This window comes from Cricetulus griseus, chromosome 8 (assembly GCF_003668045.3).
Source record: "Cricetulus griseus strain 17A/GY chromosome 8, alternate assembly CriGri-PICRH-1.0, whole genome shotgun sequence".
In the NCBI taxonomy this organism is placed as follows: Eukaryota; Metazoa; Chordata; class Mammalia; order Rodentia; family Cricetidae; genus Cricetulus; species Cricetulus griseus.
In genome coordinates, this window is record NC_048601.1 from 81,617,973 (window position 1) to 81,761,435 (window position 143,463).

Genomic DNA, 143,463 nt, shown 5'->3' on the forward strand with positions numbered 1-143,463 from the left:
CTCTCAGGAGTAGCTTTCCATCTGCTGTCTAACCATGTGGCCTTGCCTGGATAGTTTGTCTTCCTGTCTTCGCTTTGTCATGTGCACAATAAAATGACAAATGCTTATAATACAGGGGAGTTAAAATTAACAAATAGGAATATTTCAAAACTAGAGGTCCAGAGTTGGGTTTCTCTTTTCTTTTGACTCTTACGAGGACATGGTGGGATAAAGTATGTCTCAATTATCTTTGAAACTTCCTTGCTTCCTTATCCTCCATGTTTGGCTTTTTTGAGACATGAAAGAGGAAGTCAGACACAGTGACATAAATGTGAGAAGAAAACAATCCAAGGGATCACACATCAGACACCACCCCACAATGCTGTGGGAGTAGAATGGTTTAAAGACACGCGTTTGTCAATGTGTTGTAGAAATGGGAGTTTCATAGTATAAAAAGGCATCATCTGTTTTTCTTTTGATGAGTATCTGTTATGTTCTTTCCATTTGACTAATCCCTGAAACTTGCCAAATAACATTTTTATGATATTGAATTACATCTCAACAATCTACTTGGCTGACTAGTTTTATGTCAACTTAATACAAGCTAGAATCATTTGGGAAGAGGAGGAAAACTATTGAGAAAATACACCCCCCCCTCAATAAGACTGTCCTGTTGGCAAGTCTGTGGAGCATTTTCTTTATTAGTGATTGGTGTGAGGAAGCCCAGCCCATTGTAGGTAGTGTCCACTCTGAGCAGGTAAACCTGGATGCTATTAGAAGGCTGAGCTAGCTATAGGAGCAAACCGGTAAGCAATATTCCCCCATGACCTCTACATCAGTTCTTGCTTCCAGCTTCCCCCATCGATGTACTGGGACCTAGAATTGTAAAATGAAATAAGATTTTCCTCCCCAATTTTCTTTGGATGATGGTGTTTATTGAAGCAATGGAAACCTAAGACAAAACTCCTCTGCCAGCAAAGTGGGCAGAGGTAAATGGAAAGATGTCACTTGGAGGGAAAGTTCTTTTACTCCACATATTCTCAGGCTTCTTTTTTAGTCAAATAATCCACTGCATCTCTAGTCAGTTTCCTTCCTGATCAGCAACCCCCTGGCTGACTTGAGGCCTCTAGAGCTTCCAGGTGCTGAGAGGCAGCACTTCCTTCCTCCTGGTTTGGGAGAGGTAATATTGCACTTGTCTAAATCTCCCGTCCACCTCTTCTGCGTGTGCTTACTAGCATGACACATTCTGTACCTGTACTAACACCACCTAATTTAAAGATGGTGCAATTAGGTCTCTATAGTCTCATAAAGTGGGATTGTTAAATAACCAGTGGTTTATGTTGATCAAAAGCATAGTATGCTCTAACTTTGATTGTAGGTGAGTTTCGGCACCCACATCTTCCACCAGGACTTACCAATTCATCTGCTCTGCTCTCTGAAGACACAATATTTTGTTCAAAAGATTCTTGCCGTGAAGTGTGGTAATATATGGTTCATGATTTAATAAAGCCACTGGAGATCAAAATGCAAAGGTAGCCACAACCATTGAGCCAGGCAGTAGTGGTACACACCTTTAGTCCCAGGACACTAAAGAGAGGCAAATGGATCTGTTAGTTCAAGGCCATACTGAGCTACATGAAATTGATCCAGTCTTATAGAGAAACAGCTCAAACAAAGGCGACCTCAACACTGGAGATCACACCCCTTTAATCCCCACACTAGGGAAATAGAGAGGGCAGAGAGAGGAATATAAGTTGGGAGGAGACAGGAACTCACAGGAGTGCAGTCTGAGGCTTGGTGGAGAGCAGTGCAGTCTGCCTTGCACTCTGCGGATTAGTGGAACCAGGATCACCATTTCAGTCTGAGGTAGAGGTAAGAGCAAGTGACCGGCTGCTTTGCTTTTCTGATCTTAGCTTGAGCCCCAATATCTGTCTCTGGGTTTATATTATTCATGTTACAGTGAGTTATAATAGCATTTAACATTACAGTTTGTGAAAGCAAGAAATTCTTCAATATAATCTACGTCTAATAGTTACCATAAAAATAATTGCAAGGATTGACTTGTTGAATAATTGACTAAACCAATGAATTATAGCTTTTCTTTGGGAGACTTTCTTAGCAGAAAGTAGTATACAGTGATGACGAGAGCAGCCTTCTCATCATTACAACTGTTTCCCACTCAATTCAAATGATAGCCTGGCAAATGAGGCATTGCAGGTGAGTTTCACCCACTGGGTCAGGTTGCTTTCTACAGGTCAAGAGGCCTTCACACATTGAGAGTCCACAGAAACCCTTGATTCGGTCATGGACCAAGTTCCTTGATCTGACGCTTTTCTGAGGTTCTGGTAGTAAGTCACAGAGAAGGTTGAAACATGGGTATTTTCATTCCTGTCCTCAAATTCTTCACTTCCCTTGGGACTGGGATATCATTTGATCTGGAAGGATAGATAAGACATACTTCGTGGACTTGTTTGCTGATGCAGAAAAATGAACAACAGATTTTTATTGAGGTTATGTTTGTGATAGCTTTGCCAGAAATTATCATGGGAGGCTAACGGGATTGTTAATAATTATAAACCAGAAAAACCCTCCATCAGTGATTCTTAACCTTCTGCAGGCTTCAACAACCCTCTAATACAGCTGCTCATGTTGTGGTGATCCCCAAACCCTAAAACTAGTTTTGTAGCTACTTCATAACTGTAATTTTGTTACTGTTATGAATTGTAATATAAATATCTCTGTTTTCCAATGGCTTTAGGTGACACCTGTGAAAGGATCTTTCAATCCCCAAAGGGTCAAGACCCACAAGTTGAAAACTACAAGCCCTTACATGATAGAGGAAAAGAAAAGAAAAACTAAGAATTTGGGCTATTCCATCATGTATATAAGGTCTTACTTCCCAGAAGGAAAGACACATTATAAATAATTCATCACTTTATTTCAGATTCATTCTTTGTGTGTCTGAGATACAAACAGTGACTTCTGGAGCTTTTGTTTAGGTTTTAAGCTCTCCTCAGCCTTCCCATCCCACTGGCAAACCTTGAAAGTAGCTGATTTGGAGCCATTGAATGGAGTACACTGTGGTATCTGAACAAAATAGACCACTTAACCTTGCAAAAATACTTCTCTAACCGTATAAAGAAAGGGGTGTATTTAATTCACGCTTCTCTTTACCTAGAGTTTGCATACTCTCTGTGGCCCCATCAGCACGATGGCCTCCCCAGTCTTCTCTACACAGTTCAGAGCAGGTGAAATAAACTGGACTTCCTGCTGGACAATGAGGGGCAACAGACCAACAGACCGTCTTTCATTCTGTGTGGCTGCAGCCCAATGCTCACGTGTGCCCTTTTTTACTAGTCACCAGTTTTCTCACAAGGTAAAGCTTACCCTGCTGGGTGGAGCTATCTCTGCTGTCTCTAAAACAAGACTTTCAAAGTTGTTTGTGGAAACCTCATTCCAAGCTTTAGCCATTCCTGACACTTGAGCCCAAGTCCATCACCTTTAGTGGAACATTTATATTGTTAACTTTAAGATTAACCCCAAAGTGCAGCTGAGATGATGGGGTGTAGACTGTGGTCCCTTCTCCTACCTCAGGATCTCCACTATCACAAGCACTACAGGCCTGTCCCTTGCTTTTTCAAAACAATATTCATTAGACTGAGTGGGTAGGAAGCAGAACAAATAGATAACATTCGTGTTGTAGATTCTTGCATCTTATTTCTGGCATCATAGAGAAAATCCCCTAAAAGTGGAAGGCATGAGTTATTTCTTTTTGGACCCCCAAGAAACATGGTCATGTAAGAGACTAGATCTTCCACCCGAGTAGATTTCTGGTATGAATGAAATCTCATTGGTCTATGTGCACATGCTCCTAAGCAATTCCTAGCTTTGTATAGTCATGGCGAAGATATTTTCCAGTGACTATTTTCCACCACACCATTCTGAATCTTGTGAATAAACATAGATATGTAAAAAAAACCCATGTGCATAGCTCATATTTACTATAAAATATGATGAATGAGATGCTAGTTTATATTCAGTCTTAATGATATTCAAATTAAGACATTCAAAGGAAACATTTTATTTTAAAACTAAACTTGGTTACGACAAAATTAAGACCGTCTTTGCAGATGAGAATGGGAAAGTGGTGCATTTAAAACACTTTACATTGACTGAACTCGTTTTGCCTTGAACTTCCCACATGCAGGGCCAATGAGTCACCCCTGGCTAGATGTGAAGGCAGCAGCAGGGTGGCTTGCAAATCCATCCCTGCAGTCTATACTTAACATATTTATTCCTAAAACTGGAGACAGGAACTGTTTCTTCAATCTAGGGAGATGGTTCTATGAAAGCCAATCTTAAATATGCATGCAAGCAAAATGTACACAATTCCTTTAGATAAGTTTGATAAATATGATAAATTTTAAGGAATTCTGGGATTTATTATACTTCTGCTTTTGCTTAAAGGAAATTGTAAACAATTCTTACATTGTGTTAATTATGACTTTCTTCTTCCAGTACTTCTTCTAGTCAACAATCTTTGAATGGATTTTAACATTTATTGACCAGTTCTTAAGACTCCTAAAATTCATAGAAACACAGAGACCTTTGTAAATACTACTGCTTCCAATGACACTCCCAATAAAAACTATTACCATGTGCTTTAATTCTGTGGCAATAGACATATTTCCATATGACATAGTTCAATAAAAATGCAGCTCAAATTTTGATGAATAGTTGACCAATCTTATTGGTAGCCTTCCATTTTATTTAATAACAATACTTGTAATATGCCTAATTTGTTAATTATTGTAGAATATTATTTTAAAGTGTGTTATACTTGTTTATTCTGTGGAACATTTGTTCAATGATGCAAAGATGTGCTGCATTCTTTTATGTTGGCTGTGTTTAGCTCTGTGAAGCCCTGTTACTTTGCCTGTCTAAAACACACAACTGATCTAATAAAGAACTGAACGGCCAATAGTCAGGCAGGAGAAAAGAAAGATAGGCAGGACTGGCAAGCAGAAGGAATATAAAGGAGGAGAAATCTGGGAAGAAAGAAGGAGGAGCAAAAGAAGGAGAAGGAGAAGAGGACCCCAGGGGCCAGTCACCCAGTTACACAGAAAGCCACAGGGTAAGAGGTAAAGAAATATATATGGTTTAGAGAAAGATAAAAGCCCATAGGCAAATGATAGGATAATTTAAGTTAAGAAAAGCTGGCTAGAAACAAGACCTCTGTGTATTTATTTGGGATCTAGGTGTCGGGCCTCCAAAAGAGTAAAGAGTAAAAAACAACCAACTACATTTAGCATTGCCCTCTCGCAAAAAAAAAAAAAAAAAAAAAAAAAAAAAAAAAAAAAGATTACCAATAATTTTATAAAAAGGCTTATTGTAAAAAAAAACTTATTGTTCCTTCAAATTACATGTACAAAACACATGAATGCATGTACACATACATTCATACATGCACACATACACACATATGCACACATGCATACATACACACATACACACACACATGTGCACACTGAAACACACACAAACAGCTCCATATCTTTAAACTGAGCTTCCACATATGAGTAAAAATATGCAGTATTTGTCTTCTGAGCCTGGCTTCTTTTGCTTTTGGACAGTGAGCTCAGTAAGGAGCCCAGTGCCTGGCAAGAGTCAGCTTTCATCATGTCTTTGTCAGAGTAAAGAATGGATGAAGGCACCTTTCACCCAAGCCCTAGGGAAAAAACACACAGGAGCTAGTGTTAAAGCTTACACAGGCCTCTTTGTATCAACCTCAAATTTGAAGAAAGGATAAAAGGTGGTATTAAGTCAGGTGTCACTTATCTCTTCCGTGCAATATTTAGATTAGACACAGAGAGTTCCAGGTCTTTACTGGAATTGCCTGAATTACAGCTTTTACCTAAATCGTGTATACCTTACAAGCTTCTGCCTTCAGTTACTAGAAAATCCTTTTATTTGAGAGACTCGGGGATATTATGGACTCATTTATGCTGTCAGATGAAGCCATTTTGAGGGTAGCATTTAAAGAGTCTATTTTCTTCTCTGGAATGTATTTCTAACCCCTGGCAATGAAGCTGACTTAAGAAAAAAATCACGCTCTAATAACAGTGTTTGTAAGGAGCTTGTCCACACTATTTAAGATAATAAAATCTAAAGGCAGCGTTAATAATTAACAAGCAATAGAAAGTGGGAAACTGTATAAATCATCCTCTTTCATCTATTAAATCAGTTCTTGTCAGGCCATTTAGTTGATAGCACTATGCTAACCTACTTTTGATATCTGCATGAACATCATAAAATTCTTAAACTGTTTCTTGTGATATACAACTCCACCAAATCTGAATTACTGCAATATCCTAAAATAACTTTATTATTAATTAAGGACAAAACAATTATGATTACTTGATTTTTGTATTTATTAAATTGTGTCATTATGGAAGGTAACATTAAGAAAAGAAAAATTTTAGTTTTTACAATGAACTGGTAGAAAAATTGTGTGTTAATTGGTACACAGGCTTGATGTTAACACAGGGTTTTCTATCAAAACATTTTGGTTAAAAATAGAAACATCAACAAGCCAAATATATTTTGGCTTTATAACTACAGACAGCACAGTAGTTAATAGTGACCATTGCTCCTATAGAGGAATTAAGGGAGGTGGCTCACAACTGTCTGTAACTCCAGCTCTAAGGGATCTGAAGCACTAGGCACCTAAATTCACATTTACACCCTCCCATAGATATAGAATTAAAAGTAAAAATAAGGTACTTTAAAAATAGTAACTACTACTATTTTTGTAATATTACATTGTGTATTTGTAAACATTATAAGTAACCTTTACATTGCATCATGATTACAAACTGGCACTTATGTTTTATAGCATTTGTTACTAGCCAGCATTCTTTGTTAATGTGTGTTAGCATATAATTAATACATGTGACATACAGGACTAATATTGTTTAGAATATTAATGAGTTACATATAATAAAAATTTCCTACAAAGCTTTCTCTCCTTCCTGTACTGAATAATTTGAACAGAAACTCTCAATTTCATATGGCTGTATCCAACTACTGTGGTTTGTAGCAACGTGTTACATGCAGTCAATGAATCAGGTCAAATTTCTTTGGATAATAATGTAAGATTCGTCCTATTTATGTATTTGCAGGCAGAATCTCACACACATGGAAACATGATGCTTTTTTGCTATGCCACGTGCCTTCCAGTGACAAAAACCACTGAGCAGGAGCTCAAGCTTTGCAGTATACTCACAACAAAACAAAACTATATATTATAATCCATGTGAAATTGTAAAATTACTGGCTTCTTCTGATTAAACAATTGGTAGCTTGTCTAAGCTCTGATGAGGGGAATTCTGCTCAGTTTAAGAATAGCTCTTCTTGGAAGCATAACACGTTCTTGAGATGCAAATAAATTATCCTTATTAGGCAACTTGTTCTTTTCATTGTTTCTATTTATTATTTTGCTTAGTAATAAATACTATGGGCAATTTGCAAAGCAATGAACTACTTTACAGTACAAATGAAAAAAATACAGGCACAGTTTTTAAAATAAAAGAAGTCTTGAAGTTTTTCATGATACCCTTTGTAATCTAGCAAAGGCAGCAAGTTTTGAGCTTTGGAGTTTTCATGAATAGCCTCTTTAGAAATTTTGACCATGTCATTTCAAAATACATAGCAAGTGTGCCTCTTTTGGAATAAGGTTTACAAGCACCATTGACTAGTGGGAAAATGTTACTGTGAGGTGAATGCACAGGAAACTGAAACACTGAGTCATTGAGTCACGGTTGTTGGTGTGCCTCGGGATGAGTGAGATGGGAACAAAAACTGCTTGCCTTTAATATGCTCTTGTCACACATGTTTAGGATCAATGCATACTAAACACACACATACAAAATGGACATTATTATTGTATTCATCAGCCACACTGACATCACAAAAGACCATAAACTATGGAATTTATTTTCTCTCAATTCTGGAGTCTAGAAAGTCGAAGATCAGGGGCCATGTGGTCAGTTGTGATGACTGATGTACTCCTGGTCACAGACTGCTGCCTTCCCTCTGTGGTCCTTGCATGGTAGAGATAGAGCACATGGGACTCTCATGCCTTTTCTAAGAAGTGCACTAATCCCATCATGAGATGCCACAGCCATGACCTCCTCTGACCTCAATTACCTCCCACAGTCCCATTCTCCAAATAGCAGTACCCAAGAGGTAGGCTTTCAACATATGAAACATTCAGCCATGAGAATATTATGTTACATTTCAAATAAATCTATTAAGTAAAATGCATGCCATTTGAGGAGAGAGAGAGAGAGAGGGAGAGAGAGATTCCCTCACCAACAGTGGCAAGATGGCTGGTGTTGGGATCTGATGAGACACACAATAGAGAAGGTGAGAAAAGCCGGTCAGTGGGAGATTCACACTCAGCTGTATGGTGTAAAGGATACTTAATATTTTGAAATATCAATACTTATTTTCCACATCCTCATATAGGGCTTCTATGTATCTTATCTACCCAAGAGGCTACTTGCAACAACATTTCTAACAAGGTGTTAGGCTTTTTCTATTTCAGTCTTCAAACCTGGCGAAAAGAACCTTAGAGGCATTTATAGGAAGAAATTTGAAACCGGAATACCTGTGTTTAAGTAGTAGGAAACTATTGCTTGGCATCAATGAGATGATGCTAATTGTTATTTCCAGGAGTCTTTTCTTGTTAAAGAGAAAGGAAAACAGGACAGTGATGGAAGAACATGAGAAAACAAGTAGGAATAAACAGAAGGACAGAGATCTCAAAGAGAAAAATATCTCTGTGAATTGAAGACTTCTTTGTTTGAAAACTGAAGACAACAACCCTTGACTGTATGAATAAGTCTCTGGGGTGTTTGACAAAATTTATTACAAATGAACTTACTGTTTAATGAAGTTTCTTAATTAATTTTCTGGTTTTATGTGTAATTCTTCTTGTAACCAGAAAGAAAGTACATAGTCCCCTTTTGGAAAATGTGAGCTTTTGTTGTAATTTCTACTGATAATTCATTTTTTTCAAATCTAGGAAAAATTCTCCTCAAGTGTGACTTTGCCACATTGGTTAATATAAGGTATCCTATAGCTTTACCTTGTTAATATTATATTGTTTTGGTCTATAAAGTGGTGAATGCTTGAGATACAATAAATTAGACCAAATAAAATGAAAAGACAGGTAATATTTCAAAGTTCTGTATGTTGTGGAAGTCATAATAAGGCTTACTATAGCAAGATGGTAACATAACTTTCAAGTTTTCATATGAAAGAGTAGAAAAGTTGAAAACATTAAACATTTTTTACGAATTATTGTGTAATCTTTTCATATTCAGCATTCTATTTTTAGCTAAAATATACTGAACTAAACAAAGAAGAGCAGCTTCCCCGCTGTGAGTTTGTCTCATGCAGCTGTGGCCCACCTGCCCCAGGCGTCAGTGATTTGGACGCTGGGCATTCTTGACTCAATAATTCACTTGTTGGAAAGTGTTAGAGCAATTAGCAGAAGCAATCTCAAAAGTGAAGACCCAGGAGAGGGATGCCAGGAAGCTGTTGAATAAAACATTATCATCTTAAAATTTTTGCGTATTTCTTCTGTATAATATTAATGCAACTAAAAGAACATGCTGGATTTTGCCTGCAGTGAGCTATTTTTAGTCCCTCAATTAAGCTCCATTCCAATAGTTATTATCATTAGTTAGCATTTCCATAACAATATGCCCTTTTAACACAAGTGCTTTGTAATGATTTTTAGAAGTTTCTCTGCTCTGTGGTCTTATAAGGTAACATTAATTTACATAAAATTTGCAAGAAAATAAAAGGAATTACATAGATCCTACAGACTACGTTAAAATAACACACATTTGGCTTTGTCACAGCCATCATGGAATGCAGATAGAAATAAATCAAAGGAAAGATGAGTAGTTTATGCAAGGTCACATCTAGAATGAATCAGAGACCTAGGCACAAAAGTCTATCCCCTTAAAGGTCTTATACCTTACTCTCCATAATATATTATACTGGCCCCAAATTCAATTGTCAATGAGTATATCATCATGAGAGCCAGGCATGACTAGCTTGCATGATGCATGCTATCTATGAATATAATTGGAGGTGAGATCTGATGCCCTAGTCAATTGGAGCCTTGGCCCTAGGGCTAATTAAGGTACTCTGGCGGGGGGCGGCAGAGGGGGGCGGCTGATTTCTGGTTACCCGGGTGGGGCTGGACTGCCACAAAGTCCTCTTCTAGTGGCTTCCACTAAATTAAAATTGAAGCAATAATCAATATCTATGCATACCAAGGGCTCCTTAAAAGTCAACTTTATTCATTAGGAAAAAAGTATCACCACTCTGACTCATGTTAGTTGCAAAATCCTGAAGTGCTTTTCTTTGGAATTTCTGAGCTTGCAGCCTCTGGTTTTTCTGTGACCTCTCTGAAGCTCTGGTGCTGTGTCTACGCAAGCAGAGGCTCTCTCCAAAGATCTGCTTCAGCTCACTCTCCTCCTTTTTATCTCAAAATCAATATTAAATTTTCCCATATAAATATGACTAATCTTTTATCTCTTTGCTCTGTGTTTTTACTTTAGAAACAGGAAGCTTTGGAGACTGGAACAGACTGTAAATCTAACAGTCACTGCTTCACTTAAAAACAGCCAAACAAAAACCTCTTGGAAATGGCTTAGTATCTGTTTTTAAACACAGTGCTCCAGGTCAGGGGATGCCAGGACGTGGCCTTAATCAATCATCATCCTTTGTCTTATTCAGTAAAAATTAAAACATTTTCGGATTCTTAGTCTCATAGTTTTCTCTCTAATGGACTATTGCAAACAATTTAAAAACAATCCAGAGAAAAATAAGTTGCTCATGAGATATGAATTCAAAGCAATTTGAATCTTGTCCCAGGAATAAAATCCCACATACCCAAGAATCTTCTATATCCCAAACCTTACACTGTTTCCCTTTTCCCAGTACACTGTCTGAGCCATCTGTCAATGTTTTATCTAAAATATAGAGAATAAATTCTAGTTTGGGAGAGAGAACAAACCCACAAAGAGTGCTCAAGACTCTCTGGTGCTGGACTCTGTCCGGCCTCTCTTGGGGAACATCCTTTCTTCTCCTGGAGCCATGGTGGTAGTGGGTGCTGGGCACAGTGTGCATCTTTCCTAAACTGCGAGGAGCTCAGGCTTGCTGGTATCTAGTGGGCTTGAGAGTCCTGGATTGCCACATGCTACCAGGAAATCTGAGGTCCCCATTTGGAATTCTTAGTCTCACTATAAAAACACTTAAGAATAGACATAAAAAGAATCTCGAGGACAATTTTATTAGAGTTTTAAATAAATGCCCAGGGCAGCCAAGTTGTAAGTCTCAGCAGCTGCCCAGAGACAGGAGATAAAAAGAGGAAGAGAGTGAGCCTTGGACTCCTTCAGTGAGGTGTGGAGGTGTGGCAAGTAGGCAGCCTGTTGACACACAAGTGGCCATGCAGCAAAAGGGAAAGGGGGTTTTAGAGAAAGAATACCAAAGCCTAAAGTGTTGGAGGAAACATGTTTAGAAAAAAGGAAGAAGAAAAGGAAGTCATACTTCTTAAAAATTACTTTTCCTTGTACTGAAAACAGATTCCATTCTCATACAATACAAACTGATTAGCTTCCCCCCAACTCCTCATAGTTCCTCCCCACCACCCCACCCTTCCCATTTACATCCACTCCCTTCCCAGCTCTAATTAGAAAAGAACAATCTTTAGGAGATAATAATAAATGTAACAATAAAATATAATAAAACAGAAACTATAACATCAGTGTTGGACAAGACAAACAGAAGGAAAAGGGCCCAAGAAAAGGCACAATAATCAGAGACCCACTCATTCCCACACTCAAGAAACCCATTAAAGACACTAAACTGGAAGCCAGAATCTATACACAGAACACCTGGTGCAGACCTGTGCAGACCTGCAATCTCTGAGTTCACATTAGCTTTGATTAAAGTGGTTTAGAAGGCCTGATTCTTTTGGTGCCCTTCATCCTCTCGGGCTCTTTCTGCCTCCCCTTCTGGGAGCAGGGGTCCCACTGCTCTGGAAGGAGAGATTTGATGGAGATGTCCCATTTAGGGTAGAGAGTTTATTCAGGAACTCAGGCAGACTTAGGAAACTGCATGACTGTAGCTTCCTACCAACAGCACAGGGGGCAAAAAAAACCTGGGGAAAGTACTTTACCTCATTAAAAGCATAATCACCCTCCTGAGGGTGGTCCTTCTGCAAGGGGATTGTCCTTCTAGCCTGGATTAAGAATTCAGGAAGGAGAAAATGGTATATTTCTACCCAGAGGTAGACTTCATTCTTTTGGCTGGAAGGGAATTGCTTTCCCTACATGGGTCTTCAGAGCCACTGTTATGCTGGTTGCAGACCCAGCAAGGAGTTCCAGGAGAAACCCAGTGCATGTGTGTGTCATTCCAAATCCCAGAGCACATTCCTTTGTTTCTGATCGAGTTTGTGGGCCTTCGAATATACTATTCTTAACTTGATCTCTATTGTGATAGGCTAGCTTCACACATAAATGAATCAATTCCTTTGAGGGAGTAGCCTCCTATATTGGTTCAAGGAGAGAATTTCTGTCCCTGCTCCCACCTAGATGAAACCTAAACTAATATGGAGTGCTCTCCCTGGAATCCTGATTGAATGGAAAAAAACAAAAACAAAACTGTTAGACCCCCGAAAACTCAAGTATCTGGGGTCCCAGGCCACGTTCTCGGTCACCCCAATCACCAGGCGGATTCGAGAGCTTGCTGCAAACTGCACGAGGCTTTATTGTAATTTAACGAGCTAACCCCATGTTAGCTCGGGTCTTTCACCCACCCGCCATGGTGGATGGCTAGAAAAGACGGCTCCTAGGGTCTCCCAAGAGATCTTATAGGACAGCATAAGGGGAGTGTCTAGGGGTACGCACAGACTCAGGATTGGTGTGCCTCCAGGCTTGGAGGGCTTGCCCTGGTCAACTGGTTGTTATGGCCATAGGCCCTCCCAGGGTAGTTGCTATGCTCTCTACGTCATTGCTGTGCGCTAGTCCGTAAAGCACACCCAGAGTCGTAAAGCATAGTGCCACCAGCTAACTTCTGATTGGTTCCTTGTCACGAGGCAGGCATCTGACTCTCTAGTGACTAACTTCTGATTGTTTCCTTGTCACGAGGCAGGCATCTGATTTCTAGTGTCTGGGACAAGGTCATAGAAGCACGTGTTCGACCGTTATGGCTGCCAAAAGGGAAGCTGGTCCCTTCAAAAACAAACAAACAAACAAAAAACCAGTTAGGCCATAACTGCTTCTAGGCACTGTTGAGTAGGTTTGCTGTAGATAAGAGGGTGAAAACAACCAGAGGCATCTGGAAGATTCCACACTGGAAGATTCCTCTCTCCATGAGAGAGGAGAGTAAAAGAGAGAACAAGAGAGGAAGTGGGGGTGGGGAGGGAGTGCATGAGGCCAGGAGCAAACCAGAGACCAAGAGCACTAAGATCACTTAGCAAAAATGGCTGGGTTATATATGGATCAGAGGTGCTGGAGAGCTTAGTGTAGGGGATGGGGTGAGAAGAGCAGGGAGGAGCCATAGGTGTTGAGGGAGACTTGCATTGGGTTTCTTTGATACTTAAACTGATGAACTTATTTTCTAAGTAGTAGATATATTGTATTCAATGTTACCATTACTATGTATATCCAGCAAATAGGATTGAAGGTGATCCTTACCTGATTTCTTACTGCTTTTCCATAACTTACTTGGTGAAACCCTTCAAATGAGTAACTATGATGTTGTTTTACAGGGCAGAGCTTAGCACAGTTAAGGCCCAAAGGTGAGTTAATTCCTTTATTTTCTTGTCTCTCCGAAGATATCCACACCCTAATCTCTGGTATCTGTGCAGTATTGCATTGGGTGGGAGAGGGTGGATAAACAAGCCTGTCTCCATCTTGTGTTTGAAAGCCATTTTATAGTAAAGACAACCTAGGCTCTTAGTTACTTTTCCTGCTGCTGTGGTAAAATTTCCTGACAGAAACAACCTAAGAGAGAAAGGGGTTTTTCTGGCTCACAGATGGAGATTACGGTCCTTCGTGGAAGTAATAGCATCAGGAGCTTGAGGCAGTTGGTCACATTGCATCCATAGTCGAGACACAGAACAGGGAACTGCTGCTCACATCCTCCTTTCCATATATACACTCTAGGGTCCCAGCTAGGGACTATTGTACATTGTAGGATCCTACCTAGGGAATGTTGTACACACTGGAGTCCTGCTTAGGGAATGATATAAACTCTAGGATCCTAGTTAGGGAGGGTTGTAAATTCCAGGGCCCTAGCTAGAGAATGTTATAAACTCCAGGGTCCTAATTGGGGAATATTACACACTCTAGGGTCCCAGCTAGGGAATGCTACATACTCGTCTAGGCTTCTAGCTGGGAAATGTTGTCCCCTATAACGGGTAGATCTCCCCACCTCACTTAACGTAATTATGATACTTCCTGCCATAAGCATGCTCAGAGGCTATCTTCAATGTGATTCTAGATTCTGTAAAGTTGACAAGTAACACCAACCATGGTATTCAGAAAGGCCCAACTTTATTACATCACCTCCTACATTAGCAGAGAACTTCTGGCTGAATCTGGATGAAAGTTGTAGACCAGGAAGATGCAACAGAAACAGCTGGATGGGGCTCAGAGGCATGTATTAGAAAGTCATCTAAGAGTCAAAATGGCCAGCTATTGACAGCTAGTAAGGAAATAGAAATCTCAGGCCTGCGGCTTCAAGGAACTGAGCCCCACCAATAGTGTGAAAGGACTTGGAACAGATTACTCTGTGAAGTCTCTAAGGTGGGGCCTCAGTCTGCTGAGACTTGGGTAGGACTGCAAACCTTCAGAAACCATAAACCAATTAAGTTGGGCCATTAAACTTATGGTTATTTTGTACAGCAGCCACAAAAACATAATAAACCGTGCACTTCTGGTTACCTCTGGTGTAGTTCCCTGGTGTGGGTTGTCTTAAATCTGTTCTTATGGAAAGCTATCTGGAAGCATGCCTTAGAGACACTGTCATCAAAGGGCCCAAAGGTTTTCCCAGGACAGGGCAATACACACAAAATGTAGCTTTCTCTTTAGCATACCCTCCACAGACTAATGCAAAGTCCTTAATTACACCAAACTTTTTATGACATTAACTCCTGATGCTGATTCTAGTCATTGTCGAAATTTCAAGCCCTGTATGAAAACCATTTGGAGAAACAGGTACCAAGCACATCAATGACCCTACCCACTGTTGTTTCTATGGATGCTATAGTTTGTCTATGGCTTGAGTGAGTTTGTATGCCAGGACCTTAGTCTCCAGTGTGACAAGATAGAGGTTATGTGAGAAGTGAGGAGGTCATTGGGAGTAGTTAAGGTGCTTCTCATGAAATCTTTAATGTGTTCTGTAAGAGTGTGTTGGAATTCTGTATCAGCCTTCAAATCTGTAGTTAAATGAACCTCTTTTCTTTATACAGCACTCACATGGAAGTACTCAGCTCCAGACGTAGAAAACTGACTCGTTTAGCAAGTTCCTCAGGGAGGCACATAGTGCTGGTCAGGTGAACCCACTTTGATAATTAGCATTTACTGAAGCCAAATGATTCTTTGTTCATTTCTTTCATCCTGGCTTTTTTTTTTTTTTCCTAGTGTCACACAAAAGATCATCTAGACTCACACTGTTTCATGGAGAAAGGGAAAATAGAGGATGGCGAGCCTGTAGGGGGTTTCCATAATGTTAATGAAGGTTACTGAAGTTAACCCCATTGACGTTCATCAGCCGGGAAGAGCTGCTGTGAGCAGTGAGGCCCTTCTTCCGGTGCCTTATGTACTGAGGAATTTACTGTCTGCAGCCCTTGTCTGCCATTTCGAGGGTGCTTCCTTGGAGTATGTGATGATCAACAATCCCCCACTCCTTTCTTCATGTCTCACTAAAGGGAGTGTCACACTAACGAAGAACTATCAAGCTATGTACTTGTTTCCATGTGACTTTTCCTTATATTAGTAAAGATTTTCAAATTTTGTTCTCATGTTTTATTCATAAGTGCCACTTATTCTAAATATTTTAATTGATAGAATATATTACTGAATTAACTCCCTGAGGCTACAATCGGGAAGAATGTGTAGCGGATACCAGGAGCTGAATCACTTAAAAATGCATACTACCCTCTTTCAAGTGTGCAGAGGCTAGCAGGGAGAGGCCTCACTGCCAGGCTCCCCGAGGTTCTCTACCTGATGCAATTCCCACAGTAAGGTGGCCCATCATGACCTGAAATTGAAAGACAGACATGTGAAAAGCAACCGAGAAGGAAGCATTCACTTTCTTCATGCAAATCATACTGACAGCTCTGGGGGGCAATCACTTTCCAACTTACCAGCCAACTTCCTGATCCCACAAGTTCCTACCATTTGCATTAGACTAGCCCACTGCACAATGTGACTTTAGGATTCTGTCCCTGTAAATCAAAATTCAGCCTTAGGTCAGTTTCAGTAGCCTTCCCCCAAAGTCTGTAAGTCATTTAATAGCCAGGTATAAATCTGCTGGTATTCAAGCTGTCTAGCATTTGTCCTCTTTAACAGAACTTTTCTCAATCAGGGATGCAATTAAAAGTACATAATAGTCAAAAGATCACTCATGGGTATTTTCTTTTCAATATAGAACAAATCAAACTCAAAGCTAACTCACATTTTTACATAAAACAAAAATATAATTATATATATTTGATAGACACACACACACACACACACACACACACACACACACACACACACACACACACACACAGAGTTCCTTGATGTCTTTTATAAAGTCCCTATCTAAGGTATTTCATCATAGTAACCAGAGAAAGGCTAGCACAGAGTTGGCATTAGACAACAGTCTTCATTTGTGGATTTCTTCCTCTAAGCAGCCAAAGTGGAAGAAGCCATGTCTTTAAATAATTAAAGGATGATGTTTTGGACATTTGTTGATGACCTCTGAGCCATCTCTCCAGCCCCCAATTTTGGACATTTTTGAGCCTTTCTGACAAAATACATTTCTAAGCACAACTTAAACCTATTCAAGTAGAATTCACCACTGTGGTGATATTTTGTTTATGATCTAATAAAGCTTACCTGAAGATCAGAGTGCAAAGCTAGCCACAGCCATCCAGGCCATTAATTCTAGCACTCAGGAGACAGAAGCATAGGGATCTCTGTGAGTTCAAGGTCACCCTCGACTACATAAGAGTGAATCAGTCTAAAAGAGAAACAGAGCTCACACCTTTAATCCCAGCATTTGGGATAATATACCTTTAATCCCAGCACTAGGGAGGTGGAGAGAGGAGTGATATGCTGGGCAAAGAGAGGAATATAATTTGGGAGAAGACAGAAACATGTGGCAATCTCGGTGAGTCAGGAGCTCATTGCAGTCTGCAGTCACTCTGAAGATAGGCTCATCCCCCTTTGGTCTGAGCCTTGGTAGAGATAAGAACTCTCTAGTGGCTTGACTGCTTTGCTTTTCTGATCTTCAGTTTAAACCCCGATATCTGTCTCTAGGTTTTTATTATTAGTGCTACACACAAGCCCTTGAAGTACTTCCAAATACGAATAGCAACAACTGCAAACACAACAAGACTTCATGCCTGAATCAATTGAGATGCAAATCTAAACTGCTAAAATTAACTCGGTTGCCAGAAGTAACTCTGAGAATGTAGCCAACCCCATACACTCACCTCTTTTCAAATGGAGCACCCCCCCCACACACACACACACACACACACACACACACACACACACACACACACACACACACACTCGCGCGCGTGCGCCACACCTAGAACAGGGCAGATTACCCAACACAGGCACAACAGTAAACCCAGGTCTTGGTGCTGCTCTTGTCTATAGCTTGATGGTCAGGGTCACGCTATGATGATCTCTGATAGCTCCATATAAACTCAACCATCAGCTTTCCCCCTGAGTTCTCTAGAGGAAGGTGGCACTAGGAAAACAACAAGATCTGTAATGCTTAACTCTCCTATTTTGCAATGTTTCTCTTGACCTTCTTATTTCTAACAATATTCTACACTATTCACTTAAAATACAAATGTCTTTTTAATTCTAACTGTACCCCTTTCTTTTTTGACATGTGTATGTAGATACCAGTTATTAGACTACTACAGGACTGAGACTTCAGTACAGACTGAATCAAATATGAAATGCTCTCTTTCTTATAATATCTTGGATAATTCCAAAATACAGACTTTAGCCCCCCCCCCCCAATTCTATTCAAGTTTCTGGTGGAGTCCCAGTTGTACTCTGGTCCTCCCATCTCTTTTCCTGTCTCAACCTGGTGACATTCCCCTCCCTCTTCATAGTGTTGCTTGCCTTTCTTCTCTGTCTCCCTAGAAGAAATTGTATAAATATTGCCTTAAAAAAATAACTGCCTTCCCTCCATATTGACAGGCAATTGGTTCCAGGACCCCTACCCTACAGATAGTGAAATATGTGGGTGCTCAGACCCCTTAGGAGAAAGACTGTGCAGTGCTGTATATAGCCCAGGATATAGCAGAGTAATATGAGAGTAAGGTTTAGAGGCAACCATTTTAGGTCCAATTACACAGCACATAATGAGAGGTTTGGCTGTGCCTGCACTGAACCTATAGATGCAGAATGAATCCTTGGAGGCAGGGAAACCCCTGCATTCCTTTTTAGTCTCTGTACCCAACGTCAGCAGAGCTTTGCAAAAACCTGTGTCAAAATGCTGGGATCTCTGTCTTCTGCTCCTTTGTGACCTGTGTTGGAGAGGGAGCTCTGGTAGAGAAGAATTCTAAAGCTCAGCTTCCCCAGCTAGATGAGGGTCCACCTGTCCCTGATATTGCACTGGACTAAATCTATAGTACCGGATACTTCAAGAGTTAGGAGCAAAGGAAAATCTGCCAGCTCTTTGTCATAGCACCAGTGACTTTTAGCTGGTCTTGGTTGACAAAGAGCAACTTCTTTCAACATCACTCCCTGCCCCCCAGCTCAAATCAATTCCTTTAATTTTCCAGGAAACTGTTTTTAAGATTTGTCTGTACATCCAACAATTTCTCAAGGGTCATGGGTACTATACTACTACCTCTATGGAGGCTCTGCATTCCAGGGTTGCATCCCACCTCTTATTTCATGCGCCTGTCATCCCATGAACCCTCATGATTTATGCTGATGCCAAAGTCATTTTCTATTTTCTAATCATGCACCTTGATGACATCATTCTCCTTCTCATCCCCCTACGGGACTGTATTGGGAAACCCTGCTGGTAAAGAGTGGATGTGAGCCCCACAGACATGCTCCTTAAGTTTGGTAATGAGAAGGGAAAAGAAGTGTAAACTGTCTTACTCTTGAACTGAAATTATCGACTGTGAATTCCTCATTTGTCTCCTTTAATGAGGTGATTCATGTGCTAAGGCACTCCCACTGTAAAATGCAATGTAAATGTTGGTAGTTATTGACAACAATAATAACAACGGGCAACTCCATCGTGGCATTTCTCTACTTTGCTGTACCCTTTGGTTCAGAACGTAAAGGACACTGGTGATTTCATCCTCTAAAACTCAGTGTGGAAGGAGCTTAATTTAAATGTACTTTTGTGATGGAAGCTATAGTAGGAAAGACATTTCTAGATGTGATTTAACAGAATTTTCTAGTTCCGAAAAGCATTTCCCACAGAAAGGTACACTCATAACTGGCTCAGATAATGGTCATTTAAACAGTGAGAATACTTACTTCATACTTCCAGTAAAGAATCTACTGTCATCACCACTTCAGCTGTTTCATGCAGTAATAGGAGACACATTTGACCTGTCGCATCTGTAAGATAAAGCCAGGGAGAAAGATAAGTGTAGTAAGATTCTGGAGTAGGTGTTCATCTATCTTTGGATGTTTGAATCTGGTCTCAGACCTAGGGATAGCTATCTGAAAGAGCCATCAGGAGGGGTAGTAGGAAGAACGGAAGCTTTGGGAGTGAAAGTGTGGGGAATCAGAGATGGCTGTGTTTAAGGTGGGATGCCCCAAACACAAGGTGTCTGGGAAGGAGGGGACACCCTCCTAAGGAGAGTTCTGTCATCTTTCATACTGCTAAAATGAAGCGTTTCTAGCATGTTTTATTACTTTGCAAAGAAAGATGAGTTTACTGTTCCCCAGATGACCCAGTGCTGAACTTCCTCCTATTGCTACCTATCCCGTCACCCCTTTGTTCATCATGGGGCTGCTCTTTTATGCAGTATATTCAAGAGTCACATCAAATCCTATAGACTACACAAACCAAAGTATAGAAAATCCAAATACTGCTTCAGAGAAAACTGCCTAGCCTGTGTTTCAGCTGCAAAGTGTGTCTTGGCTGAGATCACACCCATTGTCTAGTTTCCCAGTGTTGCAGTAGATTGTGCAAGCTGTGGCCTGGGTTCTGTATGCAGGCCTTGTCTTGAAATTGCACTAGTTCATCTTCACAGTCCTTCATGCCCTTTGTGATGATGTGCAAAGTGTTAAATTCGATTATTCTTGATCTAAGCATATGAAGCATGGCAATTTCTATCATCTATTCAAGTAGACATGCTCAGTTCTTTTAAAATAAATTAATTTCAGTTGCATAAAATTACAAGATAAAAAATGATGAGATAAGAAAATTCCAGAAACTGGAGAAGGTTCATGTATAAACAAAGTCAATACAGATTTTTGTGATGACATAATTAATGGACTGCAATTTGGTATTAGTGATCAGCAAAAAGAAATATGGAGGAGAAAATGTGTTAGTCAAAATTATGACAATATGATAGCAATATCAGCAGAATTTGAATTAAATGATATAAAGGAAAATTCCAGAAAGACAGCAGATAAAACAGCAAAGCAGTCTAGATTGTCAAGTATTGCAAAAGAACTTACCTGTTATCCTCAATATCCCAAGAGAATTTTTACTTTACTTAGAAAAATAGGAACATAAAAGAGAAGCTTTATCTTGAGATCAATAAATTGGCATTTATTTCTAGAGTTAGGGAAATTTTCAAGGCTTTTTTACTATGAGAATTTCTTTCCAAACAGTTCTGATAAATGTTTACATAGGGGAAAAGAGACCTTGGAAACTAAGGTCTCCAGATGTTCAGGTATCTGTTAAACAGCCTCCCTTCCTGATAGTGGCTTCATCTTCTTCCTGGCTTCAACTCTGCTGTGTTAAAACAATTTCCTTCAACTAAAAATTCCTTTTTCCTCAACTTCAGGATGAATTTACTCTAGCAGCACTGGACTTTTTTATGTTCTATCATATCATGTTGGGAAATCTCTTTGTAGTCCAGTCTGCTTATTATTGGAGAGGTGCTGTGCAATATTAGTTTAAGATGTGTTACATTTGTTTATGCTGTGGAATATTTGTTCAATGATGCAAAGATGATATTTCATTTTTTTATGTAGCATTTGTTTAACTCTGTGAGCTGTGTTGCTTTGCCTGTCTAAACCACTTGATGGTCTAATAAAGAGCTGAAAGGCCAATGGATTGGCAGGAGAGAGAAATAGGCGGGGCTGACAGGCAAAGAGATAAAGAAGAGGAAGAGAGAGGATTGAGAAAGGGAGGAGAGGAGGATACCAGGAGCCGGCCACTCAGCCACACAGCCAGCCATGGAGTAAGAAGGAAAGAAAGACATAGAATAAAGAAAGGTAAAAGCCCAGAGGCAAAGGTAGATGGGATAAGTTAAGAAAAGCTGACTAGAAATAAGTCAAGCTAAGACCAGGTACTCATAAGTAAGGAAGTCTCTGTGTGTTTATTTGGGAGCTGGGTTGTGGGCTCCTACAGAGAGGAAGTAAATAAAGTTGGGTTTTCCAGTCCTGTCTCTTCGCATTCCTCCTCCTCCTCCTCCTCCTCCTCCTCCTCCTCCTCCTCCTCCTCCTCTCCTCCTCCTCCTCTTCCTCCTCCTCCTCCTCCTCCTCCTCTTCTTCTTCTTCTTCTTCTTCTTCTTCTTCTTCTTCTTCTTCTTCTTCTTCTTCTATTTTGTTGTTATTGTTTCTGGAAGAGGACACAGTTATCTGAAAAAGGCCAAGTGTAACTTGAAGGAACTGGTGGTATGTGATTACACATTACAACAAACAACAGACTTATTTCTGCTTTTCTGAATATAGCTTCCTCACAGATGATAATTAGGATATAGAAATTATTGGCCTTTTAGAAATGTATTAATTTTGGTGAATAAAGGGCAGGTGAATAAAGAATTAAAAGTGACAAATAACTAATCAAAGAGATGTAGTGTCTGGCCTTTCAGTTAATATATCCCAAATAAAAGCACATTTTAAAATGAACTGGTGATACCTTTTATTTACAGTTGTTTTCTTGAAAAAGATTTCATAATAAATAATAAAATAAGAAAATTCAGAATGCTGTATTTTGTGGAAACATAGAAATGAGAAATCAAGTCAAATCTTTAATCAGTGATTATCTTCCATTACAGCCCTGCCTTGATGTGTTACATTCTAAACCACAAAAGAAATGAGAAGCCAGAGCCATGTTTTCCTCAAAGTAAGTATTTCACGTCAAAGATGAATGAAATTCAAGCATACTGAAGTCATTGCAGGTGCTCACAAAGAAAGACCTTGGCTGTCAAAAATATGCTTATCCTTGAGAGAGCTATCGGTCAGAGGACACAGCAGCAACTGAGCTGCTTCCTTTGCCTTTGTAACGGCCACAATATGCATGTTAATTGCTCGCGCGATTTGAATCTGGCTTTCTCTGAAGAATTCATCTCAATACTCATAGGACTAAATAAATCTTAATCATCTCAAAAATTTCAATATTGAAACGAAGAAGGGAAAGGCTGGGGAGGGGAGGACAAAGCACCCTCGTTTCACAGTGCCTGTCTTGGCAACTCTGAGCACATAAAGGAAGCTGTCTGTTCTCTGGGTGAATATTTTGTGTGGATATTGCTTTCAGGTTCTTTTCTGGCAGGAGAGAATGAGAAACTCAAATTGGACACTATGTGAGAATTGATTGCTTAATGCCTTTTAAAAGCTCTTTGAAAATGAATTGGTCAATAAAATCTCCCTTTGTTTATGAGGGAACTGGGAGGCAGTCAGGCCTTCAGGCCAAAACAATCGCAGATGGTGAGGTGTAAACAGTCCCCCTTCCTCCTTGAGGAAGACATACATTTGGAACGTGAGAGTGAGAAAAAGGTAAGTTCTCTTGATTATAATAGTTTCTATCGCAGAGGAAGCTGGTGTTAGAAGTCTTCCCAATGGCACAGGTGCTTACCACCCGAACAAGTAAGCTGCCAGGATGCTGGCTCCCCAGGTCACCAGGTCGCAGACTTTCGCTCAGCCTCAAGCTCAGCACCACCTACCTTTAAGCTTTTACATTTTCTTTGAGAACCTTTTGGCTCATGCTCATGACTGTCATTTTGTTTGTAAGTCAATTTTAAGTAAAACTGGTTTTAAAAAAATGTATAAAAAACTGCATTACTGGGAGTCAGTTTGCCGTGCTGGGTTCAAGGAGATAATCAAGTTGGCTCAGGCTATTTTCATTGGCTTAATGCCTGGGAATTTGGGACATCCAAGTCCCTTAGATAATTCTGCCTAGGAGCAACCTAGAGGAAGCCCTGGGCTTGCCCGAGTCCCGACAATTTTTATGCAGAGTATTTCTGCAGAAAAATCAGGGCACATGTGCTGTCAGTGCCCACCTCTCCCTGATCCTGATGTCGAGAGCTAACAGCTCTCACTGCCCTGTTACTCTCCATCCATCATGAATTCTGCAGACTTGCTTGTAGTGGGGTCTGACATTTATTTTGCCTGCATATTTTTCTTGCTAGTTCTAATAACAGCCTGGTAAAGTTTATATTATCAGAATTTTTTTTAAGATGCAGCTTATTTCACTGATGCAAGGTCACATTCTTACGTTCAGGCCCTTCATCCTTGTCTATAATTATCATTATTTCTTCAAATGAAAGTGATGACAAGCTGTCAAGAACCATTGACATTAAATAGAGCTAGGACAATTAGGAATGAGTGAGAGCAAACTCAGGCTGTTTTGGTAAGCACTATGCTATTAGAAACCTAATGGCTTGGCAGGGGTTAGTAGAAGGAATTTATTATGGAAACACGGCAAAACTGGGTCCATGGATTTAAGTTTAAACTACCTGTCAGGTTGTATGTCTCAAAAAAAAAAAAATTGTAGTTTTATGCCCATGTGGCCATTACAGCTCTCAGACTTGCTGTAAAGACACTTTGCAACTACTGTTTAGTCAGTGTTCTGTGAACCACCTGACCTTAGCCATTTTAGGGATATTACCAACACACATGTATTAGTAACTTTCTAAAACTGTCTTCCATTTGTGCAGGTATTTTCTGGTTCAGAGATGTCAAAACATATTGTGGGTCAGGTTTACCCCACCCAAAAAATTGCAAGGCCGAAGGAGGTGAGTTCATTCAGAACACAATGCCTTTTGATTCTATGTGGTCTGATAACTGTGCTAAAGGAAAATGATTTGGCTACACTTCAAGGGTTAATGACCTAAAACAAGGAAACTCAAAAGAGCTGAGCAACTCCTGACTCAGCATCCTGATAAGAATACCTGCTGGACAGGAAATCCAGAGCAGTAATGGAACATCTGCTGACATCATTTGGCCTTGGAACTACAAAAGACATATCTACTGATAAGACTTTCCTCAGAAGTTCCATCTGCGGCTGAGTCCCAGGCCCCAGTACTCCTACCCAGTCTCCATTCCCCAAGACACCACGGTCCTTCCATTGTTCCGATTAAAGAACAAATCTACTTCTTTAGATTTCAGTTTCCTCTTCCGTTTTTCTCTACATCATTTCCATCAACCCTGATCTAACAAATGAATTTTTATTTCACCATTAATAACAAACAGAAGAAGGGAAAGAATGTGGGGTGCTGGCCTTAGTAGTAGTGCACACCCATCAGCACAATACTCAGGAGGTAGGCTAGAGAATCCAGAGTCTTCAAACAGTATGGGCTACAAAGCCCATACTCTCAAGGTCTGCCTGAGCAGTATAATGGGACTCCCATCTCCAAAAACAAGAAGGTGGGGTACATGAAAACTACTTCATAAAACTTTGCAAAAACTCACAAACTTGCTCACAGTGGTCTACCTGCAAGTAGTTTTTTATCCACTCAAAACAACTATTTAATATGAAGTCCTTTTTCTCCACTCCATGCTAGAGAGGGAGCACCAGTAATTCTGAGATTTGTGAGAGAAAACCAGTCCCACAATTCTGAGCCAAATGTGAAGCAAGCTTTAATTAAATAGTGGACAGGTAGATGGACTCTGGCCAGGACCACCCATGGGTTCCCAGGAAATGGCCTTGGACACAAGTCACATTTTGCAAGGACTTAAAAAAAGCAAACCCCATTTTCCATCAGGTCCAATCAGGGGCAAACATACATTGTGGCGTATTTCCTGCCTAAGTACCTCCCACCGACATGTAATGAAACATATCTGGTGCAGATGGGTCAAACAAATTTGTTTAGGGGAGTGAAAACATGTGGCTTCTTCTTTTCTCAGGAAGCAGAACTTCAAGCATTCCAGGAAGTTATTTTGTCACTGGGCAAGTGGGGCTTACCAGTTAACTTTGGCTCTTAACAATACCTACAAGATGGCAGCTTTGGTTTTCACCAAACTGCACACTCACATTTTCAAAGACTTCTCTCAAGAGTATTTATGTAAACAACAAAAGTGAAAAGGTTTATAAGAATAGATTTAATCAAGTCTTTAATGCAGCCATGGAAGTCATGTGTTCAGAAAAAGGTCATCATATCTTAAACATTTAGTAAATCATTTTCCCATGGATAAAGACCAACTGAATTATGTGTGATTACTTAGTAAGCATTTAAGAACATGTTTACAGTATTCTGCAAGCATCAATACTTGGGCCTCCTATTTCTAACATACTAAATAGTTTATAAATCATAAGTGCTTCTAACTTGCATTTCCAGAGTCTGGTCACTCTTTCTCATACTTTAGCAGGTCTTAATAATAGTATTAAGGTGTTACATCAGGTTATAAGTTGTTTTCCCCAAGCATCATGGAAGATGAGGGCCCAATGCCCATTAATGTCGTTAATGTGGGTCCCACAAAAGGTGAATGACAAATGCCTGTTAATGCAGGTCCCTGTGTTGACCACCACCATTATTTAGGTAATTGTGGTCAAGTGACTTCACCTCTGCTTAGTTTGTGCACCTTTAAAATGTTACTAACAGCATTTCCTCTGCAGGGTAACCATGCTTTGCAAAGAAAAATATGTGCAAAACCCTCAAACAGTGCTTGGCTTTGAGGGTGCTCAGTTGGTGCTGGCCCATGGAAATTTGCTATTATTATGTATTCAAAAGGAAATGATGGCCCTGGTCATTTACTTGTCAATAATCTCTGACAGTAGTGCATTAACAGGGTTAGTGCAGCCAGGCACACACAAGATTAGAGGTAATGACATCTTTGTATGATAAGGATGTGCAGTTGAGGGTGTTAGTCATTAAATGGATTTGTATGTGCTTTGCTTCTAATTCACCCAGTTTCACAAGAAAATAAAATTAGTTATAAAAGGAACTTCTGTTAATACATAATAATCCCACAACAGTGTGGATCAGGAGAGATATTGGATGATAGGCCCTGGGTCTCACATTCAGCTGAGCAAAAGCAATTTGATTTTCTTCTTAGGAACAGCACGGTGGGCCTCACTAGAGCAGATAAGGTCTTATTTTCTTGAATGCTATCTGAGCAATATAACCTGGATTATTTCATTTATTTCCATTTCTGCAAGAAAGTCAAAATTAATAATTTCTGTAATGAGGCATCTGTGTGGGAGAAGTCCTAGTAATTTGTTCATTGTTTCAAGTCAAGGATTTCTATTTCAGTCAGATGTTCGTAATACTTGCACTTTACAAGTATTATAAATTAGTGTGTACCCCCCCAAATCTGTTTTGTAGGTCATCAAGAAGACAAAAGTATACAATATTTAATATCATCTTATTCACTTTCAAATCCCTAAATTGTTTCCTCATTGCTTGAAGTTTGGCTATGACTGACTGAGCATGGTGTTCTCTTTTTCTACCATCTCATTGGCAACATATTCTCATTAGGTCTGACTATATTGAAAACTTAAATTTTAAATTGCATTTATCTGCAAAGTCTTTTGTTTTTCTTAGACCTTTCCATAACTAAATTTGTTCATCTCTCATTGCCTTAACACATTATTCAACTCACTGTGAAACTAATTCCATAATAAAATTTTCCAAATAGTTTCAAATATTTAGAAATCTCTAATATATTTTATGTAAAACTGGCATTTCTTAGTTGATGATTATTATCATCCAGTCAAACCCGGCCCTGCCCCTTGGGGACCTGGCAGAGTGGTCACCTCTGTGCATGGCAAGCAGTACCCTGGTTCTATGCAGGCACAGCAGGTCCCTTTAAGAGACAAGCTCTGTCCACTCATGCTCTCATTTTGCCATTTCTCTGAGGAGGCAAGTCTCTCTCTCTCTCTCTCTCTCTCTCTCTCTCTCTCTCTCTCTGTCTCTCTCTGTCTCTGTCTCTCTCTCTCTCTCTCTCCTCTTCCTTCCTTCCCCACTTCCTTCCCTTTCCCCAATAAATGTCTTTCCCACATAAGTTTGCCTGATGACATGTTTATTGCCTGCCATGGGATCCGAGGTACCACCTCACATAACAATGATGTCAAAAATACAATGGGTGTTCAGCTCCCCCCTGTACAAACTTTTCCTTTCATATGCAGAGATAGTTTATTTATTAGGAAAGGGATTTGTTTGTATACTTATTGACAAAGATGTTATGTGGATCCCAGTAAGAAAGAAAATAGTTTAGGATTAGCAGGAAGACAGAGCTGCTGTGTCAAGGACACAGAGAGAAATTCACTGTTCCAAATGTCAGGGAAGGTTAGCAAGCTGTATACTGTAGGACAGTTTGTTTCTACCTTTCTTTGGCCACCCTTCTCCACCCCTACTCTCCAGAAGCCAAATAGGTCTGGTTAAGGGCAAGCTTCAAGCAGAATGCTTGACTTGATTTCTCCAGATCCTTTTTGCAGCTTTCTCACTACTTCATATGATCCCTTAGAAACCAACAGATATATTTGAGTTGTTAATAATTTCAAATCATCCGTCAAATTTAGTTCCTGCTATGTTGGAGTCTAAGAACTCTGCTCTGGGCACTCACCAGGGCTGTCCAAGCAGTGATGGTGATGACATGCCTGCCTTCCCTTCTTTTTTGGTTCTATGCTTGTTTGTCTATCCGACATCTACATGTCAATCCTGAGAATTATTAGTGAAAACACTTAAACCTGCTCAACTCAATCTCAGGCTCACTCCTTTAATCCCAGCACTCAGGAGGCAGAGGCAGACAGATCTCTGTGAGTTCGAGGCCAGCCTGGTTTCCAGAGCGAGTGCCAGGATAGGCTCCAAAACTACACAAAGAAACCCTGTCTCAAAAAACCAAACAAAACAAAACAAAACAAAACAAAACAAAAAAACAAAAAAAAAAAACCCAAAACCAAACCAAACCAAACAAAAAACACAGCTTTCTCTGAAGAACCAAGCATCTCATGATAAGAACCAGAGCTGGGTGTGGTGGCCCACACCTTTAATCACAGTACTTGCAAGGAAGAGGCAGGAGGAACTCTGAGTTCAAGACTAGGCAGGGCTACAAAGTGAGACCTGTCCCAAACAAACAAACAAACAAACAAACAAAACCAAGCAAAAAGCAAAGAACAAACATTGCTTTATTAGCTGTTTGTATAATGAACATAAGTATATAAGAGGGAGGGCATAAGAAAGAGAAACTACCATCTCTCCATTCCTGAATACGTGCAGGCAGAACCAGTGTCACACATTCCCTGCGTGTGCACTTAAGCATCCTGCCATACAGCTCCTAAATTGCTTGAAATCTCCCAAGAAGCATGTTTGTATGCTAATGAGCGCCCTGGTGGCTGAGACCCCATACATCGTAAAGATAAGAACTGGCCTTTAAAAGATCTTGGCATTAGAAGGTTAGGACTTTCATTCCCATTCCTGGACATCTGGAGACAGGGAGAAGGGCTGGAAGACTAAATTCAATTGCAAATGGACAATAATCAGTCATAACTCTGCAATGGAGCTTACACAGAACCAGAAAAAATATGGAGAGCTCAACACAAGAAGTTGAGACAAGGCCACCCAGACTAGGCCAGGAGCCCCATTCCATTTACCCTGCCCCATCTCTTTCTTCCATGTGTCCTTTAAATATTTTACTAATCATATGAAGTGACCCCCAGAGTTGAGTAAACCTGTAGCAAATTCCTTAAACCAGTGGAGGGAATCCTGGGAAACCCACTCCACAGCCTGTTAGGTAGAAATACAGGCCTAGCTAAAGGTTTGCAATTGGCATCTGATGTGCAAGACAGTCTTGGAAGCTGTCCCTCACCATCTGTGATCTGGTGAGACATCAGTAAGACAAGGTCAGAATTGAATTAGAGGACCCCTGCTGGTCCTGACAAAGAGTTGGTTGAAATGTGGCAGAGACCCCACACATTTGTTCACAGAAACAACATGTAAAGCGACTGAATAATGAAAAAAGAAATCTTGGTTGCTTCTTGTATCTCAGAACAACTAATGTTATATCTTATTTTCATGTATTTAGTGCCTATGCCATACATAGGTCATTAGCTCCATTTTTATAAATAAAGGTCATTTGGAACAAAGCCATGCCCATTCATTAACATGCATGTAGCTTTGGAGTCAAATGCCAAGTAAAACCATTAACTATTTAGCCTTTGAGAGGAACAGGTTTTAATCCATTTTTTTTTTTAAATTAGTCTTTTCATCAACGACCTTACCCGGCACTGGACATCACATGCTGTAACACTGACCTCCCTGGCAAGGTGTGCCTGCATAGTGGCATGGTGGCTATGGCCCGACAGCATGACTGCTTCTCATTGGAAAAGAGTCCCACTCCACAGACTCCACAGGAGAGATTTTGTGCCTGGTATTGTAAATCTGGTCAAAACCTGATAACTTGGGAAATCATAGGTTCTAGAGCTCATTTTGTCAGACTGTATTCTAAATATGTTTATGTCCACATGTGTGTGTTGCTCTCAAGTTGGTTAGAGAAACATCCCCAACACCCCAGTGGACAGTGATTATGCAGAAAATCGTATCTGATCAAAAGGCCAAGTATGGGTGCTCAGCTATGGGTGAATCATCTATATTATGTCCTCTACATTTAAGACTAAGGGAACACGTTGGAAGAGTGGGGAGGAGGACTGCAACAGCAGACGGATGAGGAAGAGAGCTGAGAAGTGCAGAGTTCTGGACATAGCTATTATGTACAACAATTCACAGAACCTTCATAAAACCTGCAGGGTTAAGTCAAACAAAATTCTGGCATGAATTGGTAAGAGGCCTCTGAGGCCCCACCTTTGTGGAGAAGCTATGATCAGTTGATGGTTGCTGAGAGAGGGAGAGTTACTCTCCTTTGGGAACATGGCTGCTGACCTAGTGGATGGTCCCTCGTCCATTGACGTGCAAGCGACACTAAGGTACTTTCCAGCTCTTAATTACAACAACAAAAAGTAAGACAAGATGTTTCAAGGATGACACTGTTGGGGACATCAGAGGAATTGGAGGGAGGTGGTAGTGGATGGACATGACAAAAATATACTCGTTTTAAAAATTTGAAAGAATAAATAAAAGTGTTATCTAAAAATGCCTTTTGTACCCAAATAGTGAGAAAGCCATCAATGGATCAAGTGCTATAATATTTTTTACATCCTTAGGAAATGGCAAATAGAACTCTTTATTAAAGAAATGCATTTGTGATCATTTTAGATCTGGACAGACAGAATAAGTTTGTTTTAGATCCTAGAAAACCTGTGGGCAGAGTGGGATAGGGTATCTATCACAAGCTGGGTAGCCAACAGCCATCATAAATGGCTGTGGTTCTGTAAACCAGGAAGTCTATGATGAAGGTACAGCAGATTTGGCATGTGGTGAAATCTATTCCTCACAGATGGCATCTATTAGCTGTGTGGTCTTGGATATGAAGTGGCAAGGCAGCTATCAGGGCTTGCCCTTTGTGACCTAATACTTCCTTTAAGACCCAGTGTCCTAATATAACACTGGGTTCTAAATTTCGTAGCAGTTTTGTTTTGTTTTGTTTGTATGTTTTTATTGCTGTTTAAGCAATTGTTTGTTTTATTTTGCAGACTGGGTTTCTCTCCATAGCCTTGACTGTCCTGGAACTCCCTATGTGGACTGGGCTGGTCTTTGATTCACAGAGTTCCACCTGCCTCTGTCTCACCAGTGCTGAGATTAAAGAGTGGGTTCTAGATTTTAAATGTTAGTTTGGGAAGACAGGATGATTAGGTCAGACTAAAGTGGTTACTGAAAATTCACATTCATTTTGAGCAACTGCACAATTAAACTTTGTTTCTTAATTAAAGATACTGACGATGAAATAAAAATGGGTATAAATTACATGAATGGCCAAAGGCAGGCCAAGATTCAGACCCAATTGTGTAATTCCAAAACAGGAGGCTCCCTACATTTTACTCAATCTTCCTGTATAACACATGAACCTAGGGCAGGGCAAGACTTCTTGCTCTTGCCAAGATGCTCTGGGTTTATGTCCAAAAAAAAAAAAAAAAAAAAGTCTTGGATTTCATGCAAAATCTGTTGCTGAAACCTTACAGTGGAAGAAGGTTTTTTCCCAAGTGATTGTGTGTGTGTGTGTGTGCGCGTGTGCGTGTGCGTGTGCGTGTGCGTGTGCGTGTGCGTGTGCGTGTGCGTGTGCGTGTGCGTGTGCGTGTGTGTGTGTGTGTGTGTGTGTGTGTGTGTGTGCTGTAGCATGTGCATTCGGATGGTCCTGGCAGCCAAAAGAGTATATCAGATACATTGCCTGGAACTGGAAAACTGGAGTTACAAGATGTTACGAGGCATCTGATGTTTGTGCTAAGATCTAAACCTGGTCCTCTGTAACAGTGGCAAGTGCTTTTAACCACTGAGCCATCTCTCCATCTGCTAAACATTTCTGAAAGGCCACCTCTGAATAATGTCACATTGGCAAGACCTGAAGTGTGGAGGAATGCATTCAAATTGCAGCCACAACTGTCCTTGAATCTGCAAAATTCTGATGAATAATAAGTGAGCAATACCTGAACTGTGGCCACTTCTATATCCCTGTGGCTGTAAAGATTAATTACAAATTTGTTCTTTTTGGAAGTCATGCTGCATTTTTAATTCCCTATTTACTCAAGTAAACATTTGAGGTAAAACAAACAACACACACACACACACAGAGAGAGAGACAAAGACAGAGACAGAGACAGAGATAGAGACAGAGAGAAGGTGGTGGCTTGAGTTTATGGCCTTCTGTGTTACTAGAGTGTTTTGGTGCATAGGCTTCTGCTATAGGCTATAGCAGAATTATATGGATATAATTGTTTTTTTTCTTCCCTCTTTGGGGAGCCACCACCTAGCTCCCAGATAACACAGAGACTTATTCTTATGAATGCCATGGCCTTAGCTTGATTTGCTTCTAGCCAGCTTTTCTTTTGTTCTTTTTATAAAACATTTTAAGAAGATTTATTTATTTATGTATACAGTGCTCTGCCTGCATGTATGCTCGCAGGCCAGAAGAGGGCACCAGATCTCATTATAGATGGTTTTGAGTCACCATGTGGTTGCTGGGAATTGAATTCAGGACCTCTGGGAGAGCAATGAGTCATCTCTCCAGCTCCCTAGCCAGCTTTTCTTAACTTAAATTATCTGCTCTACCTTTGCCTCTGAGCATTTGCTTTTTTGTTGTTTTTGTTTTGTTTTATGTTTTTTTCTGTTTTTTTTAAATTTAATTTTTACAAAATTATAATTCCACATGTCAATCCCGTCTCCCTCTCCCCTCAACTCCCCACCCGCCCTCTCCCCCCTCTGCTCCCCATGGAGGGCCCTCCACAGGGGCTCCCCAAATTCCACAACCTCATCCTGGGCCGAGCCTAGGGCCCCCCCCCCATGTGTCCAGGCTGAGAGAGCATCCCTTCACGTGGGATGGGCTCTCGAAGTCCCTTCTTACACCAGGGAAAAATACTGATCCACTACCAGAGGCCCCATATTAACATCCTAATTAACATCCACTTTTAGGGGTCTGGATCAGTCCCTTGATGGCCTCCCAGACATCAGTCTGGGGTCCATGTGCTCCCCCTAGTTCAGGTCAGCTGTTTCTGTGGGATTCACCAGCCTGGTCCCGACCCCGTTGATCTTCATTTCTCCCTCTCTGCAACTGGGTTCCAGAGTTCAGTTCAGTGTATAGCTGTGGGTGTCTGCCTCTGCGCCTCTGAGCTTTTATCTTACTCTATTCTATATATATATATATATATATATATATATATATATATATATATATATATTATTTCTTTCTATGTGGCTGTCTGTATAGCTGGGTGGCTGGCCTCTGACATCCTCTTTTCCTTCTCCTTTTTTTTCTCCTATTCTCTCTCTATGCCAGCCCCACCTATTTCTCTTCTGCCCAGCTATTGGTCAGTCAGTTCTTTATTGGAGCAATCAGGTGTTTTAGGTGGCAAGGTAACACAAGTTTACATAATTAAACAAATACCACATAAAAGAATGCAACACACCTCTGAATCATTAAACAATACTCCATGGCATAAACAAATGTAACACATCTTAGATGAATACTCTACAACATTTTGCCCCTGTTTTTATCTTTGTCTAAATAAAAATTAAAGGCTAATAACTTTAACATAGTAAAACTATATGCAACAAAAACAGTTATTAAGTAAGAATTATGTTTACAATATTCAGTCCATTAGTATTTAGCAAATTTGGAGAAAATATTTTATTATCTATCTTAGTGATTACAAAGTTTTATACCTAATTTGCTTTCTATCATAACTAGGGAAAACTATAACTCCCTATTTAGTCTTTAACTCCATCAAAGACCCCAGAAGGATGTAATATTAACTAATAGAGACAGCTGGCTGACTGAATAGTCACCCAAAATTGTTCTGCAGTGTTGGGGCACCCATCTTCAGCCTATGGGCATAGAATATATGGCAGACTTTTCAGTGAAGAAGGAAATCTGAAGGACTGTCCTACCTTGTATTTGCAAAATTTGTCTTCTGTTGCTTTCCTCTGTGTCCTGCAGAATATCTGGCAGATTCTTCTGTGAATCAGGAATCTCAAGGCCTTTCCCACCTTGATTTGGCAAAATTCAACAGTCTTTTTCTTGTGTCCTTGTCACATTGAAAACACATTTCATATGGAGTTTCCTTGGTGCCCACCATCCTTTATGAAGTAAATTGTGGCTGCCAGGAGCAGATATATCGCATTGTCATGAAAAACTTTGTTATTAACATCTTAAATGCCATATTCTATAGGTCTTTGAAGTGTCTGAAAGTCATCTATCTGTCTAAAATATACCTGTTAACCTTGAAAACTTACCTAATCTGACTATAAGTTTGGTTATTACAGATTAACTACTAACTTAATTTCCCAATTATACATTGCATTTTTAAATGAAATATGTAAACACAATACCCCAAACAAGAGTAGAAACATATATTCAGTATAACAAAAGTACCTTTAAATTTGTATCACTATACCAAAATCCACACCAATGCATATCTGAGCTTAATAGTTGTCTTTTTAACCTATATCCCCCTAAATAACAAACATCCACAACCATGAAATAACCAAAGTCTACACATCCCATATCTTGGCAATGTGGGTGTTGTGTTCTCCAGAGTGCTTCCTGTTGTCTATGGGTAAATGCATCTTTAGTAGACCCTGAGAAAATTGAGATAATAGCCAAGTCCTCCACCAGGACCTTCAAAGTCTGTCATATCATTTGGGGGGAGGGTCTAGGTCCTCCTTACTGTATCTGGGCTGCAATAGTATCCCTCCATAGGGAATGGGCTCCCAAAGTCCGTTTGTGCTCTAAGGATAAAGACTGGCTCCACTGTTAGAGGTCCCATAGACTGCCTTGGCCTCCTAGCTGGCACCCACATTCAGAGGGCTTGATTTGGTCCAATGCTATTTCCCCAGCTTTATGACTAGTGTCTCCAGGTTCTCAGTAGGTCAGCTCTACTGTTTCTGCAGGTCTCTCCAGCCCCGTCTTGGATCCTTTACTCATCCCTCCTCCCTCTCCACAACTGAATTCCAGTAGTATGGTTCAGTGCTTAGCTGTGAGTGTCTGTTTCTGCTTCGAACAGCAAGTGGATAAAGGCTCTAGGAATGGTAACCATGTAGGCATCAATCTCATTATAGGGGAAAGGCATCAATGGCATCCTCTCCACCATGGCCTGGCTTAGTTGGGGTCATCCCTGTGAATCCCCTAACATTTTCCCTCTGACAGACCCCTCTCCAAACCTGCACTGTCTCCCTCTGTCAAGGCATCTCCTTTCTTGTCCTCTATTCCTCCCCTGTCTCAGTCCTCTTGTTTTCCTTCGCCCTCCACTTCTTGCCTTCCTATCTCCTTCTTCTCCACGCCCTGGTCTCCCTCTTTGGTCAGAGGTTCTTGTCCCCATCCCCTTCATCGAGGGACTATGCAGTCTTCTCTTGTGTCCTCCCTCTCTTCAACTGAACTCCTGGAGCTCAGCCCAGTGCTAGGCTGTGTGGGTCACTCCATCTGCTTTCATCATACTGGATATAAGTTCTACGATGACAATTAGGGTAGTCACTAATCTGATTAAAGGGGAAGGCCCCTTCAGACACCCTCAGTATTATTGCTAAGAGTCTTAGCTGGGGTCATCTTGGTGGATTCCTGAGAATTTCTCTAGCACCAGGTTTCACCCTAACCCCATAATGGCTCTCTCTATCAAGATATCTTCTGCATTGGTCCCCACTCAGTCCCTCCCCCAACTCGGGCTTATTGATCCCTCATGTTCCCATCCCCCATATCCTCTCTTCTGCCCCCCCTCTCAGTTTACCCAGGAGATCTCAACTATTGTCTTAGGGTGGGCTTTTAAGGACAAAGAATACATTGTGAGTTGTGAGGCCTGGGGTGTTGGTGGCGCACGCCTTTAATCCCAGCACTCGGGAGGCAGAGGCAGTGGATCTCTGTGAGTTCGAGGCCAGCCTGGTCTCCAGGGGGAGTGCCAGGATAGGCTCCAAAGCTACACAGAGAAACCCTGTCTCGGGGAAAAAAAAAAAAAAAGAATACAAGAATACATTGTGAGTTGACACACCTCATGAGGTTAGCAAGAACAGTTAGCCAGAAGCAGAACTACAGAAGCCAAAGATCTGGTTAGCACATTTAGGGACTTGCAAGAACTAAGGACTTTGATGGATTAAGTCCTTGTCACCAGGTTTTGCCACTATATTGGGTTTTAAGGCCTGAAAAGTACTTCCATCATGGTGCCAGTAATGCTAATGTTTGGGCCCATTACAGTTCAACACCCAGCTCCCAGATGTTTCTTCCTAACATTTGTTTTTATTTTTAAATTATCTTTAAGTTTTTTGAGAATATAATGTACATCATTTCCCTCTTCACCTTCCTCCCTCCAATCTCTTCCACACACCCCTCCTTGTTCTGCCTAAGAGTCATTAATACATTTAAAAAGAGATTTCCTAGGTTGCACTGGGCACATACAGATGCAGCTGTTCCCAGTTCTTGCTGTTCTGCTTTTCATCCTCAATAGCATGGAGGGCATCTGTGGTTGTGTTTGTATTCTTTTGTTTGTTTGCAGAGTAAATAAGTGATTTTAGATCTCTTACTAGAGAAAGTATAGCAAACAATTAAATCACACCAGCATTATAATGCTTTCCTTTGATGTTCACCTGTTTAACATTAAATCTTTTTTATTAAAAAGCAAAAAATAAAAAGAATTAGAGAAAGACTTTCTGCTTAATCTAGAGAGACATATCAATGAGAAAAGAGTAGATATTCAAACCTTATAAAGAAAAATGGAAACTTCTATCGCATATGACATAAACAGCGTGTAAGCTGTGCAGATTAATTTTTCTGTAATTTCATTTTCCTTTAGACTCTTCTGTGTGTGGCAGGACCACTTGTGATGCCTGTGTGACTACTTTGCATTCGCAGATGTAGTGCCACGAGAGGGGTGGCAACTGCACTTTATTTGACACATGATTCTTTTAACAGTGACCAAACCATCAGGGACATTAAAATATTGACGCTTTTATTGCCTGTAAAGCCCTTGGATTTCCTGTGAAGCAAGTACACATAGATTCGTAGATAGCAGCAATGAATGGCATACATCATTTAGAATTATTTTCATCTGTTTTTAATACAAAAGCCCCAAGAATACACAAAATAGGCATCAACTTTACAAAACAAACAAATCTTAAATTATAACATGAAATGCATTTATGTAGGGCCAGTGCAGAATGAAAACAACTACAAACCATTCACGGATTGAGGGACATCTGAAAGTTTCTTTTGAACCTATTTGATACAGGTTTTGGGGAGTTGGTCACTAGTGAACCTTTGTGTGGGGTTCTGAGATTTGCTCTGAAGGCTTTGAAAGCACAAAGCCCCCAAGGCAAGCAAAGGCAGTGATCACAATTCCAATTATAACCCCAATAATAAAGGAGTGATTAAATGTTGCTCTCTAGGGGGACAAATAGATTGACTCTGTTTCATAAAGTGTGTGTGTGGGGTTTACATTCTTCTCAAATATGACATTAAATATATGGCTGAAGTTGGGTTTGAAGTGGAGCCTGGCAAATTGAGGACAGATAATTAACTGCTTCTCTGAGGTTTAAGCACTTACCACATGCAGAGGTGGTTATACTGACTAAGCATCTAATTTGGTATTAGCACATTTTAGCTGCTGAATAGATGTGACCTTCTTTTTGTTTCCAACATGCTGGTTGCCACCTAATTAGATTCTATCACTGCAACTCCCATCACATTGCCACGCCCAGCAGTGACCTTCTGTCCCCGTTAACAGACACGTCCCATCTCTTAAATCATAGGCTTCCAGGATCCTGTGCCCTTCTAGTGTTTATGTCCAGGTGCTTCTACTGTGTTTCAGTGTTTTTTTTTCCCTCTGCCTTCTGCCAGCTTTATTTTTTTTTTTAACCAGAAACTATATTAGCTTAAGTAAACAAAAACAAAGACACCTGCCTATGTATTCAGCATTTCCTCTTCCACATGTAAGCAGCTCATCTATGAAGTCAATTAATGAAAGACATTAGAGGCAAAGTTCAGTATCTATTTGCATATTCATCACAAATTCCAATTTCTGTTATTTGGCCATTGATTTGGAAGAAAAGTGATAAACTGATCTCATTTGTTTATGCTATTTTCTGTAAAGATTTTTAATCACATTAAAATGGTATTGTGTAGCCACTAATACAAAAGTATTCTTATACTAGCTACTTGACAGTGACTTCATATAATAGAATGAGTCTGCACCAAGATAGCAAAGTTGGGGACAGGATGGAAATGAACACACATCCACATTATCTCGTCTTTGAAGCAAGTGCATGAGGATGGAGGTAGTCACACCATTTTGAAATATTTACCTTAATACAAACTCTGGCCAGGTAGCCTTGGACGTGGAGGTTTCTATAGACTGATATGAAAATATGAACAACAGTAATCATAAAAACCGTTTTGAAGACTGAATGATAAATGCATTTATTTAACAAGTGCAGTGATAAGTGCTTATTACTTCTTCATTTTGGAATGATTCATAGCACGGAAAACCCCGTGAAGCCTGACTTTGGAGAACCACAAGTTTCTGTTCACTTCCTTGTTACTATAGAAGGTAGTCAGTGAGCATTTGAAAATGTGTATATAAGGCAACATCACACAGATTTAAGCAAATATCCATGTGTATGTGTAACCATTCTAAACAGGGGTAACTGAAACCCAAAGCTTTGTTTTCTTTGTTGTTGTCTATGATTGTTTTAAGAAAGCAGGTAAGTTGAAATTTAAAGGAATAAGTCTGACTTGTCTAGTTGTATATATAAATTTAACTATGATATTACATCCCAGTTTGAACAATGGAGAAACAAAGGGCAAAAATAGAGAAACCAGCTGTGGTGTCACAAAAGCATGTGTGGAGCTTGTGGTTGACAGTAAATCAGGAATAAGGGAAGACAAGTCTTCACAGTGGTGTACTTGGCTTGTGTCTTGGACATCCTCAGAGCAAGTGACCTGTGTCCCTCCAAGACACTCAGCCTTCTGTTTCTTTTGTGCTCACTATTTCTCTCTCACTCACTCTCCGCCTCTCATTCCAGCTCCAGGATGTTGGAGAGATGATGTTTTAAAACTCTTATAGTCTTTATTCCATGGGGAAAGCAAACATAACTTTAAAACATTTATCTACATATATTTATTTCATTTATATTTACATACACTTAGAGGCCAAAGAGATAAATATATGTGTGTATAAGTATGTAACTTTTGACAGAGTTCCTGACAGAAGAGGGGTTATTTGGGAAGGAAGAACACATAGCTTTGAGTGAGACCACCACTTCATTTCCTTTGTCCGAAACCTTGTGCTTCCTGCCACTATGGTTACACGTGATTGTTTTTCTTGACTTATTTAAAACAGAAGCGGCTAAGTCCTGAACTCTTTGTTTACATTCTTATTACTATTTCTTATTATTTAATATTCAAATAACTTGTTTTTTAAAAAATTAAGTTTGCAGTGTCCTTTAATTTTTCTTCTTTTCCTGGCTCAGTAGTGGACTATTCTAAAATTCAGAGTAACCCATAAAGATGATCCTCCATGGCTGCTCATCCTTTAGAACCTTCAAAGCTCATGGGGCATCAGCGTTCCCACTTTTGAGATCTCGGCATTAAATTTGGTGCAAGATAAGGAGGACAGCAGTTTATGCAAATATTTAAGGTTGGATGCTGCTGGAGATGAGTATCTTCCATCTGGGGACCAAGGACTTTTGCTTTTTAACACTGCTCTTCCATTTTTATCATCAACTAATTATTTGTGCTTGGGTGTGTGTGTGTTTCAGAGCACAGCTTTGTGCATTTGGATCTATTGTTTTATCATGTGGGTCCTGAGAATGGAACTAGGTAATCAGGCTTAGTGGCAAGAGCCATTACCAGCTGAGCCATCACACCTGCCCATATTCCTCTATTTTGAAAACATAACCTTTTACTTCAGGTTCAGTGTGCCCGAACTATACAATTACCTGGTATGTGTGGGTCAGTTCTTGTCAGCTTGACACCAACTAGGATCACCAGGAAGAGGGAAGTTCACCTAAAGAATAACCTCTGATAGGCCTGGGCATGTCTGTGGGGCATTTTCTTGATTAATGATTGATGTGAGATGGTTCAGGCTGCTGAGATTGGTGTTATTCCTGGGCAGGTGGTCTTGGGTTGTATAAGAAAAACTGAGCAAGCCATGGGGAGCGAGACTGTGAGCAGGGTTCCTACATGGTCTCTTCTCCAATCCCCGACTCCTGCTCAGACTTCTCTTGATGATAAACTGTGACATAGAATTGTAAACAACAACAACAAATATTTTTCTTCTCCAAGTTGATTTTTGGTTTTTATCTCAGTAACAGAAAGCTAACTAGAACACTGGAGGATGCACAGCTGTTCTTTGTAATGTGAAACCTATCCCTTGCCAGTTCCCAGAAAGTACGAAGAAGATGAAAGAGGTCTTGAGTGTTCTTAAGTCAGTCACTAATGGAAATGATCAATGGCCCACTTTTTATTGCTTCACTTTAACCCATTTTCCTTAACAAATGTTCCCTCCAAATCTGTAAGCTGATTTTCAACCAGCTTTGGAATTCTGTACATTGTTAATATTAACTAAAAAGAAATCATTTTTTAAATTTTTTGATAAATAAGAAAAAATATTTTAGGTCACCATTTCTCTACTTCAGGTCTAGAACTGAACCTCAATTAAAATGACCTAATAAAACAGAATAAAATAAAATTTCCAGCTAAATCTGTGGAGCAAAAATCTGTATTGAAGTGAGATTTTGTTCAGCACCAGCTGCATGGATGTCTTTTCAGTTTAGATCTGAAAACCACGAATGTGGTGGTGTTTCCTTTGTTATTTGGACTTGGTGAAAATGAGGTGTAGGCTCGGGAACAGCAGATGCAGCCTTTTCCTTTAATCCCTATTCGTAGATTACAAGGAACAAGAGTGCGAGTATGTGCCCTCTGCTGGCAAAGTATAGATCAGTGACTTTTTCCAGAGACAATAGAAACACAATTTTGAAGGAGAATGAAACCTCATATTTTTCTAAAACACATTTTACAGAAAATAGGCTTGAATTAATTAAGTATCTTGAAAGGATCTCCCACAAGTGCAATATTGTGGTTTATAGCAAAGCAGAAAATACCAGAAAATAACAATGTTACAGTTTGTACTTTACATTTTTGTATCAATTTGCGGAAAAAAAAAATGAAGCCTGAATGTGCAGCTTGGCTCATTCTGGTAAGGTTCTAAGTTAGATTGTTTTATGATATTCAAGCCTTGCAAGTGTTTGACAAAAATTATATTGCATTTCTTTCTGAATATTAAGCAGTAGAGAAGTTTAGTGTTCCTAGGATCATTAGAAGGCTGGTATTTTATAGTGAACTGATTTAATCTGATCAATATTTGTAGCATATTAGGAAATAAATTTTTATATCCTGATACATTTAGAGAAACAAGGATTTTATTTTTTAAAAAGTTGACACCTTTTTGTTTTTTATCATTTTTAAAATTTATTTTACATACCAACCAAAGTTACATACCAACCACTCCTGTCATCCAACTCTCTCCCACCACCTCCCCACTACCCCTCATCCACTTAGATGGGGTAAAGCCTCCCATGGGAATCAACAAAGGACATATCAGGCTGAGGCAGGACCAAGCTCCACCCTCCTACATCAAGGCTGAACAAGGCATCCCACCATAGGGAATAGGTTCCAAAGAGCCAGCTCATTCATCAGGAACAGGTCCTGGTCCCACTACTAGGGTCCCCACAAAAGACTAAGCTACACAACTGTCACCCAGATGCAGAGGGCCTAGGTGGGTCCCATGCCTGCTCCCTAGCTGTCCCTCCAGAGTCCATGAGCTCCCACAAGTTCAGGTCAGCCCAGTACTTGGTTGTGGATCTCTGCATCTGTTTCCATCAGGTACTGGATGAAGGCTCTATGAAGACAACTAGGGCAGTCACCAATCGATTACAGGGGAAGGCCAGTTCAGGCACCCTCTCCACTTATGGCTAGGAGTCTTAGCTGGGGTCATCCTGTGGGTTCTCAGGAGCCTCCCTGTCACCAGGTTTCTCCCTATTCAGTCTCCTACTCAAACATGCCAAAAATGAGACCATCCTGATCCCTCATGTTCCCATCCCTCCATCCCCTCACCTCTAACCCCACCCCCACCCCCAGTTTACCCAGGACATCCATTCTACTTCCTTTTCCCAGGGAGATCTATGCATCTTAGGGTCGTCCTTGTTACCACTTCTGTGGGGCTGAGGATTGTAGCCTGGCTATCCTTTGCTTTGCATCTAATATCCATTTATAAGTGAGTACACACTGTGTTTGTCTTTCTGGGTGTGGGTTACCTCACTCAGAATGATTTTTTTTGTAGTTTCATTTGCTCACAAATTTCATGATATCATTTTTTCCCTTTGAATAATACTCCATTGTGTGGTATACCACATTTTCTTTATCCATTCTTTAGTTGAGGGGCATCTAGGTTATTTCTAGGTTCTGGTTATTATAAATAATGCTGCTCTGAACACAGTTGAGCAAGTGTCCTTGGGTATCATTGAACATCCTTTGGGTATATGCCCAAGAGTGGTATCACTGGAAAATTTAACATTTTCTTAAATGTACTATGATTATATGCAATCTTTTCACTGTCTCCTGCTATTCCCTTTCATTTCTTTTTAACTTCTCTTTTCTACCTAGCCTCGCAGTGGCTACACCAGGGAAGAAAATGACATGTACTCCTGCTACAACCATTCAAAGTCAGAAGCTCCTTAGGGAGTGATGGGTCTGGTAGGCACTTCTGTCCATGATGGAATGCATAAGGTTCGATTTTGAGAAGGTCTCTATTGTTGCTATATGTTTGTGATTACAGTGGCTATGTCCTGTCCAGATGGTAGCATTTCAGGGCATTCTTCCCTGTCCTCTGGCTCTCATTCTTAATCTGCTCTTCTGTGATGTCCCCTGGGCCTGCAAGCATGTCCATACCTGTCACTAGGGAAACAAGATGTCCTGTTTGGAATTGAGTGCTCAACAATCACTTATTCTCAGCATTTTGACCATGTCCAAGTCTCTGAACTAACCTTTATTCTCTGCAAACAGAGCTTCTCTGCCCCAAGCTGAGAATCACACTAGTCTATGAGTACAAACACAAATATTTAGGAGACAGTGCTATAGTGTGTCCATTTGAGGAAGCAACAGTTGTATGTTCTGCCTTGGGTGATGATTTCCCATTCATAGGCTTTTGGCTAGGTTTATAGTTCCAGATCTGTATGCATCCCCAATCATGGAGTAAACCTTCAATACAACCACAAAGCAGTTGGTTACACCTAACACACTCATGCTACTATTATACCAATACACTTACATTTCTTAGCCAGTTGGCATTGTGTCAAGCACAGTCTATAGTTAAGATGATGGATAATTTCTTAATTTCAAAGTCATTTTCTTATGCTCATTTCACTTATATATTTTCTCAATGGTATTAGGCACCAATCCTTGTTGTTTAATATGTAAATCATACATGAAATTTCTCAATAGAGAGTAGTGGAGTATACTTTACAAAAATATATTGAATTTACTATGCAGCTTTGTAATGTATGAGGGAGCCTCACAAATTAGCAAGGTATTCATTATTTGCTATCCAGATAGAATCTTGAGCAAACATTCAGACCACCCATAGTTCATGTTGGGTTCTCTAATAAAAAATAGAATTATTAATTCATCAAAAATAATAAGGAAGAGATACACATTTATTTTGAATTATGCAGGAAGTAAACATGCAACAAGCAATATCTCCAGAAATCAAAATAAAACAAAACACAAAAAGGAATGTGTTAATCCTGATTGGAAGAAAGTCAACAAACTGTAGACATTCCTTCATGAGGAGATACATCCAGGGGTGTGGTACAGTTGGATCAGGAAAAGGTCCACAAAGAAGTTCAAGCTGTGATTAGTGTAACAAATTCAGTCAAGCTATACATCAGGAAAAAGGAATGAGATTCCAAGAGGTGATAGCTTTGGATGAGGTGACAAAGAAAATAACACTTCTTTTTTTTTCATCTAGGCTGCCCCTTAAGCAACTGCTGCCCTAATCAGCAACTGCAACTCTGCAGCTACCAGCAGCAGTTCAGCAGCAAGGGCCGCAGCTGCCTGGAGTTTTGTTCTGACACCAGGAAACTTTACTTAAATCTCTACCCCTCTATAGAACTCAGGATTCAAAGGTTGAGGTGAAATTCTGCTCCATCAGAGACTAAATAGCAAGTAACTAATCTTCTCTCTTTACTCATGTCTCTTGAAAGCCCACCTTTTGTTTTTCTTCTCTTCCCAGATTTCTCCTATTTATTCTGCCTGCCAGCCCTGCTATCCTTTCTCTTGCCTCACTATTGGCTGTTCAGGTCTTTATTAGACCATCGGTGTTTTAGAGAGGAACAGTAACACAGCTTCACAGAGTTAAATAAATGCAACATAAAACAATGCAACACATCTTTGCATCATTAAAACAAATGTTCTGTAGCATAAAAAATGTAACATACCTTAAAGTAATTTTCCACAACAATTTTCACACTTTTTGCAACATTACTTGAAAGTTCAAAAGCCAAATCTGAGACAACGCATAGAATCTTGAGACAAATCATGATCAATCTCCTCATGACTATCAGATAGTCAAGAATATAGACTACTTGTGCCATTTTTGTCAGAACTTATACAACTGTAAGCTTCAGGAAATACTGAAATAAAAGAATGTCTATGAGGTGGGATTTAAAACTAAAACAGTTGCTTCTGATGTAGTGACTTACATGGTTTAAAGACCATTGAGTGTGGTTATACCTCTCAAGATAAGCAGGGATTCAGGAGGAAGACAGCCCTGTGGTTCTGTTTTACTTTTAGAGAAGGAAAACAAGACTGGTTGCCACTGGAGATTTTTGCCAGGAGTGAGCAATGGAGGCCTGTTCCAGTTTGCTGTGAGGCACTGTGACCATACTTCTCAACCTTACTCTAAATATCCAGGAAGTCATCTGTTGAGTTACAGTTAGCCATTCCCCTCAGGAATATAATTGGCAGACCTGAGCCAGAAAGACTATTGAGGATTAAGATTATGGACTAAGATAAAAAGCAAAGCTTCGCTGGGCGTTGGTGGCACACGCCTTTAATTCCAGTATTCGGGAGGCAGAGGCAGGCAGATCTCTATGAGTTCGAGGTCAGCCTGGTTTCCAGAGATAGGCTCCAAAGCTACACAGAGAAACCCTGTCTCGAAAAAACAAACAAAAAAAAACAAACAAAAAAAAAAAGAAAAGAAAAAAAAGAAAAAGAAAAGAAAAAGGAAAGCTTCAGGCTCTTAAAACTTTTTTCTATTATCTAGGTGACTTTGTTTTCTGTGAGATGCAGTTGTACTCACTGTGGGTGGTTTTCCACCTTTATTCTAAAATAAATTATAATAATCAAGATAAAAGTATAATGGGAGCTTAAACTATTTAACATATTACTTTTACAAAAAAAAACAAACATGCAAAGAAAAATATTACTTTTGGTATTGGAGATCTACTTTCATATATAGTTACTCTCACCATACAGATACCAGAGGTGTTTAATCTACAACATATATTAAATAACCCCAGAAATTGTTTCAAAAAGCACCTTAGCTGTTAATACAGTGCTTCAAAGTATCTACGTCTTCATGTCTTAATCAGCAAGTAGACCACACTCTCTCTTTCCCAGCTCTTTGTCCTCACAGCCCCACCAATAAAAATTTTTTTAGCTTCCTAACTGTTGATTCAGAGTCCATGAGTTCCCACAAGCTCAGGTCAGCTATATCTTTGGTTCCCCACCTCACCCCAGTCATGATCCCCCAGGCTTGTACAATACCTCCTCTCTTTCTTCAGCAGGATTTCCTGAGCGGGGCACATTGCTTGGCTGTGAATCTCTGCATCTTCTCTCTTCGGTTACTGGATAAAGGCTCTCTGATGACAATTAAGGTAGTCACCAACTGAATTGCAGTAGATGGCCAGTTCAGACACTCTCAATACTATTGCTAGGAGTCTTAGCTGGGGTTATCCTGGTGCATTCCTGGGGGTTTCCCTGGCATCAGGTTTCTCCCAACCCAGAAATGCCCCCCCCATCAAGGCATTACTTTCCTTACTCTCCCCCTCCCTCCCTCTCCCAACCCACCTCCTGTACTTAGCTCTCCCAACCCACTTACATCAAGCTCCCCTGCTCCCATCCTCCCACTGCTGTGCCCAGTTTACCCAGGAGATCTCTTTTATTTCCCCTTCCCAGGAAAATCCATGCCTCCCTCTTTAGGCCTTCGTTATTATTAAGCCTCTCTGGGGCTGTGGATTGCAGGTTGGTTATTAAATCTGAACACAATGTGGAGCCAGATCTAGATTAAATAACTGGTAGTTTACCAAGAAATAGCACTCATGCAAGTCCGCTTAGCCAGGTGTCAGGGATTGAGAGAAGCGGCCCATGTGCGTACCCCTAACTACCTAAACCTTTTCCCACCTCACTCTGACCACGCCCAAGCAGGCGTGGTCAGCATTACCTCTAAACAGGATTCCCCTACAGGTTATCCTATACTTTACTCCTAATAATCACTTAGGAGTTAGTACATACCATGTTAGGGAGCCTGCATGAGACCGACCTGGAATCCCACCTAGGCCCTCTGCATGTGACAGTTGTATAGCTTGGTCTGTTTTTAAGAATCCTAGCAGTGAGATCATGACCTGTCCCTGGACATTAGCTGGCTGTCGGGAACATGTTCTCCATGCTGGATTACCTTACCCAGCCTTGTTGCTGGAAAAGGAGCTTGGTCTTGCCGAGACCTGCCCCTTTTGAGTGGAGATGGAGAAATGGAGGGGGAGACTGGTAGATGGGAGGTGCGAGGAGGGAACAGGAGGAGAGGAGGAGAGGGGAAACTGAGGTCAGAATGTAAATTAAATGAAAAAATGTTAACTAAATACGATAACAATTTTTAAAAAGTGTAAACACTTTTTAACTTCATTAAAATTTTTACTGACACCACACACAGTCGGTTGTGCTAGCAGCAAAAACCAAATTTAGCTACTCGAAACGAAATTTGGAAATCAGAATGTCTAGCTCCCAGCCAATACACCTGACATCCTTGTTCAGGGCGGCTGGAACAGTCCTATGCTGCTTTCCCAGCTATCAGTCTGGGACCATGAGCTCCCCCTTGTTCAGGTCAACTGTTCTGTGGGTTTCTACAGCCTGGTCTTGACCCCTTTTCTCATCACTCCTCCCTCTCTGCAACTGGACTCCAGAGTTCAGCTCAGTGTTTAGCTGTGGGCTTCTGCTTCTGCTTCCATTAGCTATTGGATGAAGGCTCTAGGATGGCATATAAGGTAGTCATCAATCTCATTATAGGAGAAGGGCAGTTAAGGTAGCCTCTCAACTATTGCTTAGATTGCTAGTAGGAGTCAGACTTGTAGATCTCTGAAAATTTCCCTAGTGCCAGAATTCTCTTTAAACCTATAATGGCTCCCTCTATTATGGTATCTCTTTTCTTGTTCTCCTCTATTCTTCCCCTGACTGAATCTTCCTGCTCATTCATGTCCTCCTCTCCCCTCCCTCCATGCTCCCAATTAGCTCAGGAGATCTTGTCCCTTTCCCCTTCTCTGGGGGACCATGTATGTCTCTCTGAGGGTCTTCCTTGTTTCCTAGCATCTCTAGTGTACACCTAAATTTTTAACACCTCCTTGTGTCAAAAAGACTTGGCTTGCATCAAAACTTCCTTTAACTAACAAAGAGTATATTTCAAGGATGAGCTATGTGAAACAGTGAAATGGGAGCTGCTAAGAAGTGGGAGGAAAAGGAGGATGGGGAGCACTGCTATGATTAAAGCACATCATATGCATGAATGGAAGCGCCATACGAAACCCTTTGTTCAATTAATATATGCTAATGAGAAAGACCAAAGAAAGAAGAAAAAGGAAGCCCAAATGTAAAATGATGACCCTAAATGAAACATGACAAAAGAAGAGGGAGCCCGTTCTTCCCTTAAGATCTCACAGTAGTTTTTAGTTAAATGAGTATAAATTCTTGCTTTAAAGAGATGTTAATCTATAATAAGCAAAGCAATAAAGAGTCTTTATTGTCTAATTGAGCTAATCTTCCATAAAAGCTTTAATTTTTACTAATTCTACAATTAAACAGAAGCATGAGAGAGATAAGTACCCTCCAACTTTATTGGTAGTCTCAGAAAGATAGCAATGAACATGAAATATCTTTAAGTTTATTTTAAACAGTATATCTGTGTTATTAGCAATGCAAAGGCCAAGTGGCAATAATCCATTCATGTCACAAGTTACTCTGTAGAGTGAACTGACATCAATTTATCTAGGGTGATTATAAAGCCTGGAAGAAAAATAATACATTATAAAGCCTGGAAGAAAAATAATCTGGTGAAGTATGGTAATATCTGTTATCACCCACAGGGCAGCACCCCCCCCACACCAGACACTGAAAATCCTTTAAGAGAGCAGAGAGAAATGTGGTCACATCCTTTTACATAGAAATCATAAGTAGTAGCTGGGCAGTGGTGGTGCATGCCTTTAATCCCAGCACTTGGGAGGCAGAAGCAGGTGAATCTCTGTGAGTTCGAGGCTAGCCTGGTCTACAGAGAGAGATACAGGACATTGAGGGGTACACAGAGAAACCCTGTCTTGAAAAACTAAAACGAAAGAAAGAAAGAAAGAAAGAAAGAAAGAAAGAAAGGAAAGAAATTATAAGTAGCCTAGTTAATAGTTATATGGACAAATTCTACAAACTGATAGCAAATAGAACAAAATAGCAATGTTCAGTTGTATAGGCAATATCTATATTTTACCAAAGAAGGCATACTTATTCAACACTTGTTTTTAAGACAAATTTTTCTACTCACATTTAAGGTCAATGAAAAGTGGAATTTACTCATAATATTTTTGTGAGCATATGCTATGGAATAATTCTTATGCACACTATGAATATGAATTGCTTTCATTGTAAAAAAGCTGATTGCCCAATAGCTGGGCAGGGAGAGATTGGGTGAGACAGTTTGAGACAGAAAGAATGCTGGGATGAGGAAGAAGGAAGAGTCAGAAGAGAGGGAGTAAGACACACAAAATGGGATAGAGGTAAATGCCATTAGTCTCAGAGCAGCTCATAGATGAAAAAAAATAGGTTAATTTAAGTTGTAAGAGCTAGTTAGTAACAAGCCCGAGTTATCGGCCAAGCATTTAGAACTTATATTAAGTTTCTGTGTAGTAGTTTGGCAGCACTCTGGCACAGGAAAACTCTGTCTACAGGTGTAAGCAACTAAAAATGCATTACTTTAAGAACAAAATAAAACAAAAATAACAATTTGTAAAATAATCTTTGTTTTAAACAGCTTGAATACCAGTTTCAAAAAATTTTAATTATTTATAAAGAGTATGTTTGGGAATATTTGCTTAACTACGCATTTGTTTAACTATGTAAATATGTGTTGCATTTGTTTAATTATATAAAGATGTGTTGCTGTTTTATATTGCCTGCCTAAGGCACCTGATTAGTCTAATAAAAAGCTGATTGGCCAATATTGAGGGAAGAGGTATAGGCAGAACTTCCAGACAGGGAGACTAAATGGAGAAAGAATTTAGGATTGAAGAAAGGAAGAAAGAGAGAAAGGAAGGAAGGAAGGAAGGAAGGAAGGAAGGAAGGAAGGAAGGAAGGAAAGAAGGAAAGGAGATGCTAGGGAGATTCCAGAGGCCAGCAAGTTAGTCAGACATGAAGGAAGCAGGAAAGTTGGACATATAGAATGAAAGAAAGATAGAAGCCCCCATGTAAAATGTAGATGAATAGAAACAGGTTAAATTAAATTAAAAGAGCTAGTGGGATAAGTCTAAGGCTGAGCATTCATAATTACCAAGTCTCCATGTCTTTATTTGGAGCTGGTTGGCAGCATAAAGAAAATGCCAACTATGAGAGAATTCATATTAAATTCCATATGTGAATTTATGTCTAGATTGATAAAATGAATGGTGTCAAACTTTTAATTGCAACATGAAAAATGTATTAAAAATAAATGGAATCCACTGTCATTTGTCACTATCTACTTGTGAAGCTTCATTAATGTAGGAGAGCCTGTTGGCATAGCTCAGTGGGAGATTACTTGCCTAGATTGTATGAGACCTTGGATTCAATCCTCAGAAATGCAGTGACAAGAAAACAACAATAACAACAAAACTGATAACAACAACAAAAAAGCTATTATGAGATTGACTCCAAGAACATCCTTTAGGGCACTAAGATCATGTAGATCACCAGGCCAGAAGAAGCACACATAAAAGTGGAGATGGACAAGGAACCACCGGAAAGCCATACCTCTGTATCATAGTTCCCACTAGGGGGATAATAGGTTTTCTAAAGACCTTTGTAACTAGAGCATGGGCATGTCAAATGAAGGAATCTGATGTAGGAAATGAATATACCTTCAGTTTTTCATTAGTATTAAAACTTCAGGGGACTGAGAGATGGCTCAGTGAGGGTAAAAGCACTAGCTAACATGTTGAAGGAGAGAACCCTAAGTTGTCCTTTACTCCACTACACACACACACACACACACACACACACACACACACACACACACACACACACACACACAAATTGAATGTATCTTCTTTTAAAAGAGTTTTTAAAAAGTTCACTTTTAAATCAATGTGAAATTGAGAAGAAACTGCAAACATTTCAGGCATACCTTCTTTATATGCTTGATTTTTCCATTGTCATCATCTTCAACCTGAGTATTAGGTGTCTTTGCTGATGAAGCCACACTGACATATGAACATCACCAAAAGACCATAGTTGAATACACTAGAAGTTAATCTTGGTATTGTGCATCCTGTATCTTTGTGAGTGCATGTAATGTGAATCCACAGTTAGAGTTTCATGCAGTCATATAGGGTTTTACCTGTGCAATAAGTTTCCTAGGCTCCACTCCCTCACCCCGTCTTCATTCAGCCCTCATAAACATGTTCTTTTTTTTATATCACATTGCAATTTTGCAGTTTTAAAATATCACATAGTTGAAATTGTGTATTTGGCTTTTGAAATCATGAAGACTGACTTCTGCTGTTTTGATACTATGCATTTAATCTGCATGTCTATTCATGGTCTCTCATTTGGACCCCTTCCTGGGTAAGGGCTCTCTGTTTTGGACTTACTTGAGCACAAACCTGGCATCTGGCTGAGACATCCCATACTTTGCTGTCCAGTCTATGTATAACATACCTTGGTCTGGGCAACTCGGAAAGTTCTATGGACCCAGATGAGTAGCCTGGTAAAGGTTAGTTACCAGATTCCTGACAGTTGTTTCTGAGGGGAATGATCATTCCTTGGGGTGTCCTCCATCAACCTGTGGGTTTGAGTTGTCAATTTCTTCTTTACCATGAAGTCTTAAGCAGCATCGGGGCCTGATATGTCATCAGAATATCAATAGGTCCTACTGATCTTAGGGCCATTTCTCAGCAGATGGGTCAGCAGTGGAGGACAGCAATTTGTAGACAAAGCCAAATAACCTCTAGGGGGGGGGCTAAGATTGTTTTTAATGTTCTTTTTATTCCCAGCAGTGAAAAGCCCTCTTTCTCTATAGGTCATACTGTGGACTTGCCCAGTAGTAAAAGCAGACTGACTGATAGGATATCATACTGGACTTTGCTTTTCCTCATCTGAGAGCCTGGGTCAGATCAAATAGTTCTGATCTCTGGGCTGAGGTACCTGGCTTGGGCCCAAATTGTTTTAGGGAAAGTAACTGCTATAGCTCCCATTTACCTGGATTCATCTTTCATTTCCTGACAGTTATAGTTGAGCATCTATGTTATCCGGCAGGCGAACAGATAGCAGTGAATTTCTCAAACTAAAGTTGAGTGTGGGCTTGGGGTAGGGTCTGGTACTAGGTTACACAGTCATTAGACAGACAGCATTCTGGTGCTCCTTCAGAGGAAGGCTTCAAGTGTGTCATTGAGCTATGAGTATAAGATCTTGACCCAAGTTAACTTGTTTGCTTTCTTTCATTAAACTAGCAGTAGCCATCACAGCTCTTGGGTGGGCCATCCTGTGGCTACCATGTGAAATTGTTTGGACAGATATGTTATAGGGCATCTCCATGGCCCCAAAGTCTGAGTTACAACCACTTTTCTCTCTTGTTTCATGGCCAAACAGATAAAAAAGGTTTTGAGACATCTGGAAATTCTAGGACTGGAGCAGAAGTCAGAGCTATTTTTAAAGCCTCAACAGCCTTTTCTTTAGTCTCATTCCAGAATAGTGGGGGTGCTTAATGGCCCCCTTTATGTTGGCACATAGAACCCTTGCTTTTTCCACAAATTCTGGTATCCAGAGGCAGCAATATCCAGCTATGCTTAGGAACTCTAAAATCTGTCTCTCAGTCTTTGGAGTTGGGATCTGAAGAATAGCATCAATCTTACTCTGAGACAGGCTTCTTGTGCCTCTCTTAGCTGGTAGCCAAGGTAGGCAGTCTCTGATGTACAAAGTTGGGTTTTCTTAGCTGACATTTTGTAGCCCAAGGTCTACCACTTGTAGCTATCCCTCAGTGGCCCTTTTAAAATCTACTTTCCTAGGAAACCTCTGACACAGGGCAGGAATTCTTCACTTAGTGTCTTTAAATCCCAGGGAAGCCTGGTCTAGGTATGTTGCCTATTGTAACCTCCCACTAGATCTGTCCATTTTAAAACAAAGATGGATTGACTCACCTCTGCCAATGGGAAGTTGAAGAATGCATCCAAGACAGTGTACACCTGTTTCTGTGGAAGAATCAGACTCATGAGAATCAGAGGTCCCAGTTTCTTCACAGGCAGGACAGGTATATTCCAGGGTGACTGGCAGGGCACCAGGATTCCTGTCTCTTCAAGCCTGGCAATATGGATTGTAATTTCCCCTTTTGTTTCCAAGGTCATTGGATGTTGTTTAACCTGGACGAAGTTAGCCGAATTGGTTAGTCAAACAGTTATAAGAGCATCGTGGTGATGGGCCAGTCTTGGGGGCTTGATTTCTGCCTTTACCCCCAGGAATCTTTGTTATCAATCTGAGTGATAGTCCAACTGTATCTTTTGATTGGAAGTAGAACTTTCAGTTAGATATTCTTCTGATAGAGGGTAAGATTCCAAAAATTTGCTGGGTATCTGTAAATCTAACTGTGTCTCAACATCAGAGAAGATGATGACAGTGGCTTTTAGCTTATGCAAAAGATTTTGTCTCAATCAGTTCTCTGCTGTTAAACATCTTTTGCACTAGCACTATTTGTAATAGCCAGAACCTGGAAGCAACCTAGATGCCCCTCAACTGAAGAATGGATGGAGAAAATGTGGTACATTTACACAATGGAGTACTACTCAGCAGAAAAAAACGATGGGATCTTGAAATTTGCAGGAAAATAGAACCATTCTGAGCGAGGTAACCCAATCACAAAAAGACAAACATGGTATGTACTCACTCATATGTGGATTTTAGACATAGAGTAAAGGATTACCAGCCTACAATCCACACTGCCAGAGAAGCTAGGAAACAAGGAGGACCCTAAGAGAGACATACATGGTCCCCTGGAGAAGGGGAAAGGGTCAAGATCTCCTGAGCAAATTGGGAGCAAGGGAGGTGGGGGAGAGAGCAAGGAGAATGAAAAGGGGAGAAAAGGAGGGATGCAGAGGACATGAGGGAGCAGAAAGTTTGAGGCGGGGGAAGAAAGGAAGAAAACAAGAAAGGAGATACCATAATAGAGGGGAGACATTTTAGGTTTACAGAGAAATCAGGCACTAGGGAAATGTCTGGAGATCTACAAAGATTACGCCAGCTAACAATCTAAGCAACAGAGCAGAGGCTACCTTAAATGCCCTCCCCTGATAATGAGATTGATGACTGTCTTATATGCCATCCTATAGCCTTCATTCAGCAGCTGGTGGAAGTAGAAGCAGACACCCACAGCTAATCACTGAACTGAATAGGAATCCAGTCACAGAGAAGAATGAGTGATGGGCAAATGTGTCCAGACTAGGTTGGTGAAACCCACAGAAATAGCTGACCTGCACAATGGGGAGCTCTTGGTCCCCAGACTGATAGCTGGGATAACAGCCTGGGACTGATCCAAACCCCAGGAACATGGGTTTCAGTGAGGAGACCTCAGAAATCTACAGGACCTCCTGTAGTAGTTCAGTACTTATACCTAGCATAGGGGTGGACTTTGGGAGCCCAATCCACATGCAGGGATATTACCTGAGCCAAGAAACACAGGGGTGAGCCTAGGCCCTATCCGGAAAGATATGATAGACTCTGATGACCCCCTATGGAAGGCCTTACCATCCCTGGGGCGCAGAAAGGATAGGGTATTAGTTGGGGGGGGGTAGGGGAGGAGGGGAGGGAGTGGGAACTGGGATTGACATATAAAACAATCTTGTTTCTAATTCAAATTAAAAAAAAAGAAAAAAGTAAAACATCTTCAATGACAAAAATAAATAAATAAATAAATAAATAAATAAATAAATAAATAAATAAAACAAAAAAAAGAACAAAAAACCAAAACATCTTTTGCATTACCCCAGCAACTGGGACCTGCTTAAACCTTTAATTTTTTTTTTTTTAACATTTACAACTTAAAAAAATATCTGGGGCTGCTTGGGTGGTAAAAGATTTTTAGCAGCTGTCTTTAATCTTTCTAAAAATTACCTAGTGAAAATTGCTTAAAGTTGCCTTGGTCAGTGTTGAACAGAAGGGAAAAATCTGTTCTGTGTTCTGTCCAGACTGTGCTGTCTGGCAGCAATCCCCATGCCCAGCCCAGGGGCAGTGTTTTGTTTTGTTTTGCTTTTAACTTTTTTTCAGAGAATGGTGGCTTTTATGGATCACTGGTTTAAAACTGAGACATAAATTATGAAAGAGAAAGGAGTGGAACTCTCTGTTTTCCTTTGAGCTCAGGCCAGGGGAACTTTCCCCCACCTGGGGGGGGGTTGCTTGGAGCAAGCACACTCAGGAGGGAAGCCACACCTGGGGGAGCTATTTCTCCCTCTCTGTGCTCTCTGCTTAGAAGGCAGGGGGCCCTGGATGAGAAGCCTAGCCCCTCCCCACCTACAAACAGGGACCAACCCTGACTGTAAGCAGGTGTCAAAACAAGCAAGGATTCTGTATTCCTGCTCCTGGAGTGGGGCCAGTGGAGGGTTTTTGTTTTGTTTTGTTTTGTTTTTTGTTTGTTTCACTGCATGATCTGTAAAAATCAAAAGGATTTGGGTTCCCAAAAGGAGAGAGCACAGGTTTTAAGGAAGAAAGCCACAGTTTTGTTAACACATGGAAACAAAACTGATAGAGAGAGAGAGAGAGAGAGAGAGAGAGAGAGAGAGAGAGAGAGTAAAAACAACCAGATATGTCCACCACTCATTCATACACGTGAACAGACAGAGGGAACCAATGACATCTCACATGGTTTCGGGATACTGGATCAACAGGCACATCTGACCTCTCCCATGTGTCCAAACAGAAGGCAACCCAATCAGATTTACTCCTGAGGTGACAGACCAAGACTTTTTAATTTGTTTCCTGTTGTGGTGGAGCTGGCAGTGTTATATAGGTAGTGACTGATCAAAAGTAGTCCTGGGAACCTGGAATATCTCAGGTTGCACACCCCTTAGGAGTTCCCTAACCGTCACACTCTTCCTTGCTCCAAGGAGCTCTGAGACCTCTGGAGTCTTGAGGTCTGGTCTCTGGGATCCCAGTGGAACCTGCATAAATGTTGTGGGGTATTCGTCAGAGAAGACTGCATAGACATAAGTTTAAGCCAATAAACCGCTGGCTTTAGCCAGCTGGGGACTACACTGGTGTTCAGGATCTTAGGGTGAGCCTTTTAAGCACAAAAAGCATGTTCTGGGTTGACATACTTCAGTTACCAAGAACAGTTAGTCAGAGGCAGAACTACAGAAGCCGAAAATCAAGGTTAGTACATTTAGAGACTTTCCCAGAATTATTTGGACTTTGATGGATTAGGTCTTTGTTTTCATCTTTGGCAGATGGTACTGTCTACAAGCTGAGTTTAATAGCCTGAATGGTGTTTCCATCATGGAGTCAGTTGTACTACAGTCTGAGGGTCTACTAAGGTCTTGGGCCCTGTTACATGCACACTATATATCTGATGAAAGCTGTCAAAACATTTGATGTTATTTTCTAGGTGTTCTAAAGCTTCACATTTTACACTTAGGATAATGGTCCATTTTGAGTCGGTTTCTGGGATGTTTCTGGGATGTCTGTGAGGCTGGTTCTGATTCACTTTTCCCATATGGATGTCCTCTTATTCCAGTGTCATATTTGAAAGACTGTTTTTGCTCCACTATATTGTCCTAGCCTTTTTATCAAAGTTGATTTGACTGTATTTAAGAAAGCTTATTTCTGGGCTCTGTGACATGTTCTGTCATATTTGTTCTTTTTAATTAAAACTGTATGGTAATTCCCACATACATTTTTCTAACCATGTAAGTGTTAGAATCACTTTGTTCACATTAACCACACAAGTTTACAAGGTTTTTGATGTTGTTGCACTAACTACACATGAACACACACACACACACACACACACACACACACACACACACACACTTATGTATTATCTTCATGTATATATTATATACATACAACTTTCTCAGTCTGTATAATGTTATTTGTATATATGTTTTCAAAGCTGACCAGTTGGTATTGGATATCCAATTGGTGTGTCCTCCCTGGGAAAACTATGTCTCCTGCTCTCAGGATTTCAATAGCCTGTAGTTCTTTGTGTAGGGTAGTTCTCACCAGTCAGCTCTACACACACAGCTTCTTTCCAGGAGCTCTCATTCACACCCTCTGCTTCTCTTTCAGGCTTAACTCAGGTGTCCCTTTCTTATCCAGTTGGGCCCTACAGTCTGGCCTTGACCCTTTAACTCCCCTGTTGCAGACCTACCTATTTTCTGTCAGTCCGGCTGATCACTGATACATGCCACAGCTGTATCCATGGCTTTTCTTACAAAGAAATCCCTAGCCCTAAGCATATGTTTATTCTGCCTGACTCACCTGATTCACCCTGGAGCCTTACTCTATCCTGTATATGGCTTTGCATTAGTCCTAACTGCTTTCTCAATTCTCAGTATTCAAGTGCATTTTCCAAGTCATTGGGACTCCAAATCATTGCTTCCTTAATTTCTACCTGTAGATGTTCAAAACTGTAAGAAAAAATTTAAATGACTTACACATTCATAAAAAGCCTTCCATGTTCTGGCTTCTTTTTCTTCCTCCCATAGCTGGGGTTTTCTCTTTCTTTCTTTCTTTCTTTCTTTCTTTCTTTCTTTCTTTCTTTCTTTCTTTCTTCCTTCCTTCCTTTCTTCCTCCTTTCCTCCCTCTCTCCCTCAAGGGTGTTCCCTCATTCTACGAGGTCTTTATTACTGGAGTCTTACCTGTATTTACCCCTTTATCTTTTCCAGATGAGTTCTTCCATTTTCCAGGAAACAGATACAATGGTGATGAAGCAGTTACTTAGTGACCTCATATAGTGAGTAATAGGTAATTCGTCCTTGTATAGATAAAGTTTTCTCTTTGAATGAAAAAAGACAATAAAAAAGGAAGGCAATGACTGCTCCTAGGTGTGGTGGAGGAGAAATTTTATTGTAGATGAAAGGAAGAGCATAGCCAGAGGCAGAGACACTTGGGAGAGTGAAGGGGATGTCCTTGTGTATGCTGTGAATATATGTTTCTCTTACTGGTTGCTAAATAAAACTGTTTCAGCCAATGGACAGGCAGGATTTAGCCAGGCAAGAAATCCAAACAAGGATAGAGAAAGGCAGTAGTCAGAGTAAAGGAGATGCCATGTAGCCACCAAGGAAGAAAGAGGCCCAGACATTACCAATAAACTAAGACCACATGGTGATACACAGATTAATAGAAATGGGTTAATAATTAAGAGAGAGCTAGTCAATAAAAATCCTGAGCCATCAGCCAGACAGTTTATAATTAATATCAGCTTCTGTGTGTTCATTTGGGACTAAATGGCTGAGGGACCAAACAGGACAGAAACTTCCATCCTGTTTAAGAGTCCAGAGTGAATATGACCCTGAGCTGGACCATTTGAAGAGAGCTGGGAGAGAGAAGGGAGAGGAGCTGCTAACCAAGAGGGGTGGCCTGGGCCATGAGACTTGGCCAAGAGAGCAGCAGGGTAAAGGACAGACAAAGTAGCTAGATTACATAGAGAAGAGCATCTGAGGGAAGGGTAGCCCAGCTCCTGGGCTGAAGAAATTTAGGGTAGGGGTGGTGTATACCAGCCAGAAGGACCCTGTGACAGGTGGGGACCAAGGAATGCTGAGAGAACCTGGTAGCCATGTGTGCTTTGATAAGTTAAATAGGCACCCCAATTATTTGTTCCAGATTTAAGACCTAACACTCTTAAATGCCACTGCTGGTGGCAGTTAAAGCCTGTGGCTGTGGGAAGGAAAGAAATCACTTGTTTGCAGATAGGGCTATTGATGTTTCTGCACTTCTTTGCTGTTATTTAGCTGCTGTATTAGGCTGGCTTGCTTTCTGGGTTAGGTTCCTATAATGAAGCCATGTGAACATCTAGGAATGTGAGAAGAAGAGATCTTCAGGATGAATTTGGAAACGTCTGCTTTGCTTCTATGACCTGAGCAAGAGTGGGGAAAACACTGACTCTGCGGAGGTCACCGCCTGCTTACAGCGTGCAGCATGGCTGTGATAGTCATCTAAACACTCAACAGCATTATTAGCAAAATCTCAGCCTCTTTGAACAAGTGCCATTGCTCCTTTTGTAGCAAGAAGCCTGGGTATTTTGCCTACCGGCTACTGTATTGTGCCATCATCTATTTGCAAGCTTTACAAACATAAGCCTGCAGTTCTGAGAGACACATCTAGAAGAGGATCATTAGACTATCACATTCAAATTGGTGCCAATGAAAGGAACCAAACAGTCACCTGAATGAGCTGGCTCTATTCTACTAGGGAGGGAAAGGTCCACATTTGGCTCTTGTACTTAATAAACTTTTTAGAACTTTCTGTATTTTTACAAACTCAGGGCTATTGCTCAAGTTCCCTGGTGGGTTTTCATTCTATGCAAGTAATATACTGACTGAGAAAGACCTGCTGCTCTGTCTCGTCTGCTGCTGGCATTCTGGTTTTGTTGTCTCTGCAAGTCAGCGATATCAAGGAGCAACCGTGGTAGTGCAGGTGGCATTGGGAGGAGGCTCTGTTGCAATCCAGAAAAATTCACACGGCTTGATCAACACTCACTGCCAAGTCTCAGGTGGGAGGACTGAAATAAATGCAGACGTGAGGTTCCTTTAAGACTCTGAGTTTTATGGGAAGGTGATGAATAACTGGAGAGATGGCTCAGGGCTTAGGAGCACAGGCTGCCTTTCCAGAGGACCTGGGTTTGATTCCTGACACCGGTATGGCTGCTCAGAACTGTCTGTAACTCAAGTACCAGGGATCTTCTGCCACCTTCTGGCCTTTGTGGGCACTGCATGCGCATGGTACAGAGATACACAGGCAGGCAAAATAGCCATACACATAGAATATAAGGAAAAATAGATTTTAGAAAAGATGATAATGTTTCTTGCTTTGAAGGAGAAGGTATAATATTGTGTTTCCAAGGAAATTATTTCAGCTATACTTAGCACAATGCCATTTTTGAAACCTAAACCAGTACAGTAGAAGAAATGGAAATTATATTCTTAAAAATATTTTTGTAAAGAAACTGGTAAACTGAGACTTACATTATACTTATCACTTTTACTTTATCTTTTTGCAATTTTGATGTATCAAAATATCGTATTTTACCCCATAAAAAGGTATTATTATAACCTGTTATGAATAAAGTAAAATGAGACAATTTTAAAGGTGATTCCCAGAAAATATTTACACTCAAGAAATCTCCAGAGCCCAAGTCAGTGTCCAACATTATAGGCCTCATCCTTTGGCAATCCATGTATAATCCATGGTAGACTTTGAGTTTCTGTATAATCATTGTTCCCTTTCCCTTATCACATGTCCCTATCAAATGATATCTACTGGAATTCCTGCCTTGCTGATGGTGAGAAGCAGGCAAGCATTGGGAACATGTTAGAAACCCGGGGATCCTCTTGTTTTAGGATATACACATCTCTGTTCTAATGCACTTGGCATCCTGAGACCAGTACCTGTCTGAACTATGCAACCTAAGAACCTGCTTAAAACTTTGGACCCCCATCTGCAATGAGCTGCATGCACACTCTATGCTGAATAGTGGGGTAAGTTTCTCTTCCTATTAACAATACAGATCCTACTCAGTCATTGAATATGTATATGACTAAAATCACATGCACTATGGGATATGCACAATAGGAAAAGGTATATAATTAAATCTGCCAGTCAAAATAAAGATCCATTCAAACTAGATCCTATAGAAACTAATTAGGCTCTCTTCTCTTTAGATCCCATGAAAGACTCAGGTAAAACCTGAGCCCTTGAATACTCCACTCATGGGGCCTGCTGTCATTCTTGACAGTGTTATTTCTCTCTGTTCTGTACAAGCCTTTACTCCAAATAAAGCATTCTTGATTCTTCTCAAGCTGTCTGTCCATCTCATTTCTTGAATAAGATGCCAGGAACCTGGTACTACATATCTCAGAAGTCAGAAGTCAGCTGCCAGTAGCATTTATTATAGTTTTTTTTTTTTTTTGATACAGGATTTTTCTGCATTGCTTTGGAGTCTGTCCTGGACTCACTCTGTAGACCAGGCTGGCTTCGAACTCACAGAGATCCGCCTGCCTCTGCCTCCTGAGTTCTGGGACTAAAGGCATGTGTCGCCAACGTCCGGCTAGTGCAGATATTTTAAACGTGCACATTTTTGCAGAATATTTAAGTCAACTTTTCTGTCATGACAAAACACCCGAGAAAATTCCTGTATAATTAGGAAACGTTTATTTCAGCTCGTTATTTCAGTATTTTTGGTCCATGGTGGCCTGGCTGTGCTGCTCCTGAGCTGTGGTGATGCAGAGCATAGTGGAAGGGAGTACAATACTGCAAGCTGCCAGCCAATGGCAACTGCGAAGCAAAAACGGGAGATAAAGGGTCCTGCATCCTGTTTAAGTACGAGCTGCCATGGTTTCTCTTCCCTCACTAGCCGGCAGCTCCTGAAGGTTCAGCCACCCTCCCCAAAGCACAGCGTGCTCAGGAACAGACTTTCAACGCATGCCCTGTGGAGATCATTTCAAATCCAACCTCTCATACGAAGCGTATGTACATTCTTGTCCTTTAAAAGTTTATATAGTCTAAGTGTTTCCAGAGAAAGTCAAATGTGTCTTACAAAAGATTATATCTTCTCATTAAAACTAAACCTTCAAGATGGCAAAGAGTGGGCACAAATCTTTTCCTGTCACCAGACTACATCAGCCTAGATGTATAGCAACTGAAAGCAATTTCCTTTGACCTTTCCAGTGACCTTTATGAGACTGAAACATCCTCTGCTCAAGCCTGCCTCCTGCAGGACCTGGCTGGGCATCAAAAGTCCGGATAATTGGCTCTCCTTTATCAAAGCCTTTTTCAGAGTCACAGTAGGAGTGGAAGCAGAGACCAAAGCAAGTGTTCAGCACGCACTTTCCTAGCTCAGTTAAAACCTTTATTCACTTATTTGTTCCTTTCATTTTATTTTGTGATTGATTTCCATAACAGGGAGCTTTGCTTATATTCTGTCCGTCTGAAATAGTGTGTAATTATGGTCACACAGCAAAAAAGCCCACGTGGTGCATTTATTTCCTATGCTATGTACAATCACTGCAAATGATATGAAAAAAAATTGTCAGTCTGAATGCAGACACCACTTTGACATCATTCCTCAGGAACAGACAAGCTGTGGCTGTCAAATCTAGAGGGGCGTTTTTCATTTGCTGCTTTGGTAAATTGTACAAGCCACTCGGCAATCATGAGGCCGATAAGGGAGTGCTCGCTTTTTCCATGATTTGGTGATTAGTGGAACACACCATAGTAAATTAATTGGAGATATTTGGAGGGTTTTCCCTTAATACTACAGGCACAGGGCTGATGCATTGTTCCACTATTGTGCGTTGCCATCTGGACTGCAGCTAAATGATAGCGTCCCCTTCTTCCCAAAGGGGAGAACAAGATAAATGCTCCTGAACCTTCCTTATGCCTGTTTAAACAAATTTCTGGGGGTCCTGCCGCTCCTCCCCCTCATTCCCCTTCATTCTCTTTCTCTAAATAACCCGTCAAGGAGAAGGAAAGAAAGAAATCCATGTCTACCAATTTCCCATTCTGATACTCAGTGTGGTGCCATTAAACAGTCCCCTTTTGGAGTGGGTTTAATTGGCCGGTATATGGGGGCTTTCTATTGATGCTTTCTAGTCAACTTAGTGTACTTACATGTGTATAATTTATCACGTGAAGGTCACTTTCTTCACCCTTATTATTCTGCTGCTTAAAGTGTCATTCACCGTGAATTTCCGTGTAATTAACTGGTTTGGTGGCAATTGCAAGCACTTCAGAAAGACAAAGAGAAACCTGAGAAAGGCAGCACTCCTGCTTCTGCAAACACACGCGGATGTTGGAAGCATCACTCTTCACTCCCCTGGACCACCAGATGTCAGCCTAAATTGAAGAATAGAGAAGAAACCGTGTTTCATAGTGTGCTGTCTCGTGTGCCAGATGGAGTTTTACACAGCCATGCAGGAAGGGCCAGGCAGTAGCTCTTGGACTGCTGTATTAGCACAATCCGAATCGCTTGCTCCACAGCGTTTGGGATGATGGAACTTAATTGTACCGAGGCCATTGATAGCTTAATTTATGAGGATTGATTTTGTTAATTCAAGTGGTTCAAAAGTCGCTGTTAGAGCTTTAGTCCATTTAAATGTATCTGACTTTAGCTTTCCTCATGCTATGGGAAGACAAATTGCAGGACAGAGGAGACACAGTCTTATTTTAACTGCCGTTTTCCTATTTGATGCCACATGTGTTGTTTACTGTGATTTACATCTCAATGAGCGCTTTTTACATACAGGAAACAGTTTTGTAATTTGACTTTCAGCTGAGCACAAATAAATGTAAATGCTAAAATGCCAAATGACGTTAACTGTGTGTGTTACTTTCTAATTTTTTTCTACAAATTTTTATTTTATTTTTGTGGCACTTTTTATTTCACAATGTTAATTCAACAACCAAGAGATGTAAAGATTGTTTTCCCCTAAATGTTAGTAACAAGCTCTAAACTGGAAGATTGTAGATGTTGTTTGTCAGGATTAACTGGCTGTGTTTTAGGTTAGCAGAAGATGTCTGTTGTAATTTTCATAATGTATTTGGCATTAAACATGGTGGGAAGCTCCATTAACAAATCCATTAAGACAAATGGTGAGAGAAACAAGCAAAGGGATTTTAATTCTCATCTTTTGAATTTCACATAGGATGATTGATACATTAAATAACAGTGGTGGAAGAGAAGGGGAAAGGGTGAGATTCAGAGATTCAGAGAGTGAGAAGGGAGGGAGGGAGGAAGGGAGACAGACAGAGAGAGAGAGAGAGAGAGAGAGAGAGAGAGAGAGAGAGAGAGAATTTATTCTGTTGTTTGTTTTATTTAGGACTTGCTCTTGCTGGTACTACCGCTATATCAATGAAACACAGTTTTTCTGCCATCTCTACAATTTCTTCTTGAATTTTGAGTCCTGACATTTATTTGAACACTATGATCCAGAGGTTATCTTTACTGGCTCTACTGACCTATGAAAGCTCAGTTCTCTTTGGAACCAATGCTAATTAGAATAAGATCTCACATTTGCTTATCATTCTGAGACTAAAAGCACTTAAGACATTCTGCACATATGATTTTATTAACATCTTCATAAAGTACTGTAGGGAGACACCCTAGCCCAGGAGAATTGTAGGGAGACACCCTAGCCCCTCCCAATAGTCTTGGGACAGGTACCAGGTGGACCCGGGACTCGCCCATAAGGGCGTGGTGAAGAAAATCCAGTGTGACGTAAGGGAGCTTTATAAGGGCTGTACTGAAAGACCCTAGCCTTTTCTGGCCACGATTGCTGGGTTCCTGTAACTTGGCTCTGGCCTGAGTCTTGTCCTGGTGTTTTCTTGATTAAAGAGACTTCACCATCCAGGATCACAGTTCATCTTTGGCGCAGGTTCAAACCCTAACAGTTGGCGCCCAACGTGGGGCACCGCTGCAACCGCTACAGCCAGGAAAGGCAGCCTAGCCCAGGAGCGGCAGGGAGCACCCAGCCTGGGCATTTCCACAGTGAGTTACCTATACTGCTTTTCCCTTCCCTGCGCAGCCAGTATCGGTCCTTCCCGCCTGCCCGAATCCTGTCTCCCACGGTTGCCCTCAGCACTCCCACGCAGAGCGCTGGCGAGCACAGCTAAGGCGCTCAGCGGGCACAGCTGAAGTCACCGTTTGCTCTCCCACCGCACGGCCACCGGCGCCTCTCCACCCTGCGCCACCCGGACCTCTGACTACCACTGCGGTATTTCCACACTGCCGGCGTGAGTTGCCCCTGCCCGCCCATCCGCTACTTGTGTGCTGCGCTTAGGGCCTGAACGCAGGAGCAGCCTGCGTGCACAGCAGAGGGTTTTCAGCTTTCATCCACAGGGAAAGCAAACCCACCGCTTCACGCTGCTACAAAGTACTGTCCACAAAAGCATGTGAATTTCACAACGGTTGAAAGCCTGTGGCTGCACCTCATTCAGAGCCAATGAAATACCACTCTGAGCATCTAACAGTGCTTTGATATCTTCCCTTCATTTTAGAACTAGACTATTGGGAAAGACGAATAGAACTAAAAATTACCCTTTATTTAGGTCTGGTTTAATGAGAAGGTGTCAGGATCAACTATTGGAAGAATGAAATCTGGAGGTTTGTACTTGATTAGATCCTAGATAGTAGGTTGCATAGTTGAATCTCAAACACCTGATTTATAGGCCATACCCCACCCCTCAGATATTGTGCAATATACAGAGCTACTAATCTCTGCCATGCTACAATTGGTCTCAGGTATAGATTGTGTATTACTTCTAAAAATAATCTTACACCTTGCTGAACACAATCCAAATAGGGAATGAATAAATTTGACATCTGTCCTTTTAGCAATGAGTCATGAAGAAAATGGAAAGGATATCCAACAAGCTTATCCAAATGCTTGACATCAATAGTTGCCGACATGAAATAACGACCCCATTTCCATGAGTGCAATCAGAGACTGACCCTGAGCATGAGCTTTCAGAGAATGAAATCACATACCACATTAGAGAGGCTTTATTTATTTATTTATTTAGCTTTCCCTCTAAAAGCAGCACAGACATTATTTGGCCCACTTGAGCCTGGTTGTGAGTGGCAAAGTATCAAGTCAAAAAAGTGGGTAGCAAGAGGGCTCATCGGTAAAAGCAAGTCTGGTAACCCACGTTTGAGTTCCTAAGCCATATAAAGGATGAGGAGGACTGCACAAAGTTACCCTCTAATCCCTGTACCTGTGTTCTGTCATGCATACACACACACATGCACATGCACACGCACATGTGCTGATAATAATAAGTATGAATAATTAAAATGGTATTGTAAGACCCCCGGAAGCTCAGGCCTCCAGGAGCTCAGCCCAGGACCTCGGTCACCCCAATCACCAGGCAGATTCGAAAGCTTGATGCAAACAGCATGAGGCTTTATTGTTGTTTAATGAGCTAACCCCATGTTAGCTTGGGCCTTTCATCCACCCACCATGGTGGATGGCTAGGAAAGACAGCTTGAAGCGACCGCATAGAGATCTTATAGGGTAGCATAAGGGGAGTGTCTAGGGGTACGCACAGGCTCAGGATTGGTGTGCCTCCAGACTTGGAGGGTTTGCCCTGTGTTGATTGGTCAACTGGTTGTTATGGCCCATAGGCCCTCCCAGGGTGGTTGCTATGTTCTGTGAGTCATTGCTGTGCACTTGTCCATAAAGCACACCCAGAGCCGTAAAGCATACCACCACCATCTAACTTCTGATTGGTTCCTTGCCACGAGGCAGGCATCTGACCTCTTAGTGACCAAGGCAAGGTCATGGCAAGCATGTGTTCGGCTGTCATGGCTGCCGAAATGGGGAGCTGGTCCCTTCAGTATAAGGGTGGTTCTGATCAACAACTTCTTCCTGTCAAGCAGGAGCAGCAGGTCAGAGGAGGTTGCATGAGGACCTTTTTGCATTCCAAGTTCAGCTCACAGAATGAGATAAGAACTTCCTCCAGGACCTAAATCTGCACCCAGGATATGTAAGGGGCTCCTGTCCTTCTCTGAACATCTGATCTCCCCACATCGACCATTCATGGCCACCAGTGCTTTTCGTTTAGGTGGAATCCTGACTGGTGTCTACATCTATCTGAAATGGTTGAAATGTTTGGAATCTCCAGCGTTCCAAACTCCTCCCTGGGATGCCAAGCAGTGAGACCCTCTCCTGGAGTTGCCCAGTCCAGACTCTGTCCCTAAGAGCCCCTGCCATCTGTGGCTCCACCCCCCCCCATAAGCCAGCGGTCTCTAATGGATCCCAGGATCCCTTCCACCTTCCAGTCAGGCCACTGCAGTGCCAGGCAACTGGCATTCTGGGATATTGACAGTCTCTGCCTCTTGGGATTCTTTTTCTAGGAGAAGTCCCTCAGGGATACCCCAAACCCCCTACCGTTTTGACTCCAGGCTATCTTGGAGGATGCTTCATCATAGTCTTCAGGTATCTGACTAATCCACAAGTGTGGATACTTCTTGGTCCAAGTTCGCTCCCCAAATACCCTATGGAATTTATCCAAACTGGGGCAGTCTTACCATACATTCGTTTGTATTACCCTAGCCAGATTAATGAGCACTGCATTCCTGCCCCCCTCTTCCCACTGTCTGTTTTTAGCCTTTCTTTCAGTCCCCAACGTTTGCCTGCATGTAGGGAGCCGTCCCTGCATTCTCCATTACAATGATGGTGCCTGCAGGCACTGAATGTAAATTATTTCGCAGGCACTGGGTAATTCTCCATTTCTTTGATCTCTGCCTATCCCGTGGCTCATATGGCCTGAGGAGCTGAAGCCATTCATAGGGTGACACGTCCCAGGTGGCTGCTGCCAGCCTTTATTAGGGAACGGGATTCTTGGCTCGGGGTCTCCGCTCTGGTAAGCTTATGCTCTCCTCTCTCAAGATGCATTAAAGCTTTCCTGCAGAAGGATCCGAATGTCCTGTGTGGTTCTTGATAGCGCGGGACATCTGGTGCCGAAACCCGGGAATTTGTTAACATCACTGGCACTGCGGAGACCCCTCTAACGGGGCGGATTCAGAACTGCAGGGTGGTAAATTCGGAGAGGTATGTCTTTTCTGGACTTTGGCTTGGGAATGTTGCTATTTTGGGAGGTTAATGTAGAGGCTTCTGTGCTTTTACTAGGAGCTATTTTGACCTTTCTCACTGTTGTAGCAATCTTAAAGAAGTCCAGAATTACATGTCAGAAACCGAATGTAGTGAGAGATGGGGCGCGCCCAACAATAAAATATAAGGAAAAAGGACCTCCCAGGATGTCTAGTGACAAGGGAGTATATATAAGAAGAGAAACAGCAACAAATAAGAAAAAAGGACCTCCCGGGATGTCTAATGACAAGGGAGTGAATAATTTGTTAGATGATTCTGTAAATAAGTTTAAAGCTTTAAATCTTGATAGCTCTGATGACTCTAAAAGCTCAAGAGATAAAGTTTTAGAGGAAACAGCTCAGCTAGGTGAAAAAGAAACAAAAAAGGAGGGAGAGAAAATAGGGAATAACCGGTCACACCACGGTAAATTTAAGAGACCTGTTAATCCAGCGGGTGTACTTCCATCAGCACCCCCATTATTTGGTACCAACTCCTTCTTACCATTAGAGGAGCGGAGGAAATTACAGATGGCTTTCCCAGTCTTTGACAGGGGAAAAGGCCGCACTTCTTGGAGGCCTGGAATGCCTGTGGCTTTAAAGCCTCATAAACATTGACGCTCAGGGCCATACTGAGGCCAAGAGTCACACCTCAGAACCTGAAAGGCCAAAGGAAATGGTAAAATGGTAAAAGATATCTTAACTGGTCTTTGGAGAGGCCCGGATCCTATTCTCATAAGATCCAGGGGAGCTATTGTGCTTTCCCACAGGATGAAGAGAATCCTCTGTGGATCCCGGAAAGACTCACCCGAAGAGCCCCTTCGGACCTTCAAAAGTTGAAACTCCACCCTCTCCCCGGGAGTTGAGAGCCACTATTATTATCCAGATTAACTCCTGTCCTTGACGGAGAGATTGTCATCAAAGGGGTGGGGGTGGGATTGTTTGGTGCAGCCGTTTGCGGATTGGTGTTACTTCTCTGGCTGGTCTGTAAGCTCAAGGCTCAAACTAAAGAGAGACAAGATGGTTATCGCCCAAGCGCTTATAATTTTAAAACAAGGGGCTTCCACTGATATTTGGCTAACAATGCTTAAGCAATAGGCCGCCGGCCAGACAGCTCTTGCACACCCGGAGCCTAGGCTCATTGCACAGGGTAGAATGTCTGGTTTGAGCAGCCCATGAGGGATGTTGAACAAGGCATCGCACAGAGTTGCCCAGTATGCAGGCTTCTCTGGGAGGCATGTTGTCCTGCATAAGGGTTGCCTGCCCGAGTCCCCCTTTCCCAAAAAAACGGCAGAGGACAGGTCGAGAGCACTTCGGGTCAAGCTAACAGCCTGATGGCGACTCTTGTACACAGTCTTAATGTTTTCTTGGGAAGGTACAACCTCTGCCTCTATCCCTCAACATATGGGTGACCTATTTGCTTATAAAAATATAAAGCCTTATCATTAATTAATAAAAAAAGGGGGATCTGTAGGGAGCCGTCCCTACATTCTCCATTACAATGATGGTGCCTGCAGGCACTGAATGTAAATTATTTCGCAGGCGCTGGGTAATTATCCATTTCTTTGATCTCTGCCTATCCCGTGGCTCATATGGCCTGAGGAGCTGAAGCCATTCATAGGGTGACACGTCCCAGGCGGCTGCTGCCAGCCTTTATTAGGGAACGGGATTCTTGGCTCGGGGTCTCCGCTCTGGTAAGCTTATGCTCTCCTCTCTCAAGATGCATTAAAGCTTTCCTGCAGAAGGATCCGAGTGTCCTGTGTGTTTCTTGCCAGCGAGAACATAGTGCGCGGGACACCTGCAGACAGTCTTCTGTCTGCCTGTATTTCACACTTCAGCCAATTCCTCTCCCCATTTCCTCGGCTTGTTGCTCTCTTGGATTCTCACGTTAACTTTGCCTGTGTTTCCCAGTCTTGCCCAGCACATGGCTGTTCGCCTCTCTCCCTCATCAGCCTGGGAGACCCACAGCTTAAGCTGCAACCCGCTGCCTCCTCCACATGGCTCCTGTCCCTCTGCCAATTGCCCCATTGGTTCCTGGTTCCCGAGTTCTTTCCCTCCTCCCATACCATGCTGCTTCTTTTTCTTCCTGTGTGTTCTCTTATTGTTATACTTTTGGCAAGGCCCGTGGTGCACACTTTTACTTTATCCAACAGGCTTCCCTGTCGTTTGGTCTGACCACGCAGGAATTCTTCCCATGACAGACCCATACTCCCTGCCTGTTCTGCCACACTGTAGTTCTGTCTGCCCACTCTGCCTATACCAAATCCATTCTCCTTCTTTGCTCCCTCCTGCTGGGTTTCCCTCTGCGTGTGTTTCCGCTTCCAGCCTTTGTTTCAGTTTCTGACTGCTGGGTTCTGTTATTCAGACCGCTGGGTCTTTCCGGGTCAGGCCCCTGGCACCCCCCAACCCCCCGCCCCACGGGCTTCCAGGGAGAGGCTTTTGCGGGTTATTTTACTTGCCTCACCCATGGGAAATACATTTATGGGACCTTTTCCAGTTACTGCCATCGAACAAGTAAATGAGAGGAGTTCTTCTACCTCTCTGTGGGAACCTCCTATCAGCTGAGAATGTCCTGTTTCGCTAAAACTCTTATGTTCTATCCAAGCTTTCTTCTACCACCCTGTGGGAACTTTCTTTCACCTGGGAATGTCCCTCCCTCACTATTCTCATTTTTCCAGACAAATGAGGTTTGAGGTTTTTGGTTCAGATCCACCAGGGATCTTTCAGGTTTTGTACCCTAGCACTGTCCATAGACTGGTGCATTTGCTTCCCAGACCTTCGGTGGTCTCTTTTGATATTGTGCTGCTGCTTAGACTATGGTGTCCTATTGGTTTCACACATCTTTCTGCCTCATTTGTGGAGAAAAAGTCACTTCTACCAGCAGTCGAGAACATGCTTATGGTGGCTGCCATCTTGGCCATGTGAACTAAGTTGGGGGCTGCCATCTTGACCATGTAACCTACCTGTAGGTATGCCCACTCCAGCTGCCTGTGCCAGCAAACCTGGCTGCCGGGCTTTTTGCTTTTTATTTATTTTTGTCTCTAATTTCTTCTTTCACTGGCCCTGTTGCGTATGGCTTGTTTACTGAATACTGTGCCTTTCCAGGGCCACCTATTTTTCCTTATTGTTACTAGAAGTGTCTACTCTGTTTTGTTAAATCTCCAGAAGTGTCTCCTTATCTCTGTACATCTAATTTAAATTTAACTTTATACTTACCTAACTCTATATATACTTACGTTTAACTGTGCTAAGATTTATATTCCTAAATTGCTATGTATCTTAAAATGATGGTAAACATCTAAAGTCATAAAGGTCTAATTTAACTTTATATTTAAAATATAAGCTCACTATATGTAACTTAAATTTAACTGTGTTAAATCTCGTATTTCTAAATTGTTATGTATCTTTAAATGATAGTAAACATCTAAAGTCATAAGGATCTAATTTAACTTTATATTTTAAATATAAGCTAACTCTATACAACTTAAATTTAACTGATATATCTTTAAATGATAATGAAAGTTTAAAATCATGAATGTCTATTTCAAATTAACAAAATATTTATACCTCTCAGTCCATCCTGTATGCCATTTACAAATGTACAGCTTTTTATTACAAAAAGAGATTTTTCTCTAACTAAAGGCAAACTTTTGACTGCTGAGATACTAAACAGATAGACAGCCCTCAAATGCTCAGAGATCTAGAGAACATGGCATTTAAAATGTTTTATTAAAAAGCTTTTTATAACAGAAAGATATGCCAGATGCTGGCTCCACCCCATTTCCTCCAAGAAGACTGGTGGGCACTGAAGAAACTCCAGCCACAAGAATGGCAACATTGGACACTGAGCAACCTCGCCCTTCACCTCAACTGCTTCAAAAGCCTCTTTGGACCATGGATAAGAGGACAGTGGAATCGACTTTCCCCGAGTTGCTTGGGTCAATGGTAGGAGAGTCTTCCTATAGTTCCCGATTCACAGGTCCCATGTTATCAGCAAGAAGGCAGGTGTCCTGCAAGAAGGAAGATGTCCTGTAGCCCACACCATGGATGGAGGACCTTGAGGGTGGCTGTCCATGCAGCCTGCTGGCAAGTCTCTATTATTCTTTAATCATTACCTCAGGTAAAATCTTATCCTTCTCAAGAACTCTGATGCTTTTGACAACTGGTAGTCTGGCCAGCTTAAAGTTCTACAAAAAGATTAAGATGCTTTTCATTGTCCTAAAAAAATACCTGTCAATTTTAAAATGTTAATGGATCCAAATAAACAGGACAGATTTGCTCCAGATATTTATTCAATCTCTCCCTGGTCCCAAACTTCCTTCCCTCATCTTGGTACTCCTCTGGAACCCCTCCTTCATCTTACAATCTTCCCCTCAAGTGCCAGGACCTAAGAAAATTTTTTCCTAAATTTTGTCCTCTGCTCTGCTAACATCTTGCCAGGTCTAAGAGGTGCCAGGGAGTTCCATACATCCCGGACTTCGATGGAACAACCAGCTACCCCAGGACTTGACAGAACCCTAGCTTTCTTAGGTCCCCCAGGGATGGTCAATGCTCCCCAGGCCAGCAGGAAGCAGTCTTGAGAATTCAACACCCTTATTCCCTAACCTGCCACGCCTGACTCTCCACCTTTTTATGATAAACAAGAGTCAGGATTGTTAGGACATACACCTGGCTGACCCTGCCCTCTAACGATGGGCAGGCTTGCACAGGGATGTGTTACACCATCACAACATCACCTGCCACGAACTATGGCCTGCATGAGGACTCTGTGATACATAAAACCCCAGTTTGCATGCATGGCCTCCCTTTAAAAGGTCCTGTTCCCCCCCTTCTCCTCTCTCTATGGCAGTCAGCTATTAACTCTGTCTCTCTTACTCTGTCCTGCTCTGATCTTCTATTTCTCTGTTGCTCGACCTCTCAAGATGTAATAAACTATCATTAATATATCTCTTAGTCTCATGTCTCATCTCGTGCCTTTTTTCTTTCTAATTTAAGCAGAAATCTAACAGCCACCATTTTGGTTGAGGTCAAAACAAAAACTTCACCACCATCTTTACTAAGGGTAACCATCATGTACACTGGCTCCACCAAGGAGATAGTCTGTCTCTAATACTGTGGGTTAGGATATATTTCTATGTGATAATATGTGTCCAATCCTAAAAGCAAGGTTTATAAAAGATAAGGTTTAAAACGACACTGATTTACTAATCTACTAACGCTCTGCATTCATGTACAAGGATGAATCTAACTCACAGCCAGATTTTGTAACCTAAAAAAAAAAAAAAAAAAAAAAAAAAAAAAAAAAAACTCTTTTCATTATTGATTTAAAACACTAAATTGTCTGACTTGGTTTTGCCTTCTACAGACTAGGATTATGTTCTAGGACTCAGGACCTAACTAAACCCTAGCAACTGAAGCATTCCCTCTAAAAGCAATGATATCCTGATTCTCAAATGCCTTTATAGATGTGAGAATATGGTATTTTAAAAAAGCTTACTAAGATAGAGAGACATGGTAGCTCCTGACAGAAATCGATCACACCATCATGCCAAGACACAGGTAGGCCAATCTCCAAATCCGTAATTCACATCAAAAGTCCGTTAGGCCTCCTGGGTTTAGCAGCTAATGGCAAGTGCTGCTTATGTCTAGGACTTGTGTCATCCAAAGACCCAGGTGAGAAATGGGATTGCCTGGGTATCTGGAAAATCTGTCACACTTCTGCTCATCTATTTATCCCTCTCAGATCTGCAAACTTTTTATTAAAAATTTAAATACTGACCAGGATGAAATTTGGTCAGTACAAGCATCTGGAAACGTCCAGCTGTGTGGCCCCAAAAGACATGTTGTAGGGCTAATAGGAACAAAACCCATAGTCCACCATACTTTCCCATGAGGCTTTGTTGTTACTTTCCAACAACTACAACTCCCAGCATTCCAGGAAGTAACCTGGTATTTTGGCAAGTGGGGATTAAAGATTAACTTCAGGTCTAACCATATCTGGTAAGTCTCTGTGGAGTTACTTTGAAAAGTACTATACATCAGAGTCACATGTATGCCAAACTGCAGAGGGATTTAATGAATCACATGCTAACAGTGTCCTTGAAGAAAGGTATGTCACCCTTGACTCTAAGTGCTTTATTTTAGCTCATAAACTCTCCTTTAAAACTCCATTGACTGTAACTCCTATTTAGTACCTACTGTGCCTTAAGCTCTGGGGCATAGCTACCTCTCAAATATTTGAATTCTGAAGGTCAGTTTTGATCACTCTTTAGCAACCTGTCAGCATTTCTCTTTAATTTTTTCCCCTACGACTGAAAAATATCAGGTGCTTGTACAGTTTAGTTTTTGATCAACCTGACAAGTTAGAGTCATGTGGGAAGAGGGAACCTCAGTTGTGGAATTAATTCCATTGAATTGGCCCATAAGCATGTCTTTGAGGCATGTTCTTGATTGGTGATTTACAAGAGAGGACCCAGCCCATTGTTGGTGGTGCCACTTCCTGGACTGTGTGAGAAAGTCACAGAGAGCAACCAGTAAGCAGCAGTGTTTCCATGGTCTGCTTCAGTTTCTGCCTCTAAGTTCTTGCTCAGCATTCCTGCTTTGACTTCTCTTGGTGATGGATGAGTCTTAGGAATTCTAAGATGACATAAACCGTTTCCTCCTCAAGTTGCTTTTTGGTCATGGTGCCTGTATATCACAACAACAAAAAAGCTAACTAGAACAGTGGGTTAAAGGTTACAGTTCTTGAAGGTCACTTAAGCCTTTGAATTATTTTCTTAACACTCATATTCAAAGCCCTCCTCAGATCAACTAAAGCAAATATTTTGATGATTGCTATGTGTAGTATCTATTGTTGCTGCCTAAGTATAACTGGCCTTTGGTGTGGTGTGTACCAAGGCTAAGGAGAGTTGGTACACACATCTCTCTCTCTCTCTCTCTCTCTCTCTCTCTCTCTCTCTATATATTATATATATATATATATATATATATATATATATATATATATACCTTCCTGTGTAACAGCAGTAACAAATGACCCAGAGTCAGATATTGGGGTCAAGACTCAAGCTGAATATAAGAAAAGCAAAGCAGCCAGACACTGGCACTTATCTCTACCTCAGACTGAAGGGGGTGGTCCTGCCTCCAGGAGCTCTCACCAAGCCTCACACTGATGCCTCTCTTCAGCGTGGCTGGAGACTAAATCTCAGAATGCAGTATGAGACACTGGGCTCCTGTCTTTTATATACCTCTCTAGGACTGGGATTAAAGTTGCGAGCTCTATGACTGATGCAGTCTCATGTAGCCCTCGTTGGCTCAGAGAGATCCAACTGCCTTTGTCTTCTATGTCCTGGGATTAAAGGTGTGTGCCACCTTCCATAGCTAACTAATGGGACTGGCTTTGCATTCTGATACTTCAGGCATTCTTTATTAAATAATAAATAATGGTTCCTGAGTAATTAATTTTGCAATATTTCTCATTGCTCTTAATTAGATTTTGGGGAAGGAAAGCGTTGATCCTACCTATCCAAGAGCATGGGAGATCTTTCCATTTTCTGGTATCTGCTTTAATTTCTTTCTTTAAAGACTCAAAGTTCTTACTAAACAGGTTTTTCTTTTTAATTAGCGGTACCCCAAGATATTTTATGTTGTTAGTTGCTATAGTAAAGGGTAATGTTTCTCTGACTTCTTTGTCAGCACATTTATCATCTGTATATAGTAGGGCTACTGATTTTTTTGGGTTAATCTTGTACCCTGCCACTGGGCTGAAAGTGTTTATCAGCTGTAGGAGTTCCTTGGCAGAGTTTCTCAGGTCTCTGATGTAAACTATCATATCATCTGCAAATAGTGAAAGTTTGAATTCTTCCTTTCCAATTTGTATCCCCTTGATCTCCTTTTGTTATCTTATTGCTCTAGCTAGAAATTCAAGTACAATTTTGAAGAGATACGGAGATAGTGGGCAGCCTTGTCTTGCTCCTGATTTTAGAGGAATAGCTTTGAGTTTCTCTCCATTTAGTTTGATGTTGGCTGTTGGTTTGCTGTATATTGCTTTTATCATGTTTAGGTATGTTCCTGTTATTCCTGATCTCTCTAAGACCTTTATCATGAAGGGATGTTGGATTTTGTCAAAGGCTTTTGCAGCATCTAGTGGGGAGATCATGTGGTTTTTCTTTTTCAGTTTTTTTTATATGGTGGATTACATTGATGGATTTTCATATGTTGAATCATCCCTGCATTCCTGGGATGAAGCCAACTTGATCATAGTATATCATTTCTCTGATGTGTTTTTAGATTCGATTTGCCAGTATTTTGTTCAATATTTTTGCATCAGTGTTCATGAGGGATATTGGTCTGTAATTCTCTTTTTTAGTTGTGTCTTTGTGTGGCTTGTGTATCAAAGTTATTGTAGCCTAATAAAAAGAGCTTGGCAATGTCCCTTCTGCTGCTATTGTGTGGAACAATTTGAGGAGTACTGGTATTAGCTCTTCTTTGAAATTCTAGTAGAATTCTGCACTGAAACAATCTGGCCCTGGGCTTTTTTTGGTTGGTAGGCTTTTGATGACTGCTTCTATTTCATTAGGGGTTTAGGTCTGTTTAAATTGATTATTTGTTCTTGATTTAATTTTGGTAAGTGATATCTATTCAGAAAATTGTCCATTTCCTTTAGATTTTCAATTTTTGTGGAATACAGGTTTTCAAAGTATGACCTGATGATTCTCTGGATTTCTTCAGTGTTCGTTGTTATGTCCCCCTTTTCATTTCTGATTTTGTAATTAGCATGCTCTCTTTCTGCCTTTTGGTTTGTTTGGATAAAGGTTTGTCTATCTTGCTGACTTTCTCGAAGAACCAAAACTTTGTCTCATTGAGTCTTCGTAATGTTTTCCTAGTTTCTACTTTATTGATTTCAGCATTCAGTTTGATTATTTCCTGGCATCTACTCCTCTGGAGTATGTTTGCTTCCATTTGTTCTAAAGCTTTCAGTTGCGCTGTTAATTTTCTAGTGTGACTATTCTCCAGTTTCTTCATGTGGGCACTTAGTGCTATGAACTTTCCTCTTAGCACTGCTTTCAGAGTGTCCCATAGGTTTGTGTATGTTGTGTCTTCATTCTCGTTAAATTCTAGGAAGTCTTTAATTTCTTTTTTTATTTCTTCCTTGACCCAGGAATGGTGAAATTACACATTATTCAATTTCCATGAGTTTGTAGGGTTTCTGCAATTTTAGTTGTTTTTGAATTCTAACTCTAAAGCATGGTGGTCTGATAAGATACAAGGGGTTATTCCAATTTTTTTTTATCTGTGGAGGTTTGCTATGTTGCCAAGTATGTAGTCAATTTTAGAGAAGGTTCCATGTGGCACTGAGAAGAAGGAATATTCTTTTGTGTTTGGATGGACTGTCCTATAGATGTCTGTTAATCCCAAATGGGTCATAACTTCTGTTAGTTCTTTTGTTTCTCTGTTAAGTTTCTGTCTGGTGTTTCTGTCCAGTGGTGAGAGTGGGGGTTGAAGTCTCCTACTATAAGTGTTTTATGTGTTTAGAGCTTTAATAATGTTTCTTTTATGAATGTGGGTGCCTTAGTATTTGGGGCATAGTTGTTCAGGACTGAGACTTCATCTTGATGGATTTTTCCTGGGATGAGTATGAATTGCCCTTCTTCATCTCTTTTGATTGATTTTAGTTTGAAGTGTAATTTGTTAGATATTAGGATTGCTACACCAGCTTGTTTCTTGGGTCCATTTGATTGGAAAATCTTTTCTCAACCCTTTACTCTGAGGTACTGTCTGTCTTTGAAGTTGAGGTGTGTTTCTTGTATGCAGCAGAAGGATGGATTCTGTCTTCGTATCCATTCTCTTAGCCTGTGTCTTTTTATAGGCAAGTTAAGACCATTGACATTGAGGGATATTAATGAGCATTGATTGTTGATTCTTGTTTGTTTTGGATTTATTGGTGGTGGTGTTATTATATGTAGATTTCCCCCCTTTTTTATTTTAGTGTTTGGTAAAGTGGGATTATCTATTGCCTATGATTTTTTGAGTATAGTTATCTTCCTTGGGTTGGAGTTTTCCTTCTAGTAATTTCTGTAGGGCTGGATTTATGGATATGTATTGCTTAAATCTGGTTTTGTCATGGAATAGCTTGTTTTCTCCATCTATAGTGATTGAAAGCTTTGCTGGATACAGTAGTCTAGGCTGGCGTCCATGTTCCCTTAGCATTTATAGAAATTCTATCCAGAATCTTCTGGTTTTCAAAGGTTCCATTAAGAAGTAGGGTGTAATTAGGATAGGTCTGCCTTTATATGTTACTTGGCCTTTTTCTTTTGCTGCTCTTAACATTTTCTCTTTATTCTGCAGGTTTGTTGTTTTGATTATTATGTGTTGAGGGGACTTCTTTTTTTGGTCCAGTCTGCTTGGTGTTCTGTAAGCTTCTTGTACTTTCATAGACATATCCTTCAATAGGTTAGGGAAGTTTTCTTCTATAATTTTGTTGAATATGTTTTCTGTACCTTTGAGCTGTACTTCTTCACCTTCTTCTTTACCTATTCTTATTCTTAGGTTTGGCCTTTTCACGGTGTCCCATATTTCCTGGATATTTTGTGTTAGGGATTTGTTGGACTTGAGATTTTCTTTGGACAATGTCTGTATATCCTCTAGCGAGTCTTCAACAAATGAGATTCTCTCTTCCATCATTTGGATTCTATTGGTTATAGAATCCATCAGTGGTTCCTGATCATTTACCCAGCTTTTCTATTTGCAGCATCCCCTCATTCTGTGTTTTCTTTATTGTTTCTAATTCTGCTCTCACACCATGGACTGTTTGAATTGTTTCCTTTACTTGTTTTTTGTTGTTGTTGTTGTTTTTGTTGTTGTTTTGTTTTGTTTTTCGAGACAGGGTTTCTCTGTGTATCTTTGGAGCCTATCCTGGCACTCCCTTTGGAGACCAGGCTGGCCGCAAACTCACAAAGATCCTCCTGCCTCTGCCTCCTGAATGCTGGGATTAAAGCGTGTGCCACCAATGCCCGACGGTTTCCTTCACTTGTTTGGTTGTTTTTTCTTGGCTTTCTTTAGATTCTTTAGGAGATTTATTTCTTGAATTTTTTGGTTTGTCTTTCCCTCCATTTCATGTATTTTTTTTTGCTTGTTTTTTCTTGTATTTAAGAGATTTTTCTTGTTTCCTCTTTAATGGTCTCTATCATCTTCATAAGATATTTTTTGAGGTCCAGCTCTTCTTCACCCTCTGCGTTGAGCTTCTCATTTCTTGTTGGTGTGGAGTCCCTAGATTCGGTGGTGTCATATTGGTTCTTCTTCTGTCATTTTCCCATCCCTTCTTCCAGTGGGTGCAGGTGGCATCTCTTCCCTCTCTTTTTGTCTCCTCAAGCAAAGGGTGGAGTGTGGAGGGGAGACCAAGTGTGAGGTGTGTAAAGACTCAGGGTGGGCCCCCCTGGCTGGGCAGGTCCGCTCTTGTTGAGGGGCAGCCTCAGGAAGAAGGAGGGGTGTGATGGGGGAAGTTGGGGCTGGATTCACCTCAGGCAGCAGAGAAAGGGCAGAGAGCAAAGGGGGGACAAGGGTGAGGGGTGGCTAGAATCAGGGTGGGCCACCCTGGCTGGGCATGTCCACTCTTGTCAAGGGGCAGCCTCAGGAAGAAGGAGGAGGGGTGTATGGGGGGAGTTGGGGCCAGAGGAGAGCCCAGATTCACCTCAGGCAGCAGGTGGAGGGCAGAGGGCAGAGGGGTGACCAGGAGTGAGGTGTGTCCAACAAATGTAATTTTTTTAAGAATGAAATTTAAGAGAGGATTACCCAAACTTATTTTTAAGCATCCTTTTTATACATGTTCCTACTCAACTCATTTTACCAGAACATGTTACCACAATAAAAAGTATTACTGTACTCAAGAAAAAGTAGATGCAATAGAGCTCCTTGCCTGTTTTCTTTCTTGTAAGTCAGCCAGAAATTCACAAACACAGCAAGTATCCTTGCCCACAAAATCAAAAATCACCAGTCAAGAGCCTTTATTGCTCCAAGGGCTTGGAAATGCCCCAGGGAAATCGACAATCTATGTAAGATAAGCATCCGCCAATGATTGGTTTTCCCTGAAGCTGCAGCCCTGATTCAAAATCTCTTCCCTTTGTCCTTTGAGACTCTAAAAACTTGTTCTTGAATATGCCAAATAAACTGGAATTTAAAACTGCCTCTTGCAGAATTATTCATTTCTTGAATTCTCCCACCTCTATGTTTAAAAACTTACCATTCTTTTTCCCTTGTTAAAATTTAACTTGTAAAAAATACCTCAGTCTTATGGTTACATTATTTGAAAATGTTTATAGATTTTAGAAATTTGAAATTATGAACTCAGAAATGTTATAAACCATGGAATCATTTCCTTTCCATGTTAATAGAAATTATCTACACATCTTAATTAGAAGAAAATTATATTCTGAGGAATGAAGATTTTGTTTTGTTTAGTACTAAATTCACTGTGTATCTCAAACTTAAAGTAAAAGGGAATGAAAAGGAAAGAAATGAGTAAATATTCTTATTGTTGTTGTGAGAATCTCACAGAATTTGGAAGATCATCTTGCCTTCAATTTCTTCATTAAAATTGTAAAAGGCACTGGAATTGCCTAAATAATGCTAATTAATATTTAATGAGTGATTGACCAAATGCCAGTCATGAAGCAGCTGTTAAACAAATAAACACAACAATAACAACAAAACAAAGGAAATGCCTTTCAGGACTTTGTATAGTCCTTAGAATCATTTTTTCAAAAAGTCTGTTCGAGTGTTCCTAACCTTCATAAGCAGGCATCTATCTTCTGTTCTGTAGTCATTCAACAAGAAATACAAATCTTTGAATTAGTAAGCAATGAAGTCAAACTTGTGTCTCCTAAAAATGAGGGGCTGGTCAAGTGATTACTTATATTGTTCTATTATTAAAGAAAACTTGGGAATCAGATATTTGGGTAAAAATCTAACTGATTGGAGAAGTTGCAGAGAAGTGACTAGTGACTTCCTCTCTCTTGATCCTTCTTCCTCTCCTTCCTTTATCCAAAAGCTCCCATGTATATTTCTAAGCCTATCCTACTACTTCCTGTGCCTCTTTATATGTCCTGGGTCATCTAAAACCTCTATGGTTATTTCTGGTCAGCTAGTAGCTAACTCTGCTCTCTGATTCAAGGTGAACTTTATTATAAGTCTTGGAAATGTCAGAGTGAGGTCAAAATATCTCACAACAAACTAGGAGTGAGGTTCCGTGGTAGGCAAACTGTTAGGGAGAGGAGCCATGACTAGGTAATAAAGATGGTGAACTGTCAAGATGGCTGCTTATTGTACATTCTTCTGACCTGAGACAAAGCCTGGCATCCTAAGACAGAACCTTGTGTTTTGTTTTTCTCCTGTAAGTAGTTCCCCACCACCGCTTCCTGCCTTGGACTGGTACAAGAAGTTCAAGGCCTGATCAGGACATGTTTATAGAAAGGTTGTGGTCAGATCAACCCTCTGTCTTTCTTCAAACTGACCAACCCACGGGGGAAGGAAGATCCTTCAGAAACTTAAAAAAAAAAAAAAAAAAACAGCCCTCTGAATGAGACTGGATTTTTGTCTTCACTGAGTCTTCCCTATGCTTGGTAGAAGATATTTTTCTCTGTGTGCCTCATTCCTGTATGTGTTTCCTCACCTCCAATAAATACCTTGTTTCAACTGCTGCTGTTGTCTGTTGCTGTCTCCTGTTTTTTGAGATTACTCTCCTGCTACTTGTCAAGCTCAAGAGTTTTCCTACCTTTTAATTTGTTAACTGGCAGAGAAAGCAAACCCCATCAAAACCCCTGGATGGTAACAAAAGCATAACATGATAAATATCTGAACTACTAGAGACAAAATGAATTTAAATTCTATTCTGCCACAGAGACTCTGTAGAGAAGTCTTTGTGCTTGTAAAACCCCATTTCTTAACAATTTTATGTTCATCAGTTAAAGCTCCAACTTCTGCTTTGGTGGAGAATGCCCAACTGCTCTAACATTTTCATTCTCAAGTGTTAAGGTTCTTGGTTACTTCGCTCCACACAACTCTTTGTGAGTTTTGAGGTCTCTCCGCATTGGTCTTCTTTCCTTCTCCCCTTTTAAACCCATTACTTTATGCTGTTATTATATTTGGCTTACAATGAACTGCTGCAGAGTGAGTCCTCTGGCAAACAAATTAAAAGATAGACATTTGTGTGGTGATATATTATTTATGATTTATTAAAGCTTGACTGAGGATTCACAAAGCAAAGCCAGCCTCAGGACATAGAGATCAGGCAGTGGTGATACATACCTTTAAGACAGGAGCAAGGTCTCAGTATGAGACATTCATTCTCCAGCCATGTTGAGAATAGGGATGCTCCAGCTCTTTTAGAGGTAAGAGCTCTGGTAGCGTGGCTGCTTTGCTTCCCTGATCTTCTCTGGGTCTTTTATTTTTCATATTATGTATTTTATTAGAAAATAGTCTAAGTTTCAAGATTAATAGTCAAAAGGAAAAGAAGTGCATGTTTTTCAGGCCATCTGAGCAACTAAAACAGAAAATCTTAAGACCATGGCTTACAAATAACCAAACTGTTTTCTACAGCTCCTGAAGTGGAAGTCCCAGATCAGGCTGTCACCATGGAGGGTCTGAGGAGGGCTGCTTCCTGATTCACTAATGGCACCTTCTGATTGCCATCACATAGTGAAGGGATTCTCTATTATCATTTACAAGGTAATCAGAACCCTGAACAGAAGTATAGATGGATTTTTCTGTCCCACCTGGTCCCAAAGCTGTTTATTCCCAAATAAACACATGTAGGCTTATATTAATTGTAAACTGTTTGGCTGATGGCTCAGACTTCTTATTGCCTAGCTCTCTCTTAATTATTAACTCACTTCCATTAATTTGTGTATCACCACATGGTCTTGGCTTACCAATGATGACTGGATCACTTGCTTCCTCAGCAGCTACATGGTGTCTCCTAGACTATGTCTACTACTTTTATTTGGCCCTGTTTGGATTTCCCACCTGGCTAAATCCTGCCTGTCTATTGGCTGAAACAGATTTATTTATTCATCAACCAATAAGATAAATATATATTCACAGCATACAGAAGGACATCAGCCCTCACAGAAGCACTTTCTGCCTGTACAAGAAATCAAGAAAAAGAGCTGTATCCATTCAGGGTGACTTAATATAATGCCAATGACTGTGAAGAGTTAGACTGTTACAAGTTTGTGAACTTAATACCAATTTTTCTCAGGCTATCTTTAGTTCCTCAAAGATCCTTTTTAAGTAGATGAAAACATTTGAAATCTTTTAACTTAGCAAAACCCTACTATCCACCAATGGAAGGGTTAAGAATGTTATCAAATGGTTTCTGAGGCCCATAGATGAGATGATTCTACCTGTGGTAAAAGGATGTTTCCACCAATTGTATTTTTTTAATGCCTGTATTTATAACTTTCTGTAGGTTGAGTTTCTCTGTCCCACCAACAGCTCCCAAATAACCACACAGAAACTATTAATTCTAAATGCTTGACCTCTAGCTTATGGTTGTTACTAACTAGTCCTTATAACTTAAGTTAACCCCCATTTCTTACCTACCCTGTGCCTCATGGTGGTACCTTCTTTCCGCACAGCACATTCTTCTTATTTCTTTTAGCATCAGCCCATGACTTTCCTGACTCTGCCTTTCTTTTTCCCCATATCCTCTCCATTTGTTTCTCCCACCTAACCTCCTCCTGCCAAGCTATAGGCCAGTCAGCTCTTTTTTAAGCCAATAGAGTAACAAATATTCACACTGCACAAAGAGGATTATTCCACAGCAACTTCCTTTGTTCTGTTAGTATAAAAACTGCCTCTATATTGGAACACTGCATTTGGGGAGAGGTAAATCTATGTTTCCACAGCATGGCTACTCATATTTTGCTACAGAATAAACCTTGTCTTTTATTTATTTTTAATGAAAGCTGTTTATTTCTATGGCAATTTTAATACATGAATTTGGGTCTAAGACAAGATTTAGTTTGTAGACACAGTAGCCCAATCTAGTAGATGTAAGAGCTCAGCTATGACACATTCACAAAGCCAGTGGCTCCAGGGACTAATCTCAAAGGCTACTATGGACCTAGATGGAACATCACAGATTCTGAATTTAGTGAACATCCTCAATATAGATCATTCATGACGTATGAGATGTGAGCGATCCATTGAATGGCAGCATTGGTGTTCACAGGAAAACTGTCTCTTCATGAGCCAGTTCCTGATGAAAGCTGCCACTTTCAGAGCACATAGCAAAATTGCCTGAGTGGGCGGAGCACAATCCAGGTTGGGGATTTTGGTGCCTTGCTATTGTACCCACTGCAAAGAATGAACTAGTTAACTGTGTGCCTTTTACATAGAGGAGTTGATCAGTACTTTCTTGGGCAATTTAATGACCCTTGCTGACTAAGGGCTTTAGACTGTAATATGATAAAAACACAAATAAGCACTATGGTATAAGGCAATAAAGGTCTCTTTTAGAAAATCAAAACAATTTAAGGGACTTAATTCAAGTGGGTTGGGACACAAAAAGAAGCATTGAAATGAGTAGGACTTCATATTGTGGTAAAAGATGGACACCGAAAAATGATGCATCAGTGAGTGTTGACACAAAGCACAGCTCTGCATTCAAAAGGAATGAGAATTTATTCTACAGTTAAGTTTGATGACCATGTCTCATGGAAACCCCAGGTTCCATAAAGGCAGAGTTAAATATTGAGGAGGAGAGTCAGGCGACAAAGGCCAAAAGTAAAAGTTTAAACATTTCAAAAGGCAAAGAAAACCAAGACAAACAAAAACAGAAAACAAAATGCTTTCACAGTTCTAAAAGTGAACAAAATACTAAAATCAAGCTGTGTCAGAATCAAAATGCCTTTAGAGATCTGAGAGCAAACAAAGCACAACTAGATGTCTAGACCAGGATGCTTTCAAAGCAAAATGTTGTTTTTCTTTCAGCTAAGTGGCTGCACCTGAATTTGCTGATATTTTAGCTGTGGTCCTGTGGTCAGCATTCCTCTGGGTAGGCCACGTCCTGGCATGATTTCCAATCTCATAGGCCCTGGCTCTGCCTCTTCTGCCAAATGTATTTTTTAATTAAGTCTCTATTATTCTATTTACCACTAAAGACATGAGAGTCAGATGTTGGGGTGAAAACCTGCTAGCTCAGAGAGTCTGAGAAACAATATTCCCTTTTGTCTAGAGACCAAGCAAGAGATTATTTCTCCAGCTGCCCCATACCATAAAGATCTTATAACTCCAAGTCTCTCCATACTCCTTCCTGTGTGTCTCTGTATCTGTCTTTCTAGGTCCTCTGTACTCTTTATGGCTAGTTCTGGTCAATTAGTTTCTGGCTCTGATCCCTGAACCAAGGCTGATTTTAGTAGCACAGCCTTTGGTTTCACAGTGCCATCAAGTATCCTTGCAACTGCAAACACATTTGATATCTTAAATTAAATGCTTTGAAAGCAGACTCTAAATGTATCTATTAAAGAAAAATGAAATGGATTGTTGATCAAACAAAGAGAAGTCTGGAGCCCTGGGTAGAATTTACACAACCTATATGAGGAGATATCATCAAATGGGCCTATATTCAATGGGTCCATGCAGATACCTCATTCAGGTAATTCCATCTATGGAAAGTGGGTCAATTTTTGGATTTGAACATTGTGGTGTCCTAACTGTTGATGGAAAACATACAGCCCTCTCCTCAAGGAGAGTAAGAGATATAGATTACTTGAAGCCAAATTGAGTAATTTTGGCCCAGGAAACATGGAGCTAGGTTGCCACAGGTTCTATGTTCCCTTATAGGAACAGTTTTAGAGGTTGTGTACTGCAGGAATGAAGTCATAAGTCAAGCACCTAAAAACTATGTTGGTGAGAACATCAGACAGGTGGGTTACAACAAAGCAGAGTTTTCCCTATAGGGTTCAGATGTTATCTGATGACATTCTTGGCTTTTTGGTGGATATAAGAAGTCTATTAAGTTAGTAGATTTCAAAATATTTTTTATGTTAGTCACAAAATATGAGTTCTAACTCAAAGGAGAGCAAGGAATGGCTATTTAGGGATCATAAAAACTAGGCTAAGATAAGGTAATCAGGCTCTGGACCTACAACATCACAACCTCTGCACATCACTGCACTCCTAATCAGTCTTTGAAGACAGGGCTTCTTTCCAGGAATTCTCTTCACAAGCGAACACTCATGGATTGGAGCAGCCTGTTAATACTGATTCATGTTTACCTCCCTCACTTCCACAGCTCTGATGATGACTCTCACTGGGTGAACTCCACACATGTATCTTATACAAGTGATGCAATTTTGGAGGAGAGTAAGTGTAGGATAGTGATCAAATGGGTCAAAACTTGAGAACTTTCATTACTTTCGGCAAAGATCCTTATTTATCCATAGGAATAGAATGAGTCCAATTTCTTAATAAATTTTAAGGGTGATGGGAAGTCAGGTTATACTTACTAACACATAGCAGTAGATTTCAAATAGTTAAGTGATGAAATAGTAACAAATTTAGCAGAGGATTATAATTTCAAACTCAGCCATTGCTGAGACAGCAAAAGATGAACTAATTATAATAAGGAACTATTTGGTACTAGTTTTGTTCAAGGCCATCCTTAATCTCCACCCATGTAACTCAGTACTTATGGAACTTCTCCTTCAGGTGGGAGGCTACTTTAATGAGTACTAAAATACCACATGGTAGTAATCCTCTAGGTACTTCCACCCCATGTCTGAAGTCCAGCTCACGTCTCTAGACAGGAGTCATCAAAGACATGGCCTTCTGGGTATATGCATGGCTTACCTGCTGTTCTACTCTGCTGGATATTTTCATGCAAATCAGATCCATCTCAGAAGAAAGATACAGGTATGATAAAATAAACACAAGTTAACGTGTCTTTACTGGTTAGAAGGGAAAAAGTTCCCCTGCTTTGATTTTATACTTGTCAATGCCCGATAAAGCATTTCTTTTTTGTTGCTGGTATTATAGAAACAGGAAATGCAAGTGAGAATAAATGACTGAAACTTCTTCAGACACAGAACGCATGTGTTACAGCAATTAACTGTATCTTTAGGAGTGTGTATGTGTGTGTGTGTGTGTTTGTTTGTGTGTGTGTTTGATCTGTATTTCCTTGCTCATTTCAGCTAATTGAATATAAAGACTTTCATCCTTCCAAATTATTAGACCAAGTTGCTGCATGTCATGTGTTTTTACATTTTAAAATGTTCTGCTTTTTATCTGTCATTCAACAGTTTTCAGAATGTAGTGCAGTCTTTAATATTTCTTTCTAATTCTGAAGCAACCTTTAAAAATCAGTTTCTTTTTATATATTTATTTATTTAATCTAGAAACAACCTTATTTTATATATTAATCCCAGTTCCCTCTCCCTCCCATCCTCCAATGGCCCCCACCAACCCACCCATTCCACCCTATATCCACTCCCCAGGGTGGGTGAGGCCTTCCATGGGGGAGCATCGAAGTGTCACGTCATTTGGGGAAGGGCCTAGGCCCTCCTCTGTGTATCTGGGCAGAGAGCGTATCCCTCCATGGAGAATGGGTTCCCATAGTCCTTTTGTGCTCTAGGGATAAATAATGGTTCCACTGTCAGAGGTCCCAAAAATCAGTTTCTTTCCTGTGTCAGAATTTTTAAAAGAACTAATTTTCCAATGCTTTTAATTCTTAAAGTTTTAATTCTTTGTGTAGTCCCTTTCATCTAATAATCCTACCCCACACTCAAAAAAGAAAAGGGAAAAAAGAAAATCAAACAAAAAAACCTACAGTCTCACTATGTATCCTTGGCTGGCCTTGAGCTCATTGAAATCTGCCTAAGATTAAAGGAGTTTGCCACCACACTAAGATTTAAATCCTTCCCTTTTATCTTTGAGATAGATTTATATTCGTTCAGAGATACTGCCTGGTACAAAGTACAGTGTCGAGGTTTCTGTGAGAAGCTTGTCAAAGTGGTCTACTTGGCTTCAGTCACAGTGCCTGACTGGCTGCATGTGAATCACTGTCTGTGAAGAAGCATACTAACTGACGTGTGGCTACATCAGAGTAACCCAGATGACTTAGATGACAGCAGAGTCATGGAGCACAAGAGTGAATTCATAGTGAGCATCAGGCAACGCCTGAGAAATCATGCAAGCAGTTGTAAATATTCAAGGAGGGCTCACAAATCCCAAGTCTCTGCTATGCTGAGGCTTCAGTTTTGGTGTGTGAAATTATTTGGTACATGCATGGCAAAGAATGCTGTGTGTCCACTTAAGAGCGTGGTTTTCTAGTTATTTTCTAGGTTACTCTTCTCTTTTCTCTGTTTAGAAGTTAGAAATAAAGAGAGAGGGAAGGGAAGGAAGGAGAGAAAAAGAGGGAAGGAGGAGGAGAGAAAGAAGGGAGGAAGGAAAGAAGGGAGGAGTCATCAATGCCATCAGTGTCCCAGTACTTCAAAACTTTTCTCCTCAAGCCATTTAGAATTAACTCCTTGTGACCAAGATCCTCTCTGTGTGGGAAGCAAATGCCGGAGGGATTTACATTCTTGGCAAACTATGTCTATAATCAATTACACAGGAGTCTTGATGGGAGAAGTCCTTCTGTGTATATCTTTATCTTATTGGTTGATAAATAAAGCACTGTTGGCCAATAGGAAAGAAATATAGGTGAGGCTAGGAGTTGAGGAGAATTCTGGGAAATGTATGAAAGACAGGAGTTGCCATTTGATTCCCGGGAAGACAGGATGCTTAAGCCAGTGTCCTTGATAATTATTTATAAAATATATAGACTAATGGTTATGGTTGATACTTAGGACAGAGCTAGCATATAAGAAATCCTAGTCATTGGCCAGCAGCATTGTAAATAATATAAGTCTCTGTGTGTCACTTGGGGCCCTAACGTGGCAGTGGGCAGATCTCAGGTAGCTGGAATAAAAAGTTATCATTACAGAGTCTCTTCGATTTTGTTTATGTCCCACACATAATGAATGTTAAGCCAAAAAGCAATTAGTTAAATTTTGACACTGCTCTTGGGGATCAGATTAAACCACAGTAGATGACAATTTGCTTAAACTGCTGCTGTCAATCATCATTACAAACTCTTCTAAGTGACTGTTGTGAGAATTAACTTATTTCCCAGGGACACAATGTCTCCTGCCTCCACACAAATCCCCAAATGAAAGTAGAATTCTATCGAAGCTCATCACAGTGGGGAATCTTGGGTGATTGCGTCCCCATTGCTGCATAGACAGAATCCTCCAGACTCACAGCTAGCCTTTAGCACATCCCTAGCCAGACCCAGAGTGCCTGTGCAACCAGGGCAGAGCTGCAGTGCTTACAATGTCTTGGAAGGGCCCCAGGAGAGCTTCTAGAAGCTCAAGCGAAGTCCAGTGGCCACCCTTACTTATTCCCTCCTTTTCTGAGAACTTGTGATAGTAACAGGTCCTCTGGAGATGGTCCCTTGCAAGTAGGGACATCTGTTTTGGTGAAGACAGCAACTGTTCTCAAAGTACCAGTTTCTACAATGGCTCCACCTCAGTGATACATGGAAAGGGTCATAAAACATTGGAGCAAAGCTTTTCTTTTTTTTGAATTTTTTTTATTTGAATTAGAAACAAGATTGTTTTACATGTCAATTCCAGTTCCCTTTCCCTACCCTCCTCCCTTGCCCCCCCCCACAAATACCCTACCTATCCCATACCCTTTCTGCTCCCCAGGGAGGGTGAGGCCTTCCATAGGGGGTCTTCTGAGTCTTCCATACCCTTTGTGATAGGGCCTAGGCCCAACCCGTGTGTCTAGGCCTAGGGAGTATCCCTCTATGTGGGATGGGCTCCCAAAGTCCATTGCTATACTAGGGATAAGTATTGATCTATTCCAAGGGGCCCCAAAGATTTCCAAGATCTCCTCACTGACACCCACGTTTGTGGGGTCTGGATCAGTCCCATGCTGGTTTCCCAGATATGAGTCTGGGAACCAAGAGCTCTCCCTTGTTCAGGTCAGCTGTTTCCGTGGGTTTCACCATCCTTTGCTTATCACTCCTCCTTCTCTGTAACTGGATTTCAGTTCAGTTCAGTGTTTAGCTGTGGGTGTCTGCTTCTACTTCTACCAGCTGTGGGAAATAGAAAAGTTGAGTAATCAAACTGGAGAAAAGCTTTTCAATTTGAGTTGATTACTCCACTCTTACTCTAAGTGATGAACTCTCTGTGTGAACTGCATCACAGAGCCTTTCTGAAAGTCACTGAGTTCAGTCCATCATACCTTGTCTCATTGAACTTTCACAGACAATGGGCTCTCACTTCTGTGCTGAGCAGAATTCTTAATTCCATTCATTTAAATCCTTACCAATGCTTGCTATTTTCAGGCATCTTATTTTTAGCAGTTTTGTGATGGGGCTCATGTGTTCCGGTAATTCCAGTTTGCATCTGTGAGGCTGTGCACTGCTTTACATGTTTTGCGTTCATACAGTTATTCTCTTCTGTCAAGACTCTGTATAATTTAAACAACAATTTCAAAACATCTGGTTCATTGAATAAAAACAATCTTTGTATAATGTGCTGGAAAATTAGAATTCATTCACAATTATATGAATGAGTTTGTGTTAGTCTAACATAGTAAGGAAGAGTAGAGTTTGGCCTCAGACATAATTTAAATTCCTCTGACATCTAGTTCTAATTAGTGGAAAACCTTTTTTTAATCTCTTTGTGAAGTCTGGTAATAATGCATACTTTGTAAGCTCTTAAATTATAATTATTTATAAGATGGCTCAATATGATGCTATTCTCAGGTGTTAGAATCATTTAAAGGAGTGAAGTGCCCAAATGGTTTAACCAGTAACCTTGGGAAATGTTCCATGTTCTCTCTCAATGAATACATTAAAACATCATTAGAGCTATGGTGTTGTAATTTTAAAAAGTGGTGCAGGAGAGAAAGATGCTATTCAATAGAGCTTGGGTGGAGGGGTTTTTATTGGGAGAAAGTGAATGGGAAAAGGGGGAGGGGAGACTGGTTTCTGGGACAGGAGAAGAAGAGAAGAGAAAGCAGAGATAGAGAGAGAGTGGGAGAGGGAGAGAGAGAGAAGCAGAGAGAGAGAAGTAGAGAGAGAGAAGTAGAGAGAGAGAAAGATGGGAGGTGGGCAGGGCCCTTTTAAAAGGGAACATAATGAATGTGCACAGGTGGTGCTCTTAGTGGCTGCGGCACAGATGCCTGAATACTAACATATGGGATCACAAAGTTCATATGAATTGTTCTTTACTCTTCCAAGTGATGGATGGAGGCTCACAATCTTATTCTATACAGGGTGAAGTAGGTTCACATTCCTACTTTACACATGGTGATAGAGACTCACATTTCTACTTTATCCATGGTGATAGAGACCCACAATCCCACTGTACACAGTATGATGTAGGCTCACAATTCTTCTTTACACAGGGTGATGTAGGCTCACAATCCTAGTCTATACAGGGTGATACAGGCTCATAATCCCACTATACACAGTATGATAAAGAATGAGTCTCCTGGAACACACTATGTAGACCAAGCTAGCCCAAAACTCACAAGATCCAACTGCCTCTGCCTTCTGGATGCTAAGATTAAAGGTGTGTGCCATGGTACCCTACAATCTTGGAAGTCTTAATGAAAAGTGGGAAGTCACTTGGCAATATTAGCAAACATGTGACTTACATAACTACATATACAATGTTCTACTGAAAGCAACAGCATTGAATGAATGAGCTAACACTATTTCATTCTGATTGTTCTCTGACTATTTTGTGTCTGCTCTCATGCTTTTCCATCACTAAACCCCTAAAGAGTCATGCCAACCTTAGCCATACTGTCCGTACTTTCTGTGACCTTGACCATGGTGGTCCAAATATATAACTCAAACAACTGATCAATCTGCCAGCATAAATAATACACTTGACAATGATGTCACTGAAGTTTTTGTCTTTAAAAAGCTTGAGCTTCAGGGTTGAGAATTCTTTGGGGCCATAGCCTTCTCTCTCTTGCCTGCCAACAAAGGACTCAAATTCAGCCCTATATATATGGTTTGTCACTTTCCCACCTGGACTATAAGAACAAATGCTAATTAAGAATATGAAAGGAGAGTTCTACCTTCTCCCTCCACTGCCTCTGCTCCTACAGCTGCCACTACAGTGGCTGCAAGTTGTTCTTCCTGAACTGGTACTGCTGGATCTGAAGATGTACCTGGAGATGGTGGGGTAGAGCAAGTTTCTTCTTGAGAAACACCTGAGGCAGCCAGATGATCTTTGTGATCTGCTCTTTGGAAGAGCTGACTCTGAAGCTCGTGTCAATGTTACTAACAGTGTATGGGGACATAGGTGGACAATTTATGATCTTTGTGAGCTAGTCAGAACTGGGGGTCAGATTCCTGACACAAACCACGTTTTTTTTTTTTTTTTTTTTTTTTTTTTTGATTCAAGATACCTTTATTCAGATAAATACCAGCCAAATGCAAGCCAGAGCATGCCCAGGGGCAGCAAGGCAGGGAGACCAGAGAGAAAGGGCAGCCAAAGGGGAAGAGAGCGTTCCATGTGCTTGTGGTCGCTTAAGAAGCCCTCCCACATCACCCTGACCTCACCACAAACCACATATTTATGGTGATTGTGCGGTTGTTATAGTTTGGAGTCCTTCACTTACCGCCTTGTACTAAAGACTAATCGGCCTGATCTTATTACATTTTAAAGAGGAAGTCGTGAAAGTAGATAGATAATACAGGTATGTGGATTTTATGATGTGTATCAAACCAAACATAGAAATGCTCATGCCTGGAGACACTATACCAAACAATGCTTTTGACCTGCTTATAGTATTAGCTTTAACAGATAGGCAGACTTTGTGTGTTCGTGGTGCTTATTTCCTTATATCAAAACACTGAATACATTTCAAATCATTGAACGGAATCAGGCAGTTTCTCACAAAGGCAACATTTTGTGACATGGTGTGGTTAGAGTCTGAAGAGGTAGACACTGTAGACACTTGAACCATGAGTCCTAAAGGTGGGGTCTGGCTTTTTGGAACAAAAGTTCTGAATGAGTTTGCTCATTCCAACAGTTTAAAATTCATCTACAGATTGTTCAGGAAGGCTGAGTTTCTATTTGACCAGAAGCCGTTTACAGTGTTGTCTGCTCCTAACTACTGCTACTGTGGCAATATTGCTTCCATCCTGGCCTCCAACAATGGTCAACAGGAGAGAACCAAAGCTATCCCGGGCAGTCCTGGGGTCAGCACACTACTCCTCCCAGAACCATGATGTATTTCCTTTGGGATGTTCACTGTCACAGTGGCCCAATTTTTGCCCTCTTTTACACCAAATTTCTTTTACTACCATCTACAATATGCTTTTTATTGAGCATTTAGTGGCTGAAATGCTGCCTGCCTCTTGCTTGTCTAATTTTTTTTAATTATCTAAACTTATGTTTAATTAGATGTCAATAGCAATTCTTTCCCAAAGGTTCTGTCATCTTTGGGATGTTTGAGAAGGCTTGCCTGTACTCTTAAGAAGAAATGTCTTGATTCTCACATTGCTGCATGGAGCTCCTGTTTATTGGCTGTTTTGGGAAGATAGAAGCGTTTCCTTTTAAAAATCCAATTGGCAGGGAGTCTAATGCAGGATGGAGGAGAGGTGAGGGCAGAGGGTGTAGGTCGAAGGTTCTGGTGGCAGCAGCCGCTCAAGTCTGAGCAGGGTCTTGGTGACCATAGCTATAGCCCTGTTGTCTTCCTCTTTCCTCTGCCCCCAAGCCTGGGTTCCTTCAGGACAACAGTGTCCTGGTTCCAGGATAGGGAGTCAAGGCTGCTCTAGGGACCTGACTCTGGAGTATGACACAGACTGGTCTTGGCAAGCTTGGACAGCACTGACAAGGGCACTTATATCTGCCAGACCCTGGTGACCCTGAAGCTGGGTTTCCCCCAGTTTGTCCCGAGGTTTCCTGCCAAGCAGTAGACTATGAAAACTTCCATATTTGGAGTCCTGGCCAAGCCAGTGGTTCCCTTAATTCCTACAGGAAGAAGACCCTGCCAAGATCTGAGAGTCAGAGGGAAAGTTCATCCATAGCACCTTGGCCATACCCATAGGACCCTCTAGAGACTTTCTGATTTGTGGTCCATGGGGCAGAGTTCTGGAATGAGTACCAGATCAATGTGACTGAGGTGAACCCACTGGATGTGCCTACTGGATGTGAGATACAGAGCATCTTGTGTCCCTATTCACCCCAGGGACTGTGGGAGGAATCAGTACCTGGTTACCCTAGATGCCTGCATGCCAGCTGGACATACCCGGCCTCCTGGCGCTGCCAGCCCCACTTTTGTCTCGACTTCTGGTTTACAATACCGTTCAATTCAGCATCCAACCTGGTCCTTGGTCGAGCCCATTGGCTTTCAGGAGATAACAGACACTACGACTGGGCCGTGGCTGGGCTGACCCATGCAGTTCAAGTCAGTTCCAGGGACATCCTAGGATGCTGGCACCTGGAGTTCTTGGAGCCCAGAGGCCTGGGGTACTCCTAGCACTGGTCCCGTGCAGAATGAGATAGCTGATGAGAGCCAGGTACACAAACAGCAGCAAGAGGCAGTAGCTCAGGAGGATGGTCCCACTCCAAGGCCTTCCTTGTAGCCAGACCCAAAGCTGCTAGATCACAGGGACCCTTTGGAACAAGTGTCTGTGATAACATCTCGGGGAATCTTCTCTTTCCTTGGCATGGCTGTCAGAGCCCTGGCATTAGTGCTCTGGCTGAGTCTGAGACCGGTTGGCAAGGATGGACTTCAAAACCTGGGTTCTTGGCACCAATGATTCCAGGGGACAAGCTTCCAGGCATTCCAAACCTGGAGAGGACCGAGGACAATTTTAGCTGATTCCTCCTGTAACCCTGTCAGACTGCAGTGGTTAAATGGGCAGGCAGTGGATCCCTGTGGATGGAGGTCTCAGTTGGAAGTTTGAAGCCCTTTTCTTTGAGTCCCTATACTCCAAACTTGCTGCCATGCTGTCTGGATTTCTGATATCATCCTTGAGGTGAAAGTCCCCCCGAGAAATATGTATAGATGTGCATGCTGTGTCCATCTGTGACTGTGTGTGTGAGATAGGGAACATACATTCTCTGTATTTGTATATATAGATGCTTGGAGAGTATGTGGAGACAGTGGCCTTGGCTCTGGTGGGGACTGTGAAGAGTTGAAATAAAGAGACTGATGAAGTTTTTGGGAAAAAATATCCAATTGTTATCTGAAACACTCCTCCTTACATATCATTCAGCCTTCTGTTTCAGTTTGGTAAGTTTTAAGAAATGTCTGCAGCAATGTTGTCCAGTGGGCAGGATGACTGCAGTTGCCTGAGCTATGTGCACGTTTCCCTGTAGACTTCACTGTCCTTTGTTGGAGGATGTTTTAAAAGGCTATAAAATAAATTTGTCTAAAGTGCAAAAAAAAACAAAAACAAAAAAAAAACAACAACAAAAAACCAAACCCAAAACCTATATATGAAAGAGTGGCCAGGAGGTGCTCAGTAATTAAGAGCATTCAGTGCTCTTTCAGATCACCCAGAACCCACTTGGAGGCTCTAAACTGTACTTCCGGTGCCAAGGGATTGACACCTTCATCTGCGCATGGCAGGACTGTGTCTGTGTATTATTTATGATTTATTAAAGTTTGGCGATTCAGAAACAAAGTCAGCCGCAAACCATAGAAGCCAGACACACACCTTTAATCCCAGCAGCCAGAAACTAGGAGGTGGTGATACACACCTTTAATCCCAGTACTCAGGGTTAAGAGGTAGGTGGATCTCTGTTAGTTCAAGGCCACACTGACTACACGAGATTGATTCAGTGCCAAGAGAAACAGCTCACACAGAGATGATCTCAGCTTTTGGTATCACAGGTCTTTAATCCCAGCACTAGCAATGTATATAAGATAGGAGCAGGGTCTTCAGTATGCTCAGTCTCTGCATTCTCTCCAGCCACGCTGAGGAGAGGCAGCAGTGTGAGGCTTGGTAGAGAGTTTGTGGATCAGCCAGTTCAGCCTGAGGTAGAGTCTGGGTCTTTTATTTATTTATTTGTTTATTTATTTATTTATGTTGCTACACAGGACTGTTGGTTTCCTGAACACACGGTCCTTGCGGTTGTAAGCACATGCACAGGATTAGGCCCATGAAGTATGAATCAAGGAGGATTTCTCCAGCCCCTTCTGTTAGCCGAGGAGCTATCAGCACGTGATGGCTTCTGGGGAGAAAGCGTAGGTTCTCTTTAAGGGTGAGGCTCACGGCAGGTGGACTATGCTCCAGAGGGTGGCTCTACATACAAACGGGAATCAGTAAGGTATAAAAAAAATAAATAAAAAAGACATGAAGTTGTTTTGAGGAGATAGACCTAAGAAGCTCTGTCACACTGTCACTAGTGTACGCGAACAATTGATTGCTGCGATAGGCTGAGAGCAGCAGCCACCACGCAGTGGGGAGACGAGAACACAGACATCAGTTTCTCATTAAGGCTGTTGGTCTGAAGGCAACCGTGTAAGTGCTGTGGTCAGCACTCTTCACACTGCTCCTAGCTAGAGAAGGAAACTGCTTGACGGGAAATAGGACAATAATACCACTCCATAAGCTGTCCATGAGATCAAATATATGTATTCTCTCTAGATATTAAAAAATATTATGCTGACGTAGGTAAGCTATGCCGTCTCGTTCAGGGGAATTCATAGCATTCAGGAAACTGATATGAGGAGAAGATGTTACCCAATTATTTTAAATGTATGTTTTGAAGCTGTGTGCATCACTTAGTTTGTTAAGGCTAACAAACACAATATCATAGACTGGATGCTTAAGCAACAGAAATTTTTACTCTCACAGTTGTGGAGGCTAAAACTCCAGGATCAGGCTGTCAGCATGTTTACAATTTTTTGAACTCTCTCTCCTAGGTTGGCGAACAGTCTTTCAAATCCATTTCAATATAAGAACAGCAGTTATAACCTCAGAGTCGAACCTGAATGAAAGTGGCGCACTGATGAGGAGCCGGGTGGGGCAGCTGGCGCTGGGGTTCGGGCCGCTTGCTCTAGAGTGGTCTGCTAGGTGGCGGTGTGCGGCGCCGACATGGCTTACAGCAATATCCCGCCCAGGTGGCTGAACTGTCCGCGGCGTGGCCAACTGGTGGCAGGAAGATTCTTACCTTTGAAGACAATGCTGGGGCCAAGATATGATAGTCAAGTTGCTGAAGAAAACCGGTTCCATCCCAGTATGCTCTCAAATTATCTAAAGAGTCTGAAGGTTAAAATGAGCTTGTTGGTGGATCTGACAAATACTTCAAGGTTCTATGACGGAAATGACATAGAAAAAGAAGGAATCAAGTATATCAAACTTCAGTGTAAAGGACATGGTGAATGCCCTACAACTGAGACTACAGAGACATTCATTCGCCTGTGTGAGAGGTTTAGTGAAAGAAGCCCATCTGGACTTATAGGTGTTCACTGCACCCATGGCTTCAACCGGACTGGTTTCCTCATATGTGCCTTTTTGGTGGAGAAAATGGATTGGAGTATTGAAGCAGCAGTTGCTGCATTTGCCCAAGCCAGACCACCAGGAATCTATAAAGGTGATTATTTGAAGGAACTTTATCGTCGCTATGGTGATATAGAAGAAGCACCACCCCACCCGTATTGCCAGATTGGTGTTTTGAGGATGATGATGAAGATGAGGATGAAGATGGAAAAAAGGACTCAGAACCGGGGTCAAGTGCTTCCTTTGGTAAAAGGAGAAAAGAACGGTTAAAACTGGGTGCTATTTTCTTGGAAGGTATAACTGTTAAAGGTGTAACTCAAGTAACAACTCAACCAAAGTTAGGAGAGGTCCAGCAGAAATGTCATCAGTTCTGTGGCTGGGAAGGGTCTGGGTTCCTTGGAGCACAACCTGTTTCCATGGACAAGCAAAATATTAGACTTCTAGAGCAGAAGCCATATAAAGTAAGCTGGAAAGCAGATGGTACCCATTACATGATGTTGATTGATGGCACAAATGAAGTTTTTATGATTGACAGAGATAATTCAGTGTTTCATGTTTCAAATCTGGAATTTCCATTTCGTAAAGATTTACGAATGCATTTATCAAATCCCTTTTGGATGGAGAAATGATTATTGACAAAGTTAATGGACAGGCTGTTCCAAGATATTTGATATATGACATAATTAAATTCAATGCACAACCAGTTGGAGATTGTGATTTTAATATTCACCTGCAGTGTATTGAACGTGAAATCATAAGTCCACGACATGAAAAAATGAAGACTGGGCTCATTGACAAAACACAGGAACCATTTAGTGTCAGACCTAAGCAATTTTTTGCCATTAATATTTCAAGAAAGCTCCTGGAAGGAAATTTTGCCAAAGAAGTCAGCCATGAAATGGATGGACTTATTTTTCAGCCTATTGGAAAATATAAACCTGGTCGGTGTGATGATGTTTTGAAATGGAAACCTCCCAGTCTGAACTCTGTGGATTTTCGACTTAAGATAACAAGAATGGGAGGAGAAGGGTTGCTTCCACAGAATGTTGGCCTTCTCTATGTTGGAGGTTATGAAAGACCCTTTGCACAAATCAAGATGACAAAAGAACTAAAACAGTACGACAACAAAATTATAGAATGCAAATTTGAAAACAACAGCTGGATCTTTATGAGGCAGAGAATAGACAAAAGTTTCCCAAATGCCTACAACACAGCCATGGCTGTGTGCAACAGCATATCAAACCCTGTCACCAAGGAGATGCTGTTTGAGTTCACTGACAGATGTGCAGCAGCTGCCCAAGGACAGAAGCGAAAGTATCCCCTGGACCCTGACACAGGGCTCATGCCACCCCCACGACCCAAGAGACTTCACCGGCCAACCTAGTCCTTGCTTCCACCTCATTCTCCAGAGGAAAGAAGACTGAGAAGAGTGCTGTTGCCTCACTTTCACAGCCAGAGAAATTAAAGAGACCAGCATGGCTTGGTACTGGCGCTTGTCTTAAGGGAAGACATGTAGCCAACCTGAATATATTTGATATTTTGGTTTCTCAGAACTGCAGTACATCATGGACCTAAATATTTTATTTATACCTGATAAATTCAGCCTTACCTTGTGGAGTCTGAAGACTGAAATATCCAAAGGTGTGGGGGACCAAAATATTTCCGCTATGGAATATTTTGAGATCCAGCCTGGGGTTTCACTAAACATGGAGCCCCGGAAAGCTCCAGCCCACTATTGTATTGTTAATGCCAGTAAGGCTACTATTGTTTACCATTGCCTCTTACCATTTACCATTACCAGGGTAATATGCCCCTTATTTGCATCTCTGTGGACCCAAGCATCTGAGTAGGCCCTCACCTGGGCAGGGAGAGCAGAGGTGTGTGAGTAACTTGTGAGGAAAAAGGTCAGGGGTGACGACCAGAGAGGAGAGGGGAGAACAAAGAGAGATGGTTCCCTCGTGGTATTGGCAAGATGGTTAAGAAACACCAGAAAGATGGCTAATAAAGAAATGACTCTAGTTCTACAACATGGAACTGAGAGCTCTCTGAAGATGACAAGATGCCTGTGTTTGGTCTTTATCGTAGCTGGGTTGCTAGGAGCTTCCAGGTCCACACACCCCCACTCAGGCCGAACCTCATGGACTAAGGCTGAGACATGCTGGGTCACGACACAAAGGTTTAAATAAAATTGAAGTCAATGAAATAGAGGCCTTGTTTGTATGTGAATAGATACCTTTACATTTGATTAATAGCTAGCAATCTGAAACTGTAAGCACATTGAGTTTTTCAGAAGTTGGATTTTAAGTTTTCCTCTTAACATATCAAGTTAATTCAGTTTTAAAAGTTCTGTTTATTTCTCAAGTAAATTATGTACAATGTAAAGTTCTTGTTTTATAAAAGATGCTAATCTATTATAAGATGTTACAGTTTGTGTTTTCAGAAGTTAAGTTTAGGGCGTTGATGGCACACGCCTTTAATCCCAGCACTGGGGAGGCAGAGGCGGGTGGATCTTTGTGAGTTTAAGGCCAGCCTGGTCACAGATCGAATTCCAGGACAGGCTCCAAAGTCACAGAAAAACCCTGCCTCAGAAAGAAGTTAAGCTACTGTTTAAGGAATATAAGATAGCTCTATGCAGTTTTAAGTTCAGCTGTGCTAAGTTTCAAACATTTTACTAAGTTAAAACCAGTTACAGTCAGACTGAAAATTAATTACAGAAATAAGACATTACCTAGCCACCTGTGTGCTTAATGTGTGCTTAAGGAAAGTAACTAAAACAGACAAACAGACCTCTAATGCTTCAGAGACCTACAGAATATGGCATTTAAATTGTTATTTTAAAAGTTTATAATATCAGACAGACTGCCAGATCCTGACAGTGACCCAAAGTCTCCAAAGAAGACTATGAGGCACCCCAGTTCCTGCACCTGGATGATGGTGATGCTGACCAGTGAGTGAGATGCTCAGATGTGATACTTGATGCCTGTCACGACCTGACAGAGACTGTGGACAAAGCTGCTGGACACTGGAAAATTGATTGTATCCCTTTGCCTAGACAAAACAAGGCCAGTCTTTTCCATGGCCCTCTTCCACAGAGAGGAAAAAAAACCTCTCACCTTATAGGCCTGGCACAGATTGCTGTTCTTTGAGACATCTGCCTCCAGCGATAATGGAGACTTGGGAGTGGCTAACTGTATATGGACTGGCTTCTAGACTGGCTTCTGTCACTTTTTAGTAGATTCGGATAAAATATACCCTTCTCAGATCTCTGAAATATTACTGATTGTCAGCTTGACAGCATCAGGCAGTCAGATCCACTATAGACTAGTCAGTATGTTAGCTGATAAAGTAATGACTATCTACTGTTCAGGTACAAGTTCAAGGTTTTTAGGTTTATTTTGGTTGTCATCTAAACATAAACTTAAAGGGCTTTTCATCAGGCCAAAGGCACCTCTGTCCAATCCATACCTGGCTCTCTGGAAAGAAGAAAAGTGGACATGCTTCTAGCCCAAATCTGTCGTTATTGCTAGGACTCAAAGTTATAAATATGTTCCTGCTGTTTGAACAGATATCCAGATATCTGCTTTTTCTGCACTGTGGGTTTCAGTAAATAAGTTTTAACCTCTGTTCCTAGTTTAAACATATCTTAAACAGGTTTCTGCTTCTGGCTGACATCTGAGTATCAGTTGCTGACGACAGGCTGTTCTAAGTAGACTGTGAGCCCTGGACTTGCTGTGGATGTGAACCAGTCCAGCTGATGTGGACACTCCCTGTCTCTGCAACAGAGTCTGCCAAAAGCCCCTGATGGATTCCCCATTGCCTAAATTCCTTTTTTGCTTTTGACTAGCATTTCAACCTTCTGGGGTCCCTAACTTCGCCCCAAAGTCAGCAGGAAGTAGTTTGGGAAAGAATTCGACGCCCATTTTCCCTGGTTAAAATGCTAAGTCAGGAGGGACTCCCTTGCATGGGGATGCCAATATCTCTCACTCCCTGATGGGGGCGCTAGAGAGACAGCAATTCCATGATTGGAATTTCCAAAAAAGAAAATGGGGGAATGAAGGGACCAGCTTCCCTTTTGGCAACCATAAAGACCGAACATGTGCTCTATGACCTTGTCTTAGTCACTAGAAAGTTAGATGCCTGTCTCGTGACAAGGAACCAATCAGAAGTTAGCTGGTGGCGCTGAGCTTTATGGCTCTGGGTGTGCTTTACGGACAAGCGCACAGCAATGTCGTGGAGAGCATAGCAACTACCCTGGGAGGGCCTATGGGCCATAACAACCAGTTGACCAATCAACACAGGGCAAGCCCTCCAAGCCTGGAGGCACACCAATCCTGAGCCTGTGCATACCCCTAGACACTCCCCTTACGCTGCCCTATAAAGATATTTATGCAGCGGCTTCGAACTGTCTTTGCTAGCCATCCACCATGGTGGGTGGGTCAAAGACCTGAGCTAACTTGGGATTAGCTTGTTAAACTACAATAAAGCCTCATGCAATTTGCATCAAAAAAAATGTAGGCAGTGGTATTAGAAATTCTCATTGTCACTTATCATGGATTTCCTATATTTCTGAATTTTCTATATTCTGAACAATGACAAGGTCAAGTATTATGCACATTAAACATCTTTTGTCTGGCTATATACCATATTAAGGTTTCTTTTTTTTTTGAGGGTGGGATGTAAAATTAAAACAGTAACAGCTCCTTTTTTTTGTGAATTGTATTCTTTCTTTAGAAACTACTTTGAGTGTTTTTACCATTTCTGTTGTTTGAACCACAGTGTCAGATGTCTGGTGTTCCCACAGTGGTTTTCAGTTACTTTGTGGCACTTAGATACAGAGCCCCAGGTCCTTTATGTGCTGCTGTCCTGGGAACATTGCTTATTTCAGATGCCAGGGCTCCTTTTGCTTTACCTCAGTGGGATCATCACACACCACTCATTGTGATCTCTGGGAGCGCTATCAAACACAAACGGTGTGTTAGTTCCCTCAAACAAAGCATCAGAAGCAATGGCAGCTTATTCTTTTAGTTAGAAGGTAAACTGAACAAGGTGTTGTCTTTAGGAAATGCTGTCCTCCCACTGGACAGATGCAAATGCATTGCAGGGACTGATCATGGAGGAAATGAAGACATGGCTTCCATTGTTCCAGTTGCACCTGTGCTTGGGGTATGACATTTCAGTGATGTGGCTGCATTCCAGTGTTTACTATAGACAATAGGTTTAAAAGGCAGCTAATGGTCCCTGTCATATATGAAACTGTTCTGATTGGCTTGTGAGGGAATTCAGAATTAGCCACTAGCAAACAGCTTAATGTATTTATTTTTAGAGACACAGGTTTTAAGTGTATGTATTTAAAACAAATGTTCATGATCTAAATTTTTATTTATGTATGAGCATATATGTGAAAGTATATGCAACAGTGTAAATTTATGTACTGATACACCCAGAAATGAAAACCCAAATGTGTTACCTAGCAGACTGAGTATCTGATGGAATTTTTATTTGACATAACACAGAGAAACCAAGACTGTATTTATATGAACCTGAGTTTTAACATTTTTCAAGAAACCTTTCTTCTGCAGTGCTTTTCTATATGTAATACTAGGGCTGTGCTTTGGGCTTAGGCCCTGTTGTTCCCAAGTTATGTGATGTGCAGCACATTTATTCAAAACACTGTTTTAATGGTTTTTTTCCCCTAGATTGCTTTTGTATATTTGGGCACTTAAAGGATTTAAACATCTGACTGCTATCGTGATTGTTGAGGGGAAATTGCCAAGGTTCCTTCTGTCTTTTACACATTGGATCCAAAACTGCCTTTGGACTCCAGACAGTCTAGTGCCTGCTTCCCCAGGGTCAGTGACTATTTATGTCATGGATGGTCTGCTCCTAAGCTGGTACAAAAGTAGAGTCCTTTTTCAGATAAAACAACAAGCTTTTGCCAGTGATCTTTAATAGAATTAAAATGCTTATGGTAACTAACATTTTAAGTGAATCTTGTGAAAAGAGCATTGAATAGGATTTACTATTTCAGTTTGTCTTTTCCATTCAATTTTGGTAACATCATAATTATTGGTCTTCATAAGCAGATCCCATGTAGTCCCCAGACACACAGCCTCGAGTATCATAACAGTCACTTAGGTTATTGGGTGAAACCTGGAGGCAGGACTTGGGCATCTTGAAGGAAATTTGTCCCTTCTCAGCTCATGTTACAGTAGCCATTTTCTTTAGCTAATGTTTTCTAGACAAGAATAAGCAGACTGTTTTCTTGAGTTACCACAAAAAAAGCTTGCTTTTTGTTTGGAAAAAAAATATGGACAACTACTGCCTAGAGGGTTCCTTTGCTTTCCATGAAATGCTCAGAAATGCCAGAACATTCTTTCTCTAATTATGTGTCAGTGTGTATTGTAATAAAACTACTAATGCAAAATAAAGTAATATTAAAAAAAAGAACAGCAGTTCTTTTTCTTTGGACTCTGGCCCACACCAAGGATTGCATTTTAACTTACACATTTTTGCATCAAAAATCATTCAAGTGTTAATTTTTAATGCCCACAGGGTATTTTCTACACAACAAAGGAGAAGAAACAAAGTAAAGTTTCTATATGATTTGGAGACAGAATGATAAGCTTGTGAAGACATGGTGAGCCTTATGATCTGGGCATGGGTCTGTCAATTGCAGGAAGGTCACTAGGAAGAGAATGAGGGCTATGAAGCTAGTGGAAGTCAAGGGTTATTTGATTTTACAAAGGTGCTTTCTATGGCTCCAGCACTGCACTAACTCGCAGTGAGAAGAATTGCTTTCTCCCTGGGTACAAGAGAGGCAGCTTTCTCATCGGACTCTTGCTTGCTTGCTGGAGGTGAGAAGGTACAGTTCTGATTGCTCTTTCTATGCCTGTTCTTCTCAAGTACCCTTAGCTCAGAATGATCCATCTGCCATGTCAGCACATCTTGGGCGGCATCTCCTGATTCTTCGTTCCCCCTGTAACATACACCTTTAAAACACAAATGCATCCGTGTGTGTGTGTGTGTGTGTGTGTGTGTGTGTGTGTGTGTGTTGTAGTCAAATATCATTTCTCTATTGTTACTTAAAAAAAATCTGTTAGCTTCTATAAATCTTGTAACTCTTTAGGGCCAAAAATAATACAAGTTGTTGCAAAGAACTAGGTAGATGGTTTTCCCTTTGTTTACTAGATTAAGACCAGGTTCTTTTAATCACTTGTGTCATGAATTAATTTAAGATTATTATTTCATTTGTATATTATTTTTCAAAATTAAAATATAATTCTGTAATTTCTCCTCCTCTTTCTCCATCCTGCTTCTCTCTTGTCCATCCCCGTAACATTCTCTCAAATTCATGGCTCTTTTTTCTTTTCTTTTCTTTCTTTCTTTCTTTCTTTCTTTCTTTCTTTTTTTTTTTTTTTTTTGGTTTTTTGAGACAGGGTTTCTCTGTGTAGCTTTGGAGCCTATCCTGGCACTCATTCTGGAAACTAAGCTGGCCTCGAACTCACAGAGATCCGCCTGCCTTTGCCTCCCCAGTACTGGGATTAAAGGCATGCGCCAACAACGCATATAGTATCCTGCCTGCATGTATCCCTGTAGGTCATAAGAGGGCACCAGATCTCATTATAGATGGTTGTGAGCCACCACGTGGTTCCTGGGAATTGAACTCAGGACCTCTGACAGAGCAGCCAGAGCTCTTAACCTCTGAGCCATCTCTCCAGTCCCTTCCTTTTTCTTTATTATTGTTATAAACACACACAGAGACACACACAGACACACACAGACACACACAGACACACACAGACACACAGACACACAGACACAGACACACACACACACACACACAAAACACAATTCATGCATAAACACGGATACAACTGCTCAGTCCATATAATATTGCTTGACATATCTGATGCTAAGGCTGGCAACTTGATATTGTATAACCAATTAGGAGGCTCATCCATGGGGAAGACTATTTCTTCTGCTCTCAGCATTCCTTAGTTATCCCTAGTTCTTTGTCTTAAGGGTGAGTCCCTATGAGATTTCCCCCTAAACAATATCTCTTAGTGGGATTTTGCTTGTTTTTGTCGTTGTTCAGGTCTTGTTTAGGCAGCCATATTGTTAAAAGTATCAGAAGAGCGAGGTAACCGATTCACAAAAAGACAAACATGATATGTACTCACTCATATGTGGATTTTAGACACAGAGTAAGGGATTACCAGCCTACAATCCACACTGCCAGAGAAACTAGTAAACAAGGACGATCCTAAATGAGACAAACTTTGTCCCCTGGAGAAGAGGAAAGGGTCACCATCCCCTGAGCAAATTGAGAGCATGGGAAGAGGGGGAGGAAGCTACGAGAGTGAGAAGGGAAGTAAAGGAAGAATGCAGAGGTCATGAGGGAGCAGAAAGGTTGAGTCAGGTGTAGATTAGAAGAAAGGATATGTGATAGGTAGGGTTTTAGTTTGGGGGGTGCTAGGGGAGGAGAGGAGGGAGAAGGGAACTGGGATTGTCATGCAATTCAATCTTGTTTGTAATTCAAATTTAAAAAAGCAAAAAAAAAAAAAAAACCTGTATGTTGATACCTGTTTTGAAAAAAAAAAAAAAGTATCAGAAGAAGTTTCCCTTCTCGGAGGCACAATTGTACAGCAGTCTTCATTCATCCAGTAAGATAGCTTGCTCCCATCTCAGGATGCCTTTTGTAATTTTTATGTCCTGTGTACACAGGCGAACTGGGGGTGGCTAAATATAAGGCCTATATATGAAGAAAAATCAGTGGATTGTTTTTAGTAATATAGTCACTTCCACAGTATTAATTCTGCCAATCCATGAGCATGAGAAGATTGTCCATTATCTAATATCTTTAATTTCCTTGTTCAGTGTTTTAGTTTTTGTAGATGTTTTTACTTCCTTGGTTAAGATTATTTTTTTATTAGTTCAAATTAGGAACAAGCTTGCATCACATGTCAATCCCTTCTCCCTCTCCCTCCCCTCCTCCCACTTCTTACCCCCTCCACACACCTACCCCCCACCCCATCCACCCTCCACTCCCCAGGCAGGGTAAGGCTCTCGACGGGGGCTTCCCAAAGTCCATGACATCATCCTGGGCAGGGCCTATGCCTTCCCCCATGTGTCCAGGCTGAAAGAGCATCCCTTCACGTGGAATTGGCTCTCAAAGTCCCTTCTTACACCAGGGAAAAATACTAATCCACTACCAGGGGCCTCCAAGAGTGTGGAGGCCTCCTCATTGACATCCATGTTCATGGATCAGGATCAGTACTGTACTGGCCTCCCAGACCGAAGTCTGGGGTCCATGTGATCCCCCTTGTACAGGCCAGCTGTTTCTGTGGGTTTCACCAGCCTGGTACCAACCCCTTTGATCATCATTCCTCCCTCTCTGCATCTAGGTTCCAGAGTTCAGTTCAGTGTATATCTGTGGGTGTCTGCCTCTGCTTCCATCAGCTACTGGATGAGGGCCCTAGGATGGTATAAATAGTAGTCATCAGTCTCATTATAGGGGAAGGGCATTTACGTTATCCTCTCTATCATTGCCTAGATTGTCAGTTCATGTCATCCTTGTAGGTCTCTGGAAATCTTCCTAGTGCCAGATCTCTCCTTGGACCTATAATGGCTCCCTCTGATATGGTCTCTCTCATCCTGCTCTCCTCTGTTCTTACCCCAACTCAATATATCTGCTCCTCCATTTCCTCCTCTCCTCTCCTCTCCTCTCCTCTCCTCTCCTCCCTCCTCTCTCTCCTCTCCTCTCCTCTCCTCTCCTCTCTCTCCTCTCCTCTCCTCTCCTCTCCTCTCCTCTCCTTTCCTCTCCTCTCCTCTCCCTTCTCCTCTCATTATGGCCGCTCCCTCTCCCCTACCCTCATGCTCCCAATTAGCTCAGGAGTTCCTGCCCCTTCCCATTCCTGGGGTCCATGCATTTTTCCCTTAGAGTCATTCTTGTATTCTAGTTACTTTGGTGAAGAGGATTGTAGGCTGGTAATCCTGTGCTCTTTGGCTAAAATTCATATATGAGTGAGTACATACCATGTTTGTCTTTTTGTGACTGGGCTACCTCACTCAGGATGGTTTCTTCTAGTTCCATCCATTTGCCTGTGAATTTCAAGATGTCATTGCTTTTTTCTGCTGAGTAGTACTCCATTGTATAAATGTACCACATTTTCTCTATCCATTCTTCAGTTGAGGGGCATCTAGGTTGTGTCCAGGTTCTGGCTATTACAAACAATGTTGCTATGAACATGGTTGAACATATGTCCTTGCTGTATGGACATGCATTATGCCCAAGAGAGGAATTGCTGGATCTTGAGGTAAATTGATTCCCGTTTTTCTGAGCAACTGCCATACTGATTTCCAAAGTGGTCTTACAAGTTCGCACTCCCACCAGCAATGGAGGAATGTTCCTTTTTCCCCACATCCTCGCCAGCATAGATTGTCATTAGTGTTTTTGATTTTAGCCATTCTGACAGCAGTAAGATGGTATCTCAGAGTTGTTTTGATTTGCATTTCTCTGATGGCCAAGGATTTTCAGTACTTTCTTTTGTGTCTTTCAGCAATTTCAGATTCCTCTGTTGAGAATTATCTATTTAGTTCTGCACCCCACTTTTTAATTTCATTGTTTGGTGTTTTGGTGGCTAGCTTCTTGAGTTCATTGTATATTATGGAAGTCAGCCCTCTGTCAGATGTGGGGTTGGTGAAGATCTTTTCCCATTCTGTGGGCTGTTGTTTTGTCTTACTGACAGTGTCCTTTGCCCTACAGAAGCTTCTAAGTTTCAGGAGGTCCCATTTATTAATTGCAGATATCAATATTTGTGCTACTGGTGTAATGTTCAGGAAGCAGTCTCCTGTGCCAATTAGTTCAAGGGTATCTCCCACTTTCTCTTCTAGAAGATCCAGTGTGGCTGGATTTATGGTGGGATCTTTGATCCATTTGCACTTAAGTTTTGGCATGGTGACAGATATATGGATCTATCTGCAATCTTCTGAATGTCCAAATCCAGTTGTGCCAGCACCATTTGTTGAAGATGCTATCTTTCTTCCATTGTATAGATTTAGCATTTTTGTAAAAGTAAGGTGTTCATAGGTGTGTGGGTTAATATCAGGCTTTTCAATTCGATTCCATTGGTCTATCTGTCTATTTTTGTGCCAATACCAAGCTGTTTTCAGAACAATGGCTCTATAATAGAGCTTGAAGTCAGGGACAGTGATGCCTCCAGAAGATCCTTTATTGTACAGAGTTGTTTTGGCTATTCTGAGTTTTTTGTTTTTTCCATATAAATTTGATTATTGTTCTTTCATGGTCTGTGAAGAACTGTGTGGGGATTTTGATGGGTATTGTGTTGAATCTGTAGATTACTTTTGGCAAGATTACCATTTTTACTATGTTGATTCTACCTATCCAAGAGCATGGGAGATCTTTCCATTTTCTGGTATCTTTAATTTCTTTCTTTAAAGACTCAAAGTTCTTACTGTGCAGGTCTGACACTTTTTTGGTTAGTGTTACCTCAAGATATTTTATGTTGCTTGTGGATATTGTGAAGGGTGATATATCTCTGATGTATTTCTCATTACATTTATCATCTGTATATAGTAGGGCTGCTGAATTTTTTTGAGTTAATTTTGTTTCCTGCTACTTTGCTGAAGGTGTTTATCAGCTGTAGGAGTTCCCTGATAGAGATTTTTTGGTCACTTATGTAGACGATCATATCAACTGCAAATAGTGAAAGTTTGACTTCTTCCTTTCCAATTTGTATCCCTTTGATCCCCTGTTCTTGTCTTATTGCTCTCTCTAGAACTTCAAGTACAATATTAAAGAGGTATGGAGAGAGTGGACAGCTTGTCTTCTTCCTGATTTTAGAGGAATCACTTTTTCTCTCAATTTAGTTGGATGTTGGCTGTTTGTTTGGTGTATATAGCTTTTATCATGTTTAGATATGTTCCTGTTATTCCTGTTCTCTCCAAGATCTTTATCATGAAGGGATGTTGGATTTTGTCAAAGGCTTTTTCAGCATTTAGTGAGATGATCATGTGGTTTTTCTTTTTCTGTCTGTTTATACGGTGGATTACATTGATGGATTTTTGTATGTTGAATCATCCTTGCATCCCTGGGATGAAGCCTACTTGATCATGGTGGATGATTTTTCTGATATGTTCTTGGATTCGATTTGCCAATATTTTGTTGATTATTTTTGCATCGATGTTCATGAGGGATATTGTTCTATAGTTCTCTTTTTTAGTTGTATCTTTGTGTGGCTTGGGTATCAAAGTGATTGTAGCCTTGTAAAAAGAGTTTGGCAATGTCCCTTCTGCTTCTATTGTGTGGAGCAAAATGAGGAGTACTGGTATTAGCTGTTGTTTGAATTTCTGGTAGAATTCTGCAGTGAAGCCATCTGGCCCTGGGCTGTTTTTGGTTGGGAGGCTTTTGATGACTGCTTCTATTTTATTAGGGGCTATAGGTCGATTTAAACTGCTTATCTATTCTTGGTTTAATTTTGGTAAGTGGTATCTATCCAGAAAATTGTCCATTTCCTTTAGATTTTTGAATTTTGTGGAGTACAGGTTTTCTCTGGATTTCTTGAGTGTCTTTTGTTATATCCCCCTTTTCGTTTCTGATTTTATTAATTAGCATACTTTCTCTTTCTGCCTTTTGGTTAGATTGGATAGAGGTTTGTCTATCTTGTTGACCTTCTCAAAGAACCAACTCTTTGTTTCTTTGATTCTTTGTAATGTTTTCCTAGTTTCTACTTTATTGATTTCAGTCCTCAGTTTGATTATTTCCTGGTGTCTACTCCTCCATGGGGAGTTTGCTTCTTTTTGCTCTAAAGCTTTCAGTTGTTCTGTCAATTCTCTATTATGACTTTTCTCCAGTTTCTTCATGTGTGCACTTAGTGCTGTGTGAACTTTTAGAGTGTCCCATAAGTTTGAGTATGTTGTGTCTACATTCTGATTAAATTCTAGGAAGTCTTTAATTTCTTTTTTTATTTCTTCATCAACCCAGGAATGGTGCAATTAGGTGTTATCCAATTTCCATGAGTTTATAGGTTTTCTGCAATTTGTATTGCTGTTGAATTCTAACTTTAAAGCATGGCTATCTGATAAGATACAGCAGGTTATTTCAATTCTTTTGTATCTGTGGAGGTTTGCTTTGTTGCCAACTATCTGGTCAAATTTAGAGAAGGTTCCACGTGGGGTGGAGAAGAAGGTATATTCTTTTGTGTTTGGATGGAATGTTCTATAGATATCTGTTAAACCCAGTTGGGACATAACTTCTGTTAGATCCTTTGTTTCTTTGTTAAGTTTCTGTCTACTGGTCCTGTCTAGTGGTGAAAGCGGGGTGTTGAAATCTACTATAAGTGTGTGTGGTTTGAGCTTTAGTAATGCTTCCTTTACAAATGTGGGTGCCTTCATATTTGGGGCATAGATGTTCAGGATTGAGACTTCATCTTGATGTACTTTTCCTGTGATGAGTATGAAATGCCCTTCTTTATCTCTTTTGCTTGATTTTAGTTTGAAGTCTAATTTGTTAGGTATTAGGATTACTACACCAGCTTTTTTCTTGGGCCCATTTGATTCGAAAATCTTTTCCCAACCCTTTACTTTGAGGCAATGCCTGTCTTTGAAGTTGATGTGTGTTTCTTGTATATAACAGAAGGATGGACTCTGTCTTCGTATCCATTCTGTTAGCCTGTATCTTTTTATGGGCAGGTTAAAACCATTGACATTGAGGGATATTAATGTTCATCGATTGTTGGTTCTTGTTTGTTTTGGATTTATTGTTGGTGGTGTCATTTTGTGTGTATTTTGCCCTCTTGTTTCTTTTCATGTTTGGTAAAATTGGATTATCTATTGTCTAGGTTTTTGTGAGTATAGTTATCTTCATTGGGTTGGAGTTTTTCTTCCAGAACTTTCTATAGTGCTGGATTTGTGGAAATGTATTGTTTAAATCTGTTTTTGTCATGGAATATCTTGTTTTCTCCATCTATAGTGATTGAAAGTTTTGCTTGGTACAGTAGTCTGGGTTGTCATCCATGCTCCCTTAATGTTTGTAGGATATCTATCCAGGACCTTCTGGGTTTCAAAATTTCCATTGAAAAGTCAGGTGTGATTCTGATAGGTCTGCCTCTATATGTTACTTGGCCTTTTTCCTTTGCTGCTGCTCTTAATATTTTCTCTTTATTCTGCAGGTTTGTTGTTTTGATTATTATGTGTTGAGGGGATTTCTTTTTGTGGTCCAGTGTGCTTGGTGTTCTGTGAGCTTCTTGTACTTTGATAGGCATATCCTTCAATAGTTGGGGAAGTTTTCTTCTATGATTTTGCTGAATATGTTTTCTGTACCTTTGAGCTGTATTTCTTCACCTTCTTCTATACCTATTATTCTTAGGTTTGGCCTTTTCACAGTGTCCCATATTTCCTGGATATTTTGTGTTAAGGTTTTGTTGGACTTGAGATTTCCTTTTGTCGATGTCTGTATATCCTCTAGCAAGTCTTCAACAAATGAGATTCTGTCTTCCATCTCTTGAATTCTATTGGTTATACTCACATCTTTAGTTCCTGATCCTTTATCCAGCCTTTCTATTTCCAGAATCCACTCATTCTGTGTTTTCTTTATGGTGTCTATTTCACATTTCATGCCTTGAATTGTTTCCAGTGCTTCCTTCACTTGTTTGGTTGTTATTTTCTTGGTTTTCTTTAGATTATTTAAAAGATATGTTTCCTTCTTGAATTTTTTGGTTTGTCTTTTCCTACATTTCATGTAATTTTTTGCTTGTTTTTTCTTCTATTTTTAAAGGGATTTTCTTGTTTCCTCTTTAAAGATCTCTATCATTTTCCTAAGATAATTTTTGAGGTCCATTGATGGGGAATGTACTGTGTATGTTCATCTTATGGATTATTGAATAAAATACTGTTTGGCGAATGAGACAGCAAGTTAGACAGGACTAGGAGTCAAAGAGGATTCTGGGAAATGTAGTAGAGAAGTGGTGATCCAGGCAGGAAGTGACATAGCAAGGAGACTCATATTTAAGCAAGGAGATACAGGAACTGTCCTTTTCCCCCTTTCCCTCTTCCAGAAGTGCCATGTGAGCCACCAGCAATTGTGAGTGCCAGCAGAAGGCATCCTCTATAAGATAAGTCTTTCTCTATAAGATAAGTTTTATAAAATATATAGATTTATGATAATTAAGACTGAGCTAACAGATGAGAATTCTAGTCATTGGCCAAGCAGCATTTGTACCTAATAGAAGTTTGTGTATTATTTTGTCCATCCACTTGGTTGCAGACTTGGGTATCTGGTGGAGACCGCCCGCGTGGTGGTAGGGCTTGGGTGGCTTTGGGGGAAAGATTTATCATAACAGTCCATCTCTTCTTCATTCTCTGTGTTGGGCTTTTCAGATCTTGCTGGTGTGGAGTCCCTAGATTCTGGTGGTGTCATATTGGTCTTTCTGTTGTTGAGTGTGTTCTTCCTCAGTCTTCTTCCCATCCCTTTTTCTAGTGAGTGCAGTTGTGATCTCTGCCTCTCTCCAGTGGCAGATGCAAGATACCCAGGACAGGGTTCAACAATTGGATAATGCCATTAAATCAATGGCTGAAAAATACGAGAGGGATGATGATAGAGTTGAATCTAAGTTTGAAAACTTGCAAGATGAATTACAGAACAGGGCTAACAAACTAGAAATGTCTCTCAAGTTGATTGCTGAGGCAAATCACGACCTTGTTTCTAAATTTCAATTCCTGGATGGCAGTCTCCATGCCACCCAGATGCTAGCTAGGGACGAACATATTACACATCTGGAAAACCTTGTAGAACAACAGTCACAGTAATTCATGGATTCACTATCATGCCTTGAACCTTTCATGATGAATGAGATTAAAACTTCCCATGAAGAAGTCATCTCTAGGCTCAAGGATCGATTTGAGGATGAGGAGACAGAATCGCTCCACTCTGAGGCACCTACTCCAAACAGGTATTTCAATCATTCTAAAGATGTTACGAGTACACCGTTAGTCTATCCAGCAACATTGGTAGAAAAGCCACCAACTAAAATTCCCAGGGACAAGTGGCTTATGTATGGCAGCCTATCCACTTGAAAGATCTTAAGCATATTAAAGAATCAGTTGTCTTGTATGGTCTTCATAGCCCATATGTAAAACAGCTATTACATTCATGGGCCACCTTTATCAGAGTGACTCCCCCAAAGTGGTAGGACTGGTGTCAGCTGTCCTTGAGAATTCTTGTCAAATCGAATGGAAGGCATTACTGAGAGAGGAAGGATAGCTTCTAGAGTGTCAAGTCATTAGAGACGGTCTTGATGTGCCTCTTGAAAAAAATCCTAGGTGAAGGTATTTATGCTGACCCACAAGTTCAGGCTGAATATGATGACCATATGCTGTCCCTATGCAGAAACACAGCACTAAATGCATGGGATGAGGTTTGTGAGCCAGGGGAATGACTAGAAGCTTATACTAGAATGGAACAGGGACAAACAGAACTATTTAAGGACTTCTTAGACCGGTTGACCAGAGCAGTAGACTACCAAGTAACAGATTCAGATATAAGATATTCGATTGTGTATACCTTAGCTTATGACAATGCAAACCCAATATGCAAAAGAATACTTTTGCCTTTGAAGATCAGATCAGCTCCACTAGAAGAATGGGTTTTGCATACTGCCCACATAGACTATAATATGCAAGATGCTGGAATCTGGGCAGGAGTAACTATCCCAAGAGGTTTCAAAAGGCAGCAGGAGATTAAGAGTCCCAGAGATGATGACAGAGGGATGTAGGAAGGAGAAACACCTTACTTACAAGGATCGATACAGGTACCAAGAGTTCCAGGTTCATCACTACTGTGAACCAGAGCATTGAGAAGGAAGAGCCTGCTCCAGGAGTCCACAAAAGCGTCAGGAAAATACATGTTTCAGCTGTGGTAGAATGGGGCATATAAGGAGAAATTATAGGCAAAGAAATTCTAATGACCCCTCGTGTGAAAGGCCACTGCCCTCTGGGTTGTGTAGAAGATGTGGTAAGGACAGACACTGAGCCAATGGATGTAGATCGACCAGGGACATGCAAGGGAACCTGTTAAGGGTGGAAAACTCTGAGGGGGACTCAAGAAGTCCCCCATATCGAAAAAGGTTCGGTCGTTTCCAGTAACTGTAGAAGTGAATCTGTCACAGGATGAATAGATAGTATTTCGTCTATTGTGAAAGATGACAATACCATAGATGGTAGTTTGGCTAGCGATAAAGAATCGGGTAAGACTGGACAAGACAAAAAGCACAAATTTTGGCAGACCTCAATTAAAGACAAGCGACCTCACTTATGGGTACAAATTAATGATAAAATTATTATCGGAATAGTGAACACAGGTGCTGACGTCACTATCATTACTCACAAGTCCTGGACAAAGGAAAGGCCACTCAGGGAAGCAAATGTACAATTTTTGGGTATTGGAACACTATCTAGAGTTCAACAGAGTGTTCGCTCAGTGGTCTGCATTGGACCGGAAGGAGAGAAAGGGAGACTGAAACCTTCCTTGGCAAATAAAGCTATAAACCTCTAGGTTCGTGATCTATTACAGCAATGGAAAAATAAATTAACACCCCTCCAGTGTCAGTTACAAATTATAGAGAATTGCTGGATAGTAGGAAGAATTGGGAGACACTATGGAAAATAGTTGCCAACCATCCAGGCTGTACAGAAACTAAATACAAATGATAGACATTCAGAGGAACCAAAGGCCCTGCCATTGAAATGGCTTACAGATGAACCTGTCTGGAAAGGGCAATGGCTTTTGACTTCTAAGAAGCAAGAGGCTCTAGAAAAGTTAGTATAGGAACAGCTAGAGGCTGGACACATAGAGGAGTCTACCAGCCCTTGGAATTCTCCTGTATTTGTTATCAAAAAGAAGTCAGGTAACTGGAGAATGCTGACAGACCTGAGAACCATAAATAAGGTAATTCAACCTATGGACTCTTTACAGCCTGGAATGCCACTGCCTTCCTTAATACCTAAAGGATGGCCGATCATCGTAATTGACCTGAAAGACTGCTTTTTCACTATACCATTACAAGAAAGCGATAGAGAGAAATTTGTATTTACTGTACCAACTCTTAATTACTCACAGCCAGTTCGGAGATATCAGTGGAAGGTTTTGCCTCAGGGGATGCTAAATAATCCTACTTTATGTCAACACTTTGTACAACAACCTTTGGAAATAATTCATAAAAAATTTCTACAATCTCTTGTTTATCATTATATGGATGATATTCTTTTATCAGATTCCAATAAGGAAACTTTGGAATGTATGTTTGACATGGTGAAGGAAGTTCTGCCTAGATGAGGGTTACAGAGAGCCCTAGAAAAGATACAAAAAAGAGATTCTAGGTTATAAGATAGACTTACAAAGAATTAGGCCACAGAAGGTGCAAATTGGAAGGGATCATTAGCAAACTCTTAATAGTCTTCAGTAGCTGCTAGGAGAAATTTCTCAATTACAGACGATTATTGGGGTAGAAGGTCATGACTTAAAACATTTAAAAATGCTCTTAAAGGTGATAAGGACCTAAACAGTCCACGAATATTATCTGCCGAGGCAGAAAAAGAACTACAATGGGTAGAAAACAGAATATTGGATGGGCATGTAGATCGGATAAACCTTGATTTAGACTGTGTTCTGGTTATCTTGCCATCCAGAGAATATCCTTCTGTAATTCTGATGCAGAGGGAAGACACTATATTAGAGTGGATATTTCTGCCACATAAACAGAATAAAATGTTATATATATATATATATATATATATATATATATATATATGATTTCTGATTTGATTTTAAAGGGCAAATTAAGTCTTCATCAGCTGACTGGAAAAGATCCAGCAGAAATGATAGTACCTTTAACTAATGATGAAATTTTTTCCTTATGGAAGGATAACGAATATTGGTAAATAGCTCTTACTGACTTTTTGGGAACAATTAGCAACAACTATCCCCAAACCGACAGAATTAAATTTATAAAAAAGACAGTCTGGATTCTTCCATGTATTGTAAGACAAACTCCCATTTCTGGAGTTCTTACCTTCTACACTGATGCCAACAAATCAGGTAAGGCAGGTTATAAAGCAGGTGAGGTAAGTAAAGTAGTTCAAAGTCTATATACATCTATACAGAAGGCCGAATTATATGCAATTCTCATGGTGATTATGGATTTTACAGAACCTTTTAACATAGTTACTTATTCCCAGTATGCAGAGAGAGTCATCTTACACATAGAGACCACAGAATTCATCCCTGATAATATGGAGTTAACCTCATTGTTCTTACAATTACAGGAAACAATCAGAAACAGAAGCAATCCTCTATACATTACGCATATCAGATCCCATATGGGTCTGCCAGGCCCACTAGCACAAGGCAATGACAAGATTGATCGTTTATTAATTGGTACTGTGCTAGAAGCCTCAGAATTTCATAAGAAACATCATGTAAACAGCAAAGGTTTAAAAAAGGACTTCTCCATCACTTTGCAACAATCCAAGGAGATAGTGAGAATCTGTCCTACTTGTTCCTTTTATAACCAAACTCTGCTGCCAGCTGGCTGTAATCCTAAAGGCATTTGGAGCAATGAGACCTGGCAGATGGATATCTTTCACTTTACAGAATTTGGAAATTAGAAATATGTGCATCATACTATAGACACATTCTCAGGTGTCCAATGGGCTACTGCTCTCAACTCTGAGAAAGCTGGTTCTGGTATTACACACCTGCTAGAGGTGATGGCAGTTATGGGTATACCTTCACAGATAAAAACTGACAATGCTCCGGCATATGTCCACACAAAAATGGAACAGTTCTTCAAATATTATAACATAAAGCATGTCATCGGTATACCTCACAATCCTACAGGACAAGCAGTCGTTGAAAGATCTAATAAGACGCTTAAGGAGATGCTCCATAGACAAGCTGGTAAGTCAAAACCCTCCAAACATAGGTTGCATAATGCTTTATTGACACTAAACTTTCTTAATGCCAATGACAAAGGACAAGCAGCTGCAGAAAGACACTGGACTATGGAAAAAACTGCTGAACTGTATCAACCAGTTTACTTCAAAGATGTGCTGACCTTGGTATGGAAGCCTGGATATATGTTACGTTGGGGTAGGGGTTTTGCATTTGTTTCCACAGGAGAAGAAAAACTTTGGATACCATCAAAGTTAATCAAAATTTGAGTTGAAAAAGACAACCCTCTCGACAAGGATGACTGACAGGTATTTACTGAGGTATATCTCATAAACTAAACAAAAACCTCCCAAAGGAAATGGAAGTGTTTTGCTTCCATCTTCATGGGAAAACTCATCTCCAGAAGCCCAAGAACACTACGTGTGTAGATACTTAAGAAGAGAAATTAGCTATAACCATCAAACAAACGGAATGTGCCATAAGGTAAACTTTACTGCTTTCTCTCAAATAACTCTATTTCCCTTTATTTTTCTAGTCCCTATTTAAGTAAATCAATGCTGGATTTAGAGTTGGATTTGGCTTTCCTCCTCTAAAATCCAAGCATATTGTTTAATTAAACTTTTGAGTTTCTGTATTATATCAAGAAGCCAATTGATGTAATACAGAATGAGAGAAGAATTTGGGGACTGTCTTTGTCTTTCTTGGCTCCTTCCTTCAAAGTGTACACCATCTCATTATCATTATTTTTCTACGATTGTCTTTTCCAGCATGCATACATATACAAGCAAACATTTCTCTGTTACCACTTATCTTTGAGTCCCACACAGCCAATGAAGACCCACCTGACAACAATCCCTGGGTGCTCCGGAAAAGGAATTGGGCCATACCTCTTAGACTGCACTGGATCCAACTTACTCCCTTTCAACTGACACTCCGACCAGAGCTACGAGTACTGACTTCAATCAAGTTGAGGATTTCAACCTAGATCTTCAATCAAGCAAATCCCATCTAACATGGACTGGATATAACCTATTAGAGACTTTCACCGTACTAATATTTTCTTCCCACAGGACCCCACAAGGCTACTATCGTCCCATTCCAGCAGGAAGTAACTTGGTAGATACTACACCCCCATCCCCCATTATTGTCTATTAGGGTAGTGTAAGCCTAGTTAGGAATGACCTTCCTATTGTTTAGGGTTGGGATTGGAAGGAGGTGTTTAGGTTGGACACCCCTTTCAAATGACTAAGACTTAGCTGGAATAGACATAAATAGGATGTACAATAGCAGATTATCGTATCTTCTTGTATTTCACCATTATGATTGTTAATTTTGGATATTTTATATTATTAAGTTTTAATCCTCCTTTAGACTAAAAGGGGAATTGTAGGGAGACAATGTAACCACGGCTCCTAAGGGCTGGCTACTTGTCTGCTTGTCCACACATGTCAGGGCGTGGTCAAGGGGTGTTCAGGATGACACGTGTGAGGTTCTTAAGGTGCAGCAGACACATGGGGGTGGCCCCTTCTCTCTGGCCTCCCTGCCTTGCTGCCCCTGGGCATGCTCTGGCTTGAGCTTGACTGGTATTTATCTGAATAAAGGTATTTTGAATCTACAAGCCTTCTCCATTGCCATCAGATCCCTTTTATGTCTTTCTTTAGTTTTATTGGTTTGACTAACACTTCAAGCACTATTCTGAATAACAATGGAAATAAAGTCCAGTTAATGTCTAAACTTTCTTTGTTAATTTTTAGTTTTGACAATGTCTTAGTTAAGGTTTCTATTGTGATAAAACTCCAGGACCACAAGCCAATCTGGGAGGAAGGGTTTATTTGCTTACATTTACATGTTACACGTCATCATGATTAAGTCAGGGAGGAACTCTCACTGGGCAGGAACCAGGAGTGAGGAGCTGATACAGAGGCCAAAAGGGAGTGCTGCCTACTAGCTTGCTCCTCATGGCTTGCTTAGCTTGCTTTCATATAGAACCAAGGACCACCAGTCTAGGGATGGAACCACCCACAATGGGCTGGGCCTTCCCACTTCAATCATTAATTAAGAAAGTGCCATATAGCCCAATCTTATGGAGGTAATTTCTCATTGAAGTCCCCTCATCACAGATCACTCTAATTTGTGTCAAGCTGATGTAAAAACTAGCCAGCACAGATGATCAATTCAAGATGAAAAGTGGGGTCTTGGAGTAATTCACTATTATTCTACCAGAACCCATCTGATTTTTTAGGCCCATTAATATTTTTTATGAAAACAGGAGCTTTATGTTCAGTATATTCACATTTACAATTGTTATTGGTTACTTTTTTCTGTTTTTCACTTTCTTATTATTCATTCTTTCTGTATTTCTCATCATTCATCTCCATCCCACTCATTTCCCATATTTCATATCCACCTTCTGCCCTTGCAACCTCCCCACCCTAAAATAAAGTAAAACATAAGAGAAAAGAAGAACAAAAACAAGAAAGAGAGGGAAGGAACAATCAGTCTGGTCATGGAAGCTGTAATATGACTCGGTGAGTAAAAACACTTTTATCCATACATCTTTATTTGCAAGTGTTCATTGTAAAGAGTCATTGGTCTGGTTGAAGACCTTTGGTTTCTGGGTCCTCAGTGGAACTCCTCTTGGTTATCCTGCTGCTGCCCTGTGGTGTGGAGATTCTCCAGATTTGAGTCTACAGGACCAGTTACTTCACGTGCTCTAGGAGGTCACAAATGGGGTGGAGGTTGGGGTGAACCAACACATAACCCTAGTTCTGGGCCTGAGTAGTTGCCGGCTTCACCACCAGGGTTAGCTCTCCTTCATTGCCCTTGTGAGTTCATTCCTTGCAGTGATGAGCAAGGGGTAGTGCCAGTTCTCTTATTTTGTGTCCTCAGGGTTGGTTCTCACACCTACACCTTCAGGATCAGCTCTACTGTGTTGTCCAGGTGTGGTGTAGGTTCTAGCTCACAGGGATAGGGCAGCTCTCCTGCCCTTAGGACCTCAGGGTTAGCCTAGCTCTCCCACCAGCCTCAGGCAATGATGGGTGGGGGTGTGGGAGAGGGAGGGCATCTGTTCCCCTAACATACTGCCTTTAGACAGATGAATAATGGGGACACCTCTCCCATGCTCACAAAATTGGGACTGGCTCACCTATACCTCAGACAATGGGGTTGGCTCTGTTGTGCTGCCTAGGCAAGGTTCAGGGACTGTTATAGGTTTTTGATGAGTAACTTCCTTTCTTTCTTTCTTTCTTTCTTTCTTTCTTTCTTTCTTTCTTTCTTTCTTTCTTCCTTTCTTTCTTTCTTTCTTTTCTTCCTTCTTTCCTTCTTTCTTTCCTTCATTCCTCCTTCCTGCCTTTCTTCTTTCTTTCATTCCTTCCCTCCTTCCTTCTTTTTTCTTTCTTTCCTTCCTCCTTCCTTCCTTCCTTTTTATATTTTGAGACATGGTTTCTCTGTGTAGATTTGTAGACTGGGCTGGCCTCAAACTCACAGAGATCTGCCTGCCTCTGCCTCCGGAGTACTAGGATTAAAGGTGTTCGCCAACACTACCCAGCTTTTAGTTTCTTTATTAACATGTAGTCATTTCTTTGTTTCTTCTAATTTTTGGTTGGTACTATATTATCAGATATTAGAAAAGCTATTTGAGTTGGTTTATGGATTTTATTTACTGTATACACTGTTTTTGTCCTTTGACTCTCAGTATGTTTTTGTTTTTGCTTTTGAGATGTGTTTCTTGGCGACAACAGATAATTTGATCTTGTTATTGGTGAGTTGAGGCTGTATACACTTAAGGTCATTATTGAGACATGTTCACTATTTCCCTTGTTTTTGTCAACTATTTTTCTGGTTGTGGGATCATTATTTCTTTCTTTTTCTCATATTTCTGTTAAATGTTTGCTGGTTTACTGGATCAAACATATTGTATTCCTTCCTAGCTCTCTCTCCCCTCACCTATTCCTTTCATGAAATTTATTCTTTTTTCTGTTTGTTTTTCTTCAAGACAGAGTTTGTCTGTGTAGCTTTGGAGCCTATACTGGCACTTGTAAGGGCTCATCCTCCAAAAGCATTCATAGAGGTGAAAACACACTTTTTGAGTTTGTTCCTCTGGAAGTTGGCTGGAAGCACAAAGCAGTGACAGCCACTCTCAGAGCTGAGGCCTCCTGATCAGTCATCACTATACTGTGACAAGGCCACCATTTTCTTATCAGTCATCACTATGCTGTGACAAGGCCACCATTTTCTTATCAGTCATCACTGTGTTGTGACAAGGCTGCCATTTTCTGCTGCAGCTCAATATTAGAACTTCATGTTTCCTTGGTACTTTTAAAGGCTACTTTGCATGAATTATGCGTATAATCACATAAATAAGGTTTTTTTTTTTACAGAGGTCATTAACTCAGTAGAGTGATTCATTTTCATTAAAGGATGCCTTAGCTGATGTGACCATGCTCTGGATTCATTTTATGCCTCAGTTTCTAAGACAGTTATGAAGAAAACCTGAAAACCCTTCTCAGATGATTCTTGCATAGCATTTCCTGGCAAACTGAACTGTTTAGGGCTTGAGACTGTCAGTCTCAATGTCAAGAGTCTGACACCCCCCTGGAATTACTAACAGAAGTAAGCTTGGGAGCATCCACTTTCATGGTATTTGAATGGGTTAATTACTGTCAGAAATACGCTTGAGAGAAACTGCCTTCATGATATTTGACGGGTTCAGCTTAGCATTTCCTACTTACTGTGATGAATAAAGGGGTGTTGACATAGAGCTGCAAAACCACCCAAGTCATTTTCTTTGTGTCTTCCAGAAATAAATTAATGTGAAATAACAGAAATAAATTTTAGCTCAAAATTAAGAACAGCATACATGATTCAAAATTGAATAAACTTTTCATCATTTCATAATCCTTATGTCCAATAAATAACAGGTGGGAAAAGCACTAGGCACTACTTTCCATTTCTACTGTTAATATAATTAAACCATTTGCTATTGTCTAAGTTCTGAATGCAATTAATAATTGTCTTCAACCAGAGGGAAGAGCTATGCCATAATTAAAAGTTTAGGTGGTCCTTGTGTTTATATTTGATATTTATTTGTTTATTTATTTGGTTTTGTTTGTTTGTACAGATAGGCTCTGGCTCTGAGGCCCTGACTGGCCTTGATCTCTGACTCCTAGATGCCAGAGTTACAGCCTGGACTGCAAAGCCTGACTCCCAGTCTGATGAAAAACTTTTGGTATCTGATAGGAACTGTTGTTCTTTTGCTGCAGCAACAGGTAATAAAACATGAACATAGAATCAATAAACCCATGTGGAGTTTAGTGATAAAAGGGGGAAAAGGGGTTTTAGGTATTTGCCAAACGGGAGCAGAGAGAGAGGGAAGGTGTGAGGGGCTCAAGCTTAAAAGGGGAAGCTGAGAATGTGCACTCAGTCCTTATCCATCCCTGTAACAAGTGACATCGAGATGCCTTGGCCATGCCACTGTGAGTGCCCTGCCCATCGTCAGGGGGTGGGGTCAGCCTAATGCCAGAAGTTCCAACAGTAACCAGAGTTTCTGGAAGCATTAAGGCCTAGGAAATACAGTGCAGTAGACAGTGTCAGGAGTTTGTTTGTTTGGTTTTGTTTTTTTGAGACAGGTTTTCTCTGTGTGGTACAGGCTGTCCTGGAACTATAGACCCGGCTGGCCTTGAACTCAGAGATCCCCGTGTCTCTGCCTTCATAATTCTGGGATTAAAGGCTTGTGCTATCACACCTAGAGACAATTTCACTGTTACTCCCCTTCAATTTTCTGATATCTTCAGCATTATCAAATTAACTTACTAACATGAAAAACAAAAGTGAGAACTTTCTTTTATTGGTTTTGTTTGAAGAATCTGGAATGTTTTCCTCCCTGTAAAGAGTTTTGTGCCAGTGCTTCCCTGGGCTTTTCCAGAACTTATCACCACTGACAGTTTAGGATCTGGACTAGCTTGTCAGAACACAAAAGTGGAGTTTGATGAGTAATTTCCTAGCTGCTACCTTTATTTTTCTGAATGTGCACTAGCTTTGCATATTATAACTATATTAATGATAGATCTAGTAGGTCAAATGAACCAAAGACTTCATTATTACTACTTTATTCCAAAGATAAAGAGAAATGCTACTTGAAGGAACTTCTCCCTAAGAAACAGGCATGGAGAAAAGAAGGTGAAAGATGAAAGCTGAGAGGAGGGACAGAAGGATATTATTTCCTAATGTGTATGCATTCATAAAGGAGTATGAGTTGGGTGTTAAGTTAGCTTGGGGGATAGAGATAAAATAAAGGAAATGGGCCAGATGTGTTGGTTCTGTGAATTCAAGGCCAGTGTGGTCTGTGCCTGAGAGTCACCTGAATTGAAGTGACATGGTCTTTCCTCAATAATACAGTAAGTTTAATTTTTTTTAAAAATTTTGTCATAATTAATTTTGGATGAGTAGCGTGTCATAAAATTAATTATTAATGTTATTATTCATCTTAATATTCAAATAATTTTATATATTTTTAATATTTGAAATATGCCAATATTTATGCTATAGTTGATGTTCATACTTGAAAATCTGAATAGGAGGCTACATTTATTTGAATTCTCAATTTTTTATAAAAATTTGGTATGATCTTTAATTTTTTTCTGTTTTTTTCTTTTATTTCCCATTTTAAAATTTAAATTAGAAACAAGATTGTCTCACATGTCAATCCCAGTTCTCTCTCCCTCCCCTACTTCCCTGCCCCCCACTAACACCATACCTATCCCAAACCCTTTCTGCTCCCCAGGGAGGGTGAGGACTTCCATAGGGAGTCTTCAGAGTATGTCATATACTTTGGGATAGGGCCTAGGCCCTCCCCCGTATGTCTAGGCTGGGGGACTATCCCTCTATGTGGAATGTGCTCCCAAAGTCCATTCCTATGCTAGGGATAAGTGCTGATCTACTAAAAGAGGCCACATAGATTTCTGAGTCCTCCTCGTTGATACCCACGTTTAGGGGGTCTGGATCAGTTTCATGCTGCTTTCACGCCTATCAGTCTGGGGGCCATGAGCTCCCCCTTTTTCAGGTCAGCTGTTTCTGTGGGTTTCACCAGTCTGGTCTTGACCCCTTTGCTCATCACTCCTCGATATCTGCAAATGGATTCCAGAGTTCATTTCAGTGTTTAGCTGTGGGTATCTGCTTCTGCTTCCATCAGCTACTGGATGAAGGCTATAGGATGGCATATAAATTAGTCATCAATCTCATTATCTGAGAAGGGCATTTAAGGTAGCCTCTCCACTGTTGCTTAGATTATTAGTTGTGTCATCCTTGTAGACCTCCAGACATTTCCCTAGTGACAGATTTCTCTTTAAACCTATAATGGATCTCTCTATTCTGGCATCTCTTTTCTTGCTCTCCTCTATTCTTCCCCCCACTCAACCTTCCTGCTCCTTCATGTCCTCCTCACCCCTCCTCTTCTCCCCTTCTCATTCTTCTAGCTCCCTCTCCCCTCCCCCCATGCTTCCAATTTGCTCAGGATATCCTGCCCCTTCCTGTTCTTCAGGGTCCATGCATTTTTCTCATAGAGTACTTCTTGTTCCCTAGTTCCTTTGGTGATGAGGATTGTAGGCTGGTAATCCTTTGCTCTTTGTCTAAAATTCATATATGAATGAGTACATACCATGTTTGTCTTTTTTGACTGGGTTACCTAGCTCAGGATGGTTTCTTCTAGTTCCATCCATTTGCCTGTGAATTTCAAGATTCCATTGTTTTTTCCTGCTGAATAGTACTCCATTGTGTAAATGTACCACATTTTCTCTATCCATTCTTTAGTTGAGGGGCATCTAACATTGATTCCAGGTTCTGGCTATTACAAATAATTCTGCTATGACCATAGTTGAACAGATGTCCTTGTTGTATGAATGTGCTTCTTTTGGGTATATGCCTAAGAGTGGAATTGCTGGATCTTGTGGTAGACTGATTCTCATTTTCCTGCAGAATTTGTCCCTGATAACACTGAACTAACCTCGTTGTTCTTGCAGTTACAGGAAACAATCAGAAACAAAAGTAACCCACTGTACATTACGCATATCAGATCCCATACGGGTCTGCCAGGCCCACTGGCACAAGGCAATGATGAGATCGATCGTTTATTGATTGGCACTGTACTAGAAGCCTCGGAATTTCATAAAAAGCATCATGTAAATAGCAGGGGTTTAAAGAAGGGCTTCTCCATCACTTGGCAACAAGCCAAGGAGATAGTGAGAAACTGTCCTACTTGTTCCTTTTATAACCAAACTCCACTGCCAGCAGGATGTAATCCTAAAGGCCTTCGGAGGAATGAGATCTGGCAAATGGATGTTTTTCACTTTACAGAATTTGGAAATTTGAAATATGTGCATCATACCATTGACACATTCTCAGGTTTCCAATGGACTACTGCTCTCAACTCTGAAAAGGCTGATTCCGTTATTACACACCTACTAGAGGTGATGGCAGTTATGGGCATACCGGCACAGATAAAAACTGACAATGCTCCAGCATATGTCTCCACAAAAATGGAACAGTTTTTCAAATATTATAACATTAAGCATGTCACAGGTATACCACACAACCCTACAGGACAAGCAGTCGTCGAAAGGTCTAACAGGACACTTAAGGAGATGCTCCATAGGCAAGCTGGTAAGTCAAAACCCCCCAAACATAGATTACATAATGCCTTATTAACGCTAAACTTTCTTAATGCCAATGACAGTGGGCAGACAGCTGCGGAAAGACACTGGACTACGGAAAAAACAGCTGAACTAAACCAACCAGTGTATTACAAAGATGTGCTGACCTCGGTATGGAAACCTGGACATGTGTTACGTTGGGGTAGGGGTTTTGCATTTATCTCCACAGGAGAAGTAAATCTTTGGATACCATCAAAATTGATCAAGATTCGAGTTGAGGGAGACAACCCCCTCGACAAGGATGACTGACAGGTATTTTCTGAGGAACTGCCCTCTATAAGTCAAAGGACATTACATGTATGGATACTCAAGGAAAGAACGTAGCTATAACCATCGAACAAAAGGAACGTGCTATACGGTAAAAATTTACAGCTGTCTCTCGAATAACTCTATGTCTATTCATTTCCTAGTCCCTATTCAACTAAATCGAGGCTGGATTTAGAGTTGGGTTTGGCTTTCCTACTCTAAAATCCAAGCATGTTATTTAACAACATTTAAAAGTTTCTGTGTTATATCAAGAAGCCAATTGCTATAATACAGAATAAATAAAGAATAAGAGGACTATCTTTGTTTTTCTTGGCTTTTCTTTTACACCCTCTCAGAATCGTTGTTAGTCAAGGTTCATCAAGGTACCTTTTCCAGTACACATACATAAACAAGCGAACATTTCTCTGATGACACTTATGTTTGAGTCCCATACAGCCATCAAGACCCAGCCTAACAGCAATCCCTACATGCTCTGGAAAAGGAATTGGACTACACCTTCCTGACTACACTGGATTCAACTCACTCCGTTTCGACTGACACTCCAACCAAAACCTCGAGTAACGACTTCAATCAAGTTGAGGATTTCAACGTAGATCTTCAATCAAACAAATCATCTAACATGGACTAGACATAACTCATTAGAGACTTTCCCTATACTGACATTTTTTTCCACAGGGCCCCCACATGACCATCTTCGTCCCTTTTCAGCAGGAAGTAACCTAGAAGATGCTACGCCCCCGTTCCCCATTATTGTGTATTAGGGTAGTGTAAGCCTAGTTAAGAATGACCTTCTTATTGTTTAGAGTTGGGATTGGAAGAAGGTGTTCAAGTTAGACACTTTTTCCACATGACTTTAAGACTTAGCTAGAATAGACATAGGATGTATCATAGCAGATTATTGTATATTCTTGTATTCCACCCTTATGATTGTTAGTTTTGGATATTTTACACTATTAAGTTTTAATCCTCTCTTAGACTAAAAGGGGAATTGTAGGGAGTAACCCTAGCCCCGCCCAATAGTCCTGGGGCAGGTACCAGGTGGACCTGGGGACTCGCCCATAAGGGCGGGGTGAAGGAAAGCCGGCATGACGTAAAGGGGGCTTCTTAAAGGACTGCACGTGGGGACCGCGCTCTCTCTTTGTTCTGGCCGCGCTGGCTGGGTTCTTAACCTAGCTCTGGCCTGTGTTTCACCCGGCTGTGCTTGGAAATAAAGAGACCTTAATCCAATAAATCACCATACTAATTTCCAAAGTGGCTGTATGAGATGACACTCCCACCAGCAGTGGAGAAGTGTTCCCTTTCTCCACATCCTCTCCAGCATAAACTGTCACTGGTATTTTTTATTTTAGCCATTCTGAGAGGAGTAAGATGGTTTCTCAGAGTTGTTTTGATTTGCATTTCCCTGATGGCTAAGGATGTTGAACACTTTCTTATGTGTCTTTCAGCCATTTTAGATTCCTCTATTGAGAATTGTCTATTTAGTTCTGTACCCGACTTTTTAATTGGATTATTTGGTGTTTTGCAAACTAGCTTCTTGAGATCCTTGTAAATTTTGGAGATCAGACCTCTGTCAGATGTGGGGTTGGTAAACATCTTTTCCCAGTCTGTGGGCTGCCATTTTGTCTTGTTGACTGTGTCCTTTTCCATACAGAAGCTTCTCAGTTTCAGGAGGTTCCATTTATTAATTGTTGATCACAGTGTCTGTTCTACAGGTGTTATGTTCAGGAATCGATCTGCTGTACCAATTACTTCAAGGGTACTTCCCACTTTTTCTTCTAATAGGCTCAGTGTGGCTGGATTTATGTTGAGGTCTTAGATCTATTTGGACTTAAGTTTTGTGCATGGCATTAGACATGGATCTATCTGCAGTCTTCTACATGCCAACATCCAGTTATTCCAACAATTTTTGCATCATTATTTTATTACATTCTCATTTTAAATATTTATTTTTTCCTTCAAACAGCCTTGTCTTGTTCCTGATTTTAGAGGAATTGCATTGAGTTTCTCTTCATTTAATTTGATGTTGGCTGTTGGCTTGTTGTATATTGCTTTTATTATGTTGAGATATGTTCCTGTTATCCCTGATTTTTCCAGGACCATTATCATGAAGGGGTGTTGGATTTTGTCAAAGGCTTTTTCAGCATCTAGTGAGATGATCGTGTGATTTTTTTCCTCAGTCTGTTTATATGGTGGATTACATTGATGCATTTTTGTATGTTGAACCATCATTGCATCCCTGGGATGAAGCCTACTTGATCGGGATGGAAGATTTCTCTGATGTGTTCTTGGATTTGATTTGCCAATATTTTATTGAGAATTTTTGCATCAATGTTCATGAGGGATATTGGTCTATATTTCTCTTTCTTAGTTGTGTCTTTGTGTGGCTTGAGTATTAAGGTTATTGTGGCTTCATAAATAGAGTTTGGTAATGACCCTTATGCTTCTATTGTGTGGAATACTTTGAGGAGAATTGGTATTAGCTGTACTTTGAATTTCTGGTAGAATTCTGCACTGAAGCCATCTGGACCTGGGCTTTTTTTGGTTGGGAGACTTCTAATGACTGTTTCAATTTCATTAGAGATTATGGGTCTATTTAAGTTGCTTATCTGTTCTTGATTTAATTTTGGAAAGTGAAATCTGTCAAGAAAATTGTCCATTTCCTTTAGATTTTCAAATTTTGAGGAATATAGGTTTTCAAAGTATGACCTGATGATTCTCTGGATTTTCTTTGTGCCTGTTGTTATGTCCCCCTTTTCATTCCTGATTTTATTAATTTCCATGTTCACTCTTTGTTGTTTGGTAAGTTTGGATAAAGGTTTGTCTATCTTGTTGATTTTCTCAAAGAAACAACTTTTTGTTATATTGATTCTTTGTATTGTTCTCCTAGTTTCCATTTTATTGATTTCAGCCCTCAATTTGATTATTTCCTGGCGTCTCCTCCTCCGGGGTGTATTGGCTTCTTTGTTTTCTAAAGCTTTCAGTTGTGCTGTTAATTCTCTATGTGATTATTCTCCTGTTTCTTCATGTGGGTATTTAGCGCTATGAACTTTCCTCTTAGCACTGCTTTCATGGTATCCCATAGGTTTGGATATGTTGTGTCCGCATTCTCATTGAATTCTTGGAAATCTTTAATTTCTTTTTTTATTTCTTCCTGGACCCATGAATTGTGCAATTGGGTGTTACTTAATTTCCATGAGTTTGTAGGTTTTCTGTAGTTCTTGTTGTTGTTGAATTCTAATTTTAAAGCATGGTGGTCTGATAAGACATAGGGGATTATTTCAATTTTTTTTTTGTACTTGTTGAGGTTTGCTATGTTGCCAAGTATGTGGTTGATTTTAGAGAAGGTTCCATGTGGTGTGGAGAAGAAGGTAAATTGTTTTGTATTTGGGTGGAATATTCTATAGATATCTGTTGAGTCCAATTGCACCATAACTTCTATTAGTTCTTTTGTTTCTTTGTTAAGTTTCTGTCTGGTGGTCCTGTCCAGTGGTGAGAGTGGGGAGTTGAAATCTCCCATTATAAGTGTGTGCGGTTTTATGTGTGATTTGAGTTTTAGTAATGTTTCTTTTACAAACATGGATGCCTTTGTATTTGGGGCATAAATGTTCAGAATTGAGACCTCATCCCGATGGATTTCTCCTGTGATGAGTTTGAAATGACCTTCTTTATCTCTTTTGAATGATTTTAGTTTAAAGTCCAATATATTGTATATTAGGATTGCTACCCCTGCTTGTTTCTTGGGTCCACTTGATTGGAAGATCTTTCCCCAGCCTTTAATTCTTAGGTACCATCTGTCTTTGAGGTTGAGGTGAGTTTCATGTATGCAGCAGAAGGAAGGATTGTGTCTTCTTATCCATTCTGCTAATCTGTGTCTTTTTATAAGGGAGTTAAGATCATTAATGTTGATGGATATTAATGACCATTGATTATTGTTCATTCTTGTTTGTTTTTGATTTGGTGATGGTGGAGAGATTATGTGTGGGATTCTACCCCTTTTTTCTTTTGACTGTTGGTATGTTGGGATTATTTATTGCCTATGTTTTTCTGATTGTAGTTAACTTCCCTCGGTTCCAGTTTTCTTTTCAGTACTTTCTGTAGGGCTGGATTGGTGGATATGTATTTTTTGGATCTGGTTTTGTCATGAAATATCTTGTTTTCTCCATATATAATGATTGAAAGCTCTGCTGGGTAGTCTGGGCTGGCATCCATGGTCTCTTAGTGTAGGTAGAATATCTATCCAGGACCTTATGGCTTTCAGAATTTCCTAAGAAAAGTCAGGTGTGATTCTGATATGTTTTCCTTTGTAGGTTACTTGACCTTTTACCTTTGCTGCTCTTAATATTTTCTCTTTGTTGTGTATATTTGGTGTTTTGATTATTATGTGGCCAGGTGATCTTTTTTTTGTTCAGTCTATTTGGTGTTCTGTAGGCTTCTTGTATTTTCATTGGTATGTCTTTCTTTTGTTGGGAAAGTTTTCTTCTATGATTTTGTTGAATATGTTTTCTGTGCCTTTGAGTTGGATTTCTTCACCTTCTTCTATACCTATTATTCTTAGGGTTGGTCTTTTCACGGTATCCCATATTTCCTGGATATTTTGTGATAGGGATTTGTTGGATTTGATATTCTCTTTGGTTGATGAATGTATTTCCACTAGTGTGTCTTCAACTCCTGAGATTCTCTCTTCCATCTCTTGCATTCTGTTGGTTATGCTTATATCTGTAGTTCCTGATCATTAACCCAGCTTTTCTATTTCCAACATTCCCTCAGATTATGCTTTCTTTATTGTCTCTATTTCAGTTTTTAGGTCTTGAACTGTTTCCTTGAGAGATTTGTTGGTATCTTGTATTTTTTGGTTTGCTTTTTCTTCAATTTCTTTAAGGGATTTTCTCATGTCCTCTTTGAGGTCCTCTATCATTTTCATGAAGATGTTTTTAAGGTCGTTCTCTTCTGGTTCATCTGCATTGTGATGTTCAGGTCTTACTGGTTTGTGGTTGCTAGTCTCCGGTGGTGTCATATTGGGTTTTCTGTTGTTGGATATGATTTTACCTTGTCCTCTTTTCATCCTTTCTTCTGGTGGGTGTAGCAAGTGTTTCTTGTTCTCCTGGTGGATGTGGGACCAAGGTTCTCTTCTGGTAGATGCAAACAGATCCAATTCTCTGATGTCCGTCCTGTTCTTGTGAATAGAGTTGTCACTGTTACCTGGGTGTCGGCAGTGTTTGGTTGAGCCAGGTCCCGCCGGGCTGGCATTGGAGGCAGAGCTGTCACTGGGCCTTGGGGTGTCAGATCCCGCTGCCGAACACTGTCCGGCACTCAGGTCGCTTGTGTCAGATGACTGAGCAGGGACGACAAACAGGAGTCAGAAACAGCCCCTGACCTACCTGGGCCGGTGGATGGAGGCCGAGCTGCCTCTGGGTGTTTGGTGTTTAGAACCTGCTGCTGCCGCCGAATTCAGTCCAGCATGCAGGTCGCTTGAGTCAGATCAAGATATGGGATCTTTTGTTAATTTCTTTATTAATAATTCTTGTTTCCTCTCCTTATTATGATTAAATTATTGTTTTCATTTTTAAATCACTAATCTACATCACAACAGTGTCAGCAACAATTTTCCCCCATTTGCACTATGTTCTTCTCAACTACATTGATTATCAGTGAGTGGTGGATTGGCTTAGTATGCTTGCTTTTTTCATCAACATTCTTTTATTGAAGCATCACCTTATAGTGGATAACTGTAAAATAACTAGAAAGGTGGTATGTGTTAGCATGACATACAACTCAAGCCAGCATGCAGAAATCCATGTGGATGTACTTTAGTATTCTGTACTTTACCTAGACCCCAGACTTGTATGAGATAAATCTTCAGAAGCTTTACAATAATACACAAGTGAGAATTATTTTAGTGTCTAAAAGTTTGTTTCACATGTCTTACTCAAGAGATTCTTAATAAAATGCTTCCTGCTTCTGTCTTTATGTTTACTTCAAGTGAGCATGTCAACCTCTTTGCTTCAAATAAAATCTATTTGGCATTAGAAAAATATTCTGTTAGATAATTAACTGGAATCTATAGTTCTGAGATGACATGTCCCGAAACCTAAAAACCCTTCTTTCTGTTACATACATAAGCACATATGTAAGCATTCTGACAGCAATATCTGCTGTCACCATCGCTAAGTGAAGAATTCAAGAAACACCAATAACGAATACATCAAAAGTACTGAAAACATATATGCCAAGCAAATGCTGTGTGCCTACTGATTAATTTAATCCTGCAAGGCTTTGAGTTGGAGACATTTAATTAGTATTCATTTTACAGGAGCTGAAGCAGAGGCTGAGATTACAAAATAACCATAGGCCACAGAGCAGGTTACAACCGAGTCGGGGGTGGAACTCAACAATCCTGTTTGTAACACTATACTTTCAACTTCAAACAAACAGTTTAATTAATTTAGGAATTAGTTTAATTAATTTTTTTCCAGTTTGCTGGAGTGAGGGTGGAATTTTTATGTTAGGAGACAAGGTCTTGCTTTGGAGTTCAGACAGTCTTGAGCTGCCAATCTTCCTGCCTGAGCTTGAGTGCTGTGAGAGCATTCAAGTGTTAACAAGAGTGAGCAGAGGATGCTTTCACTGAGACATCTGAAAATTCTTCAGTCGTAGAAACGAATCAAGGAATTTTAGTGATGCATCTAAACACTGAACCAATGTCAGATATAAAATAATTTTCTTATTGAAGCAGCTTGTGACTGCTCTGGTGCTTGCATATTCTATTGACCTTGTCATATTAACATTTGTGGTTAGAATGTTACATAGAGGATCTGTAACTACAATAAAACTGATTCTAGGGGAAGCAGAAAAGCAGATAAAATGTTTTTTAATTGATTTGGTTTCAGGTAGTTCTGACTGTCCTGAAACTCACTGTGTATGGTTTAAATTTTTATGTGAGAATTTCTTGTAATTTTTGGCAATGACATTTCTGTTTGGTTTTGTGGTACTGGTCAGTGAATCCAGGCTTCTCACATATTGGCAAGCACTCTACCACTGAACTACATACCCAGCCTAGCAACAGTATTTTAATACTTTCTTGTGGGTAAGCATACACACACACACACACACACACACACACACACACACACACACACACACACACACACCCCTGCAGGATTTGCTTCACAAGAAACAAAAATAAAGCTCAGCACACATTTCCTGGTTCTTGTTCAAATACATTTATGTCTTGTCCCAGCTTTGAGTCTGTCTTTGTTGTCCAAGATAAAAGATACATCTCACTTTAGAAGTGTCCAGAGTTGCAGGCTTAATTGAATTGGTAGGTGAATGGGGCATGCCAGAGGCTCTCACAGGCAAAGGGAATATTCTATTGACATTGAATAGCACTCTCACTCTTTCTGGACTCTTGCAATCTAAGCTATGCAATTCTTCTTGGCATTTTCTGCTTAAAATAATTTTAGTTACTTTCTCTGCCATGCTCCTTGTTTGTCCAGACCTTAAACAGATCCTGAGAATACTTTCTTTGTGCCTTTATCTTTCAAGTCATGTCTTCAGTTAGAAAAATCTTGAAATAATTGTCTCCTGTATGTTGACCTTGTAAGCTGCATGGAATATCCTCTGTGTCTGTGAACTTTCTACCAAATAATCAGAAAAGGTTACATTTATTGAATAACTGATTATACAAGTATTTTTTCTGCAGCAGATATGTCCTATGTATATATTAAATTCTAGTTTTTTTATTATAAGGAAAAGTAGAAAATAGGTGTTCAGAAACATTTTCTTGTTATCATTTCAGTCATTTGTAAAGCAGGTTGATTATCTAGAGAGGTCTATAAATTATCCTCCATTCAAAAGTCTGTAATTTTAGTCATGTTATTTTAATTGCAATAGGTTGTAAATTTGCAATAAAATAACAAGAAGGGAGGTGGTACCAGATGTTCTGTCAGCACAGTGATTTCAGTGCAGACTCTCTGCATTCATCATGCTTAATCTTCATCAACTGAGACCGACCGGTTTGCAGTAGCATGAGTTCTGGCCATTCAAAGGCATCAGACACAGCAAACAATGGGGTGGGCTTTCCAAATAGGTTTTAATGTTATAATTTACTCATTTCTGTGTCCTGAATGTAACTGTATTGTTCCAAATTGCATTTTTTTGAAATGTGAAAGTGACTATTACTATGTACTGCACCTATAGGTTTTCTTTTTTTCTCCTTTAAAAAAATTTAGTCATTTATGTATTTTTGTACATGACAAATATCTCACCTCAGTAAAATCAAATATCATCTTTGTTAGTTTGGATTTCATTTAAAAACCACTTCTGTAGAGAATGCTCTTACCGTTATGTTAATGTGCTGATCATATATAATGGTTTAATTAATTTGTGTAGAGAGCTATGGATACTATGGAAACACAACCCTCACTTTCATAAATAAAACACAGTTTAGACACATTCCGTATTATGTATAATAGAGTCTAATTGTATAGCTATTGTAGTAGCTTCAACATATGTTTTGGATTATTATTGGGCATTAATGGCAAATATGAGTCAAAAATAAGAGGGGAAAAAGGATGGCATGGAGGGACAGTGTGACACAGACAGGACAAACGGAAGGTAAGAAACTGAAGTAGAAGTGCAATGCAGACATGGCAATGAATGGCGAGGGAAGGAAGGGAGGGCAGTGGTGCAGAAGGAAGAAAGGAGGGGGAAGGAACAAAAGGAGAGAGCAGGAGGAAGAGAAAGAGAAAGAGGTGTGTGTGTGTGGGGGGGGGTGTCGTGGTTGTTACAAGAAACAGGACAGAGCAAGTGTGTGAGCAGAGTGAAGTCCCTGAGCAGAGGGGAGGTTTCTGACCTTGCCTCAGGCTGGCTGTCACAGAAAGTGTTTCTGTCAGGGAGACCTGGGGAGGGACCTTCAAGTCTGGAAGGTTCTTAGGTTCTACATATGCACTGTCTGGGCCTCATGGCTTCTGGGTGTATGGTTACCGGGAAAGTGATGGCAGTTTGAGAGGCAACCCAAAAAGGCTGGAAGCTGCCCAGAAACACAGTTTGGTGAATGTGGAGGGCAAGATATGGGAAAAGTTGTGGGAAAGGAAGGAGCATTGTCCCTAGTTTTCTTAGCTTTTCCAGGAAAATGGTTAGAAATTACTCTGACATGCTGTCAATGTGGTCTGGGCTCCATGTCCCTCAGCTCACTTCAGGAAAGAAAGCATAGGAGCTTTCCTTAGCTGAACACAGAGATAGAGCATGCCTCTGACACAGCATGGGGCTTAGCGGGTGTCTAGTCTTCCAAGTGTCTTCCTCTTCCCCCAGGTACTTACTTTTTATGCATTTCCTAATGAGCATTGCACCTTTTCCAAGAACAGATGTACCCTGAAATCCATACATTTTTCTGTAGATAGAAATTTGTTCCCTTTTGTCTTTTCAGAGCCTTTTTTATTTTTATTTTTATTTTTTTTTGAGAAAGAGTGTATATTGTTGAGAGGAAATTTCCTCATCAATATTTATAAAACTCTATTTTGTGTTCAGGATAAACTGAAATCAGTGTGGATTTGTTTTAAAACCATTATTCTCAGTTTTTTGTTAGCCAAGACAGTTAAGATTTTACATAACATTTTCTTCACTCTTAGCTCTCAGAGGACACAGAAAAGGTGTCCCCCTGCTCTCTTCCCTCCTGTATCCAGCAGAAATGCTGGCTCTATTGTTGACATTACACCTGCTCCAGGCACCTGTGCTTTCTGTTTTAATGTGGGGAGCTGCCTTCCAGGGCCTCAAGGAATGTGTGAACAGTGTACCAATATTCTCTTTAAAGCAGGAAGCCATTAAAAGCAAATTTACAGGAATTTTCTCTTGTTAGACAAATTGCCATTTTTTAAAAATATGAGTGATAAAATGAGAACACAGTGACATAGAAAACTCAAAGCTGGACCAGTTGTTTGTCCTTCTGTTTGCTTTATGAGATAGTCAGAGTAGCAACCTCACCAAGTCCAAACGACTATCTATGTCTTAAAATTGTTTCAAGACAAAGTTAGATTTTCCAATGGCAGATGGAGTAAGTGCACAGTGATTAAAACTCCCTCTGCCAACTGGTGTGGTGGTGCATGCCCATTGTCTCTGTCTGTTAAAGGTTGAAGCAGTAGGACTGGTGCAAATTTGAGGCCCTTTTGACCTGTATAGTGAGCTCAGGTACAAACTGGACTACAAGTGGAGACTGTCTCAAAACAAAGATTTCCTGAGCTGGTTCTCTCTCACTTGGATGAAGGGAAGTTGACTAACTGGTCCCAGCATTCCCACTCCAGTGAGTTTCTGGAGTCTCCATCCTGTGTCTCCATTCTGATCAACACAACTGCTCTTATTTTCTGCCTCTGCCTCCTCTCTGTTGCCACCCTTCTCTTTCTCCCACTCTTCCTTTGTCTTCGCATTAAGTGTGGTGAAAGAAGCTGTCTCAATATAAGAAAGACCAGTATCTTTAAGTAACAACAACAACAGCAAAAAGGTTTGGGAAAATTAATTAAATTCTATAGAACTATTTACATTGGAAGGAGCCTTTTTTCTTTTCTTTTTCTTTCTTTCTTTCTTTTTTATTTTTTTGCCTTCTGAAAACAGCTTGCTCACTGGGTTACTCACCAGGCACTTTGCCCATTGGTGGCAAGATGACATATCTTACTGACAAAACTGCAATGGCACAGCTGCAGGAATCAGCACTGGGTAGAAGGCAAAAAGAAAAAACCATCAAATCTGCTTTCTTTGTAATATGCTTAAATCTCTATTAACAAGGACAACAGACCAGCTAAAATATAGACATCACATCCCCCCAGTAGATTAAGAAGAGTCAGGATTGTTTAGGGATTAAGAATTTAAATGTGTTTCTATTACAGTGAATAAGTTGATGTTTCCTAGGAAATTTTTCATAGTTTGATAAAATTCTAAAGGTTTACTTACAAATTCTTAAAGTCTCATTCATGGCTTGTGATATTTATTTTTTCCTCTTATTGTCAGCAGGTTCTTTACTAGTGGTTGGTGATTTTAATGTTTTCTGCTTAGCTATCAAATGAACAACTTCATTGATGCGGCCTTGTGCCCTCTGTAATGATATGTGGGCATGCTGTTCTTTTCTTCTTTAGATCCAACTATGGAATAGGTTTTTAAATGACAGTGTTGCTCAGAGATATTTAACTTGTGTTTCTTAAATTTGGAAGGACATTTCATCCATAGATGTCCACAATGCTGTTAGTGAACATAGGTATGTTGTTCATGTTGTCATCTTTTGTTAAACACACATTTTGCTTAGAGTGCACCACATGGGAAGAAAACAGCCACAATTATACAGAAATGTAGCAGTTACCTTTATCTTTCTTTTTGTCTTCCTTCCTTCCTTTCTTTCTTCCTTCCTTCCTTCCTTATGCTTTTTCTTTTTTTTTCTTTGTTTTTTGAGACAGGTTTCTGTGTAGCCCTGGCTATCATGGAACTCGATCCCTACACTAGGCTGGTCCCAAACAGAGAGATTTACCTGCCTCTGCCACTGCCTCTTCCTCCTGAGTGTTGGGATTAAAGGCATACATCACCACCCACCATCTGGCTAAGTATTTATCTTTTATGCTGCTTCCTTTCATTGTATAGATGGAACAGAGTTGTTAGTTTGGTCTTAGCACAGAGCACTGTGGTGGGGAAAAAAACCTCACAATATGCATTAGTATTCCAACCATTTAAAGGAATTAGAATTGGAGTTTATAAAATAGAATCATGATTTAAGCATTTAATAGCAAGACTTAGAAAGGGCAATGAAAGTCACATTAAAAAGGCATGAAATCACAATAGGGTTTTTGAATTTCTTCTAGAGAATAATTTCCATACTATTTCTGCCTCATCAGCAGAAATAAAGGGTTACAAACATTAGTTAAACAGCAACTAGCTGGAAAATGGACAATATAGAAACATCTTTATGAGCCATTTTTTGCCAAGAGCAATTTTTTTTTGCTAAGAGCAAAATTATTTTGACAAATTATGAAAGTGGTTCATGTCAATAAGTCAAAGAAATTAGGATAAGAAGTATACCTTTTTGACACACACACACACACACACACACACACACACACACACACACACACACAAAAGCTACATGCCTTTGTCTATGTTTAATATTTTCCTCATAAATTATGCATCTAGCTATGTTAAATCACCTTAGACATGGCTAGGTAGTAGAAATAAATACGTTTTCCTGCATATGTTTTAGCAAATGTTTGTCATTCTCAATCCACAGATTTCCTGTAGATGAAAAAATAGGCAAGTAGTGCTCATTATACACATTGTGCTCAATTAAGAGGCTGATTCTGATAGTGGCAACATGAGGGATAAATGAGAAACAAATTATAAAAACAGAAAAATTAAAAATTGCTTGTCATTGTTGGTCCTCTGGTCTACATGAACTTCTTCAACAGTAGCGACAGTAACGGAAGTTGAACAGTCCTCAGAAGGTACATTCTGCTGGACTGTAGAGTGTGATATTCTCATTGTTGAGTGCAGTTGGTGTCAATTTTACTTTGAATCCCCAAAGGAAAACCCAAGTATGGGAATTGAATTAACACGTTGAAAATCACACTACACTCTAGATCCTGTCACTTAGCATTTTCAGTGTCATTTTGCATAGTAGTTGCCTAGAACTGTGTTAATCTGAGTAATAAGGAGTCCTGTTATACTCAGGGTATACTACACTACAACAGTTCACAACTTAGGAGAACGGGGTTTTAGAGCACCATTCTTAGCATTGCTGCACTGGGGACCTAGGTAAAGGCAAAATCTTTTACTTTGAAGGCAAAGTCTTCAGAATGAAATTGTCTTTACAGGAGACCACACATATGGGACCTCTATAACATGACAGAAGCCTCAGTATGAGATTGTGGTAAGTATGTGCTTGGCCTGAAACTCATTATGTAAGCCAGGCTGGCCTTGAATTTGGGATTACCTACCTCAGCCTCCCAAGTGCTGTAGTTACTGGTGTGTACCACCACATCTTGCTGTGCTGAAGCCCTTGTAAAGGCAAGAGCTGGCTTCTTCAATTCACACCTTCTCTGTGTAAAGATAGCCTGAAAAGATGTCTGTAAGCCAAGGATCAGCTCTCAGCAGACATCAAGTCTGTTGGCACCTATAGCCTTCCAGAATTAGAGAAATATCTGCTGTTTAAGCCATGAAGACAATAGTGTTTCCACAGGGCAGCTGGAACTAAGACAATTGGTGTCTGGAAAATGTTTTGTTAAAAGCTGGGTTTTATGGTCAGGCTTAGTGGCAAATGCTTATAATTGCTGTACATACAAGGCTGTGGTAGGAGGTAACAAGCTTGAAGCAAGTCGAGGATATATTGTGACCCTGGCTCAGAAAACAAAGCAAAATGAAAAGAAAAGGAAACTATCAACACTACCACCAAAAAAAAAAAAACAAACAAAAAAACAAAAACAAAACAAAACAAAACAACTCCCCCCCCAAAAAAACAAATGAAACGAAACCAGAAATACCTCCCAAGCAATGGGCTTTTACAACCTATGAAGGGATCTGTATGTAAATCATGAAACCTCATGAATTTGGACTTTTTCCAGGATTTTGTATTCAAGTGAGATGTCAGTCTAGAGATATGAATGCAAATTCACTGCTGTTGGGTTGTAGTAGAGTTCATGGAGAAGTATCAATGAGCTGTGGTAAAGGCACTGAAGGATGGTGTTTAATAACCTTCCCAGGACTGATGGCAGCCTGAAAGTGTGAAGCCCAGGAGAGTCGCTTGACTAAATAGCTCATGCAAGCACGGCAGGGCTGTATTTCACTTTAATGCGACTCATGAGTACCCGAGATAACAGATGGGAAGTAAATACTTGTGATTGATGGAATTTTTGCTACATTTGAAATTGGCTTGGATGATGACAGGACACTACTCTCTATTTTTTCTAGCATGAAGAAGAAGACGCTAATAAAACTGTAGTTTTCACTGAAGAAGCTCTGGGACCTCCTACTATGTTCAGACTCAGCGGGCAGTGTTTGATAAAGCTTGTAAGTTGCATTTGCGTGTGAAATTTAATTAGATTCGAAGGTCTTTGAATTTTTTTTTTTTTTTTTTTTGAGATAGAGTTTCTCTGTGTAGCCCTGGCTGTCCTGGAAATACCTCTGTAGAGCAGGCTGGCCTTGAACTCAGAGAGATCCGCCTGCCTCTCCCTCCCATGCGATGGGAATAAAGGTGTGCGCTACCACTGCCCGGATGAAATTTAACTGGATTCATAATAGTTAAATAATACATAAACTTGAGTGATGATTTGTTGTATAAAAATGACATAAAATATACTATATAGCTTTCCCCTGGCTGGCAACGCGGAGGCGGCTCGATGCCTGGAATTACTGTAAAAGACGTTAACCAGCAGGAGTTCGTGAGAGCCCTGGCAACCTTCCTCAAAAAGTCCGGGAAGCTGAAAGTCCCCGAATGGGTGGACACAGTCAAGCTGGCCAAACATAAAGAGCTTGCCCCCTATGATGAGAGCTGGATCTATACAGGAGCTGCTTCTACAGCACAGCACCGCACCTGTACCTCCACGGTGGTGCCAGGGTCGGCTCCATGACCAAGACCTACGTTAGGACGGCAGAGAAACCGTGTCAGACCCAGCCACTTCAGCAGAGGCTCCAAGAATGTGGCCCGCAGAGTCCTCCATGCCCTGGAGGACTGAAAACAGTGGAAAAGGACCTCAGGGACAAAGAGATCTGGACAGGATTGCCGGACAGGTGGCAGCTGCCAACAAGAAGCATTAGAACAAAGGATGCTGGGTTAATAAACTGCCTCATTCATAAAAAATATACATATTCTATGTAACTATTAACATGCATATGTCATAAATTGACATTTAATATGCATGAAGTATATAAGACATGAAGTATATATTTGTATGGTTTTACTGAGTATCTTCAAATTAGGTTTCTTTAAAATAGTATATTTATTTTGTGAGCAAATAAAACAACCCTAAGAAGATTTAAATGGGCAACCAAAGAAGTCATCTTGTCATATTTGAATCATTTGGTAATGTCTAAAAAAAAAATTTGTCTTTGGGCTGATAAAATAGTGTAAGAAAGAACAAATTTAGGTACATTTTTGTTTTTACTATTTACTTGTTTAATTACTTAGTTAATTAATTAAAGGTGCATGTGTGTGTGCCTGAGGACATGTAGGTACACAGTGTGTATTCAGGAGCCCTCAGATGTCAGAAAGCAACATCAGATCCCCTAGGACTGGAGCTGTAGGCAGTAGTGAGCTGCCACGTAGGTTCTGAGAACTGAATCAGGTACTCTGCAAGAGCAAAAAGTGCTCTTTTCTGATGTGATGTCACTACAGTCTTAACAAAGGGTTTTAAAAGATGGAATCTCAACCCCTGGACTGCAAGTTTGACCACAGACACAGAAGAAAGAATAATATTTAATCAGATATATCTCTGTTCTTCCGGAACTGGCATGAAGCAGTCTGTGACAGACACTTTCCTGACTCTGGGAGCTGTATCAACTAAGAACATGTTTGTACTGACTCACAGGATATTTGCTCTTAGATTATGTTATAAAGGTTTTAAATATCTGTCATATTATCTCATAAGCATGGATGAGGGGATGGTGTCAGCAGTCAGGGGCTGGGAAATTCCCTGGAGCTTGGTGGCAACGAGGCATAAGAAGAGTTTTCATGACTGAATCTGCAGAAGGAGGAGGAGGAAGAACCCCACCATCTCCATAGAAGAACTCAAGAAAACCCCCTGTGCTGGCTTTTTCTACTATATGAGTAAATTTACCATGACAGAAAGACATTCCTAAGTTGCTTAAATTATACTTGTTCACTTTTAAAACACAGCCAAGCAAGTTCAAGCAACTTAAGGTTCCTATAATACCTCTTAGCCATTGGTGACTCTGTTATCTAACTTTATATCCCATAAATATGCATACAAAGATTAATGTTAAACATTAAAATTCCAAAACACCAAAACCTCTGATAAGGCTATATGTCAGTCACTTAATTATAAAACTCACAGCTCAACCAAGCCTGAGTGCTGTGGAGTGGTTACCTAGCTTTCCAATACAGAAGAACAGAGCATAGATAGACACAGACACTGTAAATGCACTCAGAAAGAAAAACCTATGTTTACTCCTATTTGAAGAAACAAGGTAAACAGCATTTTAACTATGCTAATTTTCTGACCAGGGGCTGCAGAAAGTATTTGCTTTTTGAATTTTCTTAAAAATCAGGGAGACATGAGAGAAGCCTCCAGGACTCAGCTCTCCCCTATATGCTGATCTGCTCTGAGTGTGTTCACGGCCTCCACGTGCACAAGGCTCACTTGTAGAATTGGCTATAGGTCACAAACTGCTAAATCACTCTTTTTTTTTTTAAAGATTTTATTTTTATTTATTACATATACAACATTCTACTTCCATGTATATCTGCACACCAGCAGAGGGCACCAGATCTCATAACAGATGGTTGTGAGCCACCATGTGGGTGCTGGGAATTGAACTCAGGACTCTGGAAGAACAGTCAGTGCTCTTAACCTCTGAACCATCTCTCCAGACCCTAAATCACTCTTTTGACATTCATAGGTGCTGTAATGTGTCTGTCCTTGCATTAACTGGTATTTGTCCACTGAGTGGATAGATGAGAAATTTCTACTTGTCTTTTGGACATGTGCGTGACACACTGCTTTGAGATACCACTAATAAAACTACTATGAACATTCATGTGTATTCTTGGAATTGACATATGCTTTCAATTTTTAGTAAATATAATAAAAATTTTCAAATGTCTATAACATGAAAATGCTATTTTCATTTTTAACATTGGAAACATTTTAAAAGTTGTAAGACTTGATGAGGATATGGGAAACAGTTTTATATTAATATGTTCACATGTTCATCATTTGCTACATTGGAAAAATCTCTCAGCTTCTCTGTGCCTCTGTTTCTCATGGACAGAAAGACGATGGCAATATATAATACGTATTTGATAGATTAACACACAATTAATGGTAAATAGTCACCATTAAAATTTACTCTGGAGAAATGCTGGCATTATAAAAATATTCTCATTGTTTTTATTATTACTCATGAGAATATATTCAGAAATCCTTTGTCAAATATGAACCGAAAGTATTATTCTAAAAATAATGGTAGTTAGCTTCATTGCTGCTGACATGACACCTTCCTACATGTTGTGTAGGAGTCAATGAGAACCTGTATACAAATTCTTTGGAAGACAAAGACACAGTAAGCATCCAGGAACCCATTGACTCATACAGATTAGTACTTACCCTTTTAGGAATAGGCATGGATCAGCATGTCCTACTTTTAGGTATCTGGATAAGGATTAGCAGACTCCAAGGCCATTGAGGATGATTCTC

General features: G+C 40.5%; 1 protein-coding gene and 2 pseudogenes across 1 annotated transcript; all 3 read left to right on the top strand.

The window, feature by feature from the left end:
• Positions 1-23,156: 23,156 nt before the first annotated feature.
• Positions 23,157-94,503, top strand: LOC103158559 (annotated as a pseudogene).
• Positions 94,504-96,727: 2,224 nt separating this feature from the next.
• On the top strand, positions 96,728-98,516 carry LOC100773893 (mRNA-capping enzyme-like). The gene is given in 3 exon segments (XM_035448582.1): positions 96,728-97,277; positions 97,280-97,738; positions 97,741-98,516. Coding segments are annotated over 3 exon segments (1,785 nt in total).
• Positions 98,517-140,427: 41,911 nt separating this feature from the next.
• Positions 140,428-140,884, top strand: LOC113837168 (annotated as a pseudogene).
• Positions 140,885-143,463: the final 2,579 nt, after the last annotated feature.